Here is a 144,179-nt window from a genome sequence, read left to right on the forward strand (position 1 = left end):
CATAAAGTTAGGATATCCATGGCTTCAGGAATTATTTATTTAGAGAGTTTATGTAATACATTTTGTAAATCTAAAAATGTTTTATCAGTCTTTTTGTCATGTTGCAGTAAAAAAAAATATATATATATATACTTTGTGAAGATTACTGAACTTTGATTTCAAAGAGAGATAAAAATTTTCACAAAATGCCATTCAACATGTATTTTCCTACACAAGGACTATATTAATGTTATTGAAATCATTAAAATAATATGTACAACTTTTGAAGTATCAATGACTACTTCAAATCTAGTTGTTGTTTATAAATAATTATATCAAAAGGGATCATTTAAAATGTGGAATTTAAAAAAAAAGTAGCTTTGTATATCACACTGAAAGTCTTTTCATTCAGATAAAGTTAGTGAAGAATGCTCAAATCCAAATACTTTCAAGCTCAAAGAGGAAAGCAATAATTGATAATCATTTATTCCATGAATAGATATGGAGTAGATTTTGAACTATGGAATAAATTATTTGTTTAAAAAATATAGAGAAATAAATCCTCTTCTAGCATTCAGGGCATTTTAACCACCCCTGTACTTGATGGTGTTTTTTGTTTTGTTTTGTTTTGTTTTCCTTTCTTTTTTTAATATTGTCCAATGTAGTCCTTTAGTTTCTGATGTTTAGAGGTAAGCATTCACAAAATGTTTTGTTTTTCCTTGAAAGATCGACTGTATTTTGTCTTTGTTCTGTGTTCTTTGTTCTATTTCTCTACCTATAAAACCATATTTATCTGAGTTCCCTTCTAAACCGTTTAATCAATTGCCTAGCCACTTCTAGATCTCTATATTTCCTTTGGTCCATCCAATGTTTGGTCTTTCCAGACTTTCTAGTGACCAGAGTTTCATCCATCTCTTCCACAAGTTCCAAATTCCTCCTAAACTGCTCTGAGGTTAATCCTCACAGCTGTGGAATTCTTATATGTGAAGGGAAACACTCTACTGTGGATTTTGAATGGATTATATTTAATACAGGTGTCTAAGCTATAATGGAGGCATAGACATTCCTTCCTACTTATTTCTAAAGGTAAATGTTTTTGATTTTCACAACTGGACCCTAGATCCTATAGTTCTTAGTGCTGATATTTGTCATCATGTCTTGCAAACAGGTCCACGTGGTGCCTACAGGGCTGACTACATGCTTCAAATATTCTCCATGTGTGTAACACCGAAAAGATTGGTGCTATTATTTCCCTTTTTCTACCACAACACTTCTATTAATGCAGCCTTAGGGCCCATCAGCCTTTTTGGCAGCCACATTACTGTTGACTCCTACTGAGATTATTGTCAACTAAATGCCTAAGTCTCTTTCACACATGCTGTTGCTAAGTCATTTTGCCACCAACCCGTCCCCATCTTTGTGCATTTTGTTTCTGCATCCAGGTGTGGGACTACACAATCATACTGATCACATGTAATTATATTAGAATAAGCCTGTTATTTCTATCTTTTAGTAGTTTTTCAACATGTTTCTGCATCTGCTTCTGAGGTTAAGTGAGGAATACAGTGATTTTGTCCCTTGATATTTTCTTTCTCACTCACACCTTGAGTCTGCTATTTCCAAATCTAACCACATCACTATTGGTTCATACTTAATTTATTGACAAATCTCTTAACCCAGCACAATTTGCAACAGCTCACAGAAAAAAAAAAAAAAAAAAAAAAAAAAAACTTGTGTGCAGGATGAAAACAAAGCTTGCTTCGAAGATGGCACTGTCAGGCTGTGGCACAAACTGTGTCACTCAGTATCTGGGATGAGGAAATCCTCTATAGCTAGGTGAATCTTGTGCTTCAGCTAAGGATTGGAGTGATTTCAGAGAATTTAAAGGTTGGTGATATTCAGGTAAGCAAAAAGTTATCCATAGCTTTAAAGCAATAGAACCATTTCTAGGCTGTTCACTCAAACTAAATTGTCTGTACACGTTAAATCCCAAAGAAAATGAATAGCTCTGAAACCATGGGAAAGCTACAGGGGATAAACATTGCACAATGATTTTTGTCACCAAAAGCATCACTACCTGCTTAAAATTATGTAAATATTATGACTGGGGGCACTGTCAAGTATTCATATGAGGTCAGAGATGAAAAAACATATTTCAGGAAACCAAACTTCTGCTTTTCCTTGTCCATTGGTCACATTTTCTCCATTTTCTCAAGCCTTAGACAAATACTGAGTGACCTAAAAAATTTTAAAGAAAGGCAAGAGTGTTCCATGCCAGATAGTTTTTATCTTCTTCCTCTAACCGCATCCAAGAAACTAAAAAGGGAAAAGTGGAGAGAGGAGGGAGATAATCAGGGTTGATTGTGAGTCTGGGAAAAGTCTCAACTATGTATTGAGATTAACAAAAAGGAAAGAGGAAAGATCACAAGAGAGGAAATGAATAGCCATTTTGCCCATTGCCAGTGCTAGGCTCCCCATTCTTCCAGCTGTGGCGGAGGCTTCAGTTTCATCCTTCGGATCAGCGCTAGATGCAAACATCTCAGCTGCTGCTCTTTCTGGTGTTTGCCTTTCTTTAGCATGTCCTAAAGATAGCATTCTAAGTAAACCCACGGGCAGGCTGAGGAAATTGCAGCAGGGAGGGATGGACCCATCCTCTCTCTGGTAGCGAAGGCTTTTTCACCTGAAAAGTATAAACTACTCAAAATAGGACAGTTTCAGCAGCCAAAACACATTCTTGGCTCTACTTAGGAGATATTGTCTTCCCCTCTGCAAGGTGCCCATTGCTGCCTTCTTTAAGGTTTATTCTTGGCGTACAGAGCAGTGCTTGGTTGAATTTGTTGTGTATCTTATAGGTGAACTCCCTCTCATCTGAGCCATGTAGCCTAACCTTTGGCTCACACAACTGTAAGCTACCATCAATGTGCAGAATTACCTGGTGAGGACTTGTTTGCTCTGCCCCAAATACTGCTCTGCTGTTTCTCAAGCATTTTGGGAACTGGATGAACTGCTCAGTCTTTGCCATTGTGATAGAACAAACCCAACCGAGTGTGTAGATATACAACATTTCCCTGAACCTGAAGGTTTCTCAATCAGCTAATATGGCAGTGGGCCCCAGAGTTTGCATTTTGACAAGTTCTCTAGTATTGTTGATTCTATTGCTCCACAGACCACATTTTAAATACCAGTGCACTCATCTGATCACTGTAAGTACTGAGAAATAAAACCATTCCATGAACTAGAGAGAAGCCTGTGGGATATAGACACTTACTCAGCATGCTGGTATCACCCACTTATGCTGAGAACTGGCTTTTTTTTTTTTATTCTTACAATCATCACCTCTAAGCAAAGATAGAATAAGACAAGACCAAGAAGGGCTCGTACAGACTGCACAGAGGACAAAACTTATGTAAAAGTTGTGGATTAAATAAAAAGTTTTACTTTCTTTAAAGTTCTGCAAGGAAAGTCAGGGGTTCTATATTCTCCCTTGCTAACTCCTTCCATATCTAAAAACATTATTCAAAACATTCCTGCTAGGAACTTAAGCCCATTTTCCATTGCTAATGAGGCATTCTATATTATACCACTAAGGAGCTAATGTTGGAAAATAAATGTGTCTATGAAGTAACCACATTAAAAAAATAAAATTGAAATAAAAATAATTAAACGCAGCCAACTGCTTTAAGCAACCATTTCATCACATGGTTAGAAAAGTATTCAAATACTGTCCAAAATCTGTTCCCCTCTGTTACTTCTTGCCTATTGCTCCACCACAATGAGCCCTATTTGAGGTTCAGCCCATTGTCCATGGACTTCCTTGTTCTGTGGCCAATCCTGAACTTTTCAATGGCAAACTTATCTTCATTCATTCTTTTAGGCTTATCTGCCTTTGTGTTGTTCATATAAAGTTATAAACACAGAACATAGCCTGCATTTTGCCCCAAAGAAAGGTAAACTTGACTGGGCATTGGTGGTGCACGCCTTTAATACCAGCACTCGGGAGGCAGAGGCAGAGGCCAGGTTCCAGGCCAGCCTGGTCTTCAGAGGGGGTGCCAGGATAGGCTCCAAAGCTACACAGAGATACCCTGTCTCAAAAAACAAAAACAAGCAAACAAACAGAAAAAGAAAGGTAAACTTCTCAACTGGGGAATAAGACATACAGATCCTGATTGAATTAGGGAAAAGTGTTATTGTGTTGCTGAATAATTCAAAGATCAGTGTTCACAGTTCATCCATGACCCTCTATTCACACAGACTTGTCTTTAAGAAGGAGTAGATCAAACGAAACAAATTGCGTACATCTTTCTGTTTGTGAAAAGACAGTTTGGCTATTTCAGGTGATCAACACACACACACACACACACACACACACACACACACACACACACACACACCAAAGAGCTCATGGAATTATAAGTTAGGAAGTTCAATGATTGACTTCATTTTGGTTTGTGTTGTTTTGACTTCTCTTTTCATTATATTTTGATTAGATAGCCTTTAATATGTCATGCTTAGACTATCTTTGTAAACCTGGATAATAACAAAGCATTACCCTGCACAAAAATAAATAATTTCTGCTAATGTGGTAAAGCACAAAATTTGTCTCTTGAAATATTTAGCACATAAGAAATCTCATGCTATGATACATAATAAAGAAAAGCTACCTGGGGATACAGATGGACAAAGATCATTTGGTTTACACGAGTGAGGCCCTGTGTTGGAGTCTGAGTACTAAAAATTAAAATAAATCACAATAAAATAAAATTGGGGAAGAAAATGGGTGTGATTTCATACTTCATTGTATATATGAATGAAATTCTCAAGAGTCATGAAAATACAAAAATTTATTTGTAAAATATTAAACAAAAATTGAAAAGATTTCCGTGAAAATGCATACATACATACATACATACATACATACATACATACATACATATTGACTGTTAGAAAGTAGCCAACACAAATCTTTATCTGCTCAAATCACTACTACATTCTAGGCATCTTCTAGAAGTTGTTAGAAACTAAGATCACAGGTTGGAGAGATGGTTCAAAGGGCAAATTCTTGCTGTTTAAGTGTGCTGATTGAAATTCAGATCCACAGAGCCCACATAAAGCTTTACTTGGTAACAGGCAGCTAGAATCCTGCATTGAGATGTGAGGCAGACGGGAGAATCTATGCAAGCTCATGAATCAACTACCTTGGTGTACTCAGTAGCAACTAGAAAAGATACTGCCTCAAACAAGGCATAAATTCAGGACCCACAGCCCAGGTGGGTCCTCTGACTTTCACATGCATTCTGTAGTGTGTGTATATATTCACACTCACATTTAAACACAAGAACACACACATCATGTATATGCATACACACAAGAGATTAGAAGTCAAGTTAAACTCCCATGTATCATTGTCATCTGTGCTAGATATAGTTCTAGCAAACAAATGTGTAGAATTTTGGAAATAGAAATTTAATTCAAATATCCCGAGCTATTTCTCACACCATTCTTAAATATTAAAAGGCACATTTCTGCAGCACTATTTAGCACACAACACATACATGTGCAGACGTGCACATACCTAGAGATTACAAAATCCCACACAGCCTAACTGCACTGTATGTGATTCTGGTGCCCTCTGATACTTCGTATTCTCTTCTGTTTGAATTTTGATAATATATTAATAATAAGCTCAGCACTCATGAAATGTCACAAAAAGTTCTCATTGTTTGTGAAATCAAAATGAGAGATGTTGAAGTTGTAAGAAATTCTATAGTAATGATCAAATAGTTTCCTAGTATGTTGATGATTATCTGGTTTCTCTGTATCACTTTAGTGCTGGATATAATGGAGGTTGTGAGTCTGTGCTCCCCTCTATTTGACTCCTTTGCAGTTAAAGACTGATGCAAAATACACGTTACACTTGCAGACAATGTAATATTAAATAACACTGTGATTGACTAAGGTTCAGTTTGAAATGAATGCTTTGTAGTTACTCCCCCAATTTGTTACTCAGAGTACATAAGCCACAGTGTCACTATCCCTACTACCTTTGCACATCAATTCTGTTGGACTTATCTATACTTAGCTTGTGATATATTAGATTACTCCTGGCAGAACTCTCAAAAGCATCTCCAGCAATCTTTAATTCATATGATTAAAAATTCAAAAGAAGCCCTTGTACCAGCTGTTAAACTGTGTTTGTAAGCTGTAATTCTGAGTTCAAAACCCAGCAAATTGAAGGTTAGGTTAACAGAATCATTCAATGCAACTACACTTAGCCACAGCAACTGGAAGGCTAGGCTAGGTAAACTGTTTAGTACGTGCTCATTTGCAAAAGACAAACTCAGGATGAGCAACCTTATCTCACTGGAAATCTTGCTCTATCATTTGACTTTTTACCTACTATCTACAGAATGTTTTAAAAAGGAAAGTGACTAAAACTAACCGATGAGTCTATTTCTTTATTTGCTTGGTTTAATGTGAAAAAAAATGTTTTAAAGATGGAAGTTGACACAAATTTTTTTGTTGATTTTTAACTTGGAAATGAAAAATTAAATTCCTAATTGAAGAGATTAACTTTTGTGAATAAATTTTACATGTTATGAGCAAAATATTGTTTCCTCAAAGGTCATTGTGCTCTTGTGCCCATTTGAGGAAACATAATCAATTAAAATGGACCCCCAATGATACTACTAATCATCATTAACTTTTGCAAGTACCTGATGAGAAATGATCACTAACCATCAATTGACTTCTTCACAAAAACTAGCCTAACTCACAAGCGAACTACCTGAGAACTGAGAATGGCTCTGATTTAGTCATCTAGTATTCTACCCAAAGGAGAGCAGTTTATACATTCTGACTGTTCTTTCTCACACATACAAGAGAAAAATAACAAAATGATTGTCTTCTACACAAAAATTCCCTTTCCATAAAATAAATATATTTCTAAGTTTGTATATAAAATGCTGAGGGACTATATATCCTTATTAATGATTGACAGGAGACTAATAAAAAAATACAAAATACCTTCTTCTTCTTCCTCCTCATTTTCTTCCTCTTTCCTGTGCTTATTCTTTTTATTTGTCTTTTAAGACAGGTTCTTGCTAAGTTGTCCATTCAGCCTCAGGCTCCCAGGTAGCTAGAATCACAGATGTGTAGAACAGAACAGTAAAATATCTTTCTTCAATGACCTTGAAATGCTATTTTCCCACCAGAATTTCTTTTTGCACCGGAAGTAGCAAATACTTTAGAACAGGTGGTGAAATAGCACAGATTGCTAATGTAGCATTAAGATAAGTAAAATAAAATCAGATCAGAGAAGTGCATGTAACTCTGCAAAGAGCAAACAGTACTTCCAAGGATATTCAATTTAGTTTCGAAAGAATGAGAAAGGCATCACAAAAAGCCAAGCTTTTGTTTAAAATGCACCCAAGAATACAATGTTCTTGTCAAAATGCTCATCAATTTTTTGAACATTTCCCATAAATAACCAGGAATGAAACATGTTTTAAAGATAACTTTTAGTGAATCAACACAAGCAGTTACTGTAAATAGTGACTTCACAAAAGTAGTTAGTATGACTCCCTGATTGGCCCTTTTTCTACAGATGCCTGCCTTTCATGCTCTTGCTTGTTTGTAACAGAATGCCCTCTTAAGCCAGGAAAGGGGGTTCTGTGAAGTGGCTCTAATAATACGGTTCCTGGGATGAAGAGTTACAGTTATTATGAAGCATTTGTCCTTCAGTTGTCAGCGTCAGAGACTTCTGTTCATTTTTAGTTTTTCTCAGATCAGCATAATAGATTCTGATTTATCAAATACAGGTGACGATCAATATTAAACACTGGACAACCAGAAAAGCCTACTTACTAACCTCAAATCACTCCACTTATTGTGTGAATATTGGCACATCTGTAAACTTCTCTGATCTCCAGGTTTTAAATCATTAAAGCTGAGATGACAGCTCATGATATTACTGCGAATTTGAATGAAGTAATACATATAATGTTTGCCACATTGCAGTGACTCACTATGTTATTTATTAGTTCATTTTTTTCAAATGTGAACCTCACAGCAATAATTTCCCTTCCAGTAGAGAAAACCTTGAAAAACATAAAATCTTCTAAATAAGATTTCAATCTTCTAAACATTTAACACTAGGCACTATGAAAGGAAGGGGCTGTTTTTTAAATTTTTATTTTGTTTTTTTTTCTTTTTCTTTTTCTTTTTTAGTGTAACAAGGGCAAATTGCAAAAGAAAGACAGAAATATGTTGTGACACACTGATCATCAACAAGTACTCAAGAATCATCTGCACACAACACATGAAGACTCCAGCTTTGTGGGTGTATATCCCAGGAGGTAGGAAGCAGAGTCATTATATAGCTGTCAGAATAATACATGGTTTTATAGACAACAACCAGTGTATGGGGGAAGCAAAACAGTCATGGCAACCAGGACATAAAAAAGAATGGAAATCTTTATGGAAAGACTCCAGCAAGGTGACAACTTTCAGTGTGAAAATATCCAAGAGTATCCAAATGTTCCTACAGTAGAAATTGGCAGAACAAAGGCACCATGTTAGGGTGTGCAGCAATATTTGTTGACCAACGAAGAGCACAGTACCATTGTAGTGACAAAGTCAAGAATGAAATGACTAAAGCAATGAGGTCACAGGTAGTAAGATCAAGGCCAACATCCTAGAATTCTTCAGGAACATGGACCTTTACAGTGGATGAAGTGTCAAGCACATAATATACAACAATTTACTGAACACTAAAATGGAATCTTTGAGGCTTTTCAGGCTCAGAAGATGAAGCTGTGGGACTTATTTTTGAGGCCATTCAAATAATCCAAGGAGAATAGCAATAACAGATACAGCTACCAGAGGTCCTGTGCTGAATATCTTTGAGAATCTGAATAAATAATATATTATTATGGGATAGATACAGGCTTTCTAGGAGATGCGACAGGGAAACGATATCCCAAGTGGTTGCATTACCATGAATTGAGCTGGAAAAGACAACAGGAAAGAAATCTAGTTATCTATGTTAATTCTGATATATTCAATAAAAAGTATTAAAAACCATGCATAGACACCTGATGACAATCTTGTATCAAAGATTAACTGGCAAACTAAATGTGTATCTTTGTAACTGAAATCTTTAGATAGCCAATGCTACTACTAAAATCATGGAACATGATGAGAATCTGCTATAGAAGTGAAGTAGATAGAAAGGGAGGAGTCTTGAGCAGAGGCATGGGACCCCACTCCACACCACCTAGAGACCTGCAGTATATAATCTGGCTCAGGCACTAGATGCTCAAGAGACACAGGTACTTCGGGTCTATCCAGAATTCTGGGATTTGTTTTGTAACATGGAGCTTCCTATTACTGCCAGAGAAATTTCAGACTCCCAAGAAACACCCCAATGCTCCATTTCTTCAAAGGATGCTTCATTAATTAAATTCATCCTATGGAATTTCAGAATCCTTGCCCCCCTTTTTTTCTGCATTACACAGGTCTCTATCAGCCACTGGTAACAGTTTACAAATACTTGGATTACAGCAACTACAGAACTCTTACCAACACCCATTTGTCTTAGGCATTTATTGCTGTGAAGAGACGCAACGATCATAGCAACTCTAATAAAAGAAAACATTTAATTGGGGCTGACTTACAGTTCAGAGGTTTAGTCCATTATCATTATGGTGGGAAGCATGGCAGTGTGCAGGCAGATACGGTGCTGGAGAAGGAGTTGAGAGTTCATCATTTGGATCCAAAAGCAGCAGAAGAGACTTGTGTCCCACACTAGGCATAGCTTGAATATATGTGACCTCAAAGCCTACCTCCACAGTGATATGCTTCCTCCTACAAGGCCACACCTCCTAATAGTGCCACTCCCTGTGGTCCAACCATTCAAACACATGAGTCTATGGGGGCCATACCTAACCATGATGCCATTATTATAAAAATATATAATAATGCATGAAAATTAGTATGTAACAGTAATAATTTTTGATATGAAGCCTCAGTAAGTCCTTTAATTCCACTATTCTTACTTTCTAGAGGAGGAAATTATAATAAGAGGAACTAATGCTTAAGCAAGCTAGAAAATTAAAGAATTAAAGTTCAGTATCAGATCTCAACCACTTCAAAGACCTTGACAATTTGTCTATGTATCTTCATAGTATTCATTTTTATAGGGCCCTAGTACATAGTAAATAATATGCATGAGTTTTGTTTAAATTGACAAATGATTAACTAAGGCCTTGTCTTTTGCTTCCATTTGGCAGCAACATTAAATGTTTTTACTAACAGAAATTAATTGGTACATCTTTCAATTAATTGGTATTTTGTTCATTTCTTTCTGTAGTTTTCTTTTAGTGAAATGTAGAAAATCACAAGAAACAGGTTTTGTTTGAATTTAATCTAAATTGAACATATGGCTGAGATACTTCCCTTCTGGTCAATGTATGTTCAGGACTCCTTTGCCACCTATACAATAGCTGAGAAATTATGATCAAAATGAGGACCAGAGGACCACATGGTCTTGACCTTTACAAGAATGATGTGTGTTTTATTATCTAGGCAATTAACTTCAGAACCTTCTTATAATATTTTAAGACAAATTTAATAATATAAACCAAGTCACACATTTGTGTTAAGTCTTTACAGACACCAATAGCACTGTATCTTATTTCCTGTGTGGCAGATGCTGGTCTATGTCCCTTTATTCTGCAGACTTTGTTTTGTGGTCTGACTGATGGCCAATGAAACCTATCTTTATCTCTAGGCCAGAAGGATTGATTTCCAGATCCAAAAGGGTGACTTGGCACACACATGACAGTCTAGGAATACCATATATGAACACAGAAGACTACTGTGTTCATTTATTCTACATCTAACCTTTGTAGAATAAACTATCCAGTGAGTAACAGAAATTGATGAGTCAATATCCCAGCTCTCTCATTTCTTAAAGGAATTGTTTTCAAGTATATTCTCTATATATACTCAAGAGCCATATACTGGGATAAGCAGATTGACAAACTGAAGACACACTTTAGAAATGACAAAGATATTTAAAGTTACTATGATAGGAATTAAATTCATCAAATACTTTGTATGCTATGGACTACTGGCCATTCTTATAATAGTGATATTTACAAGGTTTGCTGGCATATGGTCTAATGTGAAAGAGTAAAAAAATCTACTTTTTGACAAAGCTCCCAAAAGCATTTCCTCACTGTGACTTAAATCTGATAATCAAATTTTATCAAGACTCTAGATATCTAAAAAATTTAAACAAAAATCTAACTTATCTCAAAATGATTCTCAAAAAACTCTTAGGTTTTGTATTATATGGCTATTTTGCTTCACTTATAAGACAATCCAAAATTGTTAAGGACAGCATTAGCTGGAAGATGTATCATTTCTCAATGTCAAGAGACTAGGATAATCTTCCTAAGAAACCTGATACTCTTTTCTCAGTATAAAGTTTGTTTAAGTGTCGTTTGCTGGCTAGTCTTCCAACAAAGAATGACCCCTTCACTTGTATATTCTGAGAATCCTGTAATTTTATATGTTTTCAAAAAATAAGTTACTCTAAAATTTATAACTATCTAAAAAATTCAAATCCATTTCCACATGATGCAATTTAGCTTCAAAAAGGTTTCAGCACTAGAAACTCCTCAGTGTCAATTGGTACACTGGGTCTAATGTGTGTTTTTAGATACGAGGTAAACAATTTACTTGAGTATCAAGGAAACATTAGTTAAGATTTTATTAGAATTCTAAAAATGAATAATAAGCCCAGCCCATGCCTGCTGTAATTGCTAAAATAAACTTACTGCTCACACTGTGGTGGCTTTAACTAAGCTCTTCTCTCATTCCCTCAGCTGTATGGGACAGCAGCTGGCCTGGTTTCCAACACCCTGGGTATGTTTACTGCAGCCATGTAACTTCATCTCCAAGGGCTGAGGCTGTTGCTAGGGCCTGGACCACACCTTCCTCCTGCTTACCTAAAGTCCATCAGTCATGGTTTCATAATTGGGCAGTTTTAACAGTGTCAACATAGGGACACAGACAAAAATACACTTTCTGTTTCTACAGGTGTTGTAGCCTCTGCTCCTGTGGTGACAACTAATCATTCCATGGGACTAAAATGATATACTTTAGAAAACAATGTCCTGGCATTGCTGAGACTGTTCATATAAGGCCATGAAGGTCTACACAGCAAGGATTGCACAATAACCCATTAAAATAAACATTTGCAACCACAGATAGCTGGACTGAAACCCTGCTCTGATACAAATAACATCTGGACAACTTTTGTTTGCATCTTCCAGCATAAAACACCCTAGAGAAAAAATAGAAGGCAAGAGAGAAGACAAAAGACCTCTAAAGGTTTTATTATGCTATGGGTGTGGTGCCATAAATATGAGGGGGTTCAGGCTTAGGTTGCCAAACCTGAATTTAAACAGCATGTTGTTTTTAAAAAATTGTAACACTGGTGAGGAACAATTCCGTTTTCTTACATAATTAATCCAGTGTGAAATAGAGTGACTGGAAAACATCCAGTGGTTTAAAAATAACTCAATTATTTATAAGTTCCACAGAGCTATAGGATTCCAAAGAAAAGAAGAAAGTGGAGCATCTTGGTACCAAGAACATTGTGCAGATTTGGCCCAGGCTTGCAGACATCAGCATCACTAATCTATCAGTACAAGTCTATATAGAGGTGAAGGATACTGGCATTCACTTGGATTATACGCCAGGCATGTGGGAAGGAAAGGGTTTCATTCTTTGAAATGTACATATAGCTGCTACATATTAGTATAATGTTACTAATCCTGAAAGAACTGAATAACGTGAAGGGAGGAAAAATAGAAGAAAGAGCAGAGGTTGGGAGGAGGCCTGGAAAAGAAAGAAAAACTAAGCAGATTTCATCAAATGCTCAGCATAGGCCATGAATCATACACCACAGTGAATGGACTCTAATTTCTAACGCTGTTCTTTGATATGAAGCAAAATAATTATGTTGAAAACTACTAGCAAGTATTATATTCAATATAAAGATAAAGCAATTATCCGTAAATAAACCCATATATAAAATCTTATGTTTGGGGCAGACTCACAGCAAGCAACTATATATTTGTGTCAGCTCCAGCTGGCCATAAAGAAAGCAATGAAAGTTTGTGTTTAGTAATATTAAAATCTTGCAAAATGTTTCACAATTATCTCAAGAGTATTTTACCCTTTTCTCTACACTAAGAGGCCTTGTGAAAAGTGGCAATAGTCTCACAGGCCAAGCCAGGAGTTAGGCAAGCCAAGATCTTCCTTTAGCATGCTAGGTGGGCTTTACCAAATCATTTGGTTCTGAAATTCATTCTTGTTATGCAAAATAAAGAAAAGAGGGGAAAGATAGAAATAGACCGCATGTATTCCTCTAGCCCAAATCATTTACTGTGGGCATAGTGTGTTTAAACTGTATTTATTTCCTTTAGCCTTGGAAACAAAAGAAAATACAAGACACAATTATCTCATTTGTTTACAAGGCCGAGCAAGCCCAGTTTTGATGCACTAATACCCATGAAAACAACATAGATGTCAGCTATTTAAACAAACCATTAAGCTCAGGGAAGAAATGCCCTTTTACAAAATATTTCTGTATATATGGGTATTAGTTGTTTGACGAATTTCAGTAATTCACACTAAAAGAATTTTGTTTCTTGATGAGCTATGACGATGAAGATCTTGATGAGAGGCTGTTCCAGATCTAGGATGCTGTGGTTGTGTCTAACTACTGTTGAGCAAAATACAGAGGCAGTCTATGAATTTGAAACTAGGAGACTGATGCTGAGAAGCTTGTATAAACCTTTTGGTCTGGTGGATAAGAAGGTCTATGCCTCCCTTGCTCCCTAGCACATATGGTGGATTTCTTTTCAATATTTTCTTGTGTTTGCTGTGTTAAATGAGTGGCGCTGGCTGAACACCAGTGGTCACTGCTTCTATGTTTATGCTAGCTTCTCTCTGTCTGTCTGTCTGTCTGTCTGTCTGTCTGTCTGTCTGTCTGTCTCTCTGTTTCTCTCTGTCTCTCTGTTTCTCTCTGTCTCTCACTCTGTGTCTGTCTGTCTGTCTGTCTGTCTGTCTGTTTCCCTCACCCCCTGTCATGTAGAGAAGCATGTAGATCATGGCTACATCTCTGGCACTGGCTGTACTGTACAACACAATCCTTCTGGAAAAAAAAAAGCTAGAACAGTAATTCCAGAAGACTATCTCAGTATGTTGCTTATGCATGTGAGACAGGAAATAGCATTGGTATCAACACTGAAGGGTGTCTGTGTGAGAAGGACATCCACTTGCTCCATTCATGTAACATAATCCTGTCGTATACCCACTATTCCAATAACTCAATTTGTCCAATGATGTCAGATAGGACAGTAGCCATACCCTTTGTTGTGGTTGGGAGAGATAGTCTATGATACATAGGCTTTTCTGACTTTTCTAAGAGAAGTGAAATGGCTTTTATGAACATAATTCTCATGACATGTGTCTGAAAAGGAACAAGAGTCTTTTTGATGAGTAAGAAGATAAAAGGTTCTAAGGAGAAAGAAGACGTATAAAACTGCATCATATGGAGGAGGTGTGTTAGCTTTGTTGTGAGTTGAGAATGAAATACAAGACTTGTGTGAGATATGTGTGACAGGCAAAGGGAAACAGGCAGGGGATAGATTAGAAATGATGCCAAACCATGGGGTTTGTTCTTAAAGCAAATGGAGAAAGAGAAGACTGAAATACTGTGAAGAAATTAACTACAAAGGCATGAGCAAAGGCTTCCAACTTCTTTTAAAGACAGGAAAAAGTACGGAGTTTTGTGCTATTTCCTGTCCCACCCAAGCACCTATCCTTGACTTCACTTCTGCTCACAACTTGCCAGCATATGTTATCATCCTCCCAGAGTAGACACCAATCCCTCTTTTACCACAGCTAAAATATTAGAAAATCTCTGAATTATACAAAAAAAGTACAACCAGCAAATACATACATGACATACAGTGAGGAAAGGGGGTGGGTGAGTTATGATCTGGATAACTCAAGGATTCTTTACTCACCATGATGGCAAAACCTGCTTCTAACTTCCTCATCTTTGTGCTTTGCAGAGAAAGAATGCTTGCCAGAGCTCTGTTAAGTGTTTGTAGTTACACACTTAGTGTTCCTGTGTGAACAAACTTCCTGGCACTTTGCAGAAGCAGCAAGGGTTCTTTAAAAAATAAATAGAAAGAGAAGAGATGATTCCCAGATGAAATGGAAGCATTATGACCCATGCAGACCACCTGGAATTCTTTAAACCATGTACTCAATAACAGCTCTTTGCATGCTATGTAGCTTGTACTTCCTAAATCCCTCAAGAGATAGCAGCTTGGACACTACCCCTTTGTTTCAATGGGTTTCCTGCCCTTCCAGATTAATTCCCACCTGTAGTCTCAAGCTTCTATTTATGAAATCACAACCGTTGTTTAAGTTTTTGGGTTCTAAATGGAAAACTTTTGTAATTTGAGGGTGTGGGAGAGAAAAAGAGTGGATGAGTCAGACAATACTCTTATTCCTTTATATCTTTTAAGACAAAATGATAAAGAAAATTAACTAATTGTTCCTGGAGGTAGAAGAATGGACTGTACAATGTTTTTCGTTAAGACAAATGTTAAACACTAGGGATATTCAATAGCTTTTATAACCATTTGTTCATTCCAAACATGGTCCACTACAGCTCCACCAAATAGAAGGTTAAGAGGACCAAGGTAATTACTGGGCAACATATTGCTAGGCTCCTAGGGATAACTGGAAGCATGCAAATTTTGTTACACAAAGAAAAGAACACATCTTCAAACTGGAATTTCTGTCATCAAACTAAATTGTCTTAAACTCTAAACCATTTTTACAACAAATGACATCTTTGATCCACAGTCAGTCAACCACATAATTGCCATTTCTCCCAGTCCTTTATGTAGTAAAAACTCACTTGAGTCACTGTGGGTGAAAACTGTGACCTGTTCTTTCCTGTGCTCTGGGTGAGATTCAACTGAAGAGGACATTGGCATTGATAAAAAAGATGACTTGACAAACTTGAGCCATAAGGTGGACCATCCTTATCATTGAGACTGAGAGAAACAAACAAGCAAACAAAAATGGGCAAAAATATATGCAGCAAAGTTTCTCTGCTCTGAACATAAGGTCACAATGGGCAGCGGTATTTTTTAGAAAGGCAGGCAGACAATGACAGGAGCTCCATAACTGCCCTAGGTTAATGCCAAGTGAGTGTTTGCAGGAAAATATGTAAAAAAAAAAAAAAAAAAAAAAAAAAAAAAAAAAAAAAGGGAACTCAGACCAGTACAGTTAATGTAATGGGTGAAGAGAATCAAGATGAGAGCTTTGACAGGACATAGTGAATAGAATCTGAAAAGACCATCCACAAGGAATGAACTACACAGAGAAAAATGCAGAAAATCTGCTGATGTTCTTCTTCAGCCCTCAGGGAGTGGTCTCATTTAAAAGCCTGGCCCAGGTCAGGGAAGAAATACCAACAGACCTTCAGGGACAGATCTGTGTTCACCACAGCAGCCAACAGTGATTGTCCCTTACTGCTAAGCTAGAAAATATCCTGATTTTTCTCATTCATCTGGTAGTATACAGAAGGCATGCCTCAGAATCTCTCCTGAGTTGTAGAAATTACCAGGAGAAGCCTGAGCACAGCATCAGCACCAGCTAACAAATTCCAGGAGGAAGATATAAGGAAATCATACTGGTTTTGTGAAATTTGTGCTTTTCAGAATAAATTTCTCAATAATCTGTACAAACACAAAAGTATTTGACACCCAGTAAAATGAATCTCATAATGCCTGGCATCTCATCAAATATTAACAGTAATACCAAGAAAGCAAGAAAATGTGGTCACTTGTAGAGATGAAATTTAAGTGTATCAACCCAGAACTCCATAGTGATTGAATATGTGACAAAATGAGCAGATAAGGGCACTAATATCAATTTATAATTACAAAAGGTATGTGTGATGCAGAAAGAAGTAGTTTTTAAATTATCAAAACTAAAACTGTAAAAGTACAATCTTTATCATCTAGATAAAGAAGATCCCAGAGGACGGGGTAAATGTAGGTAAGAATTGAAGAATAAAAAAGTGATCATGAAGATATGATGATAAAAACGAAATGAAACAAAAAAGTCTTGAAAGAACCAAACATGCCTCTAAAAGGCAAGCAGGATGAGGCAGCTATGGATCTTCTCAGAATGACTCATTAGCTGTACAAGTCACTGGAGTCTCTCAAGAGTTAAAACAGATGTATGAAGAGACTGTTATCTGGGAGTAATGTAGCTGAGTGCTCAGCTGAAGAAAGACAAAAACTTAAGTGTCCAAGACAAACAATAAGCACAAGAAATTTTAATGCTGGTCGAGACCTCAGTGTATCCACCTAACTCAACACAGACAGAAAGGGAAACTGTTCAAAGCATCTGTAATTATGTTAGATGATGAGAGGTAAGTGCAAACATCCCACAAAACATATAAACAAGAAAAAAATCTGGTCATTTCATAACAAAGGTATCATCAGATCACCAAGACAGTATGGCAACCAAACTTTGGTGTTATCAGTAACAAAGTTTCCAAGTACATGAAGCAAATAACTGATAGAACCATGTGCAAAAATAACCAAATTCAAAGAAGGCATGCTTTCCCATTCATTCCATGAAACTAGCATGAACTTGAAACAATATTCAGTGTTATTACAAGAAAAGTTACTGTTGATCCCTTCTCCATTGTGACATTATTACAGAAAGTGTAAAAGAAATATAAGTCAGATGATACATCATAACCATCAGGAGCTTATCTAAGTGGCATGTGGTTGGTCATCTTTTAATAATCTGAACATGTAAATTATCATATTGATAGGCTATACAAGAAAAAAATTGTGATGTCTCTGTTTCTCAAACACATATGCTTGCACACAAATGCACACACAAACATACACAAACACACACAGAAAGAGTAAGAGAAAGTGAAGCAACAAAATTCAAAATTCATTTCAGATTAAGAGTTTAATAATCTGTCATTAGAATGACAGAGCCAAAGCCAAAAGTTTTGTCAAGATAAATGGCAGAGTTAGCTTCCTTGATTAAGAGCAAGCTCTTGCTACTTCTATAGTTCAAAGTCACAAGCAGTTTAATAAACCAGGCAGGAATAGAAGCATTTAACTTAGAAGCAAAGAACTAAACCTATCTTTTGTCTCAGATATAGAAAATCATATGGGAATTCTAAAAAGAGCTCCTAAATGTGTTAGTCAACAAAACTAAAGATTAGAATTCCAATGAATGTAATGTATTAATTATTGTGAAATAATCTGAAATTAAAAAAAAAGAAAAACAAAACATGTAAAGAGCTGAGGTTGTAGCTCAGAGAGAAGACACTTGCCTTGCACATGCTGTACCCTGTGTAACATCCAAAGGTAAAGGCCTCATAATATAGACACATAAAATTCTTAGAAAAAAAATCTGTCAAATGTGTGACATTTGACAGATAAATCTAAAATAGACTATGGAATAGTCTAAATAGATAAATCTAAAATAGACTATGGAATAATGCTGAATGAAGTCTTTACAAGGTACCAATATGAAATATTCACTGGTGAGAAAAGTCAACATTAAAGTATCAATTTTCCATACTAATCCATAGATCTAATGCAATCTAAAACAAAACCCAAGTGGCTGATTGCAATATCATATAAAACTGTATGGTATCTAGAATAGCCAAAATAATGTTGTAAAATGATGACAATTTTTAGAGCAACAAAACCTAGAATCAAACCAGAATGATTTGGCAACAAGCATTAAAAATGAATATTGTTATAAAAATAGACAAATTGACAAATGCAACAAAATGTAAAGAAATTTATTGGAAAGATTAATCAATTAGGCTGAAACAGTTGAATACTAGCAAGAAAAAAGTCAGCAATCCTTATCTTAGGCCATAGATAAAAACCAACTTAGCTGGATCATAAACCAAAATATAACAAAAAACTAAAAATATCTAGAAGAAAGTCTGTGTGATATCAGATTTGGCAAAAAACTTTGGACTATAACACTAACAGAATGGTTCAGGAAAGAAAAATTAAAACCAAAATTGTCAATTAGTGTCATAAAAATGAAGTCTTCTGCACATGTATTGCAAGTATTAAGATATTAAGAATGAGTTGTTACAATGAGAGAGTGTAGCCACCAAACACAGATCTGACTTTGTTCAGAATATGTGAATAATTCTTGAGTATTCAGCAATTAAAAAAAAACCCAAAGAACCCAGATTAATGGTCAAAAATATGTAGCAAATGTATAATTAACAGGTTTTCAAAGTAACTGTTAAAGAAATTCAAGACAAAGCAAGAATGTTGGTTACACAAAATTCAGTGGATAAAGTTGAAGTCACTGACCACATCAAGTGTTGATGAGGTTTGGGAGGGACTAGAACTCTCACAAATACTGATGGGAATGAACATGGATCTCATGAGAACTGTTGCAGGTACACTAAAAGGTAAACATGTGATGCAACTTAATATAGAGTCTCCATTTTTACTTATTTATGAAAGGTAAGCATCTCTGCATATGTGTTGTTCATAGTAGCTTTACTTGTAGTAACTCAAACTAGAAACCACTTAAATGCCACAAACAAAAAGAATTCACAGTATAATAAAGATATAGAATAAAGTGTTACCAAGCAACAGCCGGCATTAATGGTGCATGCCTTTAATCCCAGCATTCAGGAGGCAGAGGCAGGCAGATCTGTGTGAGTCTGAGGCCAGCCTGGTCTCCAGAGCGAATGTCAGGATAGGCTCCAAAGCTACACAGAGAAACCCTGTCTCGAAAAACAATAAACAAAAACAAAAACAAAAGTGTTACCAAGCAACAAAAGGAATTATTGGTGCATAACTCAAATGAATCTCAACATGGTTTAGGTCAAGGAAAGTGCCAGATCCTCCTACAGTTAGGGCTGTGGAAGAGCAGGTCCAGCTGGTCTCTTCGCAGGAGAACTGGCTCTCCCTAGGGCTGAGCAGGATGGTGAGTGTTGGCAACACAGACCACCTTCCTAGGATCTGATTTCAACAGGAGGAAACTTACATAGGGTTGAGGTAGGGGATGGTTATCTTAGGATGGGGTAAGGTGATATGAGGAGTAGGGCCAATAATATTCCTCCATGCTAGCAATTAGCCAGGCAGTGGCAATTCTAGGCTGGGCCATGCTGAGTCACCCTATGTGGAAGTTATGGCCAAAGACAGGTCACCAAACTCATTCAGGCTCAGGAGGTTATGCTAGGCCTCATGTCAGAGCCTTTATAGGCCCAACAGGAAAAAAGCCAGAAATTAAGTTATAGAAAACTCAAATTAATCTATATCAAAAGAAAGGTAATCTGTGGTTGTGTATAAACAGCAATATCAAAGGGGGAAACTAGAGAGAGAGACTTAGAAAATTAGAGGTCAGGATCTAATGCAATCTAAAACAAAACCAAAATGGTTGAATATATCATGTAGAAATGTGGGAGGTCTAGAATAGGCAAACAATATTATAAAAGGAGGGAGTTTCATTGGTGTTCATCATCAAATTTTATATTTTAAGTATGTGGTATACTACCTTTTAATTATATGTCAACAATTCTGCTAAAGGATAAACATAAGAATATGTTCGTTTCAGAATGCTTAACAAATACTACAATATGAACTGTTATTTTCTATGATTTGCTTTCTACAGATCTTCAAATAATCTTGAATATTATGGATCATTATGATAAATATAAAAGTCATACTCATATATATGCCTAATCATATTATATGTAAATGACTTTGTAATACAATAATTACAGTTCTTGAGACTAGCCACAGTTATATATACAATTTTTACGGTGTGATGTTAAGAAACATGTTTTTTTTTCTTTTAATCAATTCTTTGAAGACAAAAGAGATCCAAGGACTCAGATCAGAGGTAACCCAAATGTTATCATGAGTAGATGATATTGTGTGATATTGGTGGCTATCTTGCAGGCATAGTCTTTTCAATTACATTAGACAACCATATTACCGCACAAAGAAGCATTAGATCTAAGGGTGAGTTTTGCCCTACATTTATTAATGTCTTTCACACTGACTGATCCGTAGGAAGTGCTTAGGCCCCAAAATTCAGGCCAAGAAGTATGAGGCATGTCTGCAGGAAAAATTTCCTCTTTTTAGATTTTTAAGTGTATTTTGCCTTGACTAACTTCAAATATTGATTGTTAGAAAGTGGACTGGCACTGTAATGATTGACTGATTGTAATGTATTACATACAATGAATTTTGAATACCACAGAACTAATTGAATAAGTGAAGGGAAATATTAATATTGAATTAATGGGGATGATCTGAGTGAATTAAACACAGCGGGCCAAATTCTGCCCCTGGATATGCATGCACAATTTCCATTGACTTCAATGGGGGTTTTGTTGTGTGTATCCAAGGGCAGAATCCAGCTTAATGAATTTTTTAATTGTTTTTAAATGGTGAATGAATTGGTTAAAGTGCAAAGCATCAGAGATGACTTTGTAGAAATTGCATATATCCCTGGGATTTTTAAATATTCCAGACATACATGCACATAATCTTATATCTATGAGCCACTATAAATGCCATATTTTAATTTGCAGAAAATAATATTAAAGTAAGACCATTCCTGCTACATTTTTTTTACAAAAGTACATCCCTGAAGATTTCTTTCTTTATACTAAAATAACAAAAATGTTGATTTATAATGAAAACCTAAAACAAATCTGAAACTCTGAAAGCAGGAGTGTATCCACATCCTCACAAAAGTCCCTTCTGTGAAATGTAACTCAGGTGACCCCAGCCCCTCCACAGTTTTCTTTATGCTCTCAATTTTCATTAAAAAAACATTTGTCAAATATAATAAATGACAATGCTTATTATTTGATCATATGAGATTGATGTATAAGCTTGGCTTCTAAAATAGAAAAGGAAATCTTTCTGAGAATCTCATAGGTTACCAGTCCATAATCTAAGATATATTTATTCCCTGATTGATTCATCCTAAAGGTAGATCAGCCTTATTTCATATCAACAAATTTGAGAGTCTGAGCACAGAAATCAGGGCCACAGTCATGAAGCTTGTAACAATTGTGCAAAGACATTGTCCCTTGAGGCTAGCTTAAATTCAAAGTAAAATATAATAATATTTTATTAACACAAGCATGGAATATCCAAGGGAAAGATTTGCATGTGCATATCTGTGTGTGTGTGTGTATGTGTCTGTGTGTGTGTGTGTGTGTGTGTGTGTGTGTGTGTGTGAAGGTTGAAAAAGCTCTCCTATATACTAGCAATAAAACAAAATGAAATCCTCCAAATATTTAAATATTGAAAGAAACTATAATATCAAATTGACTGCTTTCTTTGGTTTTTAATTATTTTTTAATGACTAAACATTGATCTTTGGGCACTATTTTCCTTCAAAACAATGAAGAGGGCTTTCCCATATGTCCTTGCCACACCCTACCATATTACACACTGTTTCTCCCCTCATGTGTGGCATTTGTCAACCATGACATATTATTATCAACAACTCTCAATGTATATGAGAGCCACACTTTTTATTTTATGTTCCATGAAATATATACTGAAAGATGTATACAAACATTTCTCTACAGTTATAGTATACTACAGAAGTTTTGTTGTCTTAAAAGTTGTTTGTAATTTACCTTTTTACTCTTCATACCTAAAAACCTCTGACAACCACTGAGCCTTTCCTGTCTCTCCAGTTAAATCTTTTATATAATGTGCAGATATTTAAGTATTACAACTTTTCTGATTGGGTTTATCACATCACAGTATGCTTTTCAATTTCTTCCTGATCTTCACAGGGTTTCTTTTCAGCATTGCACAGTAGTTTCCTATCTAAATATACCAGTTTACCCATTCATCTGATTGGCGGCTCAAATGCTTTCATATTTTTGCTGGTAAACTGACAAGCTGCCTCACAGAATGATTGTACTGTTTGGCATTCTTCCCTGCACTGAATGAAAGTTCCCATTGCTCCACATCCTGCTCAGCATTTGATGCTGTCAAATGTGTTAGATTCTGCCTATTTACATAGCTTAGGAGCATAACATGATTGTTATGTTAATTTGTAATTCCCTGATGACTGTGATAATAGATACCTTTCATATGCTTATTTGCCATCTGCATAGGTCATTGGAAAGGTTTTTTTTTTTTTTTTTTCTTTTTCTTTTTCCTTGTAATTTATGTTTTAATTTTTTCATGGTTGACATTACAGGTGCTTCTGAGTTTTGAATAACAGATGTTTATCATCGGATATGCATTTCACACACACACACACAAAAAAAAACTTAGAACTTGTTACCTTTTCTTATTTACTTCACAATTTTTTTCACAAGAGATGTTTTGAACTTTCTTTTCTCATAGATTTTTCCTATGATTCTTAATATAAAATGTCAGCAGTGTCAGCAGTATTTACTCATACTTAGTCTTTAGCTAGTCTATTGTTTTGCATATTACATTCATGACTATGAACCATTTTAATTTAACTTCTGTGAAGGGCACAAGATTAATGTCCAGATTATTTTTCCATGGGCTGTTTAGTGATTATCTATTCTCCATTGCATTGTATTTGCTGCATTGCCAAATTATCAGTTGGCTGTATTTTTGTAGGTCTACTTCTGAGAGTTCTGTCTTGTTCTATTGAACTCTCTGTATTACACTGCTTTTATTATCTTCAAAACATGTAATAAGAATATTCCAATTGAGTGGGCAAACCTGCCTCTCTATTTAATGTTCTTCACCTCATCAGATTATTTATCAGATTAAAAGGTTTCATGCTTGTTTTGTTTTTTAAGATCTCCTTTACTTGGTTAAAAAGTAAGAAGTTTCGGGTACTGGGGAAATGGATCAGTGGATAAAGTATTTGCTGAGCAGCTTGAGGACATAAACTCCTATCCTAGCAGTGTAGGAGGCAAAGAGAGAAGGACATCTAGGGCTGGCTGATCATTAGCTGTCTTGATTTCTTTTCTTGTTGCCATGATAAAATGTTCACACAAAAGCAACAGAAGGGAGAAAGGGCTTAATTTAGCTTGCAGTTTATATTACAGTCTATTATTGTTAGCATTCAGGCATACCTTGGCCCCACCCCTTGGGGACCTGGCACAGTGCATCACCCCTCCTTGTATTGTAAAGCAGTACCGTGTACCCAGGCTCTAAGAAGGAGTATGTAAAATGAGAAAAGATTGTTTTAAAATTTTTAAAAAGATTTTTTAAAACAAGAAAGTACCACCAAAAAACAAAAACAAACAAACAAACAAACAACAAAAAAAGAGAGAGCCTCCACATACGCCTGCTCTCTTTTTCTGACATTTCTCTGAACAGACAGACAGGTCTCTGTCTCTCTGTCTGTTTATCTGTCTTTCTTTCTCTCTTCTCTCCCTTTTCTCTCCCTACCTCCTTTCCTTCTCCCAATAAAGCTTCCTTCCCACACATATCGTAACAATATGACAGAGAAAACAAGTCATAATGAACTGAAGTAACTGATGCCATAGCATCCACAAACAGAAAATGGAGAGAGATTCAGACTAGTGCTTATCTAGACTTCTGTATTTTATACAATCCAGGATCAATCAAAGAATAGTGCCACTCACAGTGAACAGGCCTCTCTACCTCGATTGACTTAAAATAATCAATCTAACCCTCTTAGACATGCCCAGATCCTCATCTTCCTGGTGTTTCTGGATTGTTTCAAATTGACAATTTCAGCTACCATACCTTAAGCTGGCACAAGGTTGAATAACAGATCCTGTATCAAAGGAATGCTTAGAAAGTGATAGAACAAGAGACTATGTCCTTTGGCCTTCATACATGGTGACATGTACATTCATTTAATAGAATTGACTTTGGGATTAGAGACAACAGACTACTAATCATTAGTCTAAATTTGCATGATATTCAGTGTCAAAATAGAATGATAATAGATACATATTTTTCAAAATTGTTATGAGAATAGAATGAGCTAGTGTCTGTAACATATATCCATTCTTCTATTCAAGAAATAGCCTTAAGTGGAGTTGAAGTATATATATCTTGTATCTGCACAGACAAATGTATCATTGTAAAAATGATTTTTTTACATTGTTCATTGGCAAGAAAATTTGTATTTTTCATATCGTTTATGAATAGTTTTTATTTGGTTTATGAGTTTTTTTCTGACATTAAAAGTCAAATATATATATATATATATATATATATTAAAGGTGGTAGTACACACCTTTAATCCCAGCAGTTGGAAGGCAGAGAGGCAGCTGGATCTCAGTAAGTTTGAGGCCAGCCTGGTCTTCAAAGTGACTTCCAGGACAGCCACTTTGGTTACACAGAGAAACCCTGTCTCAAAAAAGCCAAACAAGCTGGGCATTGGTGGCACACGCCTTTAATCCCAGCACTCAGGAGGCAGAAGCAGGCGGATCTCTGTGAGTTCAAGGCCAGCCTGATCTCCAGAGCGAGTGTCAGGATAGGCTCCAAAGCTTCACAGAGAAACCCTATCTCGAAAAACCAGAAAAAAAGCCAAACAAATAAACAATGAGACAAATAAATAAATTAAAACTTTGGATAGTCAGTATAGTGTATGTGTTTGTGTGTGTGTGTGTGTGTGTGTGTGTGTGTGTGTGTGTGTGTGTGTGTATGTGTGATGTCACTTATGGAAGTAAGAGAAAAACTTGTAGGAATCAATTTTTTCTGTCCACTATGTGTGTCTCAGAGATGGAACTAGGGTCATGGAGGTTGCCAATAAGCTTCATTACACACTGAGCCCCTATGAGTACAGGGATATTCATCGCATATCATTTAAATCACGTTTCTATTAGAAAATAGCAATGCTATCTCACTCAACTATCTTGAGTTTATTTACATACAACTTATTTTTAAAATGACTTAATATAGTGGTAAAATAGAGACACATTTGAGGATGTGAATAAGGCCTATTAGTAAGTATCTGGAGATAATAAGCATAAAACAGAACCCTCTTGGAAAAATGTGCGGTAACTAAGCACTGGTTATTTATTTTAACAACAGAATAATATGGGCTAAAATGGTTATGAAGTTATGGCCATGATAGAAGAGTCAAATATCCAGGCAGAACTGTATTTAATCCAAACAGCAGTCTTGGGGTGTGTGTACAAGTGACTAGAGATTATGAATATGAGTCTTTGGTGTAAATGTTGAGTCAGGAGTTGATTTCAAGAGGATGAAGACCTAGAAGATTGAACATGAGAGAAAGTTTGACAAGGATATATGCCATAGAAAACACTGGATGAGAGGCAGTTGACAAGGTTCATATCAACCTTGGCAGAGTCAGAACCAGAGATTTGTCTGTCCTCCATGTGTACCAACAAATGCATCATAGCCTTGGTTGTCAGTGTATTTTATATCTAGAGTCCATCAGCAATGAAATCTTTTCATATTGTCAATTAATAGGTTTTATATAGATTATGACATTTCCACATAGGACATTAAATATTCAAAACTTAAAGAAGATAGGGATTTGAATAGACTACATATGTATGTACCATGCACATAGATACTTCAGTGTGACAATGGTAGCTAAAAGTGAGCTTTAAAGAAGCATGGCCCACCTTTCAATAATGAAAACAAATGGTATTTAATTGGTGATATTATTTAATCTTTTCTTTTGAAAATAACTATAATGTGATTAAAACATAATGAGATTAGCTACTTTTTGAAGTAACACTGCATGCCATGGTTTAAGATGCTCTGGAAGGATTACATCCATGCCTGGCCTTGGGAAGGAGCTAGAAATAAATGTATACTTCAACAGGATGACTGAGTTGAGAATACCTTTCTCAGCTACCCTACTATTTGATGAAGGGATGCAAAAACCCTAGGGAGCCTATTAAAGTTTGGTAAGAAACATTAGTAAGTTTCAAGTTTTATAAGGAGGGAAGAGAAGACTTGTTTTATCTGTTTAAAAGTGCAATTTCTACGGATTTGGGCATCAAGGGTACAAAAAGCAAATGCAATTGCTGGTGAATTTGGCCCTTGGGTTTGTCATTCAAACATAAGCACTTCAATTAGATCAGAAATTCCAACAGTGTGGCATCTCCATGACTTTCTTTGCGAAATCTAATGCTCCTCTCTTAGACATAATATAAAACATGCTGTGGGTCTGCATTATGTAACCTCCAACCATAGAACTCCACATTGCCTTAAAATCTAAAATATTCCTTTGGAAAAAAGATATAATAATATTGAATTTGAAGTCACTCATATTAAAGTATATAAGAATCTTACCTTAAAAGCTAAATGGTTTTGACTACCTGCTTTAAATAATAACTCATCTGGACCAGCTTAATACAGTTTTGAAACTGTTTCACTTCATGTACAATCTTGGAAGTTTCTGGCTTTACATATTCTTTGAATTTTGTTCTTTTGATACTAAATAAACTTTGAAACATGCATTTACCCAACTTAGCAAGGCAATATTGATTTTGTTATAAAGTCAATGCCATTTGTTAGGCTTCCTCACTTTAAACATGTTAGAGTATGCATGATTTTATTAGGCCTCTATTAACATCATACTTCACATAATCAAACCCTTTCCTGGCTTTTGAAATCTCTCAAGGAATTAGGGGAAAATATGATTATTATAAAGAATTAATCAAAGCATCTGTAATATTGAGAGGTAGCTTCCCTCTGGAAGAGAGCACTAGTCATGCTGACTATCTATATGTGTAGCGTAATTTATTAGTTCTTGGGAAGCAAACAGTGGCTGTTGCTCCCATTTCAATCAGAGAAGAAAGATCTCTTTTTGAAAGTTCATGAACTCTAAGTTCCTTGGCTCTCTTTTGATTCTGAAAGGAAATAAATTTAAGTAAGTTATGCTATTAATAAGAATTATTTTATTAAAACTACTTGGCTCTGAAAACTTTATGTTCAGTCAGATGTTGTCATTAGAGACAATTATTGAGTTATTTTCTGTGAGTCAGTAATGTGAGTTTCAGGTTAGTAGAAATAACACATGAGATCAGACATCTTAAGAGACCTCCAGAAACCATGCTATCCTGATCTGTCTTTAGTGGAACTTACATCTCTCACCAAATATTTACCAAGCTTTTAGAAGTGAAAACCGAGTCTCTTCTTTTAAACCAACAATGCTGCCATGGGACCTGATCCTGCCTCTCTGGTAACGTCTGATTGAGATGCTATAGACTATAATGAGGTCCTCTAGCCTTGCTCTGACTCTAGCCTTTCTCTGATGTTCATGATTCACTTGGAGAGGCCAATAAATTCTCCATTATGAAGTTCATAGTATCAATATTTACATTTCAAAGCTAATGCCTGCCAAAGAGAAAATTAAATTATTTTTTCTTTAAAAAATTATGAGAATTACATTTTTTTTGTCAAATAGTTGTGTTAACAATTTAGTCACAAAAGACAAGCACTGCAAGTGAGAAGCTGAAAAAGTCAGTCTTAGAAACTTGGAGTGGAACAGTGAGGAGTGGCTGGAGGAGACTGGGTTGAAGACAGATTGGTTAATGGGTGCAGGGTTATTCTACATAGGCAGAATAACTCTCACATAGTCTATCAATATTCCTCACAGTGAATACATATCTCAGAATAGCTGGTTGAGATGTTACATGTTTCCAACACAAAGCCATGAGAAATCTTTGAGGTGATAAATATATTGGCAATCCTTACTACAAAAATATAACTGTAATCTGTGAATTCCACTAAAATAGTTTCTTAAAAGTCCTTTAACAATTTCAGATATATTTAGTATATTAACTTATTCACATCTCAAAGACAAATGATTATTATTGATTAGTAGTGCCCACAACTTGTGAACAATGATTTGAAATCAAATGTGTCATATAGAAAATATTTATATAACCTCAAGTTCAATGCCAGTGGTCACTTCATGTTGGAGTCAATGCCATTCTATCCCAGAGTAAGGAGAATACACCACCAGAAGGCCCTACCAGCATCCTGCCTGAATCCTACATTTATACCAACTAATTGATGCCCTCATTCCAACTCTGTCTGTACCCTGACTTTAAGGACTCCAAGTATCCCCTGAGGGCCATAAGATGGTCCATTTTGTTGTTGCCAGGTCTCTGCCATATACTGGCACCAGCCCATCTTGAGGTCTCGCAAACGCCTCTATTACTTCTGGTTAAAGAAGCTAGAAACAAGGACAACTTATAGTTAATATGTTCTGGGGGAGTTTTTGGGTTTTTGTTTTTTGTGTTTTTTTGGTTTTTCTTTGAGGCTGGATCTTCCTATATAGTCCAGTTGGCCTGACACTATGTACACCAAAGATGACCTAGAATTCATTGCTGTCCTGCTAATTCCTACTTCCACAGGCTGGGATACATCCTTTTAGAACTTATTTATTTTATTATTGAATTGAAACTAGGCTTCCTATGTGTATCCTAGGATGCTGTGCTCTAGAATATAAGACCTTCCTATAACCACGGGATGAGTAGGATCATTTAACTTGACTTTGAACCTGAGACTTCAGCCACTCTAGCCTGTGCCTGTCTGCCAACTGTATGTAATTCTGCCCCAGCTGCACCCATCTGATCTTATGGTCAAAGGAGTTCCCACAGAATTTAGAGCATTCCATGTACAAAGATATAAGTCTGTCTTCTTTGGTATTAAATTGAGACTTTTTGGTATGTCTGTGTGGTGGTTTGATCAGGAATGGCCTCCATGGGCTCATATTTGACTGTTTGGTCATTGGAGAGGCACTACCAGGAGGTGTCGCCTTTTCAGAATAGGTGTGGGCTTGTTGGACAAACTGTGTTACAAGAGTTGCCATGGGGGAGGGCCTAGGCCCAGACCCAAATGATTTGACAGATTTTGATGGGAGGGAGGAGAAAATTAGATCATTTCTAATTTAAATTAAATGTATAAAATTGTTTCCAATTTAAATAAAATTTATGAAAAAAAAAAGAAAATATTTATATGTTGTCATGTTAACTCCCTAGTATAGACACCTGTAGTTTGGTGCTATAAAAAGAGTTTCATTAGAATCTTAGCTTTTTTCCTGTTCATTTGAGACATGAAAGTAGTTATCCATTTTGAGTATCTGCCAGAAAACAATGTCAAAAACAAAAGGACCTGGAAGACTTTGTAGGAAAATTTAGCAAAAATAGTGGTAGGTGTTATCGTGAGTTACTGAAGAAAGATACTGTTAGTTTACAAGATGTGAGTTCCTTCTGCTCTGAGTCATATATACTTACAATTTAAATAGGAACTGTATAATCACACCCAGAAAAAAGCATGTGAAATTAGGAGTCAAGTGTTGAGAACATTCACTTCCAGGAAAAAATCCAGCCATTACTACCAATAACATCCTCTTATGTTTATTTGTATATGTTTATATATTCAAATAAGTCTTTCTTTTGAGTTAACATGTTGTTTCTGAATCACTATATCAAACCTAAAACGTTTCCCATTTGTTACAGTCTTGGATAGGTTTATATGGAGAAAGTGTTCTATATATATTATGATTCTCAATATTATTAATTTTAGTAAATTTTCATATAATTTTCTTATCTGGTAAGTGTCCCAGATTTCATTTGGTTTCAATGACCATGACAATCTGATGAACACTGACCATGGATTTTAAGATGCTTGGTTAACATTTTTTTTTTGTTTTGTGTATGTTTTAGTATGGCTAAACTGAAGTTAACAAATTGAGGGAGGATTTTCCCTGTTCTGATTGATTTTTGTCTACCGGGAATTCACAAGAGCTCCACATGAGGTAACATTTGTGATCATCACGCAGTCCTTTACTTTCTTTGTTCAATTTTTGTCGGTGATCGAGATGAAAGCTAGCCACAAAACTGACCAAGGAGATGAATTTAGAAAATAATGACATGGAAAATGAAGAAAATACCTTAGTCCGTTTCTCAGAATAGGTAAAAAACACCCCTCACATGCATTTTCTTGCATTGAATTTCAAAATAAAGACAATTGCTCCCCACATATTATTTTCAGCATGTTTCTTTCAATTTGTATATAAAAAGGTCAACCTGAAAATATACATACAACCTTAGTAAAAACATCTCCTTTCTCTGTGAACATACCAGTACTTCAAGTTTGCTCTTCCAGCATTATTTGTTTAATAGAAATATTTTCCATACCACCTGGTTCTGGCAGAAAGTCAAAATTTGCATTTATATGAGGTAGTTTATCAAATATAACATACAGGAGTCTGTTAAGTACACATTGCATTTTGTTTGTGAGAAAATCTGTTTGTATTTAATGTAGTTTTTAAATTAACCTTAATGAAAGCTTCTGAAAATTGTTGTTCTAAGCATTTGAAATATGCAACAAGAACTGGAAGAGGACATAAACATGTTTTCCATTATATGTTATCAGATAGGCCAAAATTACTACAAAGAAGAATGTGGGACTATGTTAAATTAGAAAGATAAGCAAGCATTTAGTTAAAAGCAAACGTCTTTAGAAGAGGAAAGCATCTAACACAGCTAACCTCAGACAACTTAAGTAATCTTCAATCAGAGATATTTTAACATTTTTAAGTTAGAATACTGCTCACTATACTCAGGAACTAAGGTTATTTGCTCCAAACCTTAATGTCTCATTTTTTAACCCTAGACTTGCCACTGCAGACAACCAAGTCCTCAGAAGAGCTGAGAAATGCATTTGGCCTTAGAACCTGTGTGCCTTGTGTGCTTTAGATAATGTTTTGCTCTGCCTTCAGGTTCCACTTTGCTTTTAATTTTTGCACTGTTCTCTTTGGCATCATTTAAATGTGAACATATCACAATAATATCACATAGGGCAGTCTCATACCAAATGGTAGCATACAAACAGGTATTTCTAATGCACTGCATTTATTATCAATTGTGTCCAAACCAAGTGTCTTTAGGACTTAAGCAAATTATCAACATAAGCCAACACAACTCAGCAAGTGCTAAAGTGAGCAAGAGAACACAAAGCACTTCTCCAAAGTAAGATATTCTGACCTATCTCCACTTATGCTAGCTATAAATGAGGAAATGCCCAGTGAGTTCAAGAAACAGACTTTTGAAAATTTAAGGCTGGAGATACAGATGCTTGTACAACATCATATGATTTGAAATATATGAAAATAATCTTGAAGTGTTTAATTTTTTATAAAACCAAATCATGGCCAGGTTTTTCATTTGCACTATATCTTTAAAAGTATAATAAATCCAAGCGAAAACTTGGAAAATGGTTATTCAGTTTTGCAAATATTGTGTTCCTCTGAATAGAAAGTTATACTTATTTAGAAATAAGACATACTAGTCTCATCTACTGCTCTCCAGTGTTTGTAGCATTTGACAAAGACTGTGTTGTGCTCCCTGGTTGTAGAATCTGCTACAAGCTTTGATCACAAACCCTCTTTGAAGCTATTGCATCACAGTTCTGATAGTTTTAGAAGGAAGTTTTAAAGTTTTCATGTAATAAACTAAATCTTTGATTAGACAGTGTAGCTGTTTTAGCATCTTATGTCCCTCAACTCTCAGCTTTAAATTTAGTTATTCATAGCATGGAAGACTGATCTGAAAATTTCTGATATAATTGAGGAAAAAAGCATGGCTTCACACATGTACATGCTGTGTGACAGCTCTAGCAGGGAGCTTCATACTGTCAACACTGTAAAATTATGTTTACAAAGAGTATATACAGTCCAAAATTCCACCTATTTTGTCTCTTATTTTTTTGTTGAAGGCCTATTGCTATAAACTGCCATATTTATCAGTGATCTTTTGGACAAATGACTCCCAGTTTTGATTTGGGCAGATGAAGGCATGTGAATCAGTGATTTGTATGCTAAGATTTGCCATGGAGAGCAATCCCTACCTTACTCTTTCCTGCCAGTACCAAAGGCAGATTATAGGAAAGGATCCCACCCATCTGCTGTTACATGGCTCATTTCTCTCTGTTAACACCAGGGCTCCTGTGTATCAGAGAAAGAGCTGGACTTGCATGTGAATCTTATGGTTTTCCCTCTCAAACAAGCTTAAAACAGTCTTCTAAGGAATAAGGCTGAGTATTCCCCTTCACTGATTCACTCAATGCTTTCATGCAACCCAAAGTTAGCATCTTCAATAAAAGAATAATTACAATGGTAATGACCTGTGTTTGGCAAGGATCATGAAAATCCTGACTAAAAACTTAAAAGGAGGTTTGGCACTGATGGCATGGGGGTTTTGCTAGTCTATTGTTTTTGGAGAGAACATTAAAACCTATGTGACATAACTATCACATGTATGCATGTATGTATGCATGTATATACATGTGTGTGTTTTTAAGTAAACATAAAACAGTTTTCTCCTATTGGTTTTTCAAAACTATTTGTATGCAACTATACTCCTACGTGTAGCTCCTTCTTTTTTCCTCCTAACATGGTCCTTTTCTACTTTCCTGGATTCTGTACTTACTTCAATTCATTTGCTCTCATCTAAAGAGTCAGAGCTAGGATTCACAAATAAGAGAGAATATGTGTTGTTTGTCTTTCAGGGTCTGGGCTACTTCATGTAATATATTGTTTTCTAATTTGGTCCATTTACCTGAAAATTCAATGGTTAGACTTTTATTTATAACTACATAGTATTCCATTGTATATATGTACCATATTTTCATTATCTATTCATAAGTTGGAGGACATTTACATTGTTTCCATTTGCTAGCTATTGTGAAGAGAAAGCAGGGGAAATGCTGTGCAAATATATCTGAAGTAAGACATAGAGTCCCCCTAAGTGACCATGAGGTGAACAGCACTGGTTAATATACCTTTAACTCCATTTCATGCCTGGAGAAAATGACAGAAGGGCAGGAAGATTATAAGAGCCACAGAACTCGGATGTCTGCTGCTGGATAGCATCTGTTAACCTGATGAAGAACCTGCATCCATGAAATCTCAACTGTATGGCTGCTTAAATAAGACCTCTATAAAGACAGTAACAGTTTTCATGCCAACATGGACAGGGAAATTTTCACAAGAACTATGGACAATCAATGGGGGCTGAGAGAGGGAGAATCAATCTCTTCAGAAATGAGATCCTTGATAATTGTGAACACATCTACATATCGGCAACACTAAGCGTCTGTGTGTGTGTGTGTGTGTGTGTGTGTGTGTGTGTGTGTGTGTGTGTGTGTGTGTGTAAAACAATAATAGTTTGAGAAAAAAGGTAATGATTTTTAGAGGGACTTGGGAGACATGAAGGAGTTAGACAGTGGAGAGGTAGGAGTGAAAATTTTGTAAATGCAGTATTCATATGTAAAATTCTCAAAAATATTTTAAGTAAAAATAATTACAAAGGTATTATCAATTTTAATTAATGTATTTGAAGAGTGGTTTTATCAATTTAAGAAAGATGTATAGTGATTCCTTAGGAAAATGGGAATCAGACTACCACAACATCCAGCCATTGCACTCTTAGGCATATACCCAAAACATGCACATTCATACAATGAGGACATCTGTTCAACTATGTTCATAGCAGCATTATTTGCAATAACTGAACCTGAAAGCAACCACGATACCCCTCAACTAAAGAATGGATGGAGAAAATGTGGTACATTTACACAATGGAGTACTACTCAGTAGAAGAAAACAATGGAATCTTGAAATTCGTAGACGGATGGAACTAGAAGAAACCATTCTGAGAGAGGTAAGCCAATCACAAAAAGACAAACATGGTATTACTCGCTCATATAAGGATTTTAGGCATAGAGTAAAGGATTACCAGCCTACAATCCACACTGCCAGAGAAGCTAGGAAACAAGGAGGACCCTGAGAGATACATAGATGGGCCACAGAGAAGGGGAAAGGGATAAGATCTCCTCAGCTAATTGGGAGCATGGGGGAGAGGAGACGGAGCTAGGAGAAAGAGAAGAGGAGGGAGAGGAGAACATGAGGGAGCAGGAAGGTTGAGTCAGGGGAAGAATAGAGGAGAGAAAGATAAGAGATACCATATTGGAGAGAGCCATTATAGGTTTAAAGAGAAATCAGGCACTAGGGAAATATCCACAGATCTACAAGAATGACACCCAACTAACAATCTAAGCAATAGTGGAGAGGCTACCTTAAAAGCTCTTCCCCGATAATGAGATTGATGACTACCTTATATCTTAGAGCCTTCATCTAGTAGTTGATGGAAGCAGAAGCAGATTTGCATTTTTCATAATTTTGCATCCAGATTGAGTGATACAGCTGCCTGAATCATCATTGCTCCTATAAGTAACTCCTCACCCATATACCTATAAGTAACCTCAGTAAACTCATTAGCTTACATGTTGGACTTTTATAGAATTGTTTCTCTGATTTGTCATTGGTGGCCTATGTGTGATGGGTAGATATTTACCCACATCTTGCTAGTATAAATCACACAACACAATTAACCCCTGAATATGTACTGACAGAACCAAAGGTAAGTTGGGGAGAAGTAACTCCATGATAATAATTATACATAGCAAGTCAGTAACTGAAGAAAAATGGTATGAGGGGGAGCATTTATGGGGGTGATTCCTCATGTTATGTTTGGAAGTATGCCTTCTTGCTTCTTCATATGAGCAGTAAGATGTGTAACTGAGGCTAATTTAACCTCTCAGGGAGAATTTCTTGTGTAAGGAAGGTATTACAATGCAAAGGGAGATGTGGCTACTATGCCTTAATGAGCCTTTGACTTGGTGGATAAATTGAATAAAAGAGAGGATGGGATGCAGGTGTTGGCTTGTCATTTCTTATAACTGAGTGGCTAAAACAGTACAAATTAAAGAAGGGTAAAGATCCCTTCTTGGGATCCAAAAAACTTACATTACTCCCAATTCCAAACTTCAACAAAAAGTTGACGTCTATGATAAGATAGGACCTTAATATTGGTCCAATTCAAGAAATTATATTAGTTAGGGAACACTCAGCTCTTGAAATGCTTGTTTTGGTAAAGACACTATAGAAAGCAATGAAGGAGTTCTCACTATCTGCTTTGTGAGGCTATAAGGCAGGGGGCATAAGAGATCAGTGTAAGTGTTGCTGAAGAAGGAAAATTGAGTAATAACCCTTCTTGAGAGAAAAGCTACACAACCTGAGCTGGTATGGGAAGAATCAGTTACTGATGGACTGACTCACATGAGCCATGAGAGACACATATCATCACCAGTATAAGTCCCTATAAGTATCAGAGACTAGAGGACAGAAGAGGGGTAAATGATGCTTAGACATCTGGGTATTTAAGAGGCAGTATTGGATGCCAAGTTCATAGGTAAGATAAGACTGTCTTCATGGGAGAAATAAGAAACAAATTAATTTAACAAGGACAAAGCTGCTATGGAGTTCTTGATGTTACCCTATGATGGAGAATAATCACTCCAAGGTAAAAGCGATTTTGGTAAACCTAAATGATTTAGACCAGCATGAAAACTGGGTTTGTAAGGTGTGGAAACAAGTAAGAACATAAGAGAAGGGAAAGAGCAACAAAGGGGGCTTGGTGTGTAATTTGGGAAGCAAGATTTGTATCAAGGTAGACTGCATAGGGTGTGTGTGTGGAGGGGTGATGGGCAACCAAGTGCAGAGTTGGTGGGTCTTCCAAGGCCTTAAGGCCTGACTAGCAGTCTCCACATGGGTAAAAGAAACAGAAAGCAGAGATTCCCTACTGTGCTCCCTGCTAAGGAGGAAGAAGATGTCTTATGGTGGGACTCTCCCTATCTGCTTCCCTAATAGGGAAATCAAAGGATCTTACATTTGCAAACCATACCTCCCCAGGAAGTCTTAGACAATAATTAGTAAAAGCAGAAATAGCATACAATTTAAAATTTGATGTCATTGGTAAGAAAGTATTGTTCTATGTCCTCTTATAGTTTAAAACATAAATATGTCTACTGAATAAAAATGTTTAAACTTAAAATAGATATATTCTACATCATAATTTAAAGATTATTTTTCAGGTTTTACATCTTAAAAATGTTCAAGTGCCACTGTTAGAAAAGTCAAAAATAAAATAAAACGTGGTAATTAAATTATACAAGGCAAATAAAATCATGTTTTGAAGCATAGAATGCTGTACTATTTTTAAGGTAAAAGTTTCAGCGCGCTGAATTCCAATTAACTAGTTTTACTGTTTTTAGACATTTCAATATAACTCATCAAAGTTTAAAGTTTGAAGTCTGCTAAACATTTGCATTAAAAATGTTTAGCAGCAATTGTTTAAAAAAACTCTGAAAATCTAATTATGAATATGAAATAATTATTGATAACAGCATATTTACAGAATGGATTATTATGCAACTATTAATAAAAGTGAAATTATGAAGTTTACATTTAAATGGATGAAACTGAAAACATTTGGGTTCATGTCTTGGGTTCATGGTGGAATTCACTATTTTTTTTTTACCATCACCAAGTTATTATATTGTACACACACAAAAAAAGAGAACTACAATGTACTTACTAAGAAATAATTATTATGTATTAATCTCTTCTCCAGTTCTTTCCAGAAAAGTGCTGTTTCCCAATTAGACTTATAGTTGTGCCAACATGGTATGATATGCTAACAAACATTCTAGAGATACCAAATCTCTGAAAATATTTGGCACATTTTCATTTCATGGAAAGCTCTTACTTAAAGAAGTTAGTGTATTTCTATTTGTTTTTATTACTATATGTTTAATGGCAATATTTCTTCTACACCCCATATCTTCTAAAAGGAAGTTCAGGTATCCTGATTCAACATCAATGATCACAAAGTTCCGGTTTTGGCAGTTGATCCTGTTCTTTTAACACTTGTGCAAGAAAATACCACTGCATGTGCTTGTCTTTCTCACCTTTGACTATTTGTTTTTATTATTTGTTATTTTTAGTATAATATAATTACTACTTTTTCACCTTTTCCTTTCTGTGGTGGTTTGAATAAAAATGGTCCTCATAGGCTCATAGCAAATGGCACTATTAGGAGGTGAGCCTTGTTGGAGTAGGTGTTGCCTTGTTGGAGGAAATGTGTCATTGTGGGTGGGCTTTGAGGTTTCAAATGTTCAAACCAGGCCCAGAATCTCTGTCTCTTCTCAATACCTGTGGATCCAGATATAGAAATTTCAGCTACCTCTCCAGCACTATGTCTGTCTGCATGCTATCATGCTTCCCACCTTGACAATGATGGACTAAACGTCTGAACTCTAAGCCAGATCCAATTAAAAATTTTTCTTCGTAATAGTTGCCATGGTCATGGTGTCTCCTCACAATAATAATACCTTAAGAAACTATCTTACCTCTAAAATCTCCTATATAACCCCTTTGCTCCCAGTCAAATTCATGCCTCCTTTTTCATTTATTGTTGCTATGTGCATATACAAGTGTGCATATATATTCACAAGTATAGCCTGCTTAGTCTCTATTATGTTATTAATATGCATGTTATCAGGCTTGAGCATTTGGTCTTGTATAAACAATTGATGCTCTCTTCCCTGGAGAAGACTTTAGCATTCCTTCTTTGCCTGTAGTTCTTTGTGTAGGCTTGAAGCCTTGTGGCCTTACTCACATTGACACTGGTAGGTAGCTCTATTGTTACTGCTCTTGTTCAGCTCATGTGGAGGAAGTTGTGTTGCTGAGAGTTAATGGGTGTAGCTTCTGGCATTACTAGGAGATATGGTCTCACAGCAAACCCTCTGGTCTTGCTCTTACAATCTTTCTGTCCCCTCTTCTTTAATATTCCCTGAGCCTTAGATGTGGAAGTGTTTGGTGGATGTATTTGTTGAGGTGAACTCCACAATTCTGCATTTGAATTGATTGTGGTTTTCTCTGATGGTCTCTGTCTGTTGCAAAGAAAAGATTCCATCTGTGGAATAAAGATGTTTTATTTGAGAGTAGTTTAAGGGAATATCTCTAACCTGCATATCAATTTGTCTTTAACAAAAGTACAACCAATAATTACCCTACTAAATATGTTCTTAAAGTACATTTGATCTTCATACAAAAAACCCCCACAAACATGAGTTAACATTTCCACACTTAACCTTTTTTGGTCACAAAGAAAAATGCAAACAATTTAATAACACTATTTGCTTATACTTCTTATGGTTCAAATAACTGGCTGTCAAATAGGGATAAGTAGGTTTTATCTGCTGCAAAGACTCAAAACACTGTTGCTGTGCAATAGCTGATATCAGGCCACTAATAGATTTAACCTTGCAAGTTCATCGATGTTTAAAGTCTTATGGTTTGAAGGTCAACTTCCCTGTCTTACTGTAAAAGAAAGACAGAGCAGTGAATAAAAATGAAAAAGCATTAATTCTTCAAAAAGTTTCTTACAAATCAAAACCCTGCAGTTTCATAGTGAGAACAAAAGGCGCATATTAAACACCAAAGTTTATCAAGACAAATTAGATCCCAGTTTCAAATTTTCTTTAATCTTTTGCATCTGAACTTTTTTTTTTGCCTCATGCTGTTTTCCCTAGTTAAATGTTAAAATGAATTCTAGCCAATACCATTGACTTCTTCCCTTAAAAATATTGAGACACATAATAAAAAATTAATTACTTCCCCTAATTTCCGTGTGATTCTTTAAAAAGATGTAAAATTCATTTAAAGTAAGTGGTGACTTTGTCTTTGAAGATCGCGACAATTAACATGGATCAAAGCTTAGGTTCTGTGATGATCATAGCTTATTAGCATAATGAAATTAACTTAGAGACAAGAATCTTTAATAGGTACAACAAAAACGCTTTAATAATACTTGAAGAAAATTATGTATTTGCTAGAAGTACAACAGTTTCAGATTTTCTATCCAATTAATAAGTTGTTAATTAACTCCTTTTTCCAAACAATGCATACTTTGAGCTAATGTCTGCTTCGGAACAGCCTGTCTATTGTGCTGCAATTTGTGGAAGAATACAGTGGCTTTCCTAATGATATTTTATGCTTTTATCATGAAGAAAGTTCAAGTTTATCCTTGCCCATTACAGATCCAATATTTCATCATTAAAATAAAAGAAGGCTTAATTTTGTACCTTGCGAAGGGAATAAGGGCTTCCAGTTATGACATGTTTAGTTTGCATGTCAGGCCTGGAGAATTTCATGGGCAAGTATGTTTTGGTTAATTTTGAGTATCTCTAAACTCTGACTCAAAAGAAACAAATTAAATTAACTAATAATTTTGATTTGGAAGTACTTGGGTTTGAGGATAAATAACAAAAAAAAAATGTTTTGTTTTCTTTTGCTGTTTCCAGCACCAAGTCTAAGTTGTTAAGCTTGTATCTAAGTGCTGAAAAAAAAAAAAAAAACTGTGCCTTGCCGTTTTTAACCATTCAATAAGCCAGCATTTGATGGGCACCAAAATTATGCAGATTCATCATATTAAAAACAAAGGCTGGAGACATGTGTCTTTTCATTTTCATTGCCTCTGGTGTTCTTGTTTCAGTTAATGATTTATTTTCTTTTTGTCTCTGTAACAGAATGGTGTTCTGTCCAGGTCTTCCTCCTTGGTTACACAAGCTTACATAGCATTTTGCAGACTGAAATAATTGAATATAATCCAAAACACCAAGCAAAACAAGAAACAATTCCATAGCTACTCAGAAAAAGACATTCTTTTTGTTCTTGTTTTTAAAAAGCTAAAGTTTACCAAAGGCTGGAGGTTTGATTAGTGGCAGAGCACTTGCCCAGTATGAGACAGTCTCCTGAGCTCAATGCCCAGCACCAAACTAAACTAAATTAGAATAGAACAAGAGAGAGGCTGGAATATAGCAAAGAATCACTCTAGTTAATGACACCTCCCCAAATCTACCTCACACATTTCCTTTCTACAGCCATTTTTGCAGAATATTTGTGAATTTAACTCATATATGTTAATATGTTTCTGAAGTGTTTTTCCTGATCTCAAAAATCAGGAGTACTTCTAATGCCAAGAAGATTAAGCTGCCTTCAGCTTCATTTACCATTCCATAGAGTGTCAAGAGACCTAGTATATCTCTTACCACTTAAGACCTGTGTGCCCCTGTCTGAATAGCAACACCATTTGTTCTTTTTCTCTCAGATAAGGTCAAAGCAGGAAGCATAGCCACAGGGTCATCGCAGACAGACAGAGAGCTTAGTGGCTGTGAAACATAACTCAAATGTAATCAACTACCACCAGTGGAAGGCATGAGATTTTAGGCTGAGAACATTTCAAGTCAGTATATAAACTCCCCCTAACATTTATCTTTATACCCACAGAGTAGTTAGTGCTGCTCTCAGCCTCAGTCAAAGAAGCATTTTATAGAGGGCTACAGTTAACGCAGTCTCTCGACTGGTTAAGTGCTGGCAAGAAGTGTCTGTTGGGTCTCAGCAATCTGTGAGATGTCCATAGCTTCCCTTTCAAGGCCCAGTAAATGTAATTCATCACAGAAGAGGGCCAGAAAGATTGAAAGAGTCAGCGGTGGAGAGGTGTGTTTTACATGGTCCTATGGATTGGGAATGGATTTCACATCAAGTACAAACACCAACTGTGGCTCTCTGCACTAACCAGAAAAGAGAGAGAAGTGCAAGAGGAAGTCAGTGAGTGTGGGAGAGAGGTAAGAATGAGTAATGGGCATTAAACTGAATCTATACATTTATGTAATTGTTAACAATAAATACATTTTATAAAATGCTTTGAAAACTCCAATTGTATTTGCACTTGGTTATTAAAAATCGTATGTTAGGAGTGGGATGTATTGAAGATATTTGGGGGATCTGGAGGGAAAAACTAGGGTAATGTATATGATAGTAATTCATTATATACATATATGAAATTACTAATAATGCAGAAAGCAATAAATAAAATTTAATAAACTACACCTTTAAAGAAAACTTTTTATAAATCCTACTCTATTATGCTATTTACCTTTTACTCCTTAGTTAAATTCAATGATTATTTTATAGTACACCAAATTCTGTCTTGTACATATGGACATACATACCCATTTAGATTTTGGTCACACTCTTCAACTACTCTTAAGTAGTTGAAGTCTCATTTTTCAATATCCCTCAATGGAGCTGCTTGAGTCAACCTTGAAGGAAACTCAAGAATCCTGAAAAACATAGCACTCATACACTTTGAAAATGAGCAGGAGAAGGGCACACAGTGGACATAAGAATGACTGGCACAACTTTATCAACAATAATCATTAACCACTGATTTTAGATATGACAGAACACTACAGAAATGACATTCTTTGTGATTTATCTTTTAGCTATTTTGGGACTTCGAAATAATTTCCACCACCAAAATTCTGTATGATTCTAGAATATTAGGAGGTGTGGATCAGTTTATATTACTCTTCCCAACTTTACATCTTTCAATTTATTCTAACAACACCAAAGAAAATCTGTCATCTTGCCCAGCAAACACTGGGGTCTTTGCAAAAGGAATTAGTTTGAAGTAAGTGGTTTTAACAGAAGCTAAGACAAGGAGTTAACTGGAGTGGCTTCATACAAACAGGGAACTTAACAGAGGCTAATATAAGTTAGTTAGCACATCTTGACCTTTGGTTTCTAGAATAGAGTTTGGTGGTTTCCCATGGGATTTTCAGTCAATGAGGTCATATTCTGGTTAAACCTGAAATGGCCTCAGCAAGAACTTAAGATACCTTTGCACCATCTTGCTCTGTCACAAGGCATATAATATACTCTGGTCCATCACCAACTTAAATTACTTAGAGTCACTTGAGGTCCCTGAATGGAATGTTCATATCCCCTTTTACCCACCTCTATCACAACTGTCACTGCATGCAATGTGTTTTTAGCTCTTACTGTCCCCCAAAGCTTGATCTTTATGTTCGTGCTTAGAGTTCAGAGGCACATTATGTATCTTACGCTCTAAATATACTTCCATTATTATACTGACCTGTAATAGGACAAGAATATATATGTATATTCTCCTTTCTCCTTGTAAAATGTGTTACTGCTTTACCCTTTTGAGCAGATATGTCCTGAATTTCAGTATCTCTTCATGATCTGATTACTTTCCTGTCATTCTTTGTTTTCATAACAATTTATGTTTCACACTTGCTTCATGTTTTCCCCCCAAAAAATTCCTAGGCTTGAATAAGATATTTCTGGTCTTATATGGCAGCAACTCAACTAAGCAGTGAAAGTAACTTCAAGGAAATCTTGTTGTTATTGAATTTTATAAAGTATAAAAGGTACTTGCCCTGGTTGACTATAACTCGATGAGCACAAAGGCAATCCTTCAGAACAAGTAATTTTAAATATCTATATATACAGTTTAGTGTAGTCTATTTGTACACACCATGCACATACATATATGTATGTATGTACAAGAAAGGGAGAGAAGGATGAAAAGGATAGGCAAGGCTACCAGAACAGGAGAAGACTGTGGAGAGAAAGGCAGAGAGAGGCTGTGAAGAGATGCCATGCTGCTGAAGGAGTAACATGATGGATTACAGGTAATTCACAGCCTCATGACAATACATAGATTAATAGAAATGGGTTAATAATTAAAACAGAGCTAGCCAATAAGAGGCCTGAGCCATCAGCCAAACATTTGATACTTAATATAAGTCTTTGTGTGTTTATTTGGGGCAGAGCAGCCATGGGACCTGGTGGGACAGAAACATTCATCTTCCTACTTCCTGTTCACAATCCATATTAAACATCACACCCACCTTGAATTCACATATCATGAACTTGTCTTTGAACATGACAATCTTGTAGGAACAATTTTAATCATGTTACCACTAAAGTAGAAATTTAAGCCTCAAAATGATATGATAATTAAGGAATAAATGTTTTAGTTTCCTCTCTGTGGATACGACAGAAACAACGTAGCCAAAAGAAATTTAGGGGAAGGGAGGGAATTGTAATTCCAGATCACAGTACATCATCAAGGGAAGTGAGGGAAGGAATCAAGTAGACATCATGGAGCTGAGGTACTCGAAGGTTTATGCTCCAGCCAGCTTTCTTATTAGTCCAGGATCACCTATGCAGAGACTATATTGTTCACAGTGGGCTGAGTTTTCCTCTATCAGCAATCACTCAGGACAATCCGCAAAGCACATGCTCAGAGGCCAATCTGATCTGGCTATCCTTCAATTGAGATTCCCTTCTCAGATTAGTGTAGTCTGTCAAGTAAAGAATCAGAGGAAACTGGGACAAATATTTTAGGTATTTTATAACACTCTAGGAAAAGTTAACAATAATTTTCTGCTCATTTTTCTTGGTTTTGCATAGTTACATGAATATACCAATTAATAATATAAATTATTGTAATGTTTTGAATGTTTAATTGATCCTATATCATGTAGTAAACTCTACTTGATAATGGCATATATTTTTCTGCATGCTAAATGCTAAAGAGTTTGTGTTTGTAGTGACTCTGGACTGTGGGATTTTTTTTTGTATGATCTTTTGATAGTTTTGATATGTGTAATAGTAGTAACATGATGAATTAGAACAAATTCCTTTATTTCTTTTTATTGAGGATATTGAATTTGATTCATCTTAGTTCCTTTTTAAAAGTTCCCTGATTAGAGGTGGGTAAAAGGCAGCCATGCAGCAGCCTGGGTCCTCATGGGCTGGCCTGCCTGAAGCCATTAACAGGCCTTCCCATAATGTACCAGGTGGATGGATGTCATGATGATGAGCAAATATATGGCAGAGAAATGGGAAGAGAAAGACAGGTAAAATGGTTCTTGTGCTATGGTTAGAGGTAGTTCTGAAGAAATGAGGGTGGTGAAGAATGGGCTGATGTTGCCAATACTAACTAGGTAGCCTCTGGGCCTGGGCTGCTACCTAAGGGCAAGTCTGTGTACCTGGCCCCACTGCAGCCAGGGTCTGTGTTGATGTCCATGGCTCCTGATATCAACAAAGACCATGCCAAAGCCAGGAGCCTGGCCCACCACCTGAGACTATGTTGGTGCCCAAGGGCCAAGCTGCAACCAGGAGCATGCCAATCTGAATGGCTTAAGCTGCCACTTGAGACCATAGTAACATCCGAGCCTGGTATGCTGCTGGAGACCATGCTTGGGTCCATAGTCCTACCACAGCCTTGTTCTGTCTTGATATTCATGGCTCATAGTACCACCAAAATCCATAAGGATGTCCGGGGTCTGGACAACAGCCTATTGCCATGTTGGTGTCTAAGGGCTGTGCTGCCACCAGGGCTGTGCACTGCCACATGGGGCCATAGTGTTGTCCAAGCCCAGGCTGCATCCATGGCCATGTCTGGGTCCATGGCTTAGCAGTAGCCAGAGTCTGGGTTTATGTCCATGGCTCCTGTTGCCACCAGGGTCTGTAAAGATTCTTTAATTCTGGACAGCTATCTGAGACTATGTTGGTGTCCAAGGGTCTTGCTATCAGCAGTATCATACAGATCTGTGTGGCCTGTGCTACTATGGGACCATGGTAACATCTGGGACTGAATGCTGCTTAGGGACATGTCTATGTCCCTGTTCTCTGTTCTTACTGAAGTTTGGATCTGTGATGCTGTTCATGAGCTGTGTTACCACAGGAAGTCACAGGAATCATGGATGTTGAAATCCAAGAGCCATGTTTAGCCAGCCCTGCTGCTCATTGGCCCCAGGATCACTGGTCCTGCCCCTCGCTTGACACTACAGAGTGAGAGCTGGTTCCACCTCTCATCACTGAAATAGGAGAGCTGGCCCTGATGGCATGGCCTAGTAGAGCTGGCTTTGACCCTCAGCTAAGCAGGCAATCCCAATGGCCCTATCTTACAAGCGCAGTTACCACCCAGACCCATATCTTAGGCCTTATGTTGGTCCACAATAATATCTACCCCATCTATGACCCACTGGAGCATCTGAAATGATTGGCCCTGTGGAAAAGTACCCACAGGATCTCCATGACTCTGGGCATAATATTCCAGAGGAGTTTCAGGGAGGGGCCAGTGATGATGGTGTGACAGAGGCCTTGAACTAGATGGATGACTCATTGCAATTAACATATTTTGCAGGTGGGGTTGACTAGACAAGAGGGTATACTGTGTAACACACTGCAGCTCCCAATACCACTAGGATGAAAGCAGAGGTGTTGAAAAGACAGAAAAACAATATGGGGTATTTTGGGGGGAAAGATGCTGCCCAGGTGAGGAGTGAATATGTAGGGACTGAAAGGAGAGTAGGATTGGGGTACATGATGTGAAATTCTCAAAGAATCAATAAAAAATTATGGTTAAAAATTGCAAAAAAGAGTTTGAAATGATGAAATGATTTGGCCTTGGCAAATTCTCTTTCAGGATATAAAATTATAAATTCAGTTTTCTTAATAATCATAAGACGATTTAAATAGTCTGTTCTATATTTAATAAACTGTAGTTCTCTGAATTTTTTCCATCTCATCTTAGTTATCTATGTACTCTTGAGGTCTGTACGGTCTAGAGAGACATCCGTCATCATCCTATTTTGGACATTTGAGCCAATCCTATTTTTCAGGTAGTAAATTTATTTACATTGCTCTTTTCAAAGAAACAGACATTGTTTTACTGGCTTCCGTTTCATCTATTTTTGCACTCCTCAGTACTGTTTCTACCTATTTAGCTACTTTGTACATCTTTACTCTTATTTTTCTACACTGTTAAGGTAGAGATAGAAACTATTGGTTTGAAAATGTTCCTTCTTCCATCGGCTAATGGATGAAGGTTCTAGGATGGCACATAAAGAAGTCATCAATCTCATTACAGGGAAATGGCATTTAAGGTAGCCTCTCCATTATTGCTTAGATTCTTAGTTGGTGTCATACTCTGGACATTTATGTAGTGGCAGATTTCTCTTTAAACCTATAATATCTCTCTCTATTATGGTATCTCATATCTTTCTCTCCTCTATTCTTCCCCATACTCAAACTTCCTGTTCCTTCATGTACTCCTCTCCCTTCCTCTTCTTCCCTTCTCTTTCTCCTAACCTCCTCTCCCCACCCCCAATTAGCTCCCAATTAGCTCAGGAGATCTTATCCCTTTCCCCTTCTCTGGGGGACCATGTGTGCTTCTCTGAGGGTCTTCCTTGTTTCCTAGCTTCTCTGGCAGTGTGGAGAGTAGGCCGATAATCCTTTGCTCTGTGCCTAGAATTCATATATGAGTGATTACATACCATGTTTGTCTTTTTTTGCGACTGGGATAATTTGATATGAATGGTTTCTTCTAGTTGCATCCATTTGCCTATGAATTTCAAGACTCCATTGTTTTTTGGCCTCGAGTAGCACTCCATTTTATAAATGTACTACATTTTCTCTAACCATTCTTCAGTTGAGGAGCATCTAGGTTGCTTCCAGGTTCTGGTGATTACAAATAATGCTGCTTATTGAACAGATGTCCTTGTTGTATGAATGTGCATCCTTTGGGTATATGCCTAAGAGTGGAATTGCTGGATCTTGTGGTTGACTGATTCCAATTTTCCTGAGGAGTCTCCATACTGATTTCCAAAGCGGCTGTATGAGTTGGCACTTCCATTAGCAGTGGAGGAGTGTTCCCATTTCTCCACATCCTCTCCAGCATAAACTGTCATTGGTGTTTTTGATTTTAGCCATTCTGATAGGAGTAAGATGGTATCTCAGAGTTGTTTTGATTTGCATTTCCCTGATGGCTAAGAATATTGAGCACTTTCTTAAGTGTCTATCAGCCACTTTAGACTCCTCTATTATGAATTCTCTATTTACTTCTGTACCCCATTTTAAATTGGATTATTTGATATTTTGGAGACTAGTTTCTTGAGTTCATTGTAATTTTTGGAGATCAGCCCTTTGTCAGATGTGGGGTTGCTGAATATCTTTTCCCAATTTGTGGGCTGCCATTTTGCAGCGCAAAGGACTATGCCTAGTCCATTGCATAGCCCAAAGGACTATGTCCTTTGCCTTACAGAAGCTTCTCAGTTAATAAGTGGGTCCCATTTATTAATTATCAATCTCAGTATCTGTGCTACTGGTGTTATGTTAAGGAAGCAATCTCTGTACCACCTCATTCCATATTACCACCTAAAAGGTTCAGTGTGGCTGGATTTATGTTGAGGTCTTTGATCCATCCGGACCTAAGTTTTGTGCAAGGCGATAGATACAGATCAATCTGCAGTCTTCTACATGCCAGCATCCAGTTATGTCTGCACCATTTGTTGAAGATGCTTTCTTTTTTCCACTGTATAATTTTAGCTTCTTTGTCAAAAATCAGGTGTTTGTGGGTGTGTGCGTTAATATCAGGGTTTTCAACTCATTTCCATTTGCCTACATGCCTATTTTTGTGCCATTATAAAGCTGTTTTCAGGACTATAGCTCTATAATAGAGCTTGAAGCCAGAGATGGTGATGCCTCCAGAAGTTCCTTTCTTTTTACAGGGTTGTTTTAGCTATCCTAGGTCTTTTGTTTTTCTATATAAATTTGAGTACTGTTCTTTCAAGGTCTGTGAAGAATTGTGCTGGGATTTTCATGGGGGGTTGCACTGAATCTGTAGATTGCTTTTGGAAAGTTTGCCATTTTTACTGTTGATCCTACCTCTCTAGGAGCAGGGCTGATCGTTCCATTATCTGGTATCGTCTTTAAAGCATTTCTTTCTTTAAAGACTCAAAGTTCTTGCTATACAGGTCTTTCACTTGTTTGGTTAAAGTTACCCCAAAATATTTTATGTTGTTTGTGTCTATTGTAAAGGGTGATGTTTCTTTGATTTCTTTCTCAGCTCATTTATCATCTGTATATATTAGGGCTACTGATTTTTTTAGTTAATCTTGTATCCTCCCACTTTGCTGAAGGTATTATCAGCTGTAGGAGTTCCCTGGTAGAGACACTCACAGCTAAACACTGAACTAAACTCCTGGAATCCAGTTACAGAGAGGGAGGAGTGATAAGCAAAGGGGTCAATACCAGGCTGGTGAAAGCCTCAGAAACACCTCACCTGAACAAGGGGGAGCTCATGAACCCCAGACTGACAGCTGGGACATCCAGACCAACTGAGTGTGGGTGTCAATGAGGAGGCCTCAGCAATCTATGGGGCCTCTGATAGTTGATCAGTATTTATCCCTAGTGTATTAATGGACTTTGGGAGCCCATACTCTCTCAGGCTTGACACACGAGGGAGGGCCTAGGTCCTACTCAAAGTGCTATGACAGACGTTGAAGATCCTCCATGGAAGGCCTCATCCTCCTGGGGAAGCAGAAAGAAGATGGGATAGGGAGTTAGTTGGGGGCAGGGGAGGAGGGGAGGGAAAGAGAACTGGGATTGACATGTAAAACAAGCTTGTTTCTAATTTAAATAAAAATAGAAGAAAACTTAAAACAATAAAAATTAAAATTAAAAACAAAAAAGAAAATGTTCCTTCTTACTATTGGAAGTGTTTAGTGCTGTAAATTTCCATCAGAGCACTGCTTGAACCATGTTAACTTGGCCCTATGTTTATATATATCCCTTCATTCTGCTATTGAGCACATCTATTCATAGAACTGTAATTTTAGATAGTATGTTTTTCAGTTCTAAAATTTCCATGATATCTTTTGTTTTCCATTTTCTAATTACTAATATTTTTGTTTGTTTTTTCAGTGAGATTATTCATGTCAACCAATTTTGTTATTGCTCTATACAGCATTGTGATGATGGCTGTCATATAATCTGTCAAATAGTTCAAAAATCACTGTCTTTTTAATATTAACACGTACTGATCATCCTTTTCCATTCAAGGTGAGGTTTGCCTGAATCTTGACATAAGAAGATTTTCAGTGAACCTGGATACTGAGTATCATATTTTGGAGTTTGGTTTCTTGTTAAAGCATCTGTTATGACTGGCTTCTTCACATACAACTGCAAGCAGCAAATAAAAAGCAGCACCATATTACTACCATTGGTGCTGGTCAAAGCCATTGAAATGATATGATTCCCAGATGTAGCAGTAGAATCCCAGTTGATAACTAGAAGTCCTATCTCTGATCATGAGTGCAAGGAACACTAATATAGCTTTGTGTATTGCATCTGTACTAAAAATAGGGTGGTGAGTGGGGCCTTCTACACAGACTTTACAGTGGTAATATCTGGAAATCCTTAAAAGTAACAATGAAACAAAGCAGGTGATGCAAATTTGAAATTGACTTTTACAACCATCAACAATTTTAAAAATTAAAACCATAGTTAATAAACCTAAAAGTTCTTTCATTAGGAGCTAGGGAGATGAATCTATGATTTTGAGTGCTTTATTGCTCTTGCCAAGGAACTGGGTTCAGTTACCACCTGAAGATGGTGTTTCTGTCCCACCTGGTCCCACAGCCTCTTAGTCCCAAAGAAACACACTGGGGCTTATATTAACTATGAACTCTTTGGCTGATGGCTCAGACTTCTTATTGGTTAGCTCGCTCTTAATTATTAATTCATTTATATTAAACTATGTATTATCATGAGGCTGTGGCTTACTCATAATGCTCAGAATGTTACTCCTTTGGTGACTACATGGCATCACTCCAGCAGCCCCTCCCTCTCTGTCTTCCTCTTCCCAGCATTCTCTTAGTCTGGTAGTTCCACCTATACTTTTTAATCTGGCTACTGGCCAATCAGCATTTAGTAATCAAGCAATAAGAGAAACATATTCACAGCATACATACAGATATCCATCATCACCAACATCTTTCTGCTTTTCAATGTACCTAGTTACAACCCCATGAAAAACATAACTTTGACTCTATGACTTTCTTATTGGAAATTCCCATTTAATCCATCATACAATATTCTGTCTTCTCTCTCTTTAACAATGCTATCCACAAACTCCCTATTAATTTGCTGACCTCTATGGGGATTCCTAATGGGACATACTTATCTGAATATCCAAAGCTAACATCCACAAATGTAAAAAAAAGTAGAGATATAATTATTTTCTCTAATTTTACCAAATACAAATTGATTAAATAGTGCTAGTATAATTCTTACTTAATAACTGTTTTGTTGTATATAGTTTCACTATATTAAGGTTAAACCTTCTTTTTTATTTAGACACAAATGGTGACATGCTGTGAAATAATCCCTTTATACGCTGTGAAGATTTGTCACTGTGATTTGTTTAATAAGTTGACTGGCTAATAACTGCACAGAATATGGTTAGGCAGAAGAGCCAAACTGAGAATGCTGGGAAGGAGAAGGGTGGAGTCAGGAGTCAGTCACCAGTCAGATACAGAGGGAGCAGGAGATAAAAGTATCATGCTAATAAAGGTAAAAGCCACATGGCAGAACATAAATAGGGAATATGGATTAATTTAAAATGTAAGAACTAATTAGTAACAAGTCTGAGCTATTGGCTGAACATTTGTAATTTATATAAGCCTCTCTGTAGTAATTTGGGAAGCAGCTGCTGGGTATTTGGGAACAGACAGTAGGGACAGGAAAAGTCTGTTTTATATAAATGATTGTTTGCAGTTTCACCAATTCACCTGAAAATTTTATAATTTCATTTCTTTAACAGCTTAATACTATTACATTGTAAAAATGTGCCACATATTTACTACCCATTCATCAGCTGTAGACATGTAGGTTCTTTTGTTTCCCTAAATATTATGAGTAGAACAGCAATGAACAAGGATGGACAGATTTCTCTAGAGTAGGATATAAATTCCTTTGGATATATGTCCAAGAGAGGTAAAGCTGGATCTTAGTAGATATATTTCTAGATTTTCAAGGAACACTGATTTTTTGTAATGGATGTACCAATTTACACTCCTATCATCAGTGAATAAAGTTTCCATTTCCCTATATTCATTCCATTATGTGTCTTCATTTGATTTTTTGGATAATAACCATTATTATTGTGGTAAAAATGAAATCTCAAGGTATTTTTAATTTGTGTTTCCTTGATAGAGAAGGTTTTTGAACATTTGTTAATGTCTCTCAACCATTTATATTCCATTTCTTGAGCAAAAAAGATTGAGTGAGTTTAAAGTTTCAGACAAGGCAAGCATAGAGTAAGTAGCTGTAATTATTAAAGATATTAGTAGCATTGTGAGAAAAGTGCGTGTTCTTTGCTAGGACAGATTGAAAATGTTCTCAAAAGACATGACCCCATCCAGAGGCGACTCCAACTTGTGAAAATACAAATTCACTTAAAATGAGAGAGTATGAAGTTAGAATGTTCCTGAAGAGGTTCCCTGCTCAAATAAGCATCTAGAAAATTGCTTTTCCAGGTTCAACTACTAAGATACACTAGGACAATTGGAGCTGTCTTAGTGTCTTAAAATGTAAGAACTAATTAGTAACAAGTCTGAGCTATTGGCTGAACATTTGTAATTTATATAAGCCTCTCTGTAGTAATTTGGGAAGCAGCTGCTGGGTATTTGGGAACAGACAGTAGGGACAGGAAAAGTCTGTTTTATATAAATGATTGTTTGCAGTTTCACCAATTCACCTGAAAATTTTATAATTTCATTTCTTTAACAGCTTAATACTATTACATTGTAAAAATGTGCCACATATTTACTGAGGTCTTACCTCAGTTTGCTTTCTGTTGCTCTGCTAAACACCACTGTAACACAAAAAAATAAAAGACTAAGAGACTGATATTGGGGTTCAAACTTCAAGTTGAAGAACAGAAAAGCAAAGTAGTGGGCCACTAGCTCTTACCACTACCTCAGGCTGAATGGGCTGATCCTGCTGCCTCTCCTCAATGTGTCTGGAGAATCCTAAGGCTGATTTCTTCCTATCCTCAATGTAGCTGGAGAATGAATGTGTGGTACTGAGATCTTGTTCCTTTCTTATATACCTCCCCAATGCTGGAATTAAAGACATGTGATCTGTGCTGAGATAATCTTTGTGTGAGTTGTTTCTCTTTAGAACTGGATCAATCTTGATAGATCTGGGTGGTCTTGGACAGAGATCCCTCTACCTCTTACTCTTGAATCCTAGCTTCTGGTTGTTGGGATGAAAGGTATGTTATCACCACTGCCTGATCTCTATAGCTTGAGGTTGACTTTTATTTCTAAATCTTCAGTAAGCTTAACCCACAGAAACAGCTGACCTGAACAAGGGGGAGCTCTTAGTCCCCAGACTGATAGCTTGGAAACCAGCATGAGACTGCTCCAGAACCCATGAATGTGGTGTCAGTGAGGAGGCCTCAGAAATCTATGGGGCCTCTTGTAGTAGATCAGTACTTATCCCTAGCATAGGAATGAACTTTGGGAGCTCATTCTACACACATGGATATTCCCTCAGCCTAGACACATGGGGGAGGGAATAGGCCCTATCCCAAAGGATATGGCAGACTCTAAAGAACCCCCATGGATGGCCTCACCCTCCGTGGGGAGAAGAAATGGTATGGCATAGGTAGGGTGTTAGTGGGGGGAAGGGGCGGAGGGGAGGAAGAGGGAACTGAGACTGACATGTAAAACAATCTTGTTCCTAATTTAAATTTAAAAATGGAGGAAAAAATTAAAATTAAAAAATAAAATAAATCATAAATAATATAATTGCCATATGCCATGACAAAACAATTTAGGTATGAAAATTTTTATTTCAAGTTAAAGCCTTCCCTTCATGGGAAGTCAGGGAAGGAACTCAAGGCAGAAATCTGGAGGTAGAAAATCAACCAGATGCCATGAGGAATGCTGCTTATTTGTTTGTCCCTAAGGATAATAGCATTCACAGTGAACAGGGCCCTCCCACATCAATCGTTAAATATAAAATGCCACACACATATATGGCATAGACTCGTTTACACACCAATATGATGGAGACATTTTCTCAATTGTGGTACCCTCTTCTATGTTTATCCTAACTTGTGTCAAATTGACAAATATTAAACAACATAATTTACCCTGTTAACTTGGCACACAATTACATCACTGTTACATCCTAATATTTTCTTTTTTATTTCTCTCCAATATTACATGTTAATATCACATTGTAAAGACAATAAAACTTGAAGCGTCCCACTGTATTTAAGTCTGTTTATACTTTATATTTTAAGTACAAAGTTCAATATCTCTTTACAAGATCCACTGTCTCTTGAAAAGTGCAGTCTTTCGACTGCAGGTTTCTGTATAATAAAAAATAGTTTATATATTTTCTTAATGAAAGTGTGAAGAATGAGATCACAGTCATAATCAAATCAAAGCAGAACCTGAGTTCCAAATTATAATAGCTCAGGGTCTCATGTCTTGAGAGCCATAACTTCTCACTCATGATCTTGTGGACATTAAAGGTTTGGGCAGCTTTACTTCTTTGATTGTAGCTTTTGCAGCACATGTAGCTTGTCTCATAGGCTAAGATTGCCTCTACTCCACATGTGCTGTTGGGCTTGATAGTAGTCTCATGGCCCTGGTATCTTAAATATGGTGGTGTCTCCACTGCTACTAAGTCTTCACCTTCACCAATGACTTCTTGGCCTCTATGCAGTAACACCAACCCTGCCACATGGTACCAAGGCCTAGGTTCTTTCCATGACCCCCTCATACCTTCAAACTAAATACCATGTGAGACCATCTTACACATCACTAAGCTGCCTGTTCAAGTCGTACCTTTGGATGCCTTCTGAACCACAACTTCTGTGTGCTGACCTTGAAGAAACACTTACCAGAAGATTTCGCCTCAAATATGTTTGTCCCTGATTCGTCACAGATGATAATTCAGCTATCAGCATTGACTGACCCCAAAAAGCAAAGGTGTCACTTCACCAATCTCTTATTAATCACGGCTGATACTTTTTTGAGGGGGGGGGCTTCAGGACAGGGTTTCTCTGTAGCTTTAGAGCCTGTCCTAGAACTCACTCTGGAGACCACGCTGGCCTCAGAGGTCTGCCTGCCTCTGCATCCTGAGTGCTGGCATTAAAAACTTGTGCCACCACCGCCTGGCCACAGAGATGACTCTTTAGCCCCATCTGACCAGAAACCACAGATTTTTAAATATCACATAAATTTCTCTGATAAGTCTTTACCCCCTCCCAACTTCACAAGCCATGCTTCCATTATTTGTGTTTTTCCCCAAATTTGTATCTTCTCACTTCTTACAAAACATTCTATTAGAGGTTCCTCTTCCCAGAGAACTTTAACTTGTGTCAATTTGACAAAAACAAAGCAGTACAGAAGCCAAACTTCATATCACTCTGACAGCAGAACTTGGCAGTATTCATGTGATGCTGATACTTCAGTCATTTAAAAATCCAAAAGGGAAGAGGTAGAAAAGACTTGTGCCAAAGTTTCAGAATGTCCCTAATACCAGACAAGGCACTGCAACTTTGAATTCCTAGAAAGAAGGACCAAGCAGCCATTCTGTGAAGCTGTGAAAGTAAGTTGCAATGGAAACCCAAGATGTCAATGATGCTGTATTGACCAAAACCATGGGTTTGGAGAAGAGCTGGACTAGGAAAGAGTCTATGTGCACTTGAGCAAGCACAGCTGGAGAGCTGGTGCTTCCTAAGCCAATTGAACACTGAAAAATCTCCCACAAGCCCAGATGCTACATGTGGAACTGCAGGACTTAATGTTTTCCACAGTGAGTTTCAACCATTTCAATCTGAACTTTCATTGTTTCCTCCCATATCTCCCTTTTGGAATTAGAAAGTTTATCTTTGTAGTTACATATTGGAAATGTGCAACTTACAGTTTGGTTTTACATGGGTTCACAGTTAAGAGCACTGAATGTCAGAAGAAATTGACTTTGAGCTTCTGCTAGAACTTCTCAAATTTGGAGGACTCTTAAAGATAAAATAAATTCAATTTCATTACCAAATATCCACTGACTTTGAGGATTATGGAGTAATGCTCTGATTTAAAACTATATGTTTGGGTTTCTAATTGACAAAGGAAGATGTCATGTGAGTAGTCTGTGAAACCATGTCCAGAGAGGTTTAACTGAGGTGAGAAGACCCTCCCTGTGTGTGGATCTCACTATTCCTTGGACTAGGGTCCCCATTTTCATAAAAACAAAGACAGACTGAAGAAGTTGCTGAGTGGCTAAAATACACAGTGCACCAGCACTAGGAGCAGATTTCAGTCTTTAGAAGCCATATTAGTGCTGAATGAACATGGCAACATGCCTATATCCCCGCCTTGGAAGGTAGAAATGTGATTCCTGGATCAAGCAGGCCAACAAAAGTAGTTATATGTGCTGGGTTTTTCTTTGTTTTATTTTTTTTGAAATTATACTATAAGTTATATCATTTAACCCTTCCCTTTCTTCTCTCCTAAACTTTCTATATACCCTTCCTTGCTCTCTTTCAAATTCATGACATTTTTTACTATAAATGATGTCACTTGAACCATATATATATATATATATATATATATATATATATATATCTTGAACAATCTATACAATGTTGCTTGTATAAATGTTTTCAGAACTAACTTTGATAATCAATTGCATAACCAATTACTGTGCTCTTCCCTGTGAATGACTGTTTCTCCCACTCTCAACTAGTTGCCTATAGCTCTTTGTGTAAGGTTGAGGCTACATAAGATTTCCCCCATACACTTGGAAAGTCTACTATTGTTGTTCTTCAGCTCATGTTTAGACAGTTTCATGTTCATGAAAATGTATAAGTTTACCTTCTCACATAGATGGGAGAAACAATCTCACAAGAAACTCTGGCCCCTACAATCTTTTCATCCCCTCTTCTTCAATATTTCCTTAGCCTTAGGTAGTTAGACTGTTTTATAGGTATATCAATTGGTATTACGCTCCACAACTCTGTATTTTTATTATCCATGGTTTTCTCTAATGGTCTCTATCTGTTACATAAGTTTCCTTGTTGATGGATGAAGACTACATTGATCGATGGGTCTAAAGACAAACTTTACACCTTAAAGCACCTTCTTAGACCCTAAAATATTCTGATATCCTCACATGTTAGGCTTTCATATCTTTACATAAATGAATCTAAAGCACATGCTCCTTCCCCATCATCATGCCATTACCTTAACACTCAGGAGGCACAGGTGACTGATGACAGTCACCATAGAGTAAGCTCCTCCAAACAAAGAAAAGGTAAGAATTTATACTAAAATCTGCTTTGTCAGTTTATCCCTTTTCTGAGTGTGGTAATGAGGTAAACTGTGTCTACATTCAGAGTTAGTTCTAGGAGAGTGAGGCCTGTGACCTGAACTTTACACAGAACTGAAACGGCAGCTGATGCCTTGGTTGCTGCTTTTAAGCCAGCAAACCTACTAGTTTTCAAACAGCATCAGAGTTCTTGAGAAGAATAAATTTTCCCCTGAATTTTTTTTTTACTTTTTTTAAAAATTTATTTATTAGTTCTAGTTAGGGAACAAGCTTGTTTCACATGTAAGTCCCTTCTCCCTCTCCCTCCCCTCACCCACATCCCTCCTCCCCAACCCCCAGCCTATCCCGCCACCCCATCAACCCACCACTCCCCAGGCAGGTTAGGGTCCTCAATAAGGGCTCTGCAAACTCCACCAAATCTTCCTGTGCTAGTCCTGGGACCTTCCCCATCTGTCCAGGGCCAGAGTGTAACTCTTCACGTGGGATGGGCTCTCAAAGTCCCTTCTTGCACCAGGGAAAAATACTAATCCACCACCAGAGGCTCCCTGGAGTGCAGAGGCCTCCTTATTGACATCCATGTTCAGGGGTCTGGATCAGTCTTGTACTGGCCTCCCCGACAGCATCTGGGGACGATGTGCTTTCCCTTGTTCAGGCCAATTGTTCCTGTGGGTTTCTCCAACCTGGTACAGACCCATTTGCTCTTCATCCCTCCCTCTCTTCAACTAAATTCCTGATTTTAGCTCAGTGTATATCTGTGGATGTCTGTCTCTGCTTCCATCAGCCACTGGATGAGGGCTCTAGGATGGCATAAAGAGAAGTCATCAATCTCATTTTAGGGGAAGGGCTTTTAGATTATCCTCTCACCATTGCCTGGATTGTCAGATCGCGTCATCCTTGTAGGTCTCTGGAGATCTCCCTGATTCCAGATCTCTTCTCAGACCTATAGTGGCTCTCTCTGATATGGTAGCTCTCATCCTGCTGTCTCTCCACTATTCTTCCCCCAACTCAATATTTCTGCCCCTCCATTTCCTCTCCTCTACTCCTCTTCTCTTGCTCTTATTGTAGTAGCTCCCCCCCCCCATGCTCCCAGTTAGTTCAGGAGTTTATGCCACTTCCCATTCCTGGGGTCCATTTATCCCTTCAAGTTTCCTAGTTTCTTTGGTGAAGAGGATTATAGGCTGGTAATCCTTTGCTCTATGTCTAAAATTCATATATGAGTGAGTACATACCATGTTTGTCTTTTTGTGACTGGGTTACCTCACTCAGGATGGTTTCTTCTAGTTCCATCCATTTGCCTGCGAATTTCAAGATTCCATTGCTTTTTTCTGCTGAGTAGTACTCCATTGTATAAATGTACCACATTTTCTCAATCCATTCTTCAGTTGAGGGGCATCTAGGTTGCTTCCAGGTTCTGGCTATTACAAACAATGCTGCATTGAACATGGTTGAACATATGTCCTTGTTGTATGAACATGCACTATTTGGGTATATACCAAAGAGAGGAATGGCTGGATCTTGAGGTAGACTGATTCCCATTTTTCTGAGCAACTGCCATACTGATTTCCAGAGGGGTCTTACAAGTTCACACTCCCACTAGCAATGGAGGAGTGTTCCTTTTTCTACACATCCTCTCCAGCATAGACTGTCATTGGTATTTTTGATTTTAGCCATTCTGACAGGTGTGAGGTGGTATCTCAGAGTTGTTTTGAGTTGCATTTCTCTGATGGCCAAGGATTTTGAGCACTTTCTTAAGTGTCTTTCAGCATTTTCAGATTCCTCTGTTGAGAATTCTCTATTGAGTTCTGCACCCCACTTTTTAATTTCATTGTTTGGTGTTTTGGTGGCTAGCTTCTTGAGCTCTTTATATATATTGGAAATCAGTCCTCTGTCAGATGTGGGATCTGTGAAGATCTTTTCCCATTCTGTGGATGGTCGTTTTGTCCTACTGACAGTTTCCTTTGCCTTGCAGAAGCTTCTCAGTTTCAGGAGGTCCCATTTATTAATTGCAGACCTCAATGTCTGTGCTACTGGCGTAATGTTCAGGAATCAGTCTCCTGTGACAATTTGTTCAAGGGTAATTCCCACTTTCTCTTCTAGAAGATTCAGTGTGGCTGGATTTATGCTGAGATCTTTGATCCACTTGCACTTAAGTTTTGTGCATGGTGACAGGTATGGATCTATCTGCCATTTTCTGCATGTCTGAATCCAATTGTACCAGCACCATTTGTTGAAGATGCTATCTTTTTTCCATTGTATAGATTTAGCAGCTTTGTCAAAAATAAGGTATTCGTAGGTGCGTGGGTCAATATCAGGGTTTTCAATTCGATTCCATTGGTCTATCAGTCTATTTTTGTGCCAATACCAAGCTGTTTTCAGAACTATGGCTCTATAGTAGAGCTTGAAGTCAGGGATGGTGATGCCTCCAGAAGATCCTTTATTGTAAAGAGTTGTTTTGGCTATCCTGGGCTTTTTTTTTTCCATATAAAGTTGAGTATTGTTCTTGCAATGTCTGTGAAAAACTGTGTTGGGGTTTTGATGGGGATTATATTCAATCTGTAGATTGCATTTGGCAGGATTGCCATTTTTACTATGTTAATACTACCTATCCAAGAGCATGGCTGCACAATAGAATCAGATGGGATATTGCCAAACTCTTTCTACGAGGCTACAATCACTTTGATACCCAAGCCACACAAAGATATGACTAAGAAAGAGAACTACAGACCGATATCCCTCATGAACATCGATACTAAAATACTCAATAAAATATTGGGGAACTGAATCCAAGAACATATCAGAAAAATCATCCACCGTGATCAAGTAGGCTTCATCCCAGGGATGCAAGGATGGTTCAACATACGAAAATCCATCAATGTAATCTACCATATAAACAAACTGAAAAAGAAAAACCCCATGATCATCTCACTAGATGCTGAAAAAGCCTTTGACAAAATCCAACATCCCTTCATGATAAAGATCTTGGAGAGAACAGGAATAACAGGAACATATCTAAACATGATAAACGCAATATATACCAAACCAATAGCCAACATCAAACTAAATGGAGAGAAACTCAAAGCGTTTCCTCTAAAATCAGGAACAAGACAAGGCTGCCCACTCTCTCCATATCTCTTCAATATTGTACTTGAATTTCTGGCTATAGCAATAAGACAAGAAAATGGGATCAAAGGGATACAAATTGGAAAGGATGAAGTCAAACTTTAACTATTTGCAGACGACATGATAGTCTACATTAGTGACACGAAAAACTCTACCAGGGAACTCCTCCAGCTGATAAACACCTTCAGCAAGGTAGCAGGATACAAAATTAACTCAAAAAAATCAGTAGCCCTACTATATACAGATGATAAATCCAATGAGAAAGAAATCAGGGAAACATCACCATTCACAATATCCACAAGCAACATAAAATATCTTGGGGTAACACTAACCAAAAAAGTGAAAGTCCTATACAATAAGAACTTTGAGACTTTAAAGAAAGAAATTAAAGAAGATCCCCTGAATTATTGGTTGAAAATAACAGAGACTTACTTGTTTGACTGCCTAGACATCCATAGTCCTTGAGGGCAGAGGTCCAGGGCAACATCAGTCTTCTACTGTTAGGTCTAGACCTGTCAGACTTTAGAAGATCCTGTCGATACTGAGCTTTGGGGAAGACTAGCCTACCTTTTATCACTTAAGTGATTCTGATCTCTTGTTAATCACAGTAAGTACATCAGCCCGAGTGTAGACCAGAACCATAACTTTTTAAATTGAAAATATCAAATGGTCACAATGGAGATTTTACTTCTCTCAGAAACTTCATAAGCCAGACCTCCATTGTATTTACTTTTCCTAACATTCTTCACAGGGTACCACCAAACAACTCACAGAATACTGAGCACTTACTGGCTTTCCAAGCCCTAAGTTCAAATTCCCACATAAGGCATAAAACCTCCAGGAAGGAACTGAAGCAAAGGCCTTGGGGGAGTACTGCATTCCTGCTTATGCTTCATGGCTTTCTAAGCCTGCTTTCTTATACAACCCAGAACCCCCCTGCCCAGCAATGACACCAACTACAATGGGCTGGGCCCTCCTCTATCAGTAATTGATAAAATGCCACAGATTACTACAGGCCAGCCCTATGGAAGCATTTTCTCATTCATGGTTCTTGCTTTTCAAATAATGATAGCTTGCATCAGGCTGACAATCAAACAAAACCAAAACCTTCAGGGATCAGAACCAGGAACAAGATTTCATTAAGTGAGAATAACACTAGATTTGGATGACTCTTAGTCCTAGAACCTGAGAACTAAGACATTTTAAGAGGACGGTGACACCCAGAGCTCTATTGCATCAGAAAAGTGTCTCATGTTTTAAGCAGTCTTGAAAACACGAAGACTGATAAATGTCTTCCCCATTCTCAGTGCTATGACTGCTTCCCATACAACACCCCTTTGGCCACCAAATGAATTTCAATCTTAGGAGTCTCAGGAGGGTGAGAGAATCTATCCAGTTCACAAAATACAAAGATTTGTGTGGCAATTTAAAATCTTTATAAGCATGTTGTGTGTAAAGGAGGAAAACTAACACAATCTGGGCTACTCTGGAAAACATCAGATGCTTGATACAGAATCAGCAATATCTTAGATAAAGGGAACATATCACCCACAAGTTCAACTACCCTGCCCCCTCCCGTGCGTATAACTGACAGTCTCAAATATCTGTGGACCCAAAAGGAAGATGTTTCAGCATTCATCTTTTAAGCTTTTCTTGTAACCTTTGAGATTTTCCATGTATATTTACTGTATTTCTTATTTTTTAAATGTTTTTGTCAATACCTATCATACATTCATTTAATTTGTTTATGTGGGTATTTTTTTTTCCATTTTAAGGCATTATTTATACTTTCCTTATTTTGGAAGTATTTTAACTTCCCTTCCCCCACTAAATTTAGTAATATTTTGACTTTAACCTACCTAATTTTTGTTTGAAAACATTTTTATTTGTATTCCTTTTCTTATATTTGTTCACTTTCGAACTTTCTAGCATTCAATTTTTCTTCTTTCCTTATTTTGCTAATCTCAGTCTTTGCTCTTCCTTCTCAATGACATTATTCTTTATTTTTTAATAGATCCACACTCACTCTAAATAATTTTTAACTTTATAGTGCATTCTTAAGTATTGGTTTTTTTTTTGCAATTTCAGATTTGTAGTGATGAATTCATGGACTATATTTAATTTTAAGCACCTTTATTTATCATATGTGGTTTATATCAAAACTTATGCTTTAGTTTGTTTTGCCTTGCAAAGTCATGAAGACTGTATATTCAGAAATAGTCTTGCCAATAAGATATCCCCTTCAAAAATTATAAATAAAAAGACAGGTACAAGATAACAGATGAAGAAAGAATATAGAAAAGCTCAAGATGTGACAAAACAAGCTAATATTCTCTATTCTATATAAGATCACAATTTTTCAATTACTTAGTTCAAAAACATTTAAACATATAAAAGGACAGATTTCAAAAGTTTTCAGCAAAAATGATCAGTGACCTGAGATAATGGTTCAAACAAGCACATGAATTTAATATAGGACCTGGACAGGAAATTCGGTGAAATATATAAGAAGATCCAGAAATGTGTGTGAAAAATTCAGCAATAAAAAAGTATATAAATTTTGGAAATAAAATTTAACTGACTAATAAAAACATATTTAAAAGTATCACCAATAAACTATCCCAACTAGAAGTGAGACTATCAAAGATGGAGAACAAGGCTGATGAAATATAACATTCAAACACCATTAAGGAAAAAATAAATAAATGAGATAACTACAATGTCCAATTACTCTGAACTATCATCAGGAAATCAAATCTAAGTACCCACCAAATAGAAAGAACTGACATAAAGGCACCGGGCACGGAGAACAGAGACTTGAATCCCATCATAGAAGAAAATTTCCCAAATCTCAAAAAGGAAATGGACATTCAAATACAAGAGGCACTTATTATAGGCATGACCATACAAAATCCTCCCCACGACAAAAATACAAAGACAATTAAAAGCTGTGAAGGAAAAATGCAAACTTACTGACCTTGTCTTTTTGTCAACTTGACACAGTCCTAGACATATCTGGGACAAAAGAATGTTAATTGAGACAATGCCTTCATATGATTGGCCGGTAGACAAGACTATGGGAATTTTTTTTTTAAATAGTGACTGATGTGGGAGTGTTCAGTCATTTGTACGTGGTGACCCCCCTGGGCAAGTAGTCCTGGGTTACATAAGAAAGCAGGCTGAGCAAACCATATAGGTCTAAATGAGTTGTATTCCTTCATGGCCTCAGTTCCTGTCTTAATTCTGACTTGACTTACTGGGTAATGGGCTATAATCTGTAAGATATAATAAAATCTATTCTCCTCAAAGTGTTAACCAAAATAACAGAAAGACAACTAGGGCATAGGCATAATATTTGATCAACTACTAAGGAGTTATTAGTACCCTTATACATTCATATATCTCTAAACCTTCATCAAAGAAGTTTCTATTTATTTTGAAATAGTGATAAACACAGAGACACACAACTGATATAGCTACATAGAGTAAGAGAATGTGAAGTCTCTTCTTCCAAGACTTTTTTTTTTAAGTGTGGCTACTGAGCAATTGACCATGCTTCAGTGGATGGATCCATACCCAAAAGTATATGGGCAGTAAAAATTAGACTCAATATTTTTTGGGGGGCACAAAACTAAGTGGATAGGGGCAGGCTGGTGGAACTGGTAGAAGTTGGGGTGGATGATTATGGTCAAAATAGATCATATAAGATTATAAATCAATTACCGAGATAAGAAATAATAGTTCTTGTATCTCATCAAGTCTTGCATAATAGAAATAGAAGTCAATACAAGAAAATAGACACATACTTGTTCCTTAATGATTCAATAATATACTCTTGAGTAGTCTTTGAGTCATTCAGGAACAAGGAAGGGGATTAAAATTTTTCCTAGGTTCAAATCCAAATGAAGATTCAATTTATCAGTATTTTTGGACTACAGCAATTCATAGCAATAAGTTTCAATGAAATATGTCAAATAAATAACCTAATGGTGCACCTCAATGTCATATAAAAGAGAGAACAATCCATACCCCCAAAACAGTAAATGATAATAAATAATAAAAAACAAGGTAGACAAAAATTTAATGGAAACTAGAAGAACAATACACAGAATCAATTGTGTTTCTTAAAAAAAAAAAAAAAAATGTCTGATGAGCCTTTAGCCAATCTGAAGATAAGAAGACAATGGCTGTGACTATAGATTTCAGTGAAACCCAGAGAAACAGAGAGTATACTAAAAATATAAAATTCAAATTTAAAAACTAAGAATAGTTAAAGATACTAAGGGAAAATCTGTTTAGGGTCAATAGTGTCAAATATTCAGAGCTAACCCATGAAGAGGCAAAAGTACGATTGTTTTCCCTTTGGTCTTTGTGAATTTAACTTTCTGTGGTCTTTACACGGTAGTTCTTATTTGATATTTACTTGTATGTCAGAATATTTTGGTTGCATGTGACTGAAAACCAACTCAAATGAGTATAGGATACATGCAAGTAGAAGAGCAATTTGGGGAGAAGAAACTCACAGAACAAATTTATTGACTTAGAATTTTTTGTTTCTAGCATCCTGACCTCCATTGATGTGAACCTCCTCTTGGTCTGCTCTGTCCCTGTCCTGCTTTACTTTAGGCTTCATTTATTTTCACGTGGACATGCTTATTTGCTCTCTTGCTTGCTTGTGTGCCTGTTTGCTTGCTTGAGATTTGCTTGCTTATTTTTTGTTTTTGTTTTGTTGTTGTTGTTTTTGCTTGTTTGCTTGCTTGCAGTGCTGGTGATAGGAGCATGTGCAAAGCAAGTGCTCTCCTCTAAGCCACCAACACAGAGGTTCTCTCAATATTTCATTTGTGTTGCTATCTCTTGACAATCATTACATGGATGATTCTTTTCTTGTGGTCATTGGGCTCTACCTGGCTAAATGCCACACAATTGGTCACAGGGTCCATGGTGGTCTTACTGAGTAGATTCACACCACAGGATTCTTAAGTGGAGAATGTGAATCTCCACTAAGTAAAAGAAAGAGTTGATTTTATAGAAAAGTCAGACTTACGTCAGCTCTGTGCAATTCTAACACCAGCTTGCAGCACGGATAATTCTTTATTTCTCTCTCCCAACAGATTTTATGTCTCTTCCTTCAATGGTTCCCAAGTAAAAGCCTCAAGCATTCAGGGTACCTGTCACAGCTTTACAATGGAGCCTGAGAATTTCAAGAATGATGTCAGGGAGTCCTTTTATTTCCCACACTACAACATGTGTGTTGGAATATTCACTGGTGATGTTCATCTGTACTATCAAATATTTGGGACACTGGTAAAGGTGCTCAAAATTTTCTTCTTACCTGGAGCTTGCACCTGACTCCTCTTTGTGTCTTATCAGTTGATTCTAATTCTTAACTGTGAAGCCAATCTGATGAATTCTATTGCAAACTCTACACAGTAAACTTTAATGTCTTCCCAGAAACTTACACTGACATAATATTTAAGTTTATGACCATTGTACAGCTTTTGTGGCATTCCATTTTTCTGGCCTTCATTTTTGTTGTTTAGATTTGGGGTTTTGCAGTGTCTGTTAATTTTTATTTATATGATCTGAGAATGTCAAAGAAGTTACATGGCAACCTCAATTCGATGAAAAATTATGTCTTTGTATCACTGTTTATCACCTGTTGATTTGAATGTTAAGAACAGTAGAAATAAACAGTCTCAGCAAATAAACAAAGCTATTCAGAATTTCAGTACATGCTTCCTTTCATTCTTTCATTTTTTTCTGCATTGCGTTGTTTTACCCCAAACAAGCAAACAAATAAGCAATTCGGGTCTCTTAGAGAGTGCACTCCTTATAATCCTGGAGTCTACTAAAATTTTATTTATTACTGCAAATGGTTGGATTCCTGCTTGTGTGCCATGGGAACAAAATTTCTGTTCCAGTGTTTTGGCACATCCTCAGTATACTTACCTCTGTAGGAGTGGTGTGTATCCACAATTATGTTATTTGAAAAGAATCTTTGTACTGGAAAATCCCATTGAGATGTAGCATCGTGTTTCCAAGGGTGCCTTGGGACAAGAAAGAATGGGGCAGTAATATATAACCACTTGGTTACATCATTCATACCAGAGAAATTATCATCCTACTACTAACGGGAGCATTTGTACTTCTCTATTATCAAAGATTTTGCAGAACTGCTCAGCCCCTTCTATTCATTTCATTCCAGCTGTTCTAACACAAGGAAAGAAACAGATTGTTTCTTTCTCTGAATGTACATTAAAAAGGACAATGCCATCATTTGGGGGGCCTTTGAAGGGATTTTTGCTCAATTTGAACTGTGTGTGGAGCAAGCTCACTGCCTTGTAACAAAAGCATGAAACTCTGTGGTGACAGGCAAGTCAAAGGCTGAAGGATTTGTTAAAAGGAAGAAGCCCTAAATGTTCAGCATAAACAAGAGACATGGGAAAGGAAGCAGGGGAAAGGTAAAGGGGACCGTGAGAAGGAATGCATGCTGGCCAGTGCTGAAGCCTTTCACAATCCTCTGGGAAAATGCACTTGGACCTTCCAGGACTCTTTCCTGAATTTGTCCTGCATCAAAGACCCACAAGCTTGCTGTCACTGGAGCTCACATTCCCTGACCCTGTGTGCACAGACTAGGGACTTTTTTTTTTAATGCTAAACTGCTAAAATTTTTCTGGCAATATTCACAACTTTCTTGTTCTATTTTATAGTAACATGAGCTTTGATTTCTTCTTGTGAATCCTTAATTTCTTTGCTTCTTACCCTGCCTTGTCATACATTCTGAATACACAGATTTCTTTACTTTCTTATGATCTTTGCTTATTATTCTTGACTCATGAAAATATCAATGCATGTAGCTACTTCCTTTTTCCACGGCGATGGCAGAAAATGAAAATTAATCACAGAGACTGGACAATACATCATTGAACCATCTTCAATATGTGTTATAGGAAATCATTAAACAGAGCAGAATTGAAAAGTAAGATGAAGTGTCGTACTTTTAAGTCTAGACTAAGAATGTCAAAACTTAGTGATCTAGATGTCTCTATAAACAGTGCCTTGGTATGGCTTTGGGAAAGAGTGTATCCTTAAGATTGCTCTGGTAGCTGTGGTAAAATTGATTCTCAGTGCAAAATTATGTGGATGATAGTATTTTATCTACAGGTTGGTGTTGTCTTTTCTTCCTTAAACTAATGAAAATTCAATACATAAAGGCTTTAAAGGTCATAGTTTTCAGATAGACAAAAGTAATGCTATGCTTTATTGCAGAGTGTAGAAAGGAAAATAGTAGTTGAGCTTGTTCCTTCCTGTCTCTATTGCCACCTAATACTAGTATCAGTGGTAGTGTCAGCTAATAATTTGGTTTCATTTTCTGAGGGCTGAGGCATTGGTAAAAAAAATTCTACTTTTATTCTGAATTGATTTTTCCTCATATTGCCTGTTGAATCACTCTGGTCTCAGTTTCCCCTCAGCAGTTCTAATGACTTTGGAACACAAGCGAAAGTAATCCAGTTGCCTAGCAATCACAAACTACTTAGTGCAGTGATTTCCCTCTGAAACTACTAATAAAAGTATATTTATCTAGAATGTTCTGTCTTCTGCATAAGAGAATAAATTGATTCCCAGCTTGGATACACATTCACAAAAATCAAACAATATTTATTAAATTAAAGTAAATGAAGGCAAGCCATCTAGATAGCTATAAGGCAGGACTGAATTAAACCTAGTCATATATTAGGTTACTGGCAGTAAGGCAAAGAAATTCATTATTTAAAGAGGTTGTATAAGGAAAGAACTGACATTTCTAATTTATAAAGAGAAAAACAGTATTTTTGGCTAACAATTTGAATGTTTTAGTCAAGATTGAATAGATTCATTGCTTTTACCTTTGGGTGATTTTCCAGCTACATAGTAGGATAGTGGAGCCACCTGCTTGCTTCTTGACTAGTAAACAAAATCAAACAAACAAATGGTTTAAAATGAAGAAGTCAGAGTCCCAAGGTTCCTTCAAGAACATATCCCCAGGGACCTCATTGGTCTTCAGTCTACAGAATTATCCAACAGCACTACACAAAGGAGCATGGACCTTGGAAGGGCACCTGTCCTCACCACAGGAAGGCTCTTGTATGATTTGCAGATGGTTGTGTTTCATAGTCTCAAACACAATATTTTTGTGTTTTACCCTCCCACAGATTCTTTCTGCACCATGAAGAACCAGTGGGTTCAGTCTGCTCAGCCTGGGCTTCCAACATTTTCTAATTCAAACTGAGCAACTAGGACTTAGAGAGATGTTTCATAGGGTAAAATCCCTTGCCACTAAACCCTATGACCTCAATTTGATCTGCTTGAGTATTACATTGTGGCAGGAGAAAACCAGCTCCCTTAGGTTGTTTGACTTATTATATGTGCCCTGGCACATGCACAGCTACACATATACTATACAATAAATACTTGGGAAATAATTTTTATTAAATTTAAACTAATATCTTATCTATTGTATTCTCCTAGATGTTTATTTGTGCTCAAGTTACACACACTAATGAAAACCTTAACATACCTGCACAAAAATAATCTAAAAACTAATCCAGAGTTTCTCTAAAGTTTCTCTAATTAATTTGTCACTTCTACCTCCCATGCCTGGCATCCCCTGGATTCTGGCTCACTGAGTGGCTGCTTAAAGTCCCATCATGGGTGGAGGAGGGCTATTGGCAATGGATGACTGCTTGAAAGGAAGAGTGAGTTTTTTTCAGAGGTGTAGCTGCTGATAGGTTGTCTATGCTCCAGTGGATTGCCATACAACCACACACAGATTGGAAGCAGTAATTGAACTTAGTAATTGGATTAAGATGCAAGGTCATGAAGATGGAGGGGAGAAGGGGGTGTATAATGGGAGAAGTTGTAGTGTAAATAGGTGTGTGATAAACAACCATTGTACACAGGAATGAAACTGAAAAAGTAAGAGATAGAGGTATGTGTCTATTTATTGTAAGATACCCCTTTAGACCTGCATGAATGAGCTCCTTAACCTTATACCTTCCCAAAGCAGCCATGCATTGTGATTTTGCTTTGTTTTGTAGGGAACCTTGGGTTTGTTAGTCATAAGGAAGGGATATTGTGTACAGACAAGATAAGTTTCAGTTGCTCTTTGGACATTCCTTTCTTCATGCCATTGTGACCACGATATCCCTAGATGCTTGTTGGGTCATGACAGAAGCAGAAGAAAACCTCAGAGCGGATGTTATTGGGTGAGGGAAAGGATAAAGCAGATTTGGTTAGTTGGTAGGGGTCCATCAGATTAAAGTATGTGCAACCATCAAAGCTGTAACCTTAATGTCTGCCCTTCTTTCCAAAGAAAGAAGGCTATAAATAAGCACAGAGACCTAAAATTATTTTCCATAAATGGCACAGTGTGTTTTCACTTTGGTTTCAGGAGTGTTTTCCACAGGGAGTGAGCAAGGAGACAAATGTTCTGTAGTGGAAAAATAGTTACCTCATAGCAGTCATAACCTTAATTATACCAGCGGGCATATCTCACCTGGCAGGTTGGAATTGAAGCATAGAGGGTTCTATACTAGTTAATACCGCTGGTGTTTTCTCCACTGGCAACCATCAGACCACTTTCTGGCACTAGGAAAATTAGCCACCAGAGAAGAAGTTTCATTATTGGTTACTGCATGTAGGCTGATTTCTGTATGTTCTAAACCCACACAAAGCAAAATGTTTGAAGGTAGGACACACATATCAAAGAAAATATGTTTGCATCTCAAGCTCCAATTGCCCTACTCAGTATAATTTTTTCAAGTTCCAGCCATTTATGTACAAACTCCATGTTTATATTTTTCTTCATGGGTGAATACTATTCCATTGTGTGCATGTATTACATTTCTTTATTAAACCATCTCTCGATATACAATCCTTTTATGGCTTACAACATTGGAGATTCTCTACAACTGAGCTATCTCTTACTGTACATCTGAGAAACATGCTCAAAAGAGCCACAGCTTCCCATCCTATCTCACAGAACCCTTTAATAAAAATAACCAGTGGCTGGGAATGTACAGTGAAAATTTTTAGTTTTACTTTTTTTCTCACTTAATTTACTTTCAATCGGCACCAATCTTTGTCTTCTTATAGTTTCTTCCTTTCTTCTCCCATGTCTTTCTTCTCAACTTTGCTCATGGATCTGAGAAATCCAAAATGTATTTTTTCCTTTTCCCTAAGAGGAAGATTTGCTATTGAATATTTTATATTCTCTCTCTCTCTCTCTCTCTCTCTCTCTCTCTCTCTCTCTCTCTCTCTCTCTCTCTCTCTCTCTCTATAGATTCCCTATCTATAATACTGAGCTATTAGAAATATCCTGCTGAGAGACCTCCCCTTGACTTTTGAGATACTTCACATTTCACAGAGAACCCCCTAAATTGAAGTGCTTACCATTTCTAACCTGGTTGAGATGGATTTTAAGCTTAATGGTTATGTGACTTATAACAGTTTCTCCTACTCTAGTACTTGTTTAAATACAGTGGCAGATCAGAAACAAGAATCATGGTAATACTTTTATTCCCACAAGCTCTTCAAATTGCTCATATCTAATAGATAGTGAATGCCTGTGAAGTCGAATGGACTTACTTTAAAAGCACTGTTTAAGCTGACCTGAGCAAGTGGGAGCTCACAGACCCCAGTGTGACAGCTGGGGAACCAGAATGAGACTGAACCAGGCCACCTGAATGTGGGCATCAGTTAGGAGGCCCAGGAAGTCTATGGGATTGGAATGGAACCAGTATTTATGCCTAGTGTAGGAATGGACTTTTGGAGAGCCTTCACCATGAAGGGATACTCTCTCAGTCTAGATACATGGGGAAGGGCCTAGGTCCTGCCCCAAAAGACTTGACAGACTTTGATGATCCCCCATGGGAGGCTTCACCTTCCCTGGAGAGTGTATGGGGGTGTGATGGGGAGGGGTCAGTGGGAGGAATGAGATAATGGGAAGGAGAGGAAACTGGGATTGATTTGTATCATAAGATTGTTTCTAATTTACATAAAATTTATATATAAAAACCAAAAAAAAACACAATCAGTGTGAAATCAGGGTTACTGGAGTGTTTATACTGACCTATTGCCAGACCTTACCCCTAGAGTTTCATTCAGTGGAGGTTTTTTGTTTTTCATTTGTTTGTTTGTTTGTTTTGAGGCAGAATTTCTCTGTGTAACTTTGGAGTCTGTCCTGGAACTTTCTCTGTAGACCAGGCTGGCCTCGAACTCACAAAGATCTGCCTGCCTCTGCCTCCTGAGTGCTAGGATTAAAGTCTCATGCCACCAATGCCCAGCTTCATTAAGTACAGACTCTATTAAAATATGGATGGGCCTGATTGAGGAGTTGAGGGAATCATTACTCAGAACAGCCACCCAAAGAAGCAAGCTATATGCTCTCTCCAAAGATACAAAGAATGGAGGATCTAGAGATAGAGAGGCAAGATTAAAAATTGAGTGCTTGTTTTCCTTGTAACAATTTAGCCATGTTATATCTCTAATCAGTAATGGTGAGCAATTGTAAAATTAAAAGAATTATAAAATGTATATATTATATATAGTATATATATATGTATATATATATTCTCTAATTGATAAATTATGTTCAGAGAGCTATCTTTCTTACCTTTGGACAAAGTCAAGTTTTTGATTAACATCAAAATTTTGCATTAAAAATAGCTCAAAAATAGTTCAAAAATATATATGACTGATGTATTTTTTTTAAAAAATACATATGACCAGAAGGATTCACATTATCACCCAGGCTTTTCAGGTACTGTTCTGTCTTCAGTCTCACCTTGTCTCTTACTTGGACATTTCCATTTGTGGAACCCCAAGCCTACATGAAATGCAAGGTGGAATATCAAGTGGACACAAAAATGGAGTGGAACTCCAGTCTCTGGGTTCTGGGCTTCCATTTCTGCTAATTAACTTGAACCAGCCACAGCATGGCAGGAAAATCATTAGCCTTTCCATATTCGGGTTCATAATGCCAATGAAAGTAATGAAATCTGGTTAATTGTCTCCAGAAAAGTCTGTGAATAACACATCGCTTAATGCAAATGCGTTAAATACCCTGCAATCTCTCTATCCAGACCTCCCTTCATAAGACATCAGGAGAAAACTATTCAGAGGAAACACAGCTTAGGCATTTCTAGACAGTGCTAGAGGTCTACAGGCTAAAGGATAAGCAGGATTTGTTAGGACTTGTGTTACTTTAGTTCAGCAGTTTCTGAATGAATAAGAAGGTGGGTTGTTAATATTTAAGCTACTTACTGCAAGTTAGAAGAAATATGAAATTACTTAGCCAGGAATATGATATGCTTATTGGAACCCACAGAGTGAAATGAAAATTCTCCATGTGACCCTATAATTCTGAAATCAGAATACAATTCTATTGCAAGGAATGGAACAACAGTTCACAGCTGTTTCCCCAAAGGGGGAAAACCTGATTCAACCTTTGTCCTATCGACTTCCCTTCTTCTGTCCCTTCAAATGCTTTCCAAAATGTTTTGAAATATCTGTCCTGAAAATTTCTATCTTTGTTAATATCCTTGTAGAGGGTTTGTATCCACTTAATTCAATGCAAATTTTACATATCCCTCTAATGGTGGTAGTAACCCTTACTTGCTCAAGAGTATTTTTTTGTCTATCTCTAGAGTCCAGCCCCTTTCTAGTTATATTCACTTCCATTTAACTAAATTGAACTATAGAATATTGGAGTCCATAGCGGATTTAAGACAACACTGAGAATCCAGACCATTGTTTGACAGAGCAGAAGGGAATAAAAAAAAAACATAGAGAGCTACCTAAAACTACATGCATAGCTTATAACAAAGTTTGTAACTGGACCAGCATCATTCCTGTGGCAGCAGTCTCATTAGTATACCACAGTATACCGTCTGGAGTTTGTGTCTTTTCCCAGGAAGCCCAGATACATGTTAGAGTCAAGTCAACAATTTTCACTGAGAATCAGAGAGTTCAGAAAAAATTAGTGCAGAATATGTTTAGATGAGACCAGATAGTGTACAGAGGAATCCCATTTATGCCATGTTGGCCTGAGCCATGTAACTTTACCAGTTGCTGCTCCAGTTTCTTCTTCAAAGAAATGAGAAACAAAAGTTTCTTTCCTGGAAGATTGTTATTATGACAAAATATGGCCAAACCACCCCTGAATGGAGAGAAAGTATCTGTGCTCTTCCTGTCACATGATTCTCATACTACTCCTTCTTCCTGTAAGTTACGGTTTTGCTTTCAGTTGATGCACCTCTGGCTGTCACTATCCTTGCTGAATCTTTCACAGTATCTGCTGTAAGCCTTTTCCATCTTCTAATGTTTTCTCATGAACTTCCCTCAGAGCATCTATACTGAACAGGGATTGCTTACAAAGAGTAAACAGTGATATCATCTCTCTACATGACCTGCTGTTTTGTTTGAGGATACTTTCAACCCTGATCTTTGTCCAATTTTCTGAAAGCCATAGCCATTGATTAGGCATTCAGAAAACTGGTAATGAAACATTCCTAACCTAGACAAGAAATGCTCCAACTGGGCATTTTGTGGTCCTTTAATTCCAGCAGAGGAAGAAGGCAGATCTTTGTGAGTTCAGGGAGGGCAGCTTGGTCTACATAATGACTTCCAGGCCAACCACATCCACATAGTGAGACAGCATCTCAACAACAACAAAAATAAACAAATAAAAATCTATCATAAGTGTGAATATTAAGGTTCAGAGTTTTTGTCCAATTCCTGCTTCATGCAATGTGATTTTAGCTTACCTTTTAGAAAGTTTATATTATTTACCTGCTGCCTCAGCAATTTGAGATGCTCCCTTTGCACTTTGACCTGCCACCAGTGGTGAAATACCAAGTTTGAAAGAATAAAGAATATTTTTGAGACAGCCAGGGAATCATTCATTTGAAAATTTCTCCAATATTTTGCAACCCTGTTAAGTCGCCAGCAGCATTGCAAGATTTGGCTTGTGGACACCTGGAAAATGTGAGACTTGACTATTTCATGTGGACACTCTTACTTCACTTCCCCTGAGGGAGGAGGAAGAGGCTGAACTGCATGTGTTAAATTTGTCCCTAAAGGGTAGCACTTAGTGTGCTGCAGGAAGCTTCCTGGTGGCATCATAGCCCTTCTACGTTTACTTCCTATATTTTGGTCTAAAATCAGTTTACTTAGCTGTTCACTTATTGACACAAAGTATTGTTTAGGGTCAGCTTTAGCCCCAGGTAGAGAAGACAGATGTTTGTGGGATACATTTTTAAAAACGTTCACAAGCCTCCTACAGAAAATACTTTCCTTAACATCCTTTCTAAAATTCCCATATTAGTCATTTCCTTGGAATGGAGCAATGAGAAGAGGGGAAAAAAAAACTTCTGATAAAATATACAAGCTATCTGAAAGTTACAGCACACAAAGCTTCTTCTACTTACTGTTGAAGACACTTGGACTAAGAAAGGAAGAATTTTGATATTTTTTTAAAAAGGGAGGAAAGCAAGGAATGGAACATGTCAAAGCTCAGAATGGAAAGGAAACCAAACAATCTAAGGAATATCATTCATTTTCTTCAAATGGAGGTTCAGAATAATCCCTTACAATATATACCTATATATCCACTAACACATTCTATTGTCTTTCTATTCATCCATCTATCCATCCATCCACTTACTTAACAATTGTATATTACCTGTGTATGAAACATTGCAATGGTACACTGGGATGAACAAAGAGCTAAGTCTGTGTTTTGTTTGTTTGTTGATAGAGATTTTGTGTTTGGTTTTCCTTTCTTTCTTTTCAAATTATTTTATTTGAGACTAGATCTTACTATACAGCTCTAGTTGACCTAGAACTCACTTTGTATACCAGGCTGTATTGACCCACCCTTACCAATTTGAATGGGTATTAGAAAAACCTTCCAAAAGGGTAGAAAGATACCTGGTTTAGCAGTTAAGAGTGCTTTGCTGCATGCCAAGCATGATGGCACACTCCTTTAATCACAGGACTCAGAGGTAGAGGCAGGCAGACCTCTGTGAGTTCAAGGCCAGCTTGGTCTACAAACCTAATTCCAGGATAGACAAGACTACAGAGAAACCCTGTTTTAAAAAACCAAACCTACCCCCCAAAAAAAGAAAGATAAGAAAAAATAAAAGAGTGCTTGCTGTTCTTCCACAGTACAAGAACTGCAGATTCTTGTGTATCTGTCTTATCCAAAATTTAGAATCAACATGAGGCAAGATTGAAATGTGAGCATAGTTTATCTATCGAAAAAATACATTGTAGTTGTAGAACTGTCCAAAAGCACAGGATTTATAGGTCGCCTATAAGAAATATCACAAAAGCTAAGTAGTCTTCTGTATGCAAATATTCATCTGGTTCAAAACTAAATCTAAGTCATCAGATGAAACTGAGTTATCATAGTCATTGCTTCATTGCTAGGGTATCAATACACTGTGACCAGCTGCGGGTTAATTCATGAAGGATGAAATGTGTCCGTATAGTTTGAAACAGGTTAACAGGATCAGCACACATTTCCTCTACATACTGATGTGTAACTATTACATATCAATTGAAAATGTGTGTTAAAAATTAGCATAGCTGGGCAGCACTAGGATTTAGACATTTTCATTGTGACTAAAGATGGCTGTTGGGCTTTCCTGGGATTCACGGAGCAGAAAGGTGGTAACTGATTCTGGGAGGCCAGTGAGGACTCCAGAAGAAGATGAATTTTGTCAGAAGGAGTAGAGGAAACTATAGCATCTGGCTTGACACATTGATAAGCTGCAGTCATGACTGAACAGCCAAGAGTCAGTCAGTACCACAAAATAACCAGGACAGAGACAGAGGCGGGAAGCTGGGGAGAGCTAGGAAAAAGGCCAAGCCATTAATGAAAGGGGGAATTAAGGTACACATTAAGCTCTCCAAAGGGGAAAAATAAGCAAAATTTCCAAGACGTTTCTAAGAAAAATTTGAAATATTAACATTTTTGCTAAAGTAGCAAAAAGGCAAAATTTACTGTTTTCTCTAAGTACATTCTATTGCCTTTTTTTTTTCTTTCTTGAAGCCTTGAGGTGGTGAGGCCTGGTTGAGCAGTTGTGAATGAGAATCTGAGACTTAACAAGTTCTACACCAGCCAATTACTCAGAGTTCAGAACGAGTGGGTTATTTTTCTGGTGTTCAAAATCAGTGTATTTGGAGCTGGCTTCTGGGGACCAAGCCCACTTCCCTGAGAGAGCTGGGATTCCAGTGGGCCGACAAGCTGTCTTATTTCATGAAGTGAAGCTGCCACTGGAACCCAGGGCACTTGATTGAAATTTCAGGCATGTGATTTTGTCAGAGTTCGGATGCCTTTCCTTTGAAATGCCTTGCCTTAATAACTACTTTAACCCATTGCCAATCTGTGGCAAGCATGCCTCCCATGATTGGGAAAATTAATGAACAGGCACCAGCTAAAGCAATTAAACCCGAACACCCCTGATTCCAGTGTTAGGCACAAGTCTGCCTCGAATTTCTCTTGACAATGCACAAAGTCCTGCCATCTCTGAACTGTTGAATTATTGAGATGAACTACAACAGCATTCAGGAAAGGACTGTCAAAGCATCTGTGCTAGGCAGGCAAGACTTCGAACAAGCTCTCCAGGCCTGGGGCAGCCCGTGCACTCCTCCCAAAGGCCAGCAAATGCTAGGTGGCTGACAGTCGCATGAATGGGCCGGGTTTCCTGAAGTCCAAGGGTGCTTGCTTGTTTAGGAAAAGCTGAAATCTGCTCTGGTGTTCACTACAGCATCACAGTTCCCATGCCCTGGCGCATTCCTCTTTTCAGATCCCAGGCATTTTTTCCTCTCGACTCCCTACGTGCACCCCAGGATGTAGACAAAATGAAATCCAAGCGAACTTGTGGGGGTGGATTTTTTTTTTTTTTGAAACAAACAGAAAATTAAGTGAAAAAAAAAGTCCTGTTCTCACTTTTTTCCTTTTGGAAAGGGTATGTTTGTTTTCTCAGAGACACTTTCTGGCAGCAATGAGGGAATTCAATTCCATTAAACTCTTTTTCTTAAAAAGAAAAATATTAGCCTTTGCTTAACTATTTTCTGACTCCCAATTCTAATAAAAACCTACGACAATTGCTTTTTAAAAATAAATGTGTCAAATTATCTGACTTGAGAATGCCAACATTTTCTAAAAAGGTGGAATATTTTCAGAAAACGTTAGCAGTATTTAGACTATTCATTAATACGGTAGGAGGAAATACTTGGAAAAGTGTTTAGAGACATTGATATTAGGTAAATCAGTATCAAATCATGATGGTTGCTAAGTTACTTAAGAATCCTGAAAAGTAATAGAATTAAACATATTCAATAAGTTAAAAGAAATGATTTCTAAATATTTCAGTTGTTCTGAATTACAGACATCATTTTAAAAAGAAAATAGTAACTATTACAAGTGAATTATTTTTGGTAGCACCAGGAGAACCTGAGGAAAATAGTGCATTTGACACAATTTGCTTTTTTTTCCTCAGTGTCTTCCTCATTAACATTGCTCTTGTCTCTCTGCTCATGAGCCACACTTAGTAAGAACTGTATGCATTGTTTCTCTCATTCACCATCACGGTATTCATGATGCCAAACTGCTTTATTAAAACTAATTCTAGGGGTTAGCAATAGCAGAGCCTACAGAACATATGCAGATAGCATTCTTTTAAAACTAGCAAAGGGAAATCAGTGGGAGATTTCACTATGTGATTTTACATTCACATTTGAACAACCTTTCAGATGAAACAGAAGTCAGGCAGAGCAGTAATGTACATCATGCCAATTATAGGTGAAATGGGGCCTGTGGAATCTACTGATCAGAATGATAGTAGAGAAACATGCTCAGTACCAGCCTTTATGCTGACCTTACAACCACCTCTGCCTCCAGCATACTCCCAATCCTGTCAGTTTGACCTCTTGGACCATCTGTACTGCAAGCTTCTTGGCATCTCATATCAGTCCTGGCATCACTACATATTTCTAGAATTGCCATGATCAGGTGAGACTTTGGTGGCTCCTGGATAATCTGCAGAAGCTCTTAGAAAAGCTCCTCTGCCATGGCCCAGGTCCCAAAGAACCAGAAATTCTTCAGGGAGAAGTTTGTGGACAAGACACTGTTCCATAGGCAAAAACATAGCATCATGACTGTTACTCAGCATTCCAGAAACTTAGGATCATGGGAAGAAATCCCACCCATTAAAATAATAGAATTCATAGACAAAACCCATTTTTTAACAATGATAAACTTAGCTAGACATGTCTCCAGAAACAAATATGATGAGTTGGTCTGCAGAAAGTCCATTTCTTAAACTTGTGAGAATGTGAAGAAGGCTGCTAGAAGTTTTTACATTTCTGTGTTTATAATAATCTCCACCTCACTGGCCACCAATTGCCCCTTAGCAAGCTCAATTAGATTCCCAGGAATCAACCTTACAAAAGTTTACTCTATGGGTTGAACATGAAAGGTTGACCCTGCCAGACATGATAAGGCTCCATCTTTTGTCAGTCAATCTCTAGCCAATACAAAGTAGACATGTATGAGAGTTTTCAGGGTTGCTCAAGCCACTTTGACTGGAGTGAGGAACAAAGCTGACATGAGAAACCAAACTCCCTCATTCCTGTAAAAACAACATGGTGAACTTCCCAGGAAAACACACCAATTTTAGCATAAACTTGAAATTAAGGGCTAAGACCAATTCCAGAGAAATAACAACATTAAGTATAACCTAAGCCTCATTTAAGAAAAAAAACAAAACAAAACAAAAACCATGATTCCTTTTATGGTCCAGCCTTGGCAAAGCAAAGTCAAACTACAGTTCAGGCTTCTGGGGAGGCATGTGAACACGCTGTGGTAACTGGGAACAGGATTGCTGTTCAGCAAACAAGAATTTCCAAACAAGGTGAGTTTCCTTCCTCGGTCATCTAGCTTACCATTAACACAGGAAGAGATCAGGCGTCTGTAAACTGTACTTAGTTCATTCTTTAAACAGCATGATATGATAGCCTTTTTCATTTCTCCCCACACTGCATTTTGTTGTTTTTTGTCTCAGAGGCTTTCGCACAAGATGGGGACTTGTGCTGGGAGGCCCGCAGATTACAAGAAATAATGACCTGTATATATTTAGTTGTTCAAAGGAAATTAGAGTAGCCTGATTTTTATTATTCCCCATTGCCTCACGTTCTCTGGAGTAATAACTTGCCCTGGTCTCTAATTTGCTTTTACATCATCGGAAATGTATAGCATTTAGCCCACATAGTCCCATGACCAATCAGGACCTGCTGCTGAGCTAGGTTAACCCAACCTTGTAGGGAATAGCAAGCTTTCCTCGGGCAGTCCAGTCGGAGATGATGGTGAGCTTATCTCCCTAAAGCCTGGTCTAGAGAAAACCCTTAACACTTTTACCCCTTGTGCCCACTGACATCACTGTGTCCTGCTCTTGAGCATAGCAACTATCTTTCAAGTCCAGTGTCAGAAAAAAATAATCTTTGCTGGAAACATTTGTATGTAACTGTTTAGGGTTAAATTTTAATTGTGAACTTCCCTGTGCATACCCAGGAACACTGCCTCACCCGGCCTTTCCATCCCTCTAATCTCTTACTATTTTCTCTCACACTAAATCTAAAAGCCATCTGCTTTTAATTCTCTCGCAGAAGAAGAAACAGCTGTTTTAGATATCATGGGTGTATGGTGATGTATCTGTGTATTTTTTGTATGTCTGTATATAGTTGCAGGCAAGGATGTATACACATGTGTGCACATGTAGAGTCCAATGTTGGATGTTTTCTTTAGTTGATCTCACCTTATTTGTAGAGACACTGTCTCTCACTGACTTAGAACTCACTGGTGAGCAAACCTCAGGGATCCTCCTGTCTCTGCCTCCCTAGTGATGGGATTGCAGGCACATAGTGTCAACCTGGTAGCTTCTAGCTTCTTACAGGAGCATTGGAGATTTGAAATAAGTTCATATGCTTGTATAGCAAGTGTTTTACTAACAGAGCCACCCCAGTCATATTTTGAATGTTTGTCAGAGTTGCAATTAGACCTTTAGATCATGGTTACACTGGAACTTTCTCATCCTAAAACACATATGGGCTGTAGGTGCTAGACTACCTGGGAGAAGGCAGAGCTCAGTGGCTAATGCATCCTTACTTCAGCAAAGTAACACACTATTGTCAATTGCTACTTACTATCCCCCAACCCCACAACCCATGTATTCTTTTGGGATGAAAGTAACATTTGAAAAATAGGCAAAAAGTGATTTTCATGTAATTAAGGGTGTTTTTCAAGACATTTAGTGAGTGTGTGGTTTCTTTAAATTCTACTGCATCAGTTGAGCTCTGTACTCTTAAATAGCAGGATTTGGCAAGTTAAATGACAAGAACTATATAGTGGGCAGTTTTAATAATCACAGCTTCTGAAATTGACTCCATGAGCATATTTGAGGAGCTCAATAAATTTGATCTTTATAAACGTTTCTTCTTCTCTCCTTAAACAGTTCTTTGCAATCTGGGCGATTGCCTCATTATTAACTGAGTCTCCATTCCAAAACAAACTCGGGTTGCTAATATTAACCCTACTTTAATTTCCGTTAGTCTCATATATTTTAAGATTAACTACTGGTTTTGTTTTATCCTCTTTTGTTTGCTCTGGGTGCCACAACTTTCCTCGTTTTTCTAATTATGATTTCTTAGAAATAGCATTTCTTTTAGTATTCTCAAATTCATGTTTCTATCTGTCCCTCACTTCTGAAGTCATCACTAAATCCCCCCCACACTCACCATACAGTACCAATGTACTGTGGTTCAGAAGATAACTTTTTATCAGTCTTACTTTATAAACTTACTTTCCTCACCAAAGTTTTATTACTGGACTTAGGCAATCCCTCTTACTAAATTGTACCCCTTGCCCTAAATATTATTTCTGGGTAACATGATACTTGGCTGAGTCTGTCTGTCTCTTGAGGTGGTACAATTCTTTTGAGATTCACACAGAATATAACCTTTCATGGGGCCTTTTGCATTTCTGAACAAGATTAGATAGGAAGTTTGTGCCTCTGTGTACAAGTGAATCATCCAACAGTTATCCTTTCCAGAGACTGACCAGGTGGTTGACTATGGGGCCAGGAGGGGGGAAGGAATGGGAAAGTGTAATGAAGCAGAGAAGAAAAATGCTAATATTTTCTCCACAGTGACAAAAATATTCCATTTCTGAACTCTAGAAAACAATTCATTCCATTTGACTCCATTAACTCCAAGACGAGTCCATTGGGAATCCTGCAGAAAAATCTTAGGGCAGAAGAGGCAGATTATTTGTTTACTATCATCTTTTTAAGATTCTGATTTCAATTTTCTTCTGCCTTTCACTTCCATTTCTTCCCAGAACTGGGGGCTGCAGCCTCAAATATTTTTAGATATAGCAACTCAATTTGCCTTACAATTCATGTATCTGAAGTGACTTTCACTGATTTTAAGTATATTTACAGAGTTACACAACCAAAACCAAAAGCATATATAGAAGTTGCTACCAGCCTCTGAAAGGCTAGGCCTTGACAGACACATTACTATCCTTACATATAGACCTATTTCATGAGCATATAATATGTGGCCCTTAGTTACTGGATTCTTTTATTCAGCACATTCTTCAGAAGGGCCTCACATGCTGTAACATATATGCTGACTAAAAGAAGCCAGTATGAGTTTCCATTTACCTACTTCCTTGTCCATACTCTTGCATTTTTATTGCTATAATAGTTTGAATACAAAACAACAAATTATACTTGATTTTCATTTTCTTGATAGGTAGTAATGAACCTTTCCATGTATGTGTTTGCACATTGTGTATCTTCTTAGGAGGGCTATCCATAAATTTTTTGAATTTGTATGGGACAATTTGCTTCTTCTATTGTGGAGTTGGATGATCTCTTTATGTAGCGTAAGCAGAACAAGTCCCTCATCAGATATGTAATCTACATACTTCATCTATCCTCTTGATTGATTTTCCCAATTTTTATTTCAAGATTTGAAGGTTAAAGCTTTTCCTTTTTCTGAAGCTCAGTGTTTTTTACCTTTTGTTGTCCATGATGTTAGTGCTACTTCTGATATCTTTTCCTCCTCAAGACAATGATTTGCACCTCTATTTTCTGGGACTTTTATGACATTAACTCTTATGTTTAGGTCTCTAGGCTACTAAATGTTTTTTAGTTATTTTTTGTATATGCTATGAGACAGATTGCAAGTCCTTTGTTTAGCATATAGGTTTAGAGTTCTCTCAACATTGGTTAAGAACACTATGTTTTTACCATTAAGCTGTACTGGCAACCTTATAGTAAATATTAAACTTACTTCTGCAATCTACTTTGTACATAGATTTTTCTGTATATCAGATCATAACTATGCAAATATACATATAATCTTTTCCTTGTCAGGAATCCTTACTCCATTTTTCCTGCTGAATTGTCCTTACTAGTAAAATACTCTTTATAACTGGTTGTAATATTTATAATTAGCCTTATTTTATATACATATGACTGAGGATTTTGTAGCTATCCTTTATCAAGTTGATAAATTCATTTTATTTCCTAGTTCATTGATTGCTTTTGCTATGACAAGATGTTGGATTTTGTCAAATGCTGTTTCTGTATCTATTGAGATAATCATATAACTTTGTCCTTTATTGACCTTCTGTTAATTTCAGAAGTTAAACCAACTTCTAATCAATCCTACTAGGTCATGATGCATAAGTTTTTTTTTTTTAATATCTTACGATTTGCCAGCATTTTGTTAAAGATTTTGTATCTATGTAAGAAATTTACTCTATATAACTTTCTTTGCTTGTCCTGTGATTGGCTGTAAGTAAAGGAGGCTCTGAGTTACAAAGTATGTTTTCCTAGTCTAATTTTAGGGAAAGCAGATGAGAAATTAGTACTAATTTTGCAATAGAACTAATCAGTGAAGCAACATTGGGTTAAAATATATTTTGGAGAAATATTTAAATTTCTAACAAAAACTTGCTATGTGTTGTTCTGGCCTGCATGTTTCTAAGATAGAGAGGCATTGCATCTTCTTTGCAAAGTAAAGCTCATTGAACAATTCAATGGCATCTTTATGAAGGACATAAGAAAACAGCATTCTTCAAAATATAGCAACAAGGAAGAAAAGGTAGAGAATTCCTTCAGCTGAGGAAGTACTAGATATACCAGACACTGTTTGGGTCATGGTCTGGTAGAAAGCAAAGCATAATATAGAAGGGCATGAGGAAAGATCACTGGACATGAAGTCTGATCCTCTAAATTGATTTTGCCACTAGAGTTCCTGTGAGCTGCAGAGACTCCATGTCTGAAATTGCCTGTGTGAGCTGACATGAAAGACATCTCAATTGTATGTGATATGGATTTATGAGTAATGATTAGGAGAGATGCCAACCTTTCAGCTTCCCCCAAGTCCCATGAATTGCTACTATACCCCTGTTAAAGGTATCATTAATGTCTGGAAAATTCTTTCCATTCCAAAGGAATTGTCTCTTAAAATAAAAATGTAGTCCCACGTATTTTAACATCTTTAGTTCAATGACTAAAATTCTATCTGTTGCATTAGAAAGTCAGTAGCATGTCAAGCCCTGCAAAGATTTCCAAAGTAAACCAGTTAGAAATGACCAGTCCTTTAGAAAGCTTCAGCCATCTAGAAGTTCTTCTAGGCTGTTAATTACTTTCAGTGTAACACAGGTATTATGCTCTCAGTCCCAGTGATAGATGTCTCGCTTAGGACATTGTCGTTTTTAATCTTGAGTTTTTTTTCTTTTAGTGGTCAATTTCTTAAGCTTTAAAAATAGAGATTATGTGTATCCTGAATATAGTATGTTAATGGGTATTTATATATAGATTGTGTGTTATTTATTCTGTGGCTACTACTGTCATTGATATTTCCAGAAACAATCAGCTATGGGACCAAATTCTGTGCAATATACTCAATAACTTACCCACCTACCTTTCCTGAAATGGCATCATCATCCTTCATATTATTCATCCTCTCTTTTTTCCTTGATGATTTTCAAGTTCTAGACCATCTTCTTATAGTTTTTCCCTCATGTCCCTTCTGCTTTTCTCTAGCATTAGAGCATCTACCCATACTGGTGAGCAGAGCTCTTCAATTTTTTGCTTCTAATGTTGTGAACTCTTATTGAGTCTGTTACATTCATTTTAGTCTCATAAACTCATTCGTTCCAGTCTGTGTCAAAATCTGCAGAGCATGGATGGGCATTCCCATTTTATAGATGATGAAAAGGGGTATCAAGACTTGGTGACCTATTTAGTTCACTCAGTTTATACACAGTCATCCTATAACATAGATTTGCTCTTCTGAGTGTTAAATTCATGCTGATTCTTACCCTTCAAGCAGCTGCCAAGGTAAATTTGTTACAGTGTTGACTATAGCACACTCAACTTGATGGGTCCTTACTGGCTATAAAATAAAGTCTTAGTTTGAGAATTCAAAGCTTGTGTTAATCTGGTTTAAACCTGTTTTTCTCACTGATCCTTTGCACACTCACTCCACTCCAACCAAAACATATGATTTTTCATTGCAAGTATGCCCTCTACTTCCTTCTATAAGAGCCTTTGCCTCTTCTTGTGTCCTCTACTCAGTGCCATCTCTAAATACTCTCAAACTCATATAGATGTGAAATCCTTTCATCTCCAGGCTCAGTGGGTTAGATTGTGCCAGCTTATGATTTACAGTCTTCTTAACATAGGAAACATTTTAGAGGGAAGTGAGATTAAGAGGATTTCAAGAAAAATAGTTTAAGGGTAAATCTAAGAAATAAGCTCATATTAGCTACATAGACAAGGAAAACCCCAGAGCAAAAGGAAAGAACATGGTAATGGAGGATAAAAGTACCTTGTGCTGAGAAAGGAACCAACTTGTTTCATTTCCCCACTCATTAGAACATATAAATTATTAGGTGAAGTGAAGGGTATCAACAGATAAGAATTTTGGCAGTACCAGGAGATTGGCTTCCATTTGAAATTACTGGCCTGGCATATTTTATATGCTATTTCTGGCTGTTAATTCAGTTTGACTCAGACGTTTGTGTGTGGAGTGCTTTTCCAAAATTGAAGATATTCCTGAGAGTTAGAAGGATGGGAAGAAGCCAGGAGTAGCCATATTCCATGAAATTAATTACTTGGACAGATGCTTGTCAAAGTACACCAATATGGATGCTAAGTACTCACATGTGAACATACTCCAATTTTCATGTAAACCTGAAAGTTGTGGAGCATAGAGACTGTGTCTTGTTCATAGAGCCTCCATTAACACCTTTCATGAAATGATGAATAGATAAGGAGATTTTCATAAGAACTGTCATTTTCTCTTAAATCAGTCATTATATCTGCACATGAATGAGGAGCTATGTGGGTGAAATGGAGAATGAAAAGAGAAGGGAAATGCACATGCCCAATGCTAAGGTTTGATGTGATGACATGTGTTCCTAGGCCTTGATATGTACAGTTTAAGGCACGATTTCTCAACTTCAGTACTACTTGTATTTAGAGTTCCTAATTTTTTGTCATATGGTCATGGCCTTTGACTTAAATAACATATAGCAATGTCACTGGTTACTATCACTGTATCGATAGTATTTCTCAGTATTGATACCCAAAAGATGTCTCTTGGCTTGGATAAATGCCTCTAGTGAACCATAAAATTTTGAAGAGAATGGTAAACAGGGAAACCTAAAAGAGTTCCTTCAACCAACTCAATTGTAGCTTCTAAAACCACCTGGTATCTATTTTGTAAGAATTGGTATCTGACACTGACAGAAGGCATGGCTAAAGGAAATAACTATGAAAACATAAAGAAAGAAAGTGCTCACTGAGGCCAGCAACAAATGTTCCTGATGCAGGTTTATTACCGGGTGCAGTGCCTTGTGAAGCTTACGAGGTTGTGAAAATGTAGTGTCAGGAGGAGATATCTTTGGGACCAGAGAAATGACTTAAAAGAAATAATCCCTTTCTAGGCTCTAGCAGGGCAGGTGTGGAAACAGGAGTGTAGAGAGATACCACACATGGCAAGAAAAAAGACCAGATCCATCTTATTGGTAAAATAAGATCCCACGCGCCTAGCTGACAAAAAAGGCTAAGTTCTGAAATCTGTGACCCTAGAATAACACTGAACCTGAAAATTTTTAAGTGCAACTAGTAGAGCATGATGGCAAACCAGACTTTGCTCTCAACTTTATAATCCAAAAAGGATAGGAGATAACCATTATGGGTGAGGTTTATAAACCTAGTAATTGCAGGAGAGCCTTGAATGGCACAGTGGCAGACAAAAGCATCTCACTTGGATTAGTTGCTTTATCCATTGCTGTGACAAAATACATGCATCTCTAAGCAAGAAGTGTTTGTTTTGCTTACAATTATAGGGTGCAGGTTGTCTTTGCAGGAAAAGGCATAGATAGCAACAGGAGGTAGGAGCATCCAGTCACATTGCATCTGTAGTCAGGAATGAAATGGAAATAAGTCATGGACTCAGCTGGCTTCTTCTTGTTTTGTTTTGCTTTCCAATCTGAGACACAATTGGATAGAATGGTGCTGCTGTATTTATAGTAGATCTTCCCATCTCAGTTAACCTAAACAAGATAATCCCTCACAGACATGCCTAGAGTTCTCTTTCCACAGTGATTCCAAATCCCATCAACTATCACACACCACTTAATCCAACAGAGTGGGCAAAGATGCTAGTCTGCAGACCTCTTGATTATGGGTGTCAGTGAGGAGGTCTGGGCAATCTATGGGGCCTCTGGCAGTGGATCAGTATCTATCCTTAGTATACGAATGGATTTTGGAAGCCCATTCCACATAAAAGACTACTCTTTCAGCCTAGACACATGGGGGATGGTCTAGGCCCTGCTCAAAATTATATGACAGACTTTAAGATCCCCATGGAAGGCCTCACCCTCCCTGGGGAGCAGAAAGGGGATGGGATAGAGGGTTGGTGGGGGGCAGGGGAGGAGGGAAGGAAGAGGGAACTGGGATTGATATATAAAACAAGCTTGTTTCTAATTTAAATTTAAAAAAAAAGAATCACATGTGAAGATATTGCAATGACCGTGCTAAAACACTCAGGATTTAAGATTACATGGAGACAATGACCAAAACCATAGATGTCATATGATTCTATTTTTATATTTAATGTGTAAATATATCATTGTAGTTAATTAGTTATAAATATCAACATATAGGAAGCATCATGAACAAAAAATTCACTCTTTAGAATGTGAAAACTTTAAAGACAAAAGGAATCCTGTATGGTTTATATTTCCCCCTTTATACTTTATCTTCAATGTTTTAGGTGGAAAGTGTTTTAATAACCACTTTTAAAATATTCTTCAAAACAACTATGCTCTCTCAAACCAGAATTGGACTTGGAATGAGGAATGGCTGATTACCTAAGTAGGGAAAATAGTAGACTTTATGAGAAAGCTCAGGGATGTTACAATTGAGAAAAGTCTGAAATCCAGAAGATATGGATTGCTTGGTGGAAATGAACACACTCCTACACAAATTTAACAAGAAGTTAGCATGTGTTAGCAGAGTACTTTGTTCCTAACAGACAACTACTTGGTAGTTTTGTAAAAAGAGAAGCATGTTCTCCTTCCCATGAAACTAATCATCGGTAGTTGTTTTGGAAAGGGAAGAAACTCTGTGTACTAAACTCTGTGGCAGAATGTAACTGTGTATTAGACTATGGACTGGAGAGTTTGTTTGGAATGATGGATGGTTTGACAATACAGCACAGTCAGACAAGACCAGCCATCAATCACTTTAAATCAATGATAGACCTTGGGTGTGTTTTGTGCCACTTTCATTCATTCTAGTGCCCAGAGAGTTGCACAGAACAACCTCGTGACCCTATATGAGCAAAGAAAATGGCTTTTAAAGTTGTTTTCAGGCTCTATTCATCACTCATTCCTGGGTGAGATGCCAAGAAATAACTTTCATGTGTTCTTTTTTTTCAACTCATCTTTCTCACCTAAAATAAAATTTGGTTAAAGGATAGGCAGATAGACAAGAAAGGGAAAGAAAACTCATGTGGGTGTGCTAGGCTGTGGGTCTTGCAAATGACTTAGCATCCAAACTTTTCTTCTAAATTTGTCTTACTCATTAGAGATCTGCTCAGATATTTTTCCCATCTCTCTGTAAGGGAGATGTTATTTCCCCATTATTTCTTCTTGAGCCATTCTAGAAGATTTGAAGAAGGGCAATCTCTCATCAGTGTCATCAGTGAATACCTGACATTGTTATTACTTAGTCATGTCATGAGAGACTTTCTCTGTGGGCACGATATTTTTCCCTGTTACTCTCATCACCATAGTTATTGATGGTTAGTATAAGGACTCCAGAAACTGCACACTATTCATGATTGATATGAACTCAGAATATGTACCAAAGACAGGACTGAGGGATATAGTGCATTTCATAACTTGAGGAGGCTCTAGAAGACACTAAAAAATACCCCTCTTTTCCAAATACTCTGTGAAACCGAATCCTGAACTCAAACTACTAGTTCAGCTCTTCCACCTTCTTCAAACTCAAAGGTCCTTCACTGTATCCTCACTATGATTCCTTTTCCAGCCTAGGAGTGAGATGGGGAAGTGACAATTCATCCCTTCAGAAATACAGAGGTTCATTCAAGGACTTAACTATGAGACCAAGAAAAAAGTGAGCATATCTGAATTTTGGTCTATTCTTGTTGTGTATATTATAAAAATAAAGATTAATTGGATTTAGGTATATTTTATCCCCTATAATACATGAACCTACCAAATATTGCTCAGGTTTACCATTTACCAGGAAAAACATTTGTCATCCATCATGTATGATGCTGTATTAGGATGCTAAAGACTTGTATGGATGGATATAAATAGTTATGCTGAGGTTCTGTTAATGCATATGCACTATTTGATTTAAAAAGTCAAATGAAGGGAAAAGAACACTAAAATAATGAATACTAGGAAAGTAAACACCTCCAATACAAGGCAACATGGAAAGGTGAGATTCACTGGCCTAGGAGGCAAAATCTAGTTAGACTCTAGATCACATAGTAGATTATTAGTAGGGGATCAGACATCCCATTTGAGATTTAATTTTTCACCATTTTCATGGGATGATGTATGTCTTGGGGACTCCTAGGGATTAAAATCTGACCAAAAGTCAGAACTTCAGTAACAATTAAAAAGCAATATTTTCATAATTATGTTGCTATTGTTATAGATACTAGAGAAAATATCAGAATTTCTAATTAAAGTAATATAGCTTTGTATATTGTCTTTGTTGGTTTTTGCTTTGTGTCCATCAACTTGACATAGGCTGGAGTTATCTGGAAAGGGAAAAAACAACTGAGAAAACACCTCCACCATATTTTCTGTAGGCAAGTCTGTAGGAAATTTTCTTGGTTAATGATTGATATAAGACAGCCAAGCCCACTCAGGGCATTCCCACATCTGGGCAGGTGGTTCTAAATTGTATAAGAAAGTGTGTTGAGCAAACTATTAGGAACAAGCTCTTAAGCAGCACTTCTACCTGGCTTCTACTTCATGTTCTGCTTCAAGGTTCCTGCTTTATGTTCTTGCTTTGACTTCCCTTTGTGGTGGACTGTTACCTGAGAAGTAAAAAAATAAATAAATAAAAAGTAAACTTTATCTTTCACAAGTTGCTGTTAGTCATTGTCTTTAGCACAGCAAGAAAACACTCATTTAAGGCATATTGGTGGTGGTGGTGGTGGTGGTGGTGGTGTGTGTGTGTGTGTGTGTGTGTGTACATCTGTGTATTTATGTGAATTGTATCTAATTATTATTTTTATTATTCTGAAAATGACAGAATTGGTAGACAAAACATTTCATTAATGTCCTTTTAATTTACTAAAGGCTAAAGTAGGAAGAACTGCGCTTTCTCCCAGGAAGAGTAAGAATCAATCATTGTTCCTAGTAGTATACTCACTAGCAGGTTCCTTATTTGAAAGGAAATTAAAAAAAAATAAGCACGCAAACCCCCAAATCCAGAAGTCACTTCAAGAAAGTAAGTGTGTGTGTGTGTGTGTGTGTGTGTGTGTGTGTGTGTGTGTGTGTGTTTAGGAAGGAGTTATACATGGTAGAGGAAAGCCCTTGTATTCCTACACCATCCTTAGAAAGGTGCAAGCAGAGATTTCCCTGTGTATCTGGTCTGGTAGGCAGAAAAGAATATTGTCTGGAAGTGAGAAAAGCCAGGAAACTATCCATCCCTCCTGTTGGGTACTCAGTCCATGAGTCCCAAAGCAGAGCTATATTTTTATTTTTCCTGTTACAGCAGAGAGCTGTTGTTTGGCTACCAAATTACAGGTTGTGTCTCGGTCTCACATAATTCTGCTTTTCATGTACTGGACAAGAAGAGTAATAACAGGCTACTTCTTTCTCTTGTGGGACTTAGGTACTCTTCATCATAGAATGGGTCACTTTTCTAAGAAAACCTGCCAGTTTAAAAACTGGAGGTGTATGCCATTCATGTGGGGATGGAAAACCCATAAAAATGAGAGGTTTTTGGCTAGAAAGATGGGTTCTAGTTACTTGTTCCCAGATCTAAATGACATGTTTATGAGTCATACCCTAATTATCTAATCCTAACAGTACTGTCCAAAGATCACTATCATTAAATGACTACTCAGGGAAGGGTCTCTGGGAAATTTTAGCCCAGAGAAAATTATACACATCCATTCAGTTATGGAATGTCACTCAGAACACACATTTTATTCATTTCTAAAAAGTGCTGTATTGATAATCTATAAAGGACAATTAAACAAAGCACAGTAAATATTGTCCAAATGTGTAATATCTGATATTCTGAACATGAGATCAGTTAGCTTAAATACGCCACATAGTGAGGGAAACTGCTGCACACATATATTAGCAATTAGTATTTGAATCAATCAGTCATCACACAAATGTTCCCTTCATTGTCTAACGTGTGTCTGTGCTCTAGCAACACTGAGAAATGCAAAATGACTAAATGGAGTAAGAGTAAAGAAATGATGTATCCATGGAGCCCCTGACAACTGAGAAGATTGTAGGAACAGTTTATTAAGAGCTCCTGGATTAGTATGCCCTAACCCGGAGCAGTATTGGGGAACTGTGCTGGCCAATTCGGGAAAGCACCTTGGAATACTGACTCATCAGAGAATTTCTAAAAACTCTTTTTTTGGCAGGCAGGACCCATTTTGAGGACATCTGGGTTTCTTCAAATGAAATTAATTTATTCTTATTTTCTTAAAAAATAAAAAAGGAAAAAGTAGACATTTCCTTGCCCTTAAACCATTTGTTTTATCCAAAGATTAAAAAAAATAAAACAAATTCATTTGCACCATCCTTCATATTTTTGGAATAAGAAACTAATATTACATTTTATTAGAAAAGGAAATGGAAGAACACAGGATCCAATTTATATCAGCCCATGAAGTAGAAAGACTTGGTGGAGCTGAGGATTCTTCTCAGGCCCACGGTTACACCATGAGTAGAAGCAGGGAGCACTAAAAGAATTCTTATTTTTAGTTCTGAGCCAACATGAGGCATTAAGATGCCAGACCCATGCTAACTATCTCGTCAAACTGTCACTTAGACACACCTTAATCTCTCTCAGGGAGATTTTCTGTAAGTTAGAATTATTAAATTCTGCATCTCTTTTGATTAATAGTCCTGTCCTTAACTCATTCTCCTCTTTTCCCATTTACTCTGGACAAAAGACTAAGACACAAATATAAGTCCTCAGAGTCACTGTCATCTCATTTAAGATTGGCCTTTTCTTCAGACTCCTTCAGCATCTTTTACATTTTACCCAAGACCTCATCCCAGTGGTTTATAAGCACATTTCTATGGTAATTGTGTTCAAGACTGAGATTGTCTCAATAACTCCCTTCTGTTTTTCAGCCCTCACCAGAACCACTCTACAGTTGATTCACAGACATTTTGTTTGTTTGTTATTTGTTCGTTTCCCTTGAGTGTTTTTCCAAACACATCTAGTCTCTAGACATTAATCATTTCCAAGCTGCATTTTTTTTGTAGCAGTGCCATCTCTTTTTTACCATTTTTCTGCCTTAGTTTGTTCAGGCAGAGTGCTAGATGGTTTCATGTCAACTTAACAGATCCTAAAGTCATCTGAGAGGAGGGAACTTCAATTAAGAAGATGCCTCCATAAGACCGGGTAGTAGGCAATTCTGTAAAGACATTTTCTTAATTAGTGATTGACATTTGTAGGTGGTGCCATCCTGGCCTGTTAGTCCTACGTTCTATAAGAAAGCAGGCTGAGAAAACCATAAGGAGCAAGCTAGTAAAGTAGCACTCCTCCATGGCTAGTGGATCAGCTCCTACCTCCAGGTTTCTGACCTGTTTGAATTTCTGCCCTGACTTCCTTTATGATTAACAGTGATATGGAAATGTAAGCCAAATAAACCCTTTCATCTCCAGTGCTTTGGTCATGGTGTTTCATCATAGCAACAGTAACCCTAACCTAAGATAGGGAGCTATTCCAGTATAAAATAAACTATGCAGAGTATGAACAGATATTGTATATCTCATGGTTCTGAGAAAGCCAATTTAAAAGCAATGCCAGATTCAGGGTTTGGTGAGGGTCTGTTCTCAGTCATGCAGATGAGATCTTGAAGTTTGCTAATGTTGAGAGGCTGGCTTACTCTCTTGGAATGTCTTATTTTAAAAAGCACTAATCCTAATCGTGACATCCCAGCTCAGCTCCCGTGATCTAACTACCTATTAGAGGGGAAAATTCCTAATACCAACACCTTGAGAAACAAAATTTCATTATGTGAACATCAACACTCAGGTTATAGAATTAAGACCGTGTTTGCTTTCCAGTCAACATATATTTCTCTTCTGTACAAAGGTGTGTTTTCATCCCAGACCTAAAACACCATCCTCTTTCTTGTCTCTGTCAGACCCATTGCCAAATATTCTTGGGTTACTGTTTAAAATAGGCATTGAAAGTTCATTGTGCCTGAGAAAGAACAGTCATTGTGTTGGGTATGTAAATCACTATACCTTGAACACTGAATGGTTTGCAAATCTACAAACAAGAATTTCTTTAGGAAATTATAAGGACCCAAAATACTGAAAAACAAGTGTCCACTAAACGTATTTTTTTAGTTATGAAGCTGCTACTAGAATTAAAGATTTTATATTAAAATCTGGAAATGATTATTTGGGTGACAGAACTAAAATCTGAAGAGAACCAATGCCTAAACTGGGATATTTATTGCTAATATCCTCAGGTATTATTGGTTATTTCATCTTTGAAAATGCTCTAGGTGCACATTTGTCACTAATTATAAAATTCCTTGCAGTCGATAAGCACAAGAAATAGAAATTGAAATGAAGAAGCAAGAATACTTCAGGTTGTTCCATATAAAGCTCCATGTACCTATAATTTGAGATTGTTAATAAAGACATTCTTGCCCATGTCTCTTAAATTCCTTATAAGACAGTCTTACTGATAGTCAGAGCTCATGTCAGGAGCCCAACCCAAGGTGACACATTCACTCATTAGCTTTCAAACACTCCATTGTGATCTTTTATTTTCTGTACATTCATCTTCAGTAATAACAAAGTGATACCATGTAAGGATGTGTTGCTATGACCTGTGTTGGGAAATAAGCAGGTTATGCCATTTTTCTTGAGTGATTTCTGTTTGCTGGGAGGCCTTTGGAAGCTGAGCCTCTCCTTAAACAGCTGGCATGAAAGCTGCAGTGGAGGCAGCAAACAGCAGCAACAGCTCCAGGTGTAGACTCTAAATCAACAAGTTTTTATATTCTCAGGACCACCTCAGAGAGCACTCAGCCCACCATACATCTGGCTTCTATTAATTGCTTTCTGGAAAGAGCATATGAAGATGCTGCATATGTAATTATAAATTTTACCAAAATATCACAAGATTAGCTAGGAGGCTGTGGCCATATCTATGACAGGGGAAGTATGAAGAACAGAGAACAGGGTAGTATTTGGAGTTTTGTGTGCCATGCTGAATGACAATATTCTCTATGAAAGCAATAGATGGAAGTTTGCAACTGTAGTGCCCAGAAAACATTAAAGATATTTCCATTGTCTCTTTCTGCCTGGATGTTTGCACAAGCCTCATACATGATCCTTCAACTTCCATCTTTGCCCCTCCTACTTTGGAGAGTGGTTTTCCATCTTTGCCCCTCCTACTTTATTCGGTACTGAATAGAGTGGTTTTGTTGAATACTAAGTGAGGTCCTACTACTCCCATTTGACCTCTCCTCCTCGATTAAAACCCGAAGAGTGAAATTTAAATTCCTCTTGAGAGTCCACCCATAAGATGACCTGCATTTCCCCTTGAACTGCCACTGTGAGCAGAGTTTTGGTTTTTCTTTCTGGGCTCCTGCTTTTCAAGTCACAACAGCCTATATTTTCCATAAACACTAACCTCACCCCTTATCCTTGGGCATTTGCACTTTTAGGGATCTGTATCTTCTATCTTTCTCTCTTTCCATCACTCTGGCTCAATTCAAAGTTCATAACTATATATTTATAAATCATCTACTGAATGAAGCCATCTCTTGACTCTCCAAGATCTCCCCCTACACTCTCTCTTCAGGGTTTTCATCTTAAATATTATTACTTTGTTCACTTACTTATCCTTTGTCATTATTTGATATTTGTTATTCTTCTTATTTATGTTTACTCTCTTTAATTTTAAAATACTCATGTGGATACTAGGTTTTGTGCATCATTTTGTCCTTTAGAACAATGTTTATCACATAATAGATGACTGAAAAACTGTAGCCTGAAAGACACTGATAGAATTTCCTGCAGAACACAGTCAATGCAGTGCTTCATTTACCTTGCTCCTTCCTAGAGTGTTATCTGTTGAATCAATGAACCAGTAACACTTTTTTCATTGTCATTACCTAACATATGCCTTTTCTATTTAATATATGCTTTATCATTTAAAAATCAAAAGGAAATGTAGTTCTGCACAATTAGGTAGTTTACTTTTTTTTTTTTTTTGGTTTTTGGAGACAGGGTTTCTCTGTGTAGCTTTGGAGCCTATCCTGGCACTCGCTCTGGAGACCAGGCTGGCCTCGAACTCACAGAGATCTGCCAGCCTTTGCCTCCCAAGTGCTGGGATTAAAGGCGTGTGCCACCAATGCCCTGCTCTACATGTTTTAATAAATAAAACTATAGCACTCTTCCTATTAGCCATCAGGTGATTTTTTAAAAGTAATTAGTGTGAAAGAAAAGCCTAAAGCTAATTTAAAATGACAGCTTAGTCATCTAAGCACACAGCAGCTTGGAATTAGTGCCTCTCACCTTCTTGGAATTGAGAATGCCATAACTTATGGTTTGTGACGACCTCTTTCCAATCCCACTTCAGAGTCCTCACAACAGCAGTATCCTCATGGGCTCCCCATGCAATGCTCTACTGACTTTTTCCCTGCAGATGAACGCTTGAGCATGGAAGGCTACATCTATACAAACTCCCATTAGAAAGTCACGAATGCTGAAGCTAACTAATCCTCAGCTATCTGTGGTTTGAGAGTTGGAAAGGAATTTCTAGGAAAATCATATAATCAGGCTATCCATGCTATACCTTAGAAAGCAACCCTTTATAAACTAGCTAGAATAAGTCTGTGATGAATCAAAATAATTGACCAAAACAAAAAAAAATCAGAATAAAAGAAACCATATTGAACATTCCCATGTAAAACTGAAGAAATTCTATTAAAAATAAAAAACATTATCTCAGAAACTTGACGAAAAAGCGTAAATTGAACATATGCTTTGCATATATCATCTCCACTTATTTATTTTACTATCTCATCTTATTTCTCTTCTCATATTTCTTCAGATTTGTTTCTTTGTGTCTGACAGATTTCTTCTGTGCATTTCACTATTTTTCATTGTTTTTATATTCCATGTTTTGCACACACATGTGCATTCAAGCACACATAAACACACATGTGTGCATCATATCACAATAGATGCTGTTCAACTGGCAAAGGCAGGGTGTGCTCTCACAATCAGTTTAATTTAATTTATATAAGGTTGCTCAGGATTAACAGATAAACCCAGATTTCTAGAAAATCTCAAGGGAGAGACAGGAAGATAGACTAGACTACATTTCATCTTAGACCCCCAATCCACAAGCCCTTGCTCCAACCATGGCAGAAATAATTAGCAGGGCTAGCTACTGGGGAGTTTCAGCCAACAACAGAACTTCTGACATGTCAGGCAGTTCTCGATGACTGTATTTTGTTGAATGATGAAGTAGCAACTGCTGGAAATAATAATAGGCCTTAAAATAGCAAAAAAATTCCTGAATGACTATATCAGGGAGTGACCAATTTCTATCATGTGTTGATGTCAATTTAGTACAAGGACATTCCCTAGAGAAAAAAGAAATGAGATTCCAGACTTGATGGTTTGTTTTTTTCTTCAAGTGATTTAGACTACAAAAAAATCCCTTCTAGGCTCAGCTCTGGAGCATATTGGGAATGTCAAAAGGCCAAATAACAGGGAATACTTTGGGTGTAATCAGGTTGCTTTCCACATTTAATGTTGAAATAAGAAAATCCTCAATAGCATAGCACTTCTAGATGGATTTGTAATCAGAAATGATCACAAACACAAAGATAAAGAACTAGGCACAACACAGTTTTAGCAGTGTATGAGATGGATGTCGGTGCATTTTGTGCCTTACAAATAAAAGGGAAATTATAATTATAAGAAATATAAGCATGCTATGTTGACATATGGCCCCTTCAATCACTTGAAGATAGGATGAAGAGTTCAAGGCTGTCCTTGCGCAAAATAACTTTGAGGGCAGCCTAGGATACTTGACTCTGTGTCAAAACAAAATAACAAAAAGCAAAATTAAAAAGATCTAAGGCTATGAATACCGTATTTCCACCAGCCAATCTTTCTCATTTCCTTTCTCTGTCTGGTGCCTTGGGAAGAAATATGTAGGTGCAAGAGATATGGATCAGCTAACATATGTTCTTCCCTCCTGTGATGCAGCAGACAAAAAAATCTATGCAACATAGGCCAGTTCCACAGAAATGGACATCTTAAGCAGTGGCCAGATGACAACCCCATTACAAGCTTATGGACATTAGCCAGAAGAGACTTATGAATTACACTTGCTTTGGATATCCAAGTGTTCTTGAAAATATTGAATCATTTGCAAGGATATAAAATTAAAAACAAGTACAATAAAACCTGTTTGAGGTTTTTTTCTATAAAAAGAAAAATAAATAACCACCACATGCTTACTTGGGAAAATTTGTTCAGGACTGTGTGTGGCTACTGTGGACATACACAACCCATCTCATCTTTCATTCCTTCTTTACCTTATACCAAGTCTACTTCAGCAGTCCTATCACTGTCATCAATGGAGTTGGCAAGCAGGATCTGAAAACATCAATTGCAAACAATGTATTCAGGAAAAAGATACTTTAAAGAAGGGAAGCAACAATTATAATTTCTTACTCAATAAAAACAATATGATTACTGTCTTAGTTATAGTTTCAGTTGTTGTGATAAAACATTACTACCAAAGAAACCTGAAGAGGAAAGCATTGATTTCATCTTATGTTTTCAGGTAACAGTCCAGGAACTCAAGCAGGGCAGGACCCTGGAAGCAAAAAGCTATGGAGGAGTGTTAGTTGCTGGAATATTCCTCATGGTTTGCTAGTATGCTTTCTTTCTTCTCTTTTAAATTATTTTTTGAGGTTGTATTTATATCACTTCTTCCTCCCCATAAACACTGCCATATATACCTCTTTACTTTCCTTCAAATTCATGGCCTCTTTGTACTTTATTAATTATTATTACAAATATGTGTGCATTCCTACATACATAAACACAACTTGCTCAGTCTTTATAATGTTAGTTTATGTATATGGTTTCAGGGATAACTATTTGGTGTTAGCTAACCAATTGGTTAGTCTTCTTTGGGAAAAAGTTCCTTATTTGCATATACATTGTTGTTTTTGGTGTGTGTGTGTGTGTGTGTGTGTGTGTGTGTTTGTGTGTGTGTGTGTATGTGTGTGTGTGTGTAAGGTTGTGGCCTCATGAGCTTCTCCCATACCTGCTGTTCATATTTGCATGTTGGAAAGACTTGATGGGCTTGGCTTTTAACATTCCAAGCTTCTGTATTCCTCCAGCTCTTACAGTCTTTCTGATCCACCACTTAATGATCCCTGAGCCTCAGTTATATCAAGCCTGCTTTCTCAGATAATCAATCCAGGACTATGTTTCCAGGGGTAGCATAGACCCTACACTGTGGCTCCTCTCTCTCTCTCCATCTATCATCAATCAAGAAAATGTGCCTCAGAATTGCCTACAGGTAATCTCACGGAGGCATGTTCTTAATTGAGGTTTCTCTTCCCCGAGAACTCTAATTTGTGTCAAGTTGACAACAAACTAGCCAGGACAATTGTTTTGGCCCAGTTCTCTCAACATATATTCCATATTCTAACCTGAAATAATGGTAAGAATTGAAGTGATGATTTGTTTTCAAAAGGAATGGAAATGAAGGTAGAAGGAGAGAACTGATGGGGAAGTGCTTATGTGTATGTGTTTGTCTTATTGGATGATAAATAAAGTACTGTTTGGCCAATGAGGCAGCACGTTAGGTGGGACTAGGAGTCGATGAGGATTCTGGGAAATGTAGTAAAGAAGTGGTGATCCAGGCAGGAAGAGACATAGCAGGAAGACTCATATATAAGCAAGGGCAAGAAGAAAGTCATTCCTTTCTATCTTCCTCCCTCTCTCTGCTCTACAGTCTCCATGTGACCCTGGAAGAGGATGCCAGGGGAAGGCATCCTCCATAAGATAAAACTTATGATTATGAATGATAATTAAGACTGAGCTAGCAAGTAAGAATTCCGAGGGATTGGCCAGCAGCATTGTACCTAATATAAGTCTCTGTGTGTTACTTAGGACCTTATATAAGTCTCTGTGTGTTACTTAGGACCTTAATGTAGCAGCAGGAGGAACTCAAGTGGCCTGGCCGAAAGCACCCACGTGGCAGCAGGGTTCCACTGGCTTTGGAGTAAAGACTTATTGTTACAGAGAACAAACTCCATTGGCCTCTGACCCCCACATGAGTGCTGTAGCCATGGCAAACATATGCCTGAATATGCACACACACAAACACACACACACACACACACACACACACACACACACACACACACACACACATCACATACTAACAAGTAAAAATAATAATTTCTAAAGAAAAGTCTTACCTATGAGGTATGGGAAAGAAAGCTAGTATAAGAGCTGGTAAGAGACTGAGGGAGTTGAGAGAGAGAGAGAGAGAGAGAGAGAGAGAGAGAGAGAGAGAGAGAGAGAGAGAAACTAGTACATTTGCCAATTATTATAAAAATTGTCTTTGGCCAATTACATTGACATTTATCCTTGGAAGTCAAGTTCATAACTGAACCAGGAAAATATTTAGCCTCTGCAGCTTCAAAGAGGCTTCTATTTGAATTCTTATACTGATTGCTTTGTTTCTGAGTAACCAACATAATTGAAGCTCCTTAAAACCTCACTAGCAAAAATAGGTACCATGGTCCTTCACTGATCTCTTTAAAAATGCTTTATAAAGAGGTATTTTATTTTATTTTATGTATGTTGATGTTTTACTTGCATGTGTGTCTATGTAGTATGTTCATGCAGTACCTACAAAGGCCAAAAAGGAGCACTGGATCCCCCTGGAACTTTACAGGTGGTTTGAGTTATCATGTAGATGCCATTAATTGAAGCTGCATCCTCTGGTAAAGCAGCCAGTTTATTAACCATGGAGACATCTCTCCAGCCTCATTTACCTACTGGTATATTTCTAATTTTGCATTTTTCTCAAGAGGGTCTTCCTAAACTTCATATGTTTGAGTTTCAGAGCTGTGTATCTACTCTTGACTATAGCCTGCAGGTTTGAATACTGTAATCAGTCAAAGGAACAAATTAAAAGTAGATTATTTAATAAGAAGCCAATGGTGTGTATACATGTGTGTGCATGAGACCATGGTAAAATATTCCAGACAAGCAGGTATGCTAGGAGCTACTCAAAGCTTTTTAGTAGAGGTATGCTAGGAGCTACTAAAATTTATTTAGTAAGTAAAAGTGCAAAGAATTGTTTATTTTGGTGGAATGCAAAATTCGCTGCACCACAGGACAAACTATGTTTAAGGATGTATAAATAAATTAGCATGGCATTAAAATGTATTTTATGAATAAAATCAGAAGCACTTATGTATGTATAGTTACTGTTATTTAATATTATATGTTATCTAAAATCATGAGAAACACAGTTTTTCCTGAAGTTTCCTCCAACACTTGGGATATAGAAATGCTTGAAATTATTTCATCACAACTAGGCCGTAAAGAATTGTCTTTAAATGTAATAATTAGGAGGGGAGGATCATGGTCCTGCCTCAGCTTGTTGTACCATGCTTATTGATTCCCCAGGGAGGCCTTACCCCTTCTGAGTGGAGACAAAGAAGGAGTGGATGGGGGGAAGAGTATGTGGAGGTGGGGGAGGAAGCAGGAGGAGAAGTGAGAAAGGAAACTGAAAGAAGAAGAAACAGTAACCATTAGGAAAGACACCCTATCAAGTATCAACAGGTATCAACAAGGACACACCAAATTCTTTAATGTCATCCCTTGTTCTTTTCCTCATTAGAACAATTCTTTACATAAGATGCACATCTAAAAGGTGCAAATCATATTATAGTGAACACCTTAATGTTTAGATAATGCTTCAATTTATCATTCATTCCATGTGGTCTCTCAAATTCAGAATCTCATCTGACATGTGCTTCCCAAGTATAATTTACTGGTTTTAAACTACGCCCAAGTTCATACTGAGAACTCTATCCTAGGAGTGTCAATAACTCCAGCTTCTGAGGGCTCATTCTTCTTCATCCAGAAGACAGTTATTCATGACAAAGATACAGAAATCCATGTTATTTCAACACAAAATATTAAGATGAGGCAGAGAGCAACAGGGTGGCATATAAAGGGGGTTCCATCTGTCAGTAGGAAATTAAAATATAATTAAATAATAATATATTGGAAGCCGATAATATGCTTCCTTTACATTTGTATTAATGGTTTATCAGATGTCTGACATGGATTAGAGTCAAGGACATTCTGAAACTATCTATAATTGAGTCTCTTGAACAGCATCCAAAAGGACTATTGAATCCAATGCCTGTCATTATATACATTCCTTTAATCAGAGTCATTTGGCAAAGTACATTTCTCTTTGACTTTTTCTTTTTAAAATCTCATTTTATAAATTTGTTGATAAATAGACTGAGTCTACTATTTCATATATAGCTGTAGGTTAAATTTATAAGTACTTAGACTATGCTTAACTTAAAAGGATGTGTATGCTACTTGTTCAATATACAAGGAATCCTATTTTTAAATAGTAAAATCTAATGTCCTTAGAGTTGCATAGATTTTTACTGAGTTCAATGATTAACATCATCTACTTTGAAATCTTAAACTATATAGCCTCTAGAAAGGTACATTAGTTTTTGTCACATAACAAGTTGTTTCTCTGACTATTGACCACTCAAGAGCTTTTAATTAGATATAGGCAAAAAGAAAATAGTGGAAGTATTAAAGGCCAGCAGAAACCATTGGCTTCTGTGCCTCTGCTTTCTTCTGTCTAGTGATGCACTTAGATTAGTATTTTGTACCTTTTAATTATATTTTGAATGTTATGTATTTTACCTTGGTTTTGTTTTATAGAAAAAAATCTGTTAGTATCAAAAGCTTTTTGCTTAGAAATTTTATCTTCAACTATGACCATTTGAATTAACTTAGTAGTATGATGATCAGGATGTCTCATATGGATTCTTTTAACTTTATAGTATTGTGCTTAGGAAAGGGAAAAGTTTAGCTTTCACATGTAATCAGGAATTTGTCTGTGTCCAAGTGACTTAGAGAGACTCTCTTATTCACCCTTTTTTATTTTGTGAAGTAATGAAATATTTAAATAACTGGTACTTGGCAGAGGCACTTATTCCCACAGTAATTCTTGCCAAAACTAAAGAGGAGAGCTCCAAATATCAGGCAGGGGTGCTGTGTTTGTGAGATTATAAGCCTGGTTTCCTCCATGGCATTTTTCCTAAAATCAAATAAATAAAATAAAATAAAGTAAAACCAAGCAAAACAATATAATTAGTGAAACTCCACAGGGCTGCTTGTGAAGTGATGCAAATATCCTCAGTCGATGTCAACAGAAAACTGACATGACAGAGAGATGCATCAAGAAAACCATTTCACTCTGACAGCAAACTAACCAGATTAATTATTTTTCCAGTTTTAGTATTTGTCCTGCTTTTCATAGAAATATGAGTTAAGACAACATGACCCATAGCTTGTGATTATCTAAATATAATTAAATACCTTTAAGATACTTTCTATCAAAGTGTGGGGCAGAGGGACGAGGTCACAAACAACATGAGGCCACTTGTCCTCAGTTATGAAAGAAAACAATCATCTGATCTGAGAAAAGTACTAATTATAATCTGGGCAGTTCATGTGTGAAAACATCAAACTGTCAAACAGGCATTGCTTTCTTACTTGAAATTTGCCTCACAAGACGTAAGGAAGAACTTTGGCCAGGCTCCTCCACCTAATTGTTGGATCCAAAATGTATTAAAGAAAGAAAACAAAAACATTTGTGAGGCATCGGGACTGATGGCAATTCAGGTACCATGAGACGAGCACGAGCTGCTGCTGCCAGATGGAGTGGATGTATCCCCATGGCACCTATTACTTGCCAAATGTTTCATAAAGCAAACACATGACCTAAAAGATCTTTGCAAGTGTGGGGTCTCAACAGAAAAAAAATGAAAAAAGAAAAAAAATACACACTTGCAAAAAAATAAATTCTGTTCCTATTTAAAAGTCATTTCTTAATTCCTAACCATAAGTTGTTTTTAAAAACACACACACTTTTAATATTTTTCAGCTGTCGTGCCCACTTTAGTGAGTCTACATGTGTGGGTACTCCATAAAATCTTAGTGGTGGTGGCAGATGTCCCCTTTGAAATATTTCATCTGCTGTTGGGGGTGGGGTAGTGTGGCTTTGGTGCCGTGAACACCATTCCTTCTGAGGACTCCTATTTGAGACAGCCTCTCTGAGGCAAAAGCAGCATTTATACATGTCACTCAAGCCAGTGGGACTAGAAGTAGAGAAACAGATGACTGTGTTAAGATGAGAAAAAAGAATTTTAAATAATAACATACTTTTGTGGGTCTCTACAACAGCAAAGGAACTGCTACAGGACAGTCAGCCATTTCTATAACTAAGACTCACTGATGGATTAGTGAAGTGACCAAATTCTCTAGCATGGATGCCCTACCCACTGGGTCTCTGGAGTATCCTTTCTCTCAAGTCCTCTAGAAATTTAGTGTTTGATTGTATATCTCACCTTCTTCCCCCTTCAAATAGTCTAGAAATTTGGTGGTTTAGGACCTTTGACCTAATTTTAATCTTTTCCCATCAAGGTGATTTCTCTACTCCAGGAAGGAAAGTACACATATAGTTGGTTATTCATTCACATGCTAAAATTTTGTAATTACCTAGATGGACCAGAGTTTTTAAAAGTCACTGTCCTTACCTTTAAGTAAAGAGAAAAAGATATTGAGCGTATGGTCACAGAATCACCAACACCCATGTGGAATAACTGGGATGCTAACTTTCATTTAGAGATTAAGAAGGTTGGAAATAACAAAGGAAGAAGAACTATAGACATCTTAGGAAGATGATTGTACTGGAAAAATAAGACAAACAGTAGGAGGAGTGGATGGAGATTCTGAAGGTATAGCAGAGGCCATATTATGAGGATGTTTGTGGTCTGGAAAGCACATGTTGAATTTTATGCTGTGTGAGAGTAAAGCCATTCAGGACTTTAAGCCAGGAAACAGTATGGTATAACTTGCCTCTTGATAAGTCCATGATTGTTTTAGTCAATAGTGGATTAGAGAGAAGAATTATTTAAACAGGGAGGCCAGGGGAAATATAAAATGAAAACACATCATTAGTACAGGTGGAAAAAAGGAATATCTGTGAAGACAGAAAAATGGCAGTACTTGGCAGGATAGCACTGGACAGTCTTAGGAGGTGTCTACTGTTTTAGTTCTTTTAGATTTGATGATGACTTTGATAGGTAGCTTGAGAAAGAAGGAGATTTTAAATTACATAGAGGCTTCAGGCTTAAACAAGTCTTATCATTTGCAAAATGAGAAAAAAGTCTCAGAATAGAAGCTGTGAAAATGTCTGATTTCAGGATAGATATTTTTGGGGGAGGGCGAAGTCATCTTGAAAGGATAAGCCCATTGAAAGCACTTGGGAAATGGAACATGTAAGTTCTATTAATGGGACAGGTATGAGGCTTTGTTGGTAGAATATTTCCTCACATTCATGAAGCCCTGGGTTTGTTCCCCAGCCCTTCATAAACCAGACATGGTGATATACACCTATAACCCACCACTGAGAATGCACAATCAGAAGCATCAGCAGTTCATGGTCTTTCTCAGTTACATAGTGAATTTGAGGTGAGCTTGGGCTACACGAGACTCTGAGCTAAGAACATCTACAGCAAAAATAGTTTGTTTTAAGGAGAAAGTGGTACAGTAAAAGAACTGTAGTCAAGGATGGAGCAGAAAGAATTTTAAAAAAGAAAGGATAAAAGAAGAAGGATGCATGAAGATACATAGGGTAGCAGAAAAACACGGTAGAAATAGAGCGCCACTACAGGTAGCCCCAGGAGGAACTATTCAGTCACCAACCCAGATTTTCAAAATGTTCCCAAAGCACTGGTAGTTTTCTCTGTTACAGATATTTGTATTACTGTGAAATATTTTTTCAATTAGCATCACATACCTCTTTGAAGCTATATGGGTTACTGGAGGCACTCCTCACATAAGAAGAAAACCACATTTTGCAGTCAGATAATCTTAAACACAGACTTCAGATTTGGTGAAGAATAATCAAACCACAGTTATATGGTATGATTAAGAGTCAAATTAATGTGTTATTATGCTATCAAATTATCTTTGTACATATATAATCAACTAACTGCAACCTTATCTATCAAGCCATTATTCTACTCTCTCTTTCTCTCTCTTTCTCTCTCTTTCTCTCTCTCTTTCTCTCTCTCTCTCTCTCTCTCTCTCTCTCTCTCTCTATCTCAAAAACAAAAAACATAAAATAAAAAAAAACCTCTGATTTGACACTAAGTTACCAAAAATACTAAGGGGTATAGGAAATATTTTTAAATGTATTTTGCTGATAACATTGTGGATAATATATTCTATTACAATATACTTTACAATGTTGTGTTAAGTGCAATGATGTTGGGACCTTAAATTGATATAATTATTTTTGGGGAAAATGGCTTCATTCTCTAAACATCCATAGTGATAATGTAGTATTAAATTGCACATAATAGTCTAGCCCTCCAAACTTTCAAATTTAACCTATGTCTATGGTTAGCACTCAGATCAAGAAACAAATCCATGCTTGTTCTCCATAATTTTCCTTGGGACTGTTATTTTTTTTTAAATTGAACATCCACTGACTATATGCTATAAGCATGAGCACACGCATTCATACACATACACACCCGAATGCAATTTCAGCAATTATACTAGAATTCATTCAGTATAAAACTAGTTATAGTACTCTAAAATTTGACAATCCATGTATAATAATTATATGAAAATTAGAAATTGCTCACAATGGGATATACTACAGCAGAGAAAAATTTAAACAAATAAATTATCTCAGGGACATATGAGCAAACCCTTGAAATATATAGAATTCAGTAGAGAAGTGATCATTTTTAAAAAGTAGAATTATATGATGCCTATTTTGTAAAGTTAAAAGTAGTGTAATATTTAGGCATATGCATATGTGTGGCAAGGATGAACAGGTGAGTGCAATCTAAACAATAAATGCAACATTAAAGACCAATCTCACCTAAGAGAGAAAGAGAGCACAGGTAAAGTAGGGCCGATTATAATGCAGAATGGTGCCTAACACAGGACAATACCAAGAGTGAAGGGGCTGCTGATCACTGTGAAGGAAGGATGGCTCTCATATACAAGAACTCTCAAGGAAAGCCAGCACATGGAGGTTACCTAGTTATTGGTTGCACTCCTATTCTTAATTGAAGTGGTGGTCCATGGGTTTTGCTTTCTATTAATTAACTGATGGAAAAGAATTACCTAGCTAACTGTACAATAGGTTCATTATTGTGTCATGGACTGAGACTTTATGATTGATCAGTTGGGAATCCATCTGAGTTCCAAATACAAATTGTGGTTCACTAAATTAAAATGGTTATTTCTTTAGTTGCACAGGCCTTAAAAGTAATGTTTTTCCTTGTTGCTGAGTAGGATAGAAGAGAACAATCATTTCTTACCATGTATTCTAGCTCAAACAAAGTGATTAAGGGGAGATAGATGCACTCTCTAGTCCAACTCCTCCCTCCTCCATAGGATTCCCAATGTCAGAGACTATGAGGTGAGGAATGTCTTGAATGAAATAATGACTTGATTCTCACATCTGATTCAGGCTGACTTAGTTGCTCTGGATATTCTAGTGGATAGGTAGGCCAGTTATTAAATCCTAATTAGATCCTGGCAATAAAGTGGGAATTGTTTTAATAGATGCTTCCAAATATTTCAGGGTTTTAAGAGTTGATTGGATTATAAGATCTTCATGAAATGATATTTAGAAAAGTCCACCTAGGATAAGGTACAGAAAACCAATAGATCTAACTTTGGACAGTCTTCTAGCATCTTCTGTGTATGGAGCAGAAAGAGATACTAGTCAAGGTACAAGGAAAAGCCAGAGTTAGAGAATTGTGTCACTCTTAGACTTGGTTATGACAAACATATGAACAGGTCAATACTTTAGAAATATTTAGAACTAGAAAGGACACAATTATCTAATTTTGTGAAGGAAATGGATATGAATTTCCTTGCTTTCATGAATAAATAATATGGGGTAAATTGTCATTATTGGGAGAGCAACCTGAAAAACTTAAACATGAAAACATTACTAATTCAATCATAACCACATCCTTATTTGACATTTACTCTGTGTCCACACCAACTATTTTAGACCCTACAGACTCTCAACTTGAACCTGACAACCTAGACAACTGTCTTTGTGGGTGACAGTATCAGAACAGACTGTATCAGTGTAGCAGTTGCTGCTTCCATTTAGTTTGCATATTACTTGATTACAAATTGGATTTGACTTTCTCCATGATGATCTGACCATGGAAATATGAACTAAATACCTAACAAACTTCAGGAATAGCACAACAGAACTCTCTGTTCTTATTCCAGATCAGTACTTTAATCCCCTCCATCAACTTCTGCTTATCTCATCAAGACTGAAACACAGTCAAAAATAGCTTGCATAGTTGTTATTTGAATAAATGAAGGCAAACTGAATTTAAAGTGAAATAAAAGCAAACAAATAGAAGAGTTCTAGGAGGATTAGTTTTTAAAAAAATAAAATAATAATTCACATAATAGAATTTCCAATTATTTCTACCTCTCCTTTCTTCTAAAGTAAGATGTAAGAACAAAGTCCCACTAAAATCAATTTTGCCATGATGAGTAACTCTATGCCAGTGTGACCCATGCCCAAGCTTAGTGTTACTGAGGACAAAGTGGAGATATTGAAGTAAGGACACAAGGTAGATGTTCTATATCTGATGGATTTACTGAAGGAAAGCAAAGGAGTCACAGTAATTTTCCTGAAACATTGAAAGATTGGATGTAACATGGTTAATGCAACATGCAAATTGTAGAACAACTCAAGCTAACAAGTGCAAAATGCTGACTATGGTTCAAGTAATAAGTATTGAAATCCCTTGTCTCCAAAACTTCTAAGCAAGTTTTGAATAGTTCAGAGACTATGAGTCAAGATAACTGGAAAAAATAAGTAAAATCAAACCTATCTTGTGGTCACTAACATCACTGCTGTCTTTGACAAATTCAGAAATATTATAAACATCAGCCATGTGTGTTATATGCTAAGTGAACATGTAAATAATGGCTGAACACCTGAATTCATCAACATAATGATAGGCTTCATTCTAGGAAACGGTGCATGGAAGTCCCAAGTTTTGTATTTCATAGTGTAATCCTTGCTGTTTGTGTTTAAGTAGTATTGTAAGTTAGCATTCACCTATCTGGTAAAGAAATTTTGCATGTAAAATTAAAGCTTTACTTTTATACTCTATTTCATTCTCTTTTGAACTCCATTTCTTATATTTGCAATTATGAACAAGATTCTGAGAAGTAAATCCATTTCCACTCCTAGGTGTACTAAAAAACATGGAATATGAAGCCTCTGTGGAGTGCTCAGCATCAGAAAGATTATTCCCTTGGGCCTAACAGGATGCATTTTACAGCACTCTAGGAAAGGAACCAACAGGCTTTATGGTGCTCAGGAGCTTTGGATGGGTATGAGACCACCAAGAAATAGGATAAGTTTTCAGTACTGTGGGTGCTTCTAGAAGGGATTTGCTAAACCTCCAAATTTCCTCTCAGGTTACTGTAAGTCAAGGTGACACGTCTGTAACATATGTATTGGTGATGTAATTATGACAAATTATTTCTGTCATGATGAATTTAAAATATTCCTTTCTCTAAATACTTCCAAATATATTAGTGCAAGTAATATTTTAGGATATATTAGATCACTTGATTACTTTCAAGAGAGCCTGAAGTATAGATGAGATCAAATAGCTACAGAAAATTTTGTTTCTCTATCTATAATTGCTTCATTTTGAGGATATAAATTTGGATTGGTACAACCCTGTTCTCAAAGAGCAAGTTTCCTTTGCACATACTATGAATATCAGTAGTCCTTTAAAAACACTGTAAAGATGAGAAATGATGAGAAAGGAAAACATTTCATTAATTTTTATAGGCTCTAGAGCATACTTTCCATATTTCAATATAATTTCAGAATTACAAACTGGCTGTGTCTGTTGGAAGCCTTTAAAACTGTTGTCAACTATCAACTCAATTGCTATGAATTCTGTTTCTTGGATCCTCCCTTGATACTTCCAAGTGTACAAGTGAAAACCACAATGGCTACGCAACAAAGTCCAAAAACTCAGATCTCAGACCTTTGAATAAAGAAGTATAGTTCCACCATGTAGATTTTCTTCCACTAACGGAAATCCTTATTGAGAGCAAGAAGGTCATAACAAGGAAATAGTTTTTATTACAGGCACAGATGAGGGACATCTCAACCTTGTCTATTTTTACTGTGTATATGTTAACAGATATATATTAACAAATGCTTTTTATTTTCCTTCCATTATTTCCCTACTAGTTATGTGTGTGTGTGTGTGTGTGTGTGTGTGTGTGTGTACACTTATAATGTACCAGCTTGTATCTTAGTTCAACTTTCACTGTATTTTAAGGAACCCTATCTAGAAACAACAAAGTGAATGTCAAATACCTTTGACTTCGAGAGTGCACAGTAAGTGGCCACACTTTGTATTGCCACTTTTGAATGGAGATGTGAGTGGAAGAATGAATTTGTGTGGGAATACATTTTAATTTTTAGAAGAGTGAATGCTACCCAGAAGATACTAAGTACTATAGCAGTTGCCTTAACTTTAACTCAAAGATCCATAGATAGCACATTACATATTAAGACATGCTAGATGAGGGAAGGACCACCTTAGAGATTTGAAATAGAAGATGAGAACTGAAAATATGGCATATGGGGGATTCTGAGGTAGGAAGATTGCTGTGAGCACCAGGTCAGTCTGACCTGTATGGTGAAAACCTAGGTAGCCTGAGCTACATGGAAAGACATTTATCAGAATAAATGCAACCAATCAAAAATGAAAATTTTAAAAATTACTGGGAATTTAGTTACCAGATAGGGTTAGAAGACCTGAACTTGTGTGCACTTTTCACAATAGATGGTGTTGCTCTCAGTGATAGACTCAGTGTACATATGATACATAAAAAAGTATTTGAAGGTCTCACCAAATACAAATAAAATGTTTGAAGAGATAAATGCATTGAATCTGACTTAAACATTATGGGTTTTATTTATGTATAGAATCACCACATGGCAATTGACAATGTGTGCATTTTTTATGTTTTTTAAGGATTCATCAAAACAAACATTTACTGTTAAATGATTTAAATTTTCTCTTTAGATATGTTTATTGTGGAGAATCTTTAAGAAAGGACATAGATTTCTCAGCTTTGTAGAAGCTGGAGGTTGGTAGGAACTTTGAGCTCCCTTCAATATTCTGTTCCTGGCTATCTTTTTCATCTGTTGTGACTTTGTGAGCAGTTAGTTAGCAGCTCCTTTAGCTATTTGAGTCCTACAGAGGGAAGTGGAATTTCTTGGGAACACATTCATTTTCAACTGTATTCCAGTAAAGCAAATGATGTGCTGACAGCTGAAGTTGACTATCAAGAACTCTACCTGATCCCAAGATATGTAAGCCAGGCAAGTGTTTGAGGATCTCAGGGGAACTTCTCTTTTTATAAATCAACGTGTTGCCTTATTTCACTCATGTTCCCTCAAATTAAAAATATGAAGAAAGTAACTATTGACCTACAAAGCTTGGACCTAAATTAAAATTTTGTAAGTACTGGTTCCTGGTAGAAAGATGAGAAAGAAACACTAGACAGCTTTATATTTCATATGGGATATTTTCATGCTTCTGTTCCTAAGTGATTAACAATCATGGCCATATGTAAATACAGTCAGAAATAGGAGCTATTCATAAACAAGAAAATGTAAGAAAACATGGAGGTGCCACTGTTATATTTATGAAAGTAAAATTAGATGTCAAACTCTCTTTCCTAAAGTCTATACATTAAATGTGAGCTTCCTTACATTCTTTCAACATTGTTCAGTTCACTAGCGTGGTGCCATCAAAAAATTCTGAAAATTAACATAACATAATTCAGTATATGGCAAATCTTTTCTGTATACTTTGCTATATGCTATATGCATTAACTGTGTTTTGGAGGGGAGGGGAGAGAATTATATACTAGGTGTACCATTGATGGCTGGACTTTTGCAGGATGCAAGGCAGTAAAGACCAATAGAGATGAGAGATGCATGGGGAATGGTGACTCCCATTCTTAAGCAACCTCATGAACCTTAAGACTTCCATTTTGGATTGTTCATTGCCAATGAAAAACATATAAAAATCTCACAAAAATGAGACAGTATCATTAATCCAGTTTCCAAATTTCTGTAAACAGAAGAAACATAAATGCTGCCAATGTTCATGTTGAGTGGAAAGACAAAATACAGCAGATTTCTGGGTTACTGAAAAGATCACTCTTTCCATTTGAAGGCATGACTGAAAGACTGTAAGCTCACTATGAGGTACATATGATGTGGCAAACTACGCAATACAAATGTTTAGTCAGGCTGCAAGCACCAAACCAGATTAAGCAAGTGAGAGAGGAGGGGAGTGTCCAATAGACCCAGCTCATTCACCTTTACTCTGTCCCATGAATACAGGTTAATAAAAGCATTCACTAAACTTCACCTATGCATTCCCAATCTGCACTGTGGTGATGACAGACTATAAATCACACCGGGGGAAAATGCTGCCTTATTTTAAGACTATCGATAGCTAGAAACAGTGCTCACCAATAATACAGATGTCCAGTAGATGTAAAAAACAAATGCTTAGCAGTAGTTAAAAATGGGAGTACCAGATTCTGGACAGACACCTTAGAGAACAGGAACAGACCCATGGTTTTGTGCAGTTTCTGATTTCACATTTCTCCATTCCTTTCGTAAACCCACATTCTGTTTTAGGAGGTAGAACTGCAATGCTAGAGGACTGGAGGGGAAATCTTTCATGGGTTTCTAAAACAATCATGTAAATATTTGTGAATTAAATAAATATACATAAGTACCTATGAATATTTGCTTTTCTTGGAAAGTTTTAGGATAATTGAAGGAGGAAGATAGAAGTAACATGAGTCTGAACTAAAGTGAGGTTTGAGGGAGGACCCAAGAGCATTGGAACTCTGGCTTCAATGTACCAAATATTAGATAAGTTTGAGGATGGCCCTAACTGGCTAACTCATAGCTTGTTTTCAAAGTCAACTTAAGAAGAGCTTAGTATAACTCAAAAAAATCAGTAGTCCTACTATATACAGATGATAAATCCAATGAGAAAGAAATCAGGGAAACATCACCTTTCACAATATCCACAAGCAACATAAAATATCTTGGGGTAACACTAACCAAAAAAATGAAAGATCTGTACAATAAGAACTTTGAGACATTAAAGAAAGAAATTAAAGAAGATACCAGAAAATGGAAAGATCTCCCATGCTCTTGGATAGGTAGAATTAACATAGTAAAAATGGCAATCCTGCCAAAAGCAATCTACAGATTCAATGCAATCCCCATCAAAATCCCAACACAGTTTTTCACAGACATTGAAAGAACAATACTCAACTTTATATGGAAAAATAAAAAGCCCAGGATAGCCAAAACAACTCTTTACAATAAAGGATCTTCTGGAGGCATCACCATCCCCGACTTCAAGCTCTACTATAGAGCCATAGTTCTGAAAACAGCTTGGTATTGGCACAAAAATAGACTGATAGACCAATGGAATCGAATTGAAAACCCTGATATTGACCCACGCACCTACGAATACCTTATTTTTGACAAAGGTGCTAAATCTATACAATGGAAAAAAATAGCATCTTCAACAAATGGTGCTGGCACAATTGGATTCAGACATGCAGAAAATTGCAGATAGATCCATACCTGTCACCATGCACAAAACTTAAGTGCAAATGGATCAAAGATCTCAGCATAAATTCAGCATACTGAATATTCTAGAAGACAAAGTGGGAACTACCCTTGAACAAATTGGCACAGGAGACCGATTCCTGAACATTACACACAGACACTGAGGTCTGCAATTAATAAATGGGACCTCCTGAAACTGAGAAGCTTCTGCAAGGCAAAGGAAACTGTCAGTAGGACAAAACGACCATCCACAGAATGGGAAAAGAACACCGATCCCACATCTGACAGAGGACTTATTTTCAAAATATATAAGGAGCTCAAGAAGCTAGCCACCCAAACACCAAACAATGAAATTAAAAAGTGGGGTGCAGAACTAAATAGGGAATTCTCAACAGAGGAATCTGAAATGACTGAAAGAACCTAAGAAAGTGCTCAAAATCATTGGCCATCAGAGAAATGCAACTCAAAACAACTCTGAGATACCACCTCACGCCTGTCAGAATGGCTAAGACAATCTATGCTGGAGCACTCCTCCATTCGAACTCCACTCTTCAGGGCGGTTGCTCATAATCAGTCTACCTCAAATAGCCATTCCTCTCTTGGGTATATACCCAAATAGTGTACATACAACAAGGACATATGTTCAACCATGTTCATAGCAGCATTGTTTGTAATAGCCAGAACCTGGAAGCAACCTAGATGCCCCTCTACTGAAGAATGGATTGAGAAAATGTGGCACATCTATACAATGGAGTACTACTCAGCAGAAAAAAGCAATGGAATCTTGAAATTCGCAGGCAAATGGATGGAACTAGAGGAAACCATCCTGAGTGAGGTAACCCAGTCACAAAAAGACAAACATGGTATGTACTCACTGATATATGAATTTTAGACATAGAGCAAAGGATTACCAGTCTATAATGCTCTTCACCAAAGAAACTAGGAAACATGAAGGACTCTAAGGGATAAATGGTCCCCAGCAATGGAAGTTGCGTGAACTCCTGAACTAATTGGGTGCATGGGGGGGGGGAGCTGCCACAATAAGAGCAAGAGAAGAGGAGAAGAGGAGAGGAAATGGAGGGGCAGAAACATTGAGTTGGGGGAAGAACAGAGGAAAGAGAGCAGGATGAGAGATACCATAACAGAGGGAGCCACTATAGGCCCGAGAAGAGATCTGGAACTAGGGAGACCCCCAGAGACCTACAAGGATGACACGATCTGACAATCCAGGCAATGGTGGAGAGGATAACCCAAAAGCCCTTCCCCTAAAATGAGATTGATGACTTCTCTTTATGCCATCCTAGAGCCCTCACCCAGTGGCTGAAGGAAGCAGAGACAGACATCCACAGATATACACTGAGCCGAAATCGGGAATTTAGTTGAAGAGAGGGAGGAATGAAGAGCAAAGGGGTCTGTACCAGGTTGGAGAAACCCACAGGAACGTTGACCTGAACAAGGGAGAGCACATCGACCCCAGATGCTGTCCGGGAGGCCAATACAAGACTGATCCAGACCCCTGAACATGGATGTCAATAAGGAGGCCTCTGCACTCCAGGGAGCCTCTGGTGGTGGATTAGTATTTTTCCCTGGTGCAAGAAGGGACTTTGAGAGCCCATCCCACGTGAAGGGTTACACTCTGGCCCTGGACACATGGGGAAGGGCCCAGGACCAGCATAGGAAGACTTGGTGGACTTTGCAGAGCCCCAGTTGAGGGCCCTACCCTGCCTGGGGAGTGGTGGGTGGATGGGGTGGGGGTAGGCTGGGGGTGGGGAGGAGGGTTGGGGGTGAGGGGAGGGAGAGGGAGAAGGGACTTGAAATAAGCTTGTTCCCTAACTAGAACTAATAAAATAAAAAATAAAAATAAATAAAAATATAAAGAAAATGGAAAGGAAAAATAAAAGGGCTTAGTAAACAAAGAAAATACTTATTTGTTATAACTAGAGCAAAATTCTCTAAACCCAAGAGAGGACGCTTGGCCAACTTGATTTCTCAGAGTATCCCCAATGCTGGCAATGAAAAAGGTAGTGCTACCCAATGGGAGAGGCAGGAAGTAGAGGTGGTGGTGGCTGTTTAAACCCCAGTAGAGTTAAAAAACTGATTTAGCACTTAGTTTTATTTTTGTTTGTGGGTTTTGTTTGCTGGGTTTTATCATTGTTTGTTCTTATTGTTATTTTCTTTTTCTAAATTAGTTTTCAGTTTTTCCTCTCATATCAGTAAAATGTTCTTGACACATAGAAATAGAAAATCTGCATATAAATGGATACTGTTACCCAGGAATCTAACAATAATTAACTAAACAAATGTAGACATCATGGGATACCTAGTCTTAATTGGTACCTTTACACCACAGCTTCTACATCAATGCATCAGGGAACATAAAGGAAGAGGGGACAGAAAGATTATATAATTTACTTAGTGAAAATCCAGTGAAACATGGAAAAGTGAATTACTTCTTAAAATCTTATTTTTTTCCTGTTCTTGTCATTCCTTCTTTTTGTATTTGTTTTCAATCATTGCTTTCTTCATGATGGCAATGGTGGGGGAAATCAGAAATATGGCAAGTTGATTTAGCAATGAGACCCTGATGGAATCTGGTCTTATTGTACCAGAAATTGGAAGTTCTGCTGACTGCTGTGTGTCTTAATTTCCTTGGCTGAGCAGGGACACTGAGCTTAAGAGTGAAAAGACGATGAGAACAATCTTTCTTCTACGGCATTCACACCCCAGCAGGAAAGTACCATACCAGAAATTTCACAAGAAAGTCTGCTCTCATGAGAATGTCAGCCAGCCTCTTAACCATTTTGATGAGTTCAGAAGAGCTTCCATCAAAAAGCTTTCAAATTCCCATCCCATATGACCCCACAGATCCCTCTGAGAGTCACCCAACACCACTTCATAGTTCCCATAAACACTTGGACCCTTCCCTGTGAAAGCCAACAAGTTTTCCCAAAAGTCCTTTACATACCACATCTTGCCAAATGAGCTATCTTGGTGGGAACTGTTGGAACTTTCCAGAAAATTTTATACTAAAAGCAAAATGTTCTTCAGTCACCAGCATGCCCACACAGTTTTCTGGGACTGACAATGTCTTCATATTTCATATGTTACATACAAAGTCACTTACCCTCCCCCATAGCTAAGTATTGCTCTCAGAATACATTGTAAACAATGTTTCATAACTGAAATAATTACTGATATCAACACTCCCATTAATATTCTGAAATCACAAACATTTTTCATCAAGTCTCCATATAAAAATGTAACTGCTCACCTCTACTTTGTGAATCAGCTATATGATTTGTCTGTGGGAAAGATTTCTAAAATATAGATTCAGAAAGACATCCAGCACATGATGACTTTTCCATATGGCATCTCATAATTATTTTGCTGTGTGTGAACATGGTGAAAACAGTTTCATAATTCTCCAAGGGTCAGAGTAAATTATTTCAATTAGACATATTTCAGAGCAAACATTACCTTAGGGTTCATTAATAATATTACCTGAGAAGGAACAGCTGCCTTTTATGCATAAAAAGCTGTCAGCTTCTTAACTGCTTCTTACCATAGGAACCCTTTTGTGGCTCTAAAAAAAAGTGGCAGATTGTCTCATGCTTTACCTAAACACAGCACTTGGCAGCAAGGACCTGGTTGCAGTCCTCAGCTTGGGAGCTAGTGGGTGGATTATTTTTCTCTATAAACTCTTGTATAAATCACACCAGTCTCTTGGTACTTATTCTAGGTAATGCTGGAAATTGTGCATAGATCCAACAGGCCATGTAAGGGAGTTTTGTGACTTCCTGGAGTTCTTTCATGCAAAGTCCCTACTCTGAATATAATTCCAGAATATGGGATATTATGGAAGCTTTAGAGGGACGGTCTATTCTGCCTCCTCTCCCTCTTCTTTGAAGACTTGAAAGTATGGAATAGGTCAACTGGGGTAACACAATAGCAGCAATTAATAAGACATTCATGGACCTGCATTGAAAATTCAGTGGTCATTGGAATGGCTTGAGACTGAGTCACAGGGATAGTCTAATCATAAAAATGAAAGGCTGGAACATTTCTATGTAACTTGTTACTCTGTTTACAGTTGGGTGGACTGTACATTAGTGTGATTACCAGCCATGCTTGGCCTTATTATCCTCATTATGCTCTGGGTATGAATTTTAGCAGATAAGGTGAGGGGTAAGACATTACTAAGATTCTTTAGTATGCAATCTTGTTGTAATGTACAGTCTTTCATGATTCCACTCTAAGATACTCCTGCAGACTGGGATGGCCATTTGGATAAGGATCCCTCACCAATTTAGCTTGCTTTTGGCAAAACCTTCCCAATATAATGTACATTTATCTTTGTTATACTGACAAACTATTTGTTTTGTCATTTGTTGCTAGTTGGATGAAGCAATGGTGGGAGATAGTGGCATCAATCAACATTAACTCATTAGATATTACTTTATTGACATTGGAACCAAATATAACCTCAAAATTTCAAGAGGTTTTGGCTGAGGATTGTGGCTGTGATTCTGTGTGCATTCTTGAAACAATCTGCACTTAGCAATTATGATGAAAATATAAAAGAAGACTAAAGTGGAAACACAAATTTTCAAGTGCCTGCTGTCTATATTTTTTTCTCACAACACATAAGAAGCCACAGTTGAAGTAGTCCTCCATGAGAGCAAGGAAATATGGGAGGAAAAGGGGTTATCAAAAAATTTACTAGTGTCTATATTTTCTCTAAATATACATAGCTGGAAGGGAAAGAGAGGAATCAGTGCATTGGGAAATAAAACAAAAATTATCATCAGAACGGTCATTTGCATAATTGCTTTTAACTATACCTTATTTATTAGAAAAATTAATTATTATATAGTAACATAAATTAACATATTCACTTATTAATAGGCTATCATGTGATGATTTCACACATGTGTATATTGTATAATGTTAATATTAGCACAAATATATTCATCTAAAAATTATCATTTCTTCATGTATAGTATTCATCCTCCAGGGATGAGCCCACTAATTCATTATCCAATACCAAATGGTTAGCTCTAAAATCATGTACAAGGAAGCAACACTGAACCAACTCACCAGGTCAAATATACACACATGCAAACTGTGTGTGTGTGTGTGTGTGTGTGTGTGTGTGTGTGTAAAACAATTAAGGAAGAATAAGAGAAAACAAATTATTATCTAAGAGTTGGAGTAGAAAAGAAAATGGTATAATTATATTTTATCTTTGAAAACCTTTTAAAATTCTGTTTTAAGCTTTTTGAAATCTACAGTGTACTGTGGGTGTAATAGTCATCGAATTCTAAAGTTGTACACTAGAATATCTTGCACTTGCCCAACTGCATCTCAGTACATATTGCACCTTTCCCCACTCCTCTCTCCAATTTCCCTGCATTCAGTAACCACATTCTCATTTTAAGCTAGATTGTTCTTATGAATAGAACACATGGTGATTCTCTTTACATCTGGTTTATTTCATTTAACATAATGATATCTAGATTCATTTATCACATTCCCAAAGACAGAATTTCATTTTTATGGATGAATAGCTTATGCACCTCATTTTACTCTTCCATTCATCAACTGACCGACAAAAATATATGGACACAATGAAGGAATTAATGGAATTTAAACAAATCACATGCTAGGTTACTATTTTATTATTATTATTATTATTATTATTATTATTATTATTATTATTATTATTCCTTGTGGGGAAGCAAAGATTTAGTTGGTTTAATGTGTGGTAATCACCCTAGAACTTACAAATAAAATCCCTCACTTTTCTTTCTCACTACCACACAATGTTATGCATTCTAGGTTAAAAAAATATTTTTACTTCAACCAAACTAATTCACAAAAGACTAAGCACTAAAATTAGAGCCATAACTGCAAGTCTGCACCACGTGATCCATGAGCCACTGGATAGGTCAATGTTTATTTGTTACATTATTTCTCATAATGGCTTCCATCTAAACAAATGGACCATCATCTACCTAATTGCTCAGAACAAAAACTTAAGTTACTGTTGACTGCTTTCTTTCTCTCATATTACAAACCCAAATCATTATCAAACTATATTTATATTCACCACCACTAGCTTTGTGTGGTTTCCACAAATATCACCATGATTTGACTTTTGTATTGTTAATGGTTTAAAACCATCCTCTATATTTGTCAAACTACTCACACTTTTTAAAATCTATAATTTGACCTCCAGCCAATTGTCAATGATCTCTTTTTAATCTTTGTAAATATGTGTTATGCATGTATGTGCATGTGTTCAAATATGTACCAGTGCACTGGTGTACAAGTGCTTGCATGCACCTGTGTGCATATAAATATGAAACCAGAAAATGACTTCTGGTATTGTTCTCAGGAACACCATTCTTCCTTTGAGACAGGGTCTCTCACTGAAATGTAGCTCACCTACTAGAGTAGACAGACTAGCCAGAGAGTTAAATGATCTGCTTTGCCTCCCTACTGTTGCAGTTATAAGAGCACACCATGCCTGGCTTTTCTCCCGGTGCTGGGAATGTAGCTCAGGTCCTCATGCTTATGACACAAGGAGTTTACAACCAACTGAGTTATTACCTCGGCCCAACCTGTGATCTTTTGTAGAAGGTTAATCAAATTATCCACCACATCCCAATTCAATCTTCTGATCGCTTCTCATTATTTTGAGAATAAAATCCATAGCTTCTGCCATGCCTTCTAAATACAGTCTGACAGTTACTCATAGCTCAACCTTTCCACCCCCAGTCTATTAATAGCTCAACAGCACTTGCCTTCACATACCTTTCCACCCTCAGTCTAGTCCTCCCCACCTCAGGCAGGCCTTGTAGTCTTGCAATTGTTGTATTCTGGATGTTTGCATGGCTCATTCTCTTCCTTCACAGACTCCTTTCTACTGAATAATGCCATCACCACCCCAGAGTTTACCTTTCATGATTCTGCCTGGGGTGGTGTGTGTACCAATAACCATAATAATTCATTTCATGTATGAACGTGATTGGACTGAAAGATGACTCGACCACAGGAAAACTGTTATTTCTGGTTATGTCTGGGAGGCTTTTCTATGAGGAGATTAACATTTTATCTGATAAACTAATAAAGGAGATTCATTCAACAGTAAACATGATATGAAATATTCTCAAAAGTAACTAAAGGATGAAGGAGGGCAAAGTGTGCCCTCCCTGCTTGTGTCTTCCTTTGCTCATGCTTTCATGCTCTCCGATCTGAGAATTAGATCTGAAATGATAACTGGCTGCCCCAGTTGAAGTAGGTCTTACATCACTGTGCCCTGGGCTTCCAGTGCCTTTTGGTTAGGACATTTATGAGTCTGCAGCCTGCTGGAAGTAGATTATAAGATCAGTCATAGGAGTGCAGCTTTCATAACTTTGTGGCTTCTTCAATGACAAATCTCTCTCCCTCTCTCTCTCTCTCTCTCCTCTCTCTCTCTCTCTCTCTCTCTCTCTGTGTGTGTGTGTGGTGTGTGTGTGTGTGTGTCTGTCTGTCTGTCTCTCTCTCTCTCTCTCTCTCTCTGTGTGTGTGTGTGTGTGTGTGTGTGTGTGTGTGTGTGTGTGTGTGTGTGTGTGTGTGTGCCTGTGTGTATGTCTTCCAATGCTTCTCTAAAAAATCCTGGCCATGCACTGTCCTTTCACCCTGCTTCAGTTTTGCACTTAAACATTTTTGACATATTTATGGGCTAAATGTGTTGACTTCTATGAACATAAGTTTTAATTGGTTACTGCTATTTTTATTTATTTTTCAAGACAGGGTTTCTCTGTATTGCTATGAAGCCTGTCCTAGTTCTTGTTCTGTAGACCAAGCTGACATCAAACTTACAGAGCTCTACCTGCCTCTGCTTCCGGGATTAAAGGTATGTACCACCAAAGTCAGGCTCTAGTTACCGATATTTTTTCTGCTACAAAACTAGTCTTTATGAGATCATAGGCTTCTATGTTTATTTATCACTGCATTCTGAGCACAGAGAAACATTGTTTACCATAAAGTAGACACTAACTAAACATTAATGATTGAAATGGTAATATTTCATTTCATTTTTTTCCAAAACATGGTTTCACTGTATATCCCTGACTGTCCTGGGACTCACTCTGTAGACCAGGCTGGCCTCCAACTCACAGAGATCTCTCTGCCACCTCTGATGAGCTTCATCTTAAAATTTAAAATACATGAAAATGGATATTAAGACACGCCACATAGTTGAATAGTTGAATCTACATGTGTTCCATGTTAAAGGAAGTAAACACATCTCAGGAGTGATCAGAAAACCCCTAACTAATTGGCCTAAAAGTTATAATGCCTTCCTCACCCACAATTTTATAGTTCATAACTATTCTCAATATCATGTGATATATTGACTGTCTCTGAATTTGTGTTTTTGAGGCTCCATAATTTTATGTGTCCACTTCCCATATTTAAGATTATAAATCTTCAGTTTCTACTTATGAACCATTAAAAGTTTGCATTATCGCACAGTTAATTCTCTAATGAGATAAGGAACTTAATGCACTAAGTAATTTATAAAATATTAATTTGGCTCATAGTTCTAAAACTGGAGAGATCAAGGTCTGGTGGCTACAGTAGAAGAGTTCTTTCTTGTTGGGAGATGGGGTTAGGAGGTTTGTCAGAATCCAGAGCACTGAGAGATACCATATAATACGATAGATTGAATGTCCTATCTCATATCTCTTTTCTTCAAACCAAGTCTCATAAAACTAGGTTCTACCTCATGGCCTGATTCATCTCAAAGGTTATACCTTCAAATACCACGGTTAACTTTTGAATTTAATGCCTCAAACTGGAAGAGAAATTTTAACATGACTGTCTCTAGGACACTCATCCAAAGCAGACTACATAATATCCAAGATCCCTTCCCTATTACATAATTGTACTGAAAAATACAGGAGGAGAGTAGACAGTCTGCAAGTTTCATGTGCTTAAATCTTCTTGTATTTCAATTCTTCAGCTCCTCTGTGTGTAAATATTCCATAAATGAAGTCATTTAAGAAGCTAGATTTTTACTTGCTCAGAAAACTAAAATGCTAAGGTTCTGCTTTGACTGTATATACCTGGCAAGTCTCACAATTAGAGTAAGTGACCAATCTGTGATCCAACTAGCCAACACTCTTCCTTTTGAAGTTTAATAGCCTAATTTGTAAAATGAAGAACACTTAAAATCGTTTTTAATATATTCCCAGTCTTAGACAGGTTTCTCTGGGAACAGGCACTAAGAACATGTTCGGATATGTCAAGGTGATGACATGGGTTGGACAGCTGTAGAGGCCAAGTCAAACTTTGGCCAAAATGTTCAGAATTTCTCTGGAGTCTACAGTTTCCCTCACAGTGTTCTGCATTTGGTAGACATGGCTGAATAGTTTAAATCTGCCCCCATCTGTCGTGTGGTGGGAAGGGGCTAATCAAAAGTATAGGGGAAGAAAATGCAATTGACAGAAACTGCCTAACCATGGAAGGAGCTGATTGATGGGAAATGTCTGTCAGCACTTGGGCAATGTGTTTTGTCTTTTGACCGACATCCAGATTATTCCTTCTAGTCTTAGAACCATGTATAGAATCCTCCCATGTCTTTGATACTAACCAAGAAGAATAAGATATATGTCCTGTAGATACTTTTCAAAATGCATTAACTTAATGTGTGTAAACTGTCACACATTCTAGCTCAAACTTATAATGGACAATGGTAATATGTATGTATGCTCTTCACCAAAGCATGTAAGTGTCACTCCCTATGGGCTTGTATGCCACAGAGAATCCAAGTGCCATCTGAAGATTAATATCCACAGTAGAAAATAGCAGTCATCAAATTCATAAGTAGGGCTTTGGCTACAGTGTCTCCTCTTTGCCTTACTTAGGAGGACATAGGCTTGAGTTGAGCATGCTGGTGCATGATTCTAAACTGTACCAGGGAGGTTGAGGCATGAGGCTCAGTGTGAGCTACACAGTAAGACCTTGACTCAAACCCTGCCTTTGCCCCCCAAGAAATAAAAGCTAGCTTAACTATGTGCCTACTTAACTGGATCTGCTTGAATTTCACACACCTTAGATCTTATACAACTTTAAAGAATTCATCAATGTATGTGTATATGAGACTATAATAAAGGCAGAGATTTATGTCACCATTGTATAATTTCTGAACTCTCTAAATGTGTTTTACTGTCACTATAATTTGACCTGGAACTCTTAGTCATAGAGTATACCACAATGATTTTTTCCTATCTCCCTTCCCCTGTTAGTTTTAAGCCAGGTTCCTTTTTATTTTTTTTAAATAGTCAACCAATAGGCTTGGCCCTTTTTAACCCAGTGTGTCACTTTTTAATACAAGTTTTCATCACTTCAGCAAAGGGTATTTTTTTTCTCCCCAGTGAAAAAGATGGATTGGTAAGCAGCCCCATGCCCTATAAACCATTTCCTTTCAATTCAGGGCCTAGCAGTTTGGCCTGGCTCATGTTCAGGTACTACTATAACTTGTCTGAACCCCTACTGAAGGGCCTCCTGCTTGTGGATTTATGCCCAAGCACTTGGGTGATCCTTGAAACCGCCTCTCTGAAGAATGATTGGATATTTGCTCAATTCCAGCACATGCTGTAATGAAGCATGCCCCTTGCTCTTCAAATCCAGAGGTCCTGACCTCACCAGGTGAGCTTTTCTCAGGAAATGGCCCCCAGAGGCAATTCCCAATTGCACAGTTTCTGTGCTGGACACCAATAACCGTGTGCACTCTGTTCAGCTGTTTTCATGTTTGAACATAAAGTCCCACATAGGAAGTGTTAGGAGATTTCTAAACCTCCTAAGAATAACCCTGGTTAAACTGCTCTTTAATATTCAACACAGGGTCTCTGTATGGATGACAAATTCTGTAGGAGCATCTTCATCTTAAGGAGGGCAATATAATATGTAAAAGAACAAAGAATCTTTTCATCATTGGTGTTGTTGCCAAGAACGGGAACTGATGCTATGTGAGCTTTGATCTTTGCTTTCTTCCCTTCCCCCACTGTGTAATTCAATTATGTATCTCCCCTTTACATAAGGCAAGTGCTACTCCTCCCCAGCTCCTCCTTAATTGCAGACTGTTCAAGATCCGAGATGTCCTAAGATAGAAGCAAGCTACTTTGGCATTATTTTATTCAAGCCTCTTCCAGGTACCGCATGCTCAGGACAATTTTCTTGTTAAGTCTCCCAAACAGCAGAATACACATAATAGCTCATTCAGTAATCAGTAGATTATGAAGTGGCTGAAACATAGATGAAAATTAATGGATATCTTGAGACAAAGAGGCTACTTAGCCTCCTTTGATGAGATGACACAGCAACTTACATCCAGTCTAACTGTCTGCCATTTCCCCTCACCCTATTAGCCATGCAACTGCAAATTTTATGGAAGCATCTTGAGCTTTATAGTTACATTACTAGACGTGAAGGATTTTTTTGGTTCAAAATTAAAGATTTAAAGAAAGATGAAACCTTTAACCTTTAATCTCACATTCTATATAATACCTGGTCCCTGGACAAGTCTCAATTACTCTGCCCACTTTGAGAAAATAAGCTAAAATTGAAGCAGACTATCAGTTGATCATTTCAATAAAAGAAGATAGCTTGAGCATCATGATTGATTTGTAGTGTGCTTTCTTGCTAAGCTGGTCTGTCCTGTACATGCCTACATGTGTGACTATAAAAGGAGACATGACCAAATGAAAAGGCAGTAAGAAAGAATTTGTGGAGTCAAGATTACTGCTGTGTGAGGTGAATCACACATTCTTCTAAAACGTCTTGTGACAGGGATTCCACTTGTAATAATGATAGGTGAAAAAGATCTAAGAAAGAGCTGTAGACCAATGTGGCTCTTTACTGTCATGCAGCATCGATATGAGTAATGTTCCCAAAGCAATATTTATTTATTTTCTTTCCTTGCTTCAAAACATTTCTATTAATTAGAACTATTTGTCAAAGTATCAAATTCAGTTTGTTTGACAAAGGTGATTGTGGGACTTTGAAAATCTAATCATATCATACATTTGCAAAACATCAAGGCTGTTTCCTAACTAGTCAATAGCAAAGCCTTCCTACACACAACCTTAGATGCTTGTGCTAGTGTTGTCACTCATATGTCAGAAGAAAACTCTTCAGGCACAGTTCCCCTCCAAATGAAAGAACAGGTACCTCACTTTAAACTTGTAATAAGGCCTGATTTTTTCCAGTCTATTAAAAAATGGTAATTTTAACCAGAAAAGCTGTTTAAAAGTTCAGTCACTGAGATGGAATATTGTTAATTTAAAACAAAATGTACATGGAGAAGTAATTTAATTATAAAAGGTTCTTTAGATAGAAAATATGGCCTTTACACTAAAGTTCAAAAGGCTATAAGTATTTTAAACTTAGTAAATAGCATCAAAAATATAAAATTGCATATGTAAACTGATTTTCATTAAAAAAATTATTGCCTCTTCATTTTAGCAGGAATAAAAACTGGCATGTTTGTCTTCATTTTTGTGTCCATTTCCTTTACTTTTTTTGAATGCACCAACATGAATCATTGTTCTTATTATATATACCTTGGATTTTAGAAAGAGCAAGTACTATAATTACAAATGCTTTACACACTCAAGACAGAACTTAAATGCAGAATCTATCTATCTTCACTCCGAAGTACATGTTCTTAGTAACAATTCAAAGTCATTTGGTAAACAACCATAAGATACTAAAATGCATAATTAGTTTGGTAATGTGTATGAACTCTGTGATGTTTACATGAAATATAATTTTCTCAATTGAACCAAGTTTAACAGGCAAATACTTCACTAGGTAAACCATAAATATAGTTAAAAAATTGAGAAGAGGTAAAAAATTATTCCTGAACATAGCTCTAGTCAACATGCTATTTAATATAACCAAAGAGCTTTTTAAAGTTTCTAAAACAGCAATCAACAGTTCTGGTAATTATTATGAAACCCAAAGAAGATAAAAAGGCAATGCTTTATAATTAAATAGCTCCTATGAAAACCTAGTAAGGAAAAACTGTATTTGTCTTGGTTGTTTACAAACACCAAATACAAGTACCACTAGCATATTAATAATAATAAAGGATTAAGTAGGTGAGAATGAGACCCCATTGTTCACTAACCATGCATGGTATGGAAGAGTTCTTAAATCATCTGTCAGTTTCACCTTATTATTCAATGATCATTCAATCCAGGAATAAGAGAAGAACTCCCATCATTGCTGTTACATGTCAGGAAGGCCCTGATACTTAAAAAATGGAAACATTTTATAAGAAATAAAAATAAATGTATAGAAAGGAGGAGATGAAGTATAGCTAAACCACACTGGAAATCAAACATAAAGCGCACAGTTTCCCAAAATTAATGAGTGCTGGGAAGATGGTCAGATCATATACATTCCAGAAAAGTAACTAAGACATCATTCCTAATTTTATAAATATTTAATTATTTGTGACAAAGTCTCATTTGTATTGAGGCATGCCTAAAAACATGAAAAGAACAACTAGAACCCTGGACACAGAAATGTCTATACTCACAAGGGCTGGGAATTTCACTCCATTATTCACAAATAAACTTCCACTGTTTCCAATAGGCTCCAGGATCTGTCTAGATGCAGAGAAAACATCATTAAAAAGGACTCAGAAAAATCCAATTATTATAGGACTATACTTTCTTTCAGTAGGTAGAGCATAGAGTAATTTTAATGAAAGGAATGCACAAGAATAAAATGAGAGTGAAAACAAGTTAGTAAAATGGCCTCTTTAATTGGGTTGGGAGTCACAGACCTTGCACAACAGGTGAAATTTAACTTGAGCATGAAAGAGGGGAGCCAGACATGCAAATTTCAATCTGAAGAGAGTCTAGATACGATCTCCAAGTTTAACTTAAAATCTTTTAAAATTTATTTTGGATTCTATGGCATGTACATATTTCTTTCAATGCAAATGCATTATAGGCTTTCCTCACTGTTAATGTACAACTTAATAAAATGTCCATTTGGAACCTAACCTACTCTACTTGGTTGCTTTGACATCATGTTTTGGTATTCATATAAATCATTATTGTCCCCCTGTTAATATGAGACCTGAACTTTCTTTCTCCTTTACTCATTAATTCATGAAATATAGTTTCTTATCTTACCCCTGACTCTCACCCCCATCTGAACTCATCTATAAATTGAGTGATGGTTTGTTAATAAAAATTGTGATACCCAGATGGCCTCAAAAAATTGTGTTCATAGAAATTCAGGTAATATCAAATTAGTTGTTTCAGGATGTTTTACTTTACTCTTTATCACAATGACACGGTTTCTGGGGTGATGGTTTTTAAAAATAAATTGGAATATTAAAAAGTATTCAATACTCTCATTTTAGTAGTTACTTGGTAGCAGGCAGGAATTTATTCTTTCCTCTGTAATATTTGCAACAACATGGAAATATCAATAACAAAGCCCATGGAAATTTCCAAGGAAACAAATTCCAAATCATGTAAGATGTTGATTAAAGCTATTAAGGCTGATCAACTTTATCTAAGGTCCTTATAGAAAGGAATAATAAGATTATAGAAAATTATTTTTAGTATTCAGAATGGGAAGAAAGACCCATTGCTAAAATATTGCACAATTTTCTCACAAGAAGTAGAACTTACATGGATTCTTCCTCCCTACTGGCTACTGTTCACAATTCCAGAAGGTGCTACACAGAATGCTAGATGAGAAAGGACATTAGCAGTTTTACCCAACTACACATCCTGGAAGCTACAATAATAAGCTACAAACCTGACCAGCAAGATGTGCCTTGTCGGACTACAGTGGCATGACAAGTATGGCAGTAATCAACCATTTTCCAAAAGTTAGATTTGAAAACTATTCCACAAGACAGAATTCAAAATGGGCCTATAAACGACTTAAGAGATAGTGGCTGGGGAAATCATAGACCGTAGAGAGGAAACTGCCAATGCCTTTTTTGGAAAATGTTATTTTGTCAAACTGACTTCCAAATATCCATCTTTATATCCACAGACTGCTGCTGTTCCTGATCTTCATCAGAAAAGCAACAAGCAGTGGTCAATACAGAAATCCATAACTGTCCAAAGTGCTGAGACTATGTTACATTGTAGTGATTGGCCCAAAAGTGGACAGCTATATCTCCCCATTCAAGGCTGAGGGAACAATGTGGAAGAAAGGATAGAGAGACTATGAAAGCCATAGAATGGGGAGATGTACAACAAAAAATGCCTTGTATACTATACATAGCCACTGTATTCATGAATTCACCACAGCCGTGATTATCTTCACAAGAGCTATACAATATTGGACATCTCACATTTCATCATGGAATTGAAAGAGGTTCAGAAGACCCTTCTCTTCTTTGATGGAAAGCTTACAGTTAACTGTTGGGGCAGGGAGTATCAGTTTCTTAAATGTGGTAGCCACTATTAATTTGTTCTTTCCCAGTAAATAATATTCAACCCAAACTCAGGAAAGAAGCACTAATAAATGTAGTAGATCACACATACCAAAACAACCCCCCAAAAAACAAAAAACTTCATGAAGGTAAGAAAGCGACTTGTTTGGAAGAATAGTTTGGGGAAAAGGAAGGGAGATAAGATAAGAGTATAAATTTTAATATATATAAACATACGAAACTTTAAAAAATTTAAATGGGATAGTGTCCTGCAGGTGTTAAGTTAATGACAGTAGATATCTAAAAGTTATTACATATATATATATATATATATATATATATATATATAGAGAGAGAGAGAGAGAGAGAGAGAGAAACCTACTCATAAATGATAAATGAGTGGAGAAGCAGTAGCAGATCAGACTCTTATCAAGCACAATAATGGCACAGACTTCATAAAACAATAAGAAAATTTATAAATGAGGCATAATGAGTGGTTCACACTGTATTTCCTGTTATTAGGAGACAAGGGTAGGAGTATTGAGGGAGAATTAAAGGCCAGCCTGGATTTCATAAAAATACTCTTCAATAGACCATAAGGTTTCTTAAACTTTATAGTTTATCCTTATCCTTTAAAGTGTTATCCTTAGCAATTTCACAGGGCTTCTAAACTGAAGAAACACTAATCTCAGAAAGATATGCAGATATGACTTTAGACTAATGTAGTTGATTATTCATAGATATTTATAAAAACAAATTTTTAAAGCAATTGTATTGTTAAGCTAACATGAGTAGAAATTCATATGATAAAAAGGATATTGAATATTAAAGGTTCTATAAAAGAAGAAACAATTATAGGGAACAGAAATGGAATGAGTATGAAAGAGAAGAAAGACAAATATAGATAACATGGGAGAAGTAACATGTACCTGTGTGGAAATGTCATAATGAAACCTATTGTTTTGTATAGTTAATAGATGCAAATAAAAAAGTTATGCACAAAACTTCTATAGATTAACAGTTTGTAGAGGAAGCTATGTAGTTATAAATCAAAGCATTCTGATGAGAGAAAAATGACTACAGGGTAGAACCAAGAACCCAGAGTATAGGTGCAAGATTTGTGGAGCATCATTTTCAGAGAGCTGAGCAAGGCTGTGAACTTTGTTGAACTTCAGAATTTCTGTGAGCCTTAATCAAATGGATTATCCATTGTAATGATCTCCTTTCCACAACTGAATGTGGTGGTGAAGGAAGGTGTGGGAGACCACATGGATATAATTTTGGAGGGAAAACACATTATGATTTGATGTCACAAGAAGATAAGACTTTGCAGAGTTTGAGAAGAGAGAAGGTATTTTATTCATTAAAAAGAAATAGTTTGTGATAAAATTATATATGGTTACAAATAGTTTCTACTCTCCTTGTTAAACCAGGGCAAACCTAGGTATTTATATCATTCCATAGAAGCCAGCAGGAGGACAATTCAACTATTTCTGAGTCTAAGAATAGTTCATAAGGAGGCTTTTGATTTTTACCCTTTGTAATACTCAACATAGAATCATGAACTGTCATGTGTCCTATCAAAGTTTGACAACTCTGTGGTAAACAGCACATGAAAAGACCCTGAAACTCCATGTACAGGGACACAACTGAGTATCGAACTCCTGACTCTCTTTATCTCTTTAAGCCACCAGCACATAAGTTAAACTATGTTTAAATCTTCAGAAATCCAAATTAGGACTTGAATACTAATAAACAACCACAACTGGAAAACTGCAGAGTAGAAAATTGCTCAAGTGAGCTGTATCTGCATTTTCACCCCACCTAAAATGTTAAATCAGCAATAGATATCAGAACATCTACACTTAAAAAACATTCAAGCTACCACATTATCTAAAACTAAAGGAGGGATTAGAATTTACCTGGATGCACAATTGTGAAGTTGTCTAATTAAACTGAATAAAAGACTTATTGTACATGTACCTTTCTTTGCTGCCTGCTAGTTCCCAAATAACCAACCCAGAGAGTTAATATTAATTATAAATGTGTGGCTGATAGCTCAGGCTTATTACTAACTAGCTTTTACAACTTAAATTAGCAAATTACTATTAATCTACATTCTGTCATGTGCCTTTCTTTCATCTTGCACCCCTCTTTTCTCTCCATGTCTGGAAATTGACTTCTTTCACTCTACTCTTCTTCCCAGTATTCTCTCTGCCTCAAAATTCCTGCCTAGGTATCAGCCAATCAACCTTTTATTACCAATGACAGCAACAAATTTTCACAGTCTACAGAAGGATTATTCTACAGAGTTTCCCTTTTGTCTAAATAAAAAGGTAGGTTTTAACCTTAACATAGTAAAATTATATACAACAAAACATTTATCAAGTAAGAATTACAGTTACAATATCCAGTCCATTTGTATTTGGCAAATTTAGAGAAAATTTTCTATTATTTATTTTATCTTTGTGAGTCTAAAGTTTTATACCTGATTTTCCTTTTATCATGACTAAGGGAAACTTTAACTATGACTATCTAGTCTTCAACTCTGTCAAAGACCCCAGAAGGATGAAATGTTACACAATGACAGGGACATCTGGCTGTCTGGACAGTTGCCCAAAATTTGTCTGTAACATCAAGACAACCATATTTGACCTATACTAGAACTTGGTAATTTTGAAAGACTGTCCTACCTTGTCTTGGAAAAGGTTGGCAGCCACTTTCTTTTGTGTCCTGGTTCAGTTGGGACAGTATATTGTCAGCAATAGTTCTTTGCCCAAATGGCTAGCTTTTGCCATAAGGAAAGCAAACTCCATATGAAGTTTCTTCAATGTCAATTTATCTTCTCTGAAGTAAATTTATGCTGTCAGGAGCAGAAGATTTTTACTTCCTTGATAGTGAAAGTCTTATGTTATTAAAACTTTGAAAGGACTTATTCTGTAGATCTTTGAAGTGTCTGAAAACCATGTATCCATCCAAATGTATCTATTTAACCTCAAAAACATACCTAATATGACTACAAGGTTATTATATATGACTAGGTAAATTTATATTTATATATTACATTTTAAAAAGTGCTGTATAAGTACAATACCCCAAACAAAGGTGGAAATATAGTTAAAAATAACTTTAAATTTATATCCATAAACCAAAATCCATACCAATGTAAAGAAATTGAGATTAATAGTTGTTTTTTTATTAAAGTATATTCAATAGTCCACTCCTTCCCTTTATCATTCCTATGTCATTTCCCTCTTTTAACATTTAGAAAGAAATCTTTGAATTTAAATCTTTTTGTTTAGCCTATTTTTTTTACTAAGACCAATAACAATTGTTACCAACCCTCCCTTAAAAGATAATAAACATACATAGCCAACTTTTTTTTTTTTTAGAATGTGTGTGTCATTCTCTAGACTAATTATTCTGTGAGGCTGGATCATCTCAGCCAGCAGTCTTGAAGCTGTTCTGGATGCTGGATCACCTGGGCCATCAATTTTTGTTTGTTTGTTTGTTTTGGTTTTTGGTGTCTGGTCCCTTGCTCTGAAAATACATAAAGCTTTAAAGGTAACATACATATCTGCATTAGTACAAATATAGACTGTACATTGTATACAAGTCAGCCAGAGATGATGTTTTTGGTTGTTGTTGTTGTGTGTTTGATCAGGTAATATATACATCATTTAATTTGTAGTTCTTTTAGGTTTGTTTCTTTGCGTTTGTAGTCAAGAATTTTATGGGGTCTTCCTCAATCAAACCTCATCCATATGAATCTGGAATGAATCCACATCTTCTCATTTCCTGTGGAATCAAAAGTATAACCTCTCCCCCCAAATAATATATGTTTAACTTGCATTGTGAAGTTAAGACATTTTAAAAATATATATGTTGGTTTAATACAGTAACCTCCATAATCCAATGTGTATTAGCAGCTATCCTTCATCAGCAAGCAAAATAATCAAAGACAACGTAATAACATGCAGGATCCAGATTCTGTGTATTTCCCATCTTTATGTAGGTTATTATTTTTATTATAATATTCCTTTAAGGACTTTATTATTTTCAAACTATTTTTAGTATATGACTGTATATATTCTTTTTTTCTCCCCTAAATCTATGTATATTGTTTTAAAACACACTGTAACACATTTAGAGACCCCTGGATCTGACTTTACTGAGCATATATATTGTTTTCTGATCATATGACACAAACTTAAGCTGCTATGTCAGCCACTGGCACTGCTCAGCTTAATGTATGGCAGTGGTGTATGGTGCTTGGTGACTGGTTACATCTTGCGGGTAGCTGCTAGGAGACACATTTCTGTGCTGCAGCTGGCATGAGACTGTGAGACTAGGAAGCCAGACTTGGCTCCAATTTGTGTGTCTGGAGCCTTTTAAAAGCTTTCACAGGTTTTATGTGGATCTATGTTTCCCAACAGTGGGTGCCATTTGTAGATGGAGTTTTCTGTTCTGCCAGCTGATTCCCAAATGTCCATACAGAGACTTATTAATTATAAATGCTTGACTGATAGGTTAGGCTTGTTTTCATCTAGCTCTTATAACTTAAATTAACCCATTTACATTAATCTATGTGCTGCCCCAAGGCTCATTTACCTTATCTATGTACTTCCCATATTGCTTCTTCTGCAGCAGGACAGCAACAACCTAGACTTTGCACTTCTTCTTTCTCTGCCCCTAAAATCCTGCCTAGCTATCACCCAATCAGTTGCTTAGTAACAATGAGAGCAACACATCTTCCCTTTGCAACTTGCTTTTGGTCACAGTGTTTTATCACACTAATATTAAACAACAAGGACACCACTAGAGAATCAGTCAATAAGCAAATATTTATGTGTACCAATTTACCAATGTATATCATAAATCTTTTCCTTTTATAAGGAAGGAAATATTTGCTTCTGCTTCTGGTTTGGGGATGCATTTTCAAGTTTTCAATCTTCAGTTACAGTTGGAAAACTATTAAAAAAAACTAAATAAATTAATGTCAATTAAACTGGTTCTGTTGTCTTTCACAAGTTGAACCCTTCTACTTTCATCTATAATCAGGCATATGAAAGAAATGATAGTTGACTTAGAATAAGCAAAATTTGCAACTTGCATGACAAGGGCACTTATCTGGAATATATCTAAGTATTCATGTATTCTACATTCATGTATATTTCTGGAATACCTGTTATTCCAGAGGGTCTCACATATGTGCTCAGAGGACAATTATCAACTTTCCTATAGTTATGGTTGTCTTTTGGCTTCCTCGAATTCTATAAGCAAAGCTTTTGTGCCTTGGCCATCACATAGCTAGGTGACATATCCTATGGGATGCTTAATTTCGAGTATACTTCATTTAATTTTGCACCAGGTGGTGGTACCTTACTTCAGACAAAGTATGTAGTGAGACTTTACTTAATGATCCCTAGTAAAACTCTCATAGCTTGAGTATAATTTCCAGAATTCTTCAACACTAAAAGTAAGCAAAATAAAAGTCTTTTGAAGTTACTACTAACACTTGTTTCTCTGGTATTGATGCCTTAGTTCTCTATGCACATTGATTAAATGTGTAAGCCACATCAATTTTTTTTCATGATTTTAGGTCTCCATCTTTTTCTATGCATTGTTTTCTGGGCTGTGAAACAGCTAACTGTTAATCTAACTCTGAAATTACTACCTAAGAGCAATGGGCATAGCAAGAACACATGCTCATTATTAGAACACACAGCTACTAACCCTGAGTCAGTGCCAAACTCTGAGCAGACCAGGCAATAGCAGTGCAATAGTTATGGAAAAGCAACCTATGATGATCATCCAGTACTCAAAATGACCCTTTAGTCATAGCACATAATTGAGACCAATGTTGGTTTGTTTTTGTTTTTGTTTACCTTGCTACATTTTCCATTTTGCTTCAAATATAAAAATACATTTACGTTTTTAAATCAATGACCATATATATTATATATTATATTCTTTTCTATCCTAATGTTTCCATATTCTATTTTTTCTTTTTTTCTAGCCAAGAAGAAAAATGAAATATTGGAATTAACAGTACCTGAATGCAAAGGTGATAGGCTACCAAAATAAACAGAAAAGAAAGCATGGCTCCTTTGATGTTCCAGCCAGTACAGGAAATGGATGTTCTTCTACATTTCTGGCCAAATTTTCAGCCAAATTTTGTGGACTAACTTGTGATGTTCTGAACATTTGAAAAGACATGTAAAAATACCTCAACACCCAATGTTTATTTAACTACAACACACACTAAAGTTCTTTGATGAAAGATAGATGAAGTTTCATGGTTTACAAAGTCCTATTGCCTGATCCACATTGGTTCATTCATCTGAGTTTTGGACCATCAGTGATTTCCCAACTAGATAGATCACAGATCCTAAAGATTTCTTTGCTGCATGAATGGTATAATACAAGATTCTGATCACATTTAGACTCCACACTATATGTTTGACAATGCTACCATTGACTGGCCCTCTTGGGTAACTCAACTCTCAATATGGCTCAACTTTTGATTATAAATGGTAAAGCTCTTTGCTTCTATGCCATCCCAATGAACATCCTTACTCCAGATGCCTGCATTACTTAAGTTCAGCGTGTAATTTTTACTCTGTCTTCAGAAGACTGTCATGGCTACTCAATATAAAGTCCCTCCAATTTGTATAACTTAAATAGATTATTAAAACGTATTGTCATTTCAGATGACCAAAAATAATTCATGTTTAGTATAATCCTTTCCCAAATGCTGATTCTTATAGGCTACAACAATTTCTCAAATACTGTATGGGACATGCCTTAACTAAATATCATAGAGTTCATCTGAAATACAAATTTAACTGATTCACTCATATTTTATCTGGCAAGTCTAAGCCTGCTCCAATATTTCTTTTATTCATATCTGTCTTTTAGATTTAGAGTGAAACTGGGGACTTTGTTTTACCCTTTGCAGTATTCTAGTACCAAGGACATACCACTGGCATCCAAAACTGTTGCATAGATAAATCAGTGTTGATGCATCACTATATGGAGTTTATGATATTGATGTCTTCTGTAGCAACATGATCAAATCTGTGTGTCCTCCCCATTCCATGCCAGCTGAGAATCTAAGGGCCTGGTTTAGCAGCACAGGCTTCTAGAAAAATTCAGCTGAAGCCTTTGTTCAGGTTTCTTCCTCAAGTCTCAACCAGCCAATGTCAGTATTATATGCTGGCCTCGTACTTGATAACGTGACCAAAGAGGCAAAGACCTCTGAGGAGTTTCAGGGTGAAGGGGTATGTTTTCAGAAAGAAACATGTTGCTGAGAGCAAATATCATTCTGAACTCATTCAAAGTCAGGGCAGAACTATTGAAAGTCATTGTTTATGTCCAAATTGAGAAGTTGAAACTGTTCTCAGTTGCTGTAACTTACTTTTCATAAAATGTCTAATTTTATGGCAGCAGATAAAATCTAGTATACAGTGTTGATTTAAAGTCCAAGCAAGTCTGCCCTACTTTTGTTTTATCCCTTGCAAACAAGTACATTCTTTTACAGTTTCTCTCTCCCTCCCTCTCTCTATCTCCCTCTCCCCTCCCCTTCTCTCTCTCTCTCTCTCTCTCTCTCTCTCTCTCTCTCTCTCTCTCTCTCTCTACCTATGGCTGTATGTTCAGTTTCCTTGATAACTAGAGGTATCAGACTCATCGTACTCTTATTAGGAAAATAAATTTTCCTGTCTTATATCAACAATGAGAAGTGATGTAATATATTATATAACCTTTGAAATTAATGTTCATGTCTATGCTTTGGGTAAAACTACTCATGAACTCAATGATCCCCTGGGAAATTTTGCTAAGTATATGAAACTCTATACTTGGAAAATATAACCAAATTTAAATTAGAATTATTAAAATATACTTGGGAAGCCTAATATTAAGTTCATTTTCTAGGTAAGAAACATCACACTTTGTAGAAAAACCTAGAATAAAATGTAATAAAACTGCAAATCTACTAAAACTTACAAGTATACTACAATTTTTAATTAAAACTTTCGTGTTTTGCACATCCCAAACAATAATTTGCACTCTAAAGTTAATAGTTATTATTTAAAGTGCTAAGACTGTTTGTGATAAATAATGAACCGTATTAGTGCTAACATAATAAGGCTAACATTAGCCACTGCACTAAAAATTCCAGTCTTTGTTTTTTCAAGACTTTCATCCAGTTTGTTTTCCTACAGTAGCTATTTTCACATATTTTCTATTTCTCTCTCTATGACTCAGTCTATTATATTTCAAATATACTCCTGGTCCTTTAGCCTGTCAGCCATGTATTGGACACCCATTGCTATTTCCAGTTTCACTTGTGTCTGTAGCTCTTAGTAGATACAATCTCAACTCTGAGAATCTGATTTCACTTCTCAACTTACAAATAATAAATACACAATCCATAACAAAACATAATTGAAAGTTTTAATCCTGCTATACATAGGCATCCATAGTCTCTGGCTATATTTCTCTCTGTTTCTTTTTCTGTATTACAGTGAAGTTAAGTAAGTAATTAGTAAGTAAGCACTGTATGCTAGCTAGATCTATTCTATGCAGATTATAAATAGTAACTAAGTTCTTTTAATACAAATCCTTAATGTCAATCCAGTTATCAGCTCTGGTTTTCCAAATATCTGGAGATCCCAGAAATAGGATAACTTGGCTTTCCTGCTAAGAATATAGCCAAATGAGACCGAGGTTCCCAGAAACAGGATGAGTTGGTGTTCCTGCTGAAGATACACCTCTAGTCCAGGACCATCATTCACTGGACTCTGATATCTTACCATGATTAAATAACTGATTGATTGGTTGATGGATGATTGGCTGATTCTATTTATATTTTGCAACTTTGGGAAGCGAATCTCTGATCTCATGAACACCAGATAGTTTATAACTAGCCATACTGCCAGACACATTTCATTTCTTTCTTTTAAATTTGAATTAGAAACAAGCTTCTTTTACCTGTCAATCCCAGTTCCCTCTCCCTCCTCTCATGCCTTCCGCCCCCACAGACTCCCTATTCCAACACCTTTCTGCTCACAAGGGAGGGTGGGGCCTTCCATGGGGGAATCTTAAAATCTATCATCATTTGAAGCAGGGCCTAGACCCTCCCACATGTGTGTAGGCTGAGAGAGGATTCCTCTATGGGGAGTGGGCTCCCAAAGTCCATTTGTGTACTAGGGGTAAATACTGATCCACTACCAGTGGCCCCGTAGATTTTCCAGAAATCCAAACTGACCTCCTCTTTCAGGGAGTCTGGATCAGTCCTATGCTGGTTTCCCAGCTATCAGGCTCAGGTTCATGAGCAACCCCTTGTTCAGGTCAGCTATGTGTCCTGTTAAGGTCAGGTCTGTGGGTTTCTCCATCCTGGTATTGACCCCTTTGCTCATCAGTAACCCCACTCTGCAACTGGATTCCAGAGTTCAGCTCAGTGTTTAGCTGGATGAAGGCTCTAGGATGGCATATAAGGTAGCCTTTCCACTATTGCTTAGATTCTTAGTTTGAGTCAACCTTGTAGATCTCTGGACATTTCCCTAGTGCCAGAATTCTCTTTAAACCTATAATGGCTCCCTCTATTATGGTATCTCTTTTCTTGCTCTCCTTTATTCTTCGCCCGACTACATCTTCCTGTTTATTCATGTCCTCCTCTCCCCTTCTCCTTCTTCTAACTCCTCCATGCTCCCAATTAGCTTAGGAGATCTTGTCCCTTTCCCCTTCTCTAGGGGACCATGTATGTCTCTCTTAGGGTCCTCCTTGTTTCCCAGCTTCTCTGGCTGTGTGGATTGTAGGCTGCTACTTCTTTGCTCTAGGTCTTAAATCCATATGTGAGTGAGTACATACTATTATTTTTCTTTTTGTGACTGGGTTGCCTCACTCAGGATGGTTTCTTCTAGTTTCATCCACTCGCCTGTGAGTTTCAAGATTCCATTGTTTTGTTTTGTTTTTTTCAATAATGAGTACTCCATTGTGTAAATGTACCATATTTTCTCCATCCATTCTTCAGTTGAGGAGCATCTAGGTTGCTTCCAGGTTCTGGCTATTACAAATAATGCTGCAATGAACATGGTTGAACAGATGTCCATGTTGTATGAATGTGCATCTTTCTGGTATATGCCTAAGAATGGAATTGCATCAGTATGAAGAGTCTCAGAAGATGAGCAGATAACAATATATTTAGTAAAAAGAAAGTAGAAAATGTGGTATCTAGTTGACTACACAGAGTGAAGGAAATTTTTGAGTAAAGAGTCACTGATAATAGTGGAGTTTAAATTATAAAGCAAGAAAACACAAGAAAGGGGGCATGAAATAAAGCTAGAGTTAAACTATGGCCAGCTTAAACTTGAGTTTCAAGATGATCCAGGTGAATTACAGTAAGTAATTAAAATTGTCCAGTGACCTAAAAATTAGAAATGTTCAAAAGTCAAATAGGGGAAAGTATTTAAAACCTAGCTATAAGCATATATTAAAACATATTAAGTAATTGATTCAGACATAGGAGCTGGCAAGTCTGGAGGCCATGGAGAAGGCCAGCAGCTAGAGACAGGCAGGAATTGATAGGACAGACCAGAGCCAGAATGCTTTCAGAAACAGAAAAAAAAAAAAGATTTCAGGCATGGAGCTGATTGGATAAGACCCTACCATATTTTAAAAGCTAATCTCCTTTGTTTTAAATTCAAATGAATGCATATACTAATGACATTGTGATAATATGTATGTTATTAGTTGCTTCAACTATCACAGCAAGATCAGACGTTCCATGATGACTTAGGGCAGTCCCCAATCTGACAATATGGAAAGGCCAATTCAGGCATTCTCTCTATTATTGCTAGTGTCATCTTTGTGGATTTCTGGGAATTTTCTCAGCACCAGATTTCTCCCCAACCTCACAATGGTTCACTGTATCAAGATATCTCTTTCATTGCTCTCTCACTCCCTCCCTCCCCCAACTCAACCATTCTGTTCTCCCATGTTCTCATTCCCCATCCCTTCCCCTCTACCCCACCAAACCCAGTTTACCCAGGAGTTCTCATCTATTTCCCCTTCCCAGGGTAATCCATGTGTCCCTCTTAGGGTCCTCAGATTCTCTGGAGCTGTGGACTGCAGTCTGTATAACCTTTGCTCCATATCTGTAACCACCTTTTTGTCCCTCTGGGTCTGGTACACCTAACTGAATGATCATCTCTAGTTCTATCCATTTACCTGCAAATTTCATGATGCCATTGTATTTTTAGAGCTGAGGAACATTCCATTATGTAAATAAAGAAACGTATCACATTTTATTTATTCATTCTTTGACTGAGGGGCATCCAGGCTCTCTCCAAGTCCTGGATACCATGAATAATGCTGCTATGGACATAGTTGAGCAAGTGTCCTTGTGGTATGATTGAGCACCAGGCCTAGCTCCAATAATTCAGTCAAAGAGAGGGAAGAGGGATTATATGAGCAAGGGGAAACCCACAGAGACAGCTGACCTGAGATCTTGGGATCTTGGGGACTCTGGGTGACAGTTGGGAAGCCTGAATCAGGCCCTCTGCATGTGGTGATGGTAGCTTGGTCTGTTTGTGGTACCCCTAGCAGTGGTACCACACCATCTCTGGTGCATGAGCTGGCTTTTTTTTGGAGCCCATTCCCTATGTTGGCATGCCTTGCTCTACCTTCATGCAGTGGGAAGGGGCTTGATCCTGCCTCAACTTAATGTGCCAGGATTTGTTGACTCCCCATGTGAGGCCTTACCTTTTCTGAGGAGTGGATAGGGGTGGGTTGGGGGGAGGTAGGGAAAGTGAAAGGAAGGGGGGGAAGGGGAACTGTGGTTTGTATGTAAAATGAATAAAAAATTTTAAAATAATTTTAAAAAGTCAGATGTAATGTTCAACTAGAATAAAGCAAAGAATGCAGTCACTTCAAGGACCTTCCCAAATATATTTTGCCTTTAGTTGAGACTTGTGAAGGGGAGAAGGATGCAAAAGGAAATGTGAAAAATGAACTAGCTGAGAAGATAAGCTGAGAAGACATAGGAAGAAACAGTCAACACAAGGTGTTCTGTGGCACCAAAGACCAGAAGTCCTGTTTCTATCTTTCCTATTCTAGTTCTCTCAGTTTGTACACTTAACATAATTTCTCTGAGATTAAATAATGATATTTCTTACTCCTTTATTTACAGCAAAAGATATTTTAAAGTCAAATAACATTACCTATGTGAATAGATATTTTAATATGCATATTTGTATTTCTCCATCTATTATGTCTAGTAAAATTCCTAAGTAGAAGTTATCCCAATGGAGACAGGGGTGAGTGAACATGTGAATACAAGTATGTGTCACAGGGATGTAATGTAGTTCAGATGGAAACTCCTTATCTTACAAACACAAGGTTTGTTCACTAATACTGCCTAATGGTTATATTCAACATACAGAATATATTGGCATTAGAATTCACTGTCTACTTGATTCATGTTGACACCTTTCCCTGTTGGCTTTATCTATTGGAGCTTTACAACTAGAGAATGATACTGTCAACACAAGTACCAATATCAACTTTAAATTCAAACTATGAGCCAAGTAAATATATGGATGTCCTCCCAGTTATGTTGATTCATATGAAGTTAACATCTACAAATTGGAATGAGACTTGCAGTTATTCTGTGAGAGCAGATTCAACAACAAATATAACTGAGCATTTAATCAAAAGGTGATTCATAGCTTTAATCTTATGCTATTGTTCCATCTTCAAGCTTTAGAACTATTTTAGTAATCAAAATGTCTACATGGGAGACAAATAATGTGACTGTTGAGTTATTGGAAATTCACAACTTGTGGGAGCAAACTATGCTTAAGCATAATTAATAGCATATAGAGTATTATGATTAATGGGTTTAAGAAATAGCAGAAGAAAAATACTTTACATTTCTCTAATAGAAACAGAAATATACATGTGTATATACTATTAACATTAATGTCTTTTTGAATCATAAATAGTATTATAATTACTATAAAAACAGCAAAGTGGTTTTCCAAGTAAGAAATGCAGTAGTGAAAAAAATTAAAATCTATACAACTCCAATATAACAAGTGTAGTCCAAGATAAAATATTTTATGAAATTAAAGTTCTTTCTACCCCATCTTCCTCAACATTCCCTGAGCCAAAGATACAGAAGCTGTGATGTAGATATATCCAGTGGTCTGTGATCTCAATGATCCACTGATCTCTGCATTGTGTCCTGCAGTGGTTTTCTGTGATGGTCTCCATTTACTATAACGAGAAGCTTCTTTCATGGAGGCTAGTAGCTACACAAATATGTGCGTATAAGGATATGGTTTAGAATGTAGTAAAGAAATATAATGGTCTAAATGAGTGGCAGTAGTAAAGGCCAGGAAGATATCTAAGTTTCTATTACAGTGCATGATTTCCCTCCTATTGAGCAACCTTAAGTCCCCTTAAACAGCTGTGGGTAACCAACAACATGTAAGTGACATTTGGTGTACCTTTATGGATATCCCATCATGTTAGCCATTGTTGTAGTTTACAGGTGTTACAACTGGGTAGAACTATTAATTGCTTTTCTCCCTTAGGTATCATCTGGTATCAGGAATGCTAGACTCCTGGAAGGATGCTTTGAGGTTAGGTCCAGGTCAAAACATCTTAATCAGGTGCCCTAAGTGTAGTGTGCAGGCCCTTTAGCTATAAGGGTCTATCTTCAACCTCTGAGAGGCATGCCAGGAAGTCTGCTATAAAGCAGTCTCTCCTAGAAATGGCTGCATAAACAAGACCAAAACAATGGAAGAATCAGTAAAAATGCTAATGTAGAATGAAGAAAATTTCACAGGTCCCACCTTAGACAAAAAACTATAGGCAACTAAAGGCTGCTGAGACAAGGAGAATTAGCCTCTCCCCCAGATGAATGCCTCATTGGTTATCAGTACAATGTAATCAGCCCTGGAATACTATACACACAAACATCAAAAATGGATATGGCAAGTTGCATTTATATACTTATGATTCATACACACAAACTCACACACACAGAGGAAGAGAGAGAGAAAGAGAGAGAGAGAGAGAGAGAGAGAGAGAGATAACAAAAATAATCAGAGAAAGAGGCTATACATGGAAGGGATGCATACATGGAAGGGATCTGAGAGAGGGTAACTGTGTGGGGTAGGAAAGGGAAGGTGAAAAGTTATAGCATTCTATTTTAAGTAACAATGTGTTTTTAAAAACAAAATAAAACTACTTAACCAAAGTAAAAAACAAATGAAATGTGTACTTCAGGAAGTGATTTTGTTTTTTATGTCAATAAAGTTATCTCTCCACAAATACATTTAAGTAACTAAATTTCTAGTACACTTGAGTATTTATTTATAGATTATCATTTGTTTGATATAAAAACTGGAATGAATCTGACATAGATAATATGACTTCCCACAGTATAATAAAACCCAAGTGAAATAGCTTTAAGGAGGGAAGATTTGTTAGTTGAGGGGTTCATTGTGTCATGCCAAGGGTGTGATAGAACATTTATGTTAGTTGAGGGGTTCACAGTGTTATGTTGAGGATGTGTTAGTACATTTATGTTAGTTGAGAGGTTCACTGTGTCATGTTAAGCGTGAGGTAGAACAGACAAGCTAATGTGCTGATGGCTTTGAAGCAGAAAGAAAATACACCCATCCTCAGTACTTCTTTCTTCTTCCTTTAACCCATCAAGCTCATGGCCTATGGGACAGTGCCACCTATGTTGAGGACGGATCTTTCTCCCTTAGTAATCCTGCCCAATGCCCTTATAGACACATGAAGAGATGTGCTAGTACTCTTCCAAGAACTTACTTCTCAATTTAATGTTACCACTTAAATCACACTCCATGTTTTAGAAGCATCCTTCAGAATCCAACAGAAATCTCTCTTCCATTGGGTTCCCCCAAAGACAAAGCCTTGGCAGCAGAGAGGTGTGGTCAATGCTCTTCCCAGGAAGTTGTTGCATCTAAAGAAAACAAAAACTGGTAGGCAAGAAAATTTTTTCTTGGAAAATGTTTTCCAAGTCTCTCCTGTAGCATCAGCCTTGTATTACACTGCCTTCTAGGTATTTTCACTTGATAATTTCAAACTTAGTATATAAAAGGAACCATAATGTTCCTTCTGTCTGGACCTTCTTTCTTGGAACTTCATTCTGCACTGGAGGGTACCATAGAACATCAAGGGTACATAGATGAAGGGGGACATTTTCTGGAATAACTTCTCTTAAATCTTTTCAAATCTCTTTCATGATAAATAAAAGTTTCTTGACAACTTCCTGTCTCTTCTTTTTTCTATCATCGCAAACTATCTCACAGTCTCCTTTTCTTGTGCTATGGCAGCAACTTCTGCTCAAAAGTACCAATTTAAACTCAATGCCATTTTCTGTACTGCTACCAAAACACGATTTTTCAGATGCAAATTCCAGGTCTCTTTGTTTCTTTCTTTCTTTTTTTTTTTTTGTTTTTTGTTTTTTTGTTGTTGTTGTTGTTGTTTTTCGAGACAGGGTTTCTTTGTGTAGCTTTGGAGCCTATCCTGGCACTCGCTCTGGAGACCAGGCTGGCCTCGAACTCACAGATATCTGCCTGCCTCTGCCTCAA

The sequence above is a fragment of the Cricetulus griseus genome, chromosome 6 (genome assembly GCF_003668045.3).
Source record: "Cricetulus griseus strain 17A/GY chromosome 6, alternate assembly CriGri-PICRH-1.0, whole genome shotgun sequence".
In the NCBI taxonomy this organism is placed as follows: domain Eukaryota; kingdom Metazoa; phylum Chordata; class Mammalia; order Rodentia; family Cricetidae; genus Cricetulus; species Cricetulus griseus.